The following is a 114,315-nucleotide window of genomic DNA, read 5'->3' as shown; positions in this document are numbered from 1 at the left end:
CAAAATTCTTCTCTTTATAAACATTTATGAACAAAACAATATCTATGTACTCTAAAAGTTCGTCAAAACACATATTTATTCTCAATTCTGAAAGTCACAATGTGTTAATTATTTTTTCATGGAGTTATGGATAATTAGAATGTACCAGAAAAATTAACTTTTCAGACAGATCTACAGTCAGTTATATACCAGACTGTATCTTAATAAACAAATAAAAATATGTTGACTTTATTATGGAAAAAGTATCACAGGTCACCAGCACAGAATGAAATTGTCCACAAAGAATATAAGAAGGAAAAGAAAAATGTGTTGACTAACAGCACTGATACCAGATGTTGTCATTACGTTTGGGAGTTATTTTTTCCTATAGCAGTGCTTAATTTAAATTGTACGTAATATGGAATATCAAAACATTGTGTTTAAAACTAAATTGCTTAATTGTAACATGTCTTACCATTCATTGTTTATTTCACAGTGTCTCCTATTGATATACAAGAGTAGTGTAAACTAAGACATTATTCTTTTCTTTTGAAATTTTGTTTCTTTTGATTACTGATTTAATTTATATAGTGAAACGAACATAGTTTTCTGTTAATTATAATGTGGGTTATTCCTCTTTCCCATTTTTTAACTGTCTTTTCATTAATAATGATGTTGAGTTAATCATGGATGGCATCCCCAATATTACTCTGATCAGCTAGAAATTGATTGCATGACCACACCAATTATAAAACTTCTGTCATTAATTTATTCCATCTAGGATTCTTTTGGAGTTCTGTTTATAATACTTCCAATTTTAATTTTAGCAGTTTCATGTAGTCATACCATTCTTAACCAATCTTCTTGGAGGATAAATTTCAGAATCATTTATGTTTAGAAGATACAAGTTTCATTCTCTGAATTAGCATAAAAAGCTTTACTAGTATTTGATCCAGCAACATTACATCACAGTTAAACTACAAAATGTATGCTAGGTTTTTCTAGGTTAAATATAGATTATTTACATATGTACATAGTTTCAGGAAAGCTTGATTGCAGGAAAAATACATCTGAATAGCGGTGTGCACAGGTCGTGGGACACCACCATCTCAAGTGCTGGCTCTGATGAATGCTGCTTCATTTTGGACTTAGAGTTCCAATAGTATCTAAATGATTAGCAAATGAAGATAGCAATTACGTAGGAAAGTTCTGATTGCTATTCAGGATAAAAGCAGGAAACGTACGGAGATGTCTGTCTTCGTCTAAGCTTTCATAATGAAATAGATTAGATAAATTCAGATGTTCACAGTATTTAGCTTTCCTGAAGAACTTGTCATTTGTTTTGCGTAAGAAAGTATCTAGTGGCTCGATTTTTAAGTTCCTGTGGAGTACTTCGTTTCACACAAAGTAATGAGCACTAATTATCAGTCTTAGAAAAAAAATTTGCACAACCTGAACTTTTTCAAGTCAGTTTTAGTCACAGTAGTCCAGTCTGGTGAGGCTTATGTCATAATAGGACGAATAGTTGAAAGATAGATTAATCTCTTTTTGGTGAGATTAAGTTTTGAAAAGCGGCCTAACATAGGATACAAGCACTTCATTATGTAGATGGCTTTATTTCTCACATTATTAATGTGGTTAGTCCATGTCATTTTACTATTCAGGGTAACTCCTAAATGCTTAGCATGTTTCATAACAGGTATGGGTTCATTAAACAATAGGAGTTGCATCTTGAGGTTCTTTTTATTTTTCTTTTTTCTGATGATGAGTAGTTGAGAATTGGATGCATTAATTTGTACTTTCCACTTTTTGCACCAGTCTTCTATGAAAGGGATGTGGTCTTGGAGTTTTTTAACTGCATGATTCACATTTGCAGATTTCACCGCCAAAGCAGTGTCATCTGCATAACAAGCTAAAATTGAGTTATTGTTGTAGAGTACAGAAGGGAAGTCTGCAGCATAGAAGAGATAGAAAATTGGACCTAAAACACTTCCTTGACGAATTCCACTGTGAATTGGATGTTCTGAAGAGAAGGCACCATGAACAGAAACTAAAAATTTTTTGCTGGTGATAAAAGAGAAAATAATTAGCAGGAGCTCACGTTCAAAGTTCAAATTAATAAGTTTCGCTATGAGACCCTCATGCCAGACACGGTCGAAAGCTTTCGCCACATCCAGCATGAGAATAGCAACATTTTGGTTACAGTGACGAGCTGAGCCTATAAATTCAGTCAATCTTACTAGTTGTTTGGAAGTTGAAAGGTAAGCTCTGAATCCAAATTGTTCAGGGTGCAGTAAAGTGAGATAAGACTTCATTTTTTCCAGTAGAATTCTTTCAAAGTCTTTGCTTAGGCTCGGGAGAAGACTTATTGGACGAAATCTGTCTGGTTGAAGTAGACTTTTCCCTGGTTTGGGTATCATGATGATCTTTGCAACTTTCCAGGGGTTGGGGTAGTAAGAGTTTGAAATGCAAGGATTGAAAATACTAGTAACTTTTGTGATGATGTTACTCGGGTGATGTTTTAAGGTAATGCTAGTGATACAGTCGATTCCCGGTGCTTTCTTTGGGTGTAATTTTCTTATAATATTAGAAACTTCAGCAGGAGTAGTTAATTTACAAATATTTTTGGCTGTTGGTGACGGAAAAATACATCATATACTCCCCGTTTTAAAGGGCGGGAGAAATACGGTATATTTCAACATCTAAAAATGTGTTCTTAAAAACAAAGTTTTGAAACTTTATTTTCCTCTCTTAAACAAGAATAATGTAGAAATATTAATTTAAAAAAAATTGAACTCAATAGCTTATCTAGAAGCAAGTTAAAAATCGATAGAAATTTTTTTTTTTTTTTTTGTTAAAAAAGTGTGTTGCAGTCTGAAGTAGACGGAAGGAGAAAAAAAAAGTTTCTCACTGAAAAAATTGCTTTTGAGTTTGCTATCATGATGCACTTGATGACGAACTGACAATATCATTTTCACTTCCTTGTACGAAATAAGGGATCTATTGTAACTATGCGCACAGTACAACACACAGTTATATTTATAAATACATAATTCTCAGTCATTCATCCAGTTTGATGTACATACAAAAAAGTAACAATTTATTGATTGGAAAAATATTTTATTGAATTGAACACATATATTCATCATCACCTTCATCCGTCCTTAGCGAAAATTCAAAATCTTCGCGTGCTTCCGATGCATCTCTTCCTTTTCCAGTCTTGTACCATGTAAGTCTGCCTTCGAGTTTATCGTCCTTTGAATAATATTTGCCTGAAGATCGAGTGACTATGGTAGCAGGCAAAGCTCCGTGCCTTCCTTTCATGATTAATGATAAATGAGGACAGTTGGGTACTACGAATTTCTTCTCATCCCCGAATAGTGCAGTGTTTGAATCTGTTTTCTGAAGAAGGAGAAAATATTTCTTTTAAAATATATATAGAAATATATAGAAAATGATATGTTAAGACTCAGATGAGTTCTCCAAGGTAAATGGACTTATTTCCCTAGTTATGTCAAAACGTGCCAGTAAGGATTATTACCAAATAATTATTTTGTTTTAATATAATGTATAAATTTCTTCATTAGACAGAAAATAAACTAAAGAGTATTTTGTTAAACCCAAGCTGTTCTATTTAATTTTGAATTCTTAATGATTAAACAGTAAGTTGGGGTTTATGTGAAATAAGGTTCGTTAGTGATCAATGAAAGAAATTTTTAGTGGTACCATTTTCAATAGGTTTCATTGCGTCAATGGTGACAGAAATTTGTACAATTGACCTTCAATCACTGACATCTCGTTTTTCAACAAAAAGTTACTCGGATGACGAAAGTGTCTCGAGTTACAAATACTGAAGTTGGAAACATAAGAGGTGTTTTGAGACAATCTATGCCATAGTTGATACTCAGGTCGTTCTGGAAACATAATTTAATTGTTCTCATTAACAGAATTTGGCAGCAAGTGATTTACAGCACTAGGAATTTGGACTGGAGGTAATTATGCCAGATTTGGTTGCAGACAGAAACTTGGAGCGCTTACAACGAACCTTTATTTGTTATCCTGTAGGCAAGCCCTCACATTTTTCTCTCCGAGATCCAGTTCGACCGTTGGCAACTGAAACCGGCTAAGGCTATAAGTGATCCGGTTTGGGGGTTGTACTCTCTTCCTCCACGAGTGCATTCTCCAATCGCATGTTAAGACTTTACAATTAATGAAAACTGCAAATTTTACTCAAATTTATAATTATTTTCTGGACTTTGTGTTTTTGACTAAAGCTAATATGAAAGAACTGTGAATGTTTTGTATAATGTCGGGGAAAATACTGTTTCGAACTTTAAAGATAGAAAACTTAAGTTGTTTTACTTAAAATCACGTGACCAAAGTGCTCTCAACCACGAACGTTATAAATACACAAACTCCTATTTAGAACTTCTCAGAGATTGAATACGACCATTTGAACTTTTTGATTGGATGAACTTTAATGAATTCACTAATTATGCCACCCCACGACCATGTTTTGCCAGACTTAGGTCTTGAATTCATTCGCGACTCCGGACGATAGATGTACCCAAAGTACATCTTTCAAGTCAATTACCAACACGAACTGCCTGTCGCTACTATGATTTATTGGCAAAAACTCACAGAAGTTGTGGCTAAATTGCGAGTGAAGGCACTGAGCAATGTACTGTCTTTTATTCTTGCGCTTTGTTACCTTTCTTATCTCTCGATATAGATAAATAATCATTAATATTTTGATAATTCCAGGTAGCCTTTTTCTTACAGTTATATATAATACTGCAGTTCTAGGCAAACCATGGACTAAGAATTTAACAATAACGACGTGGAAAAGTTACTAGAGGACCAATAAAAAGTAGCTGCAAGAAAGGAATGCAACTTCAGAAGTGGCAATATAAGAAAGGTGACATAACGGCTGTGAAAGAAAGGCTTTTTAAAAGAGGAAGAAAGGACCAAGTTTTTTTATCTGTGAAATTCATGAAAAATGAGATGATAAAGTTTCCACGTAATGATATCACTCTAATAAAGCAGTAGCAAGCTGCAGCATAAGTATTTTCAATGACAATGCTATGTCTCGTTTAGAAACATTTTAAAACGTAGGCAATTGCAAATCACATTGGACAAATTTTAAGTGAAAGAGACGCCTAATAAGTCTTGAGCAGAGTGACACTGAAACAAAGAAAGCACGAAAATGCCTTCTAAAGGTAATTACCCAATATCTTTGCGGAAAGTAAATCCAAAAGAAGCATCTTCCTCATCATTTTGCACTCAAAGCCATCCACTTTCCTTTGCATGGGTACAGTAAAATTAACTTGTTGGTAATTTTGCCTGCTTAATATTGTACTTACTCTCTTTGTTTTATTTTTAGTGATTTTCATTGGTTTTGGGTTATGAACTTGTGCAGTTTTAAATTTTAAATAAACAACTATCGAGACAATGAATTTTAAATAAAAACTTGATCGAAGAACGAATAAATCCATTTTACATTAATTCTTACAGAGAAAATTATTTTGTTTGCGAATATTTCGGTTGGCGAATGGCATTCAAGAAAGAATCGAGGTTCCACTGTAATGTGGTTTTCAGGGAATGCTTATTTTTTCTTGTGGTAAAGTTCCCTTCACATTTGCTTTAAATATAAATCAGACGCAGACACTTTTATGGAAAATTTTTTGGAAGACAGAAAAGCAAAACTATAGTTACATTGCAGTTAGGCATAGGAGAATGTCATAATTCCTTATATCCTCTACATAAAGGGCCCACCAGCGGCCGAGCGGTAAAGTCGCTGAACACTGGTAGTTCGGTCTGAGGTTCGAATCTCGCGAACGGGCTGGCTGCATTGGTATTTTCGTGGTTTTCCCCATGTGTAGCGTGTATACAGGCCAGTTTTCCTTAGAAAGTCCTCCCCTTAGGCAGATAGCCCTAGTGTGCTTTGCCATAATTAAATACACCACCTCTACGTAAAGGGTAACTGGAGAGAGGCATGAGACCTGGTATACAGTTGTAGTAATATTCAGGTGGTGACGAGTTATCGTTCACCAGATTTTTAGTTCAGAAGCCACCTTAAAAACAATTAGATCTTTTGGACCAGGAGTAATCATAATAATATTTACATAGTTTGAGTTCCTGAGAACATAACATCGTTTGCAGAACTACTGCATACTAAAAGGTTGAGCTGTGAAGAGCACACCCCGCCAGATTTTGTTGTTAAAGCACTAAAATAGTCATATTTCGTAGTCAGACAACAAATCAGAATATTTTGAATACGAGCTATCCGAAATAGACTGAAATTATTTATCAGATAGCAATATATTGGTCATACGGCGTAAGAACTTATGGGTTCAAATTTTGAATACAAGCTATCCGAAATAGACTGAAATTATTTATCAGATAGCAATATATTGGTCATACGGCGTAAGAACTTATGGGTTCGGATCCAAGTCTTTGCACTAAGCTGTTGCTGTTGTTGTCGTTGCAATAAGATTCCAGATTCTCATCAGTACCTCGAATTTTTACTTTTCCCACAACTATGACAAATACAAACGTCCATACATTATCCCAATTTCCAGCCCAAGTCCAGAGGCATGGGAACTGTCCTCACTGATCATTACCAATGCGTATTTTTCATCATCCAGAGACCTTCGGTATTAAGCAGTGACAATCAAGTGGCATTCACAAGTTATGTATAGCACAATTATCACAAATGATATACGGAGAACTTATTTTGGTAGGCAACAAAACCTCGTTGTATCAAATACTTTGTAAGGGATTTTGTTTGAAATTTTAAGTTTTCAACTTACTGCCAAAACTAGTATGAGGAAGAGAAAAATCGATCAACTGCAGCGAAATGCATGATGTGATTTTTTGAGTTTTACGAAGCTTTATAATTTGACATTCGTACTGAGTTTAGAGGACGGTTGAGAGGGACACTTGAAAACTTTTGATATTTTATTTCCATTGTATTAAGAATTAAGAACAGACCAGGATTTTGCTGTGCTAACATAGCACTTTTTATGACACAAAATGAAGACTAAAAATCCTTAAAACGTTTGCAATATGATGCTTAAAACTTACGATAATGACAACAGTGATACTATTTAATGTATAACGCGAAAGTACCCTTGAAGTTATACCAGGCACCATCTCAATTTGATTGAAAAATCGCAGGAAATATTATTTATGAGTCTTATATTTCTCTTATCCTATCAACAAACTTTCGTATATGGCTTTACTGAGCCTAAATGCAAGATGTGGAGACGTACCTCGTATTCTAATCTGAATCCATTCACAAGGGAGGTTGCCTCTTTTAACTACTATGCCGACTGGGAGACCAGTAAACCTTGCTTAAAAACTATTAAAAGTAGAGTATTCATTACTCAGTTCTAGCAGAAGTCATACTTCTAATAAAAATAATAAATCTTTTATAGGATAGTAAATTTCCAAATTACCTTTACTCTATTGAATCCAGTCTGAGATCTAGTGACTATACGGCTTGGACTCGTACCAGGTTCGTATGAATCGTGTTTCTTCCATATAGTAAAGGGAACAGGGCCCTTCTTTCCAGCAAAATTTCCAGGATTAAGTAGATGGGCACCTTTTGGAGACTTGCTTCGGCTCTTCGCACTTCGAGGCCGCGTTTTCCTTGCACTTCTTGGATTTGAAGACCGTGATCGTCTGTTATTTTTTGGACTTACGGTTTGCATTCGGCTGCTGCTTTTTGGATTTTGAATTCGACTACTGCTTTTAAGACTTTTTATTCGACTACTGCTTTTTGGACTTTGTAATCGACTACTGCTTTTTGGACTTAAAGTTTGCATTCGGCTACTGCTTTTTGGAGTTCGGGTCCGCGTTCGGCTGCGCGGTAATTGACTATAATGACTACTGGATTTTGAAGACATGCTCTAAAACGGGGAAAACAAAATCGCATAAAAAAAAAAAAAGAGTCTTTATACAAGGAAACATAATGATCTGAATTCTTGCTTTCATAACGGGGAAAGTGCAGCATCGCCCATTGCTTGGCACGTTTTTAAGAATTGCACATACTCACTATCCATGTACACGTCGACCTATTTTCACTTAAAAAAAAATCCCAGAATTGCACAAAAATGACATTGCGCACATTCTTGACTTTATCCATGTACACATCGACCTATTGTCACTTAAAAAGTCAAAGGAAATTGACAAAAATCCAGTTCTTACTATTGTAAAAAGCGCCAAACAAATAAGTGGGCGATTCTGCACTTTAGCCTCATTAACAATAATTTATTTTTATTAGAGGTTTTAAGAAAACCAAAGTTAAACAACAAATAATGAATATTAATGAAAAAGCATTCAAAATAATCCACTTTTCACAATAAATAGAATATGTTTCTATTGGTTACAACGGCTATGGAATAGCGTAGAATTAAGTTAATGGAACCTCTTGTTGTTACTTCAAAAAGACGTTTTACGTCAGTGTTCTTTTGCCATCTGATCATTTTTTACATAGCAGAAATTAAATAACAACTAAATATTTGAAATTAAATAACAACCTAAGTTTAGAGTCATACAAATTTGCTTAAAAAATGAATTTGAGATAGATTAATTCAATATTTTCCTGAAAATGCTTGTCTGAATAAGAACATCAAAATGGCCTCTTAATAATGGTAATAAATGTTCAACTAAAATTTTATATACAAATGTAAAGTTTTCAAATCCTTTTTAAATAAATTTTGAAATTCATCATTATTTTTAATATTTTTTCTCCTTGCATTTCTTTATAAATGCAAATATATATATGTGCGGGGGTGTGTGAGTGTGTATTCGTAAAATCTCAGTATAATTTCCACATTTTTATATTGAAATATTAAATAAGGTTTTATCCATAAAGAAATAACTGAAAAGATGTGTAATTTTGTTTACTAATCTACATTTTATGTGGGATGGAATTTGCTGACAGTAAAATTTAATTTTTAATGAGTATTTTACCATATAGCTTTATCAAAATAACTTCCTATTAAAAAGCATGAAAGAATTGCATATCCTTTTATTAAATATTGAGTAATTTTCTTAAAATGTCACTTTAAAATAGTCTTAACACAGAATAAATTTGCATACTGTTGAAATAATTTTTTAATGTTTGTATTTCTTAACGTAGTTATTATATAATTTTTTATAACGCTGAATATGGTCAAAAGCTTTTTCCTTCCCGTTTCACAAGCAAAAAAGTTTTTTTTTTTTTTTAAAGAAATTTAATGAAAAAAGTTGTAGAAATATGCGCTCAAAATGCAGTTATAATTGTACCTGCAAGTTGAAAAATATCTTTAAATATTTCAAACCAAAGTAAAGAGAAATTATGAAAGCACAGCGAGATAAAATCCACAGAAATTCGGACTTAAATAAAGCAAAAGTTTAACCGTCAATAAAAAATCACAAAGAACGGAAAAGGGACAAGGAATACTTACCTTGGTCACGACAATCCAGGAAGAAAATTTGCAGTAATTCTTTTGAGATAAATTTTGTGTATAAGCAAACAGGAAAACAACAGCATGTGCATTTCTTAAACTTCGTGCTTTAGAGACCGTGAGTAAATTTTATAAGAAAATAAATGGCAGCACCTAAATCACCTAATTAGAAAATATCTAGGATCTCATTTCTTTATTATTAGCCCAAAAGGGACATTAGTCCCGGATGAGACTTTAGTCTCGAAACGGCATTTTTCGTTGAATCACTTATAGATGGCGTATCCCTTTTCAAATTGTTGCCACCAAAGATTATCGCCTTGTATTACATTTAAAGAAATTAAATAATGAAGAATCTGCATGATTGTGTGTATGTTTCTCGCAGTGGCCTTAATTTTGAAATTGTTTTGTTAGGCTATTTCATAATGATTAAAGATATGCTGTTTTTAAATATTTTCTGATTTTGCTGTTGAATCGAATTTTATGTCGAAATATAAAAAAGTAGATATCCATGAAATTCGCATTAACCGATTTCGTATATTTGGGAGTTCGCTATAGTCGAATGGAATAGATTAAAGGAAAATGAGCGGGATCGAAAGGTCATTCGTTTTATCCGTGTTCGTTATAAACCGGGTTCGCCATAGTGGGCGTGAGTGCATAACAAGAATCTCAAGTTTCCCTGTCTGCAGGCTTTTTTTAACCGATAAATCTAGCTCAGTGTCTGCTTTTATCCAAACTCCTTATTTTCTTTTTTACTTGGTAATTCATTCAAGTTCCAAAGGACACAAATCTAACTCTTTTTGCACTTACGAATTTCACTACGAGTGGCACTGCTAATAATGATAATAATAAATCTGAAAGGTTTCAGATTTTAACGGTCATCCAAAAAGATTTGTTGAGGTTTTTTATGCTCTCGCTGAGTTTGCAGTTTACCAGTCTGCTGTTACAGTCACTCCTATTAAGCACTTTTTTTTTTTTTTTTTGACTTTTTAGCTTTATTATTAAGCATAATTTTTTTCGCACTTTACACCGTATATAGTTCAACGGCAAAATTACAAAGATTTCAAAAGCGGCATAGCAGTATACACTTAGAATTCCCAATGCAGCTTTAAAGTGTTGGCATACATTTTTCTAATTCAGAAGTCAAACAACAAAAATCGGCGTTATATTTTCAAATTTTCACAGGACTAGTTTTGATGCTTTTACCGAACCACCATCGTCAGCTGCAAAAGCGCAAATGAACGAGATAGGGTATAATGATCAGATAAGATAAGAAAGCCTGGACAGAAAATAAGCTAGTGGCGCCATGTGTTGATGAAACCAGAACTAAAATATAATTTCTTTAAAAGGCCAAAGGCAAAGATGGATTGGAATTAGGATCGTTAATTAGAACAGAAAGATTTTTTTTGAATGTGAAATGCCTCTAGAAAATCCAGTTCTCCAATGGAAGATGTTTCTTGAATAATTTTGGCAGCAGAAAAATTGAAAGTGTGATTATCGGACCAACAATGTTGGGCGACAGAAGACTTCTGTGTTTCCTTTTTTCTAACATATGCCTCATGTTCCTTGACGCGAAATTTTAAGGCTCTCTTAGTTTGGCCAATGTAAATTAAACCACACTGGCAAGGAATCCTATAAATACCCCAGAAATTCATATCCGGAATGGGGTCCTTGAGTATGGAACTCGGAGTTTTGTTGATGGGAGAATAAACGACTCGGAAGTTAAATTTCTGTAAAATATGTGCAACGTTATAGCTTATTGATGGAAAGAAGGGAATGACAACAGAATTTTTATAATCTCCTAAAACAAGAGTGTGCCTTTTAGTGCCAAGAGTATGCCTTTACTTAAGTGGTCAACAAGCTGCTGCAAAGTGTGCAGTCAGCCATTCCACGGCAAGCGCGTGCATGCCTCGATGCTCGTTGGACATTCTGAACGGCTTACGATGTAAACATATACAAAGAGGGATGATTATGTTTCCAATAAATCCCCCCTTTTGCACTGGATCTGAAGTCATACTTTTCTGCTGCATTTATTTCGAAAACTATGGGTCGTACAGTTCTGAGCGAATTTTTTATGTATTCCAAGTGAAGAATCTGTCTGTGCAGAATTTGGGCGGCCTTGATAGGACACCCTGTATATCAGTAATGTAAATCTCTACTTTTGTGTGCGATTTCCTTTGTAATTAAGAAATATTCAGGTTTCAAAAAGAAATTCATTTATTTACCAAGATAAATCAAATATAAGATCAAATGCCCTAAGAATTTATAATTTTTCTGCTGCTACGCAAAACAAAGTCTCGTAATCATAAGAATATTCAGACTTTACTTTAGGAAGCGTTCTGAGGTCACATTTTCCGAAGCCAGCTGTTTCAAGAGCTTCTAACACTTGCTTGGTCGTCAATTTAATATGGTGGAATGTCTTGTCTCCTACCTGCCACATTGAACCATTTTCATAGCCGCAAATGATGAGCCCTCCACCTACTTTTAACAGACCATTTATTCTTTTCAAGATATCAATGTAACCCTCATAATCTGGAGCCGCAGTTTCGATGCACAGGACGGATATTACCAAATCAAAAGGAGGCTCTGTTTCTGTGGCAATCAGCAGTTCTACAGGCAGAACAGTGTCAGAGAGAAGATCACTCCGTACAACACATTTCACACTTTTCCGAATACGGGATTCCAACTCCTTTCTGGCAATCCTTAAATCACTGTAAAGAAAGAAATAGGAAAAATAATCCCTGTCACTTTTATAATTATCTTTTGCAATAATTTCTTAATTTATCTCTCCTCGATATTAATTCCCTTTCTGCAACAGCCGACGTACTATCCGAGTACTATACTCTTGATAAGAAAGTTCAGAAGAACAAATCAAAGCATAAGGTCTTGATATTTTTCAAATGTTACCTTTTATGTTAGGTTAACTTTCAGATACCTCCAACGTAGTCACTTTGATTTCTAATTCGAATGATTCTATTTTTAACTGAAGGCAAGAGAAATGAGATACTTTTAGATTCGTTGGTTTAAATAATCTTTATATCAGAATTAAGCACTAAGTGGAAAGAAAGCATTATAAATAAAAATAAGTAAAAAAAAATGAGGGCAAAGAGAGAGAAACTTATAATTTGTTTATTCACATTAGGGTTGAAACCTGAAAATTAATTAAAAAAAAAAAAAAAAAAAACAGTATGTTTGCAATATGGAACGTGTCAAAAAAAATTGACTGTTTTTAATAACGAAAGGCATTTACACATAGTTCCTATAGATACTACATTCCTGTGCTGAAAACGTTCGCAGGAAATGCTTATAATGCAATTCCATTTTAAATGTAAAAGATTGTTACATAACGACCTTTGAATAACGTCCATCAGAATATACATTTGTACCATGCTCCAGTGTTCTTGACTTCCTAGAAGTAGAAGTACTTGATAAATATCTCTTTTGAAACTGGCATTTGCATCGTTTAGGATAAATGTGAATTATTCGAAAACACTGACTCCAAAAAGCGTTCTAACGGAGAATAGCGGAGCCACAGGGTATTAAGGGAACACATACACCTTAAAACCCATAAGATATTCGAATAGGTGACTCTTACAAGAATTGGGATAACGTATTTATTTTAAAAGCAATTACTTCCAACTTTTTACAGCTGATTACATAATATAGCTGCTTTCTGAAGTAGTTATCAGAAAGTTTGTGTTGCCACAAATATTTTTATAATTTAATCCGCTTTGTGACAATATTTTTCGTCATGTTCCCAACTTGCGCGCGCAGTTTAAAAGATTCTGTTTCATAATTTAATTCCATATTTAATATATAGCTTTTATAACATTTGGAAGCTACTGTAAACCTAAAATTCTAAAAATGTCGTGTTAAATTTTTATTTTATTTTGAGTTGAGTTTATAAAATGTATTTTATTAACAAAATTTGTAATGTTTTCGTTCATAAAATTTTTCAATATTAAAATATTCATCATATTGTTGGTTCGGTTAGAAAATAGTGCCCATATAAAGAATTCCATCCAATTTCAAGTATGTACTATGTAGGGTTTATATTTATTTTAACTAACATTTATTTTAAGTTTAAACTATCTTTCCTGTCAAGCCTTACTTTCCCCTGGAACTGCCAATGCCAGAGTATGTAAATTTTAGTAGAACGCGCAAGGATTCAAATTATCAGCGGAAGTATTCTGAGTTAAATAGAAAGGAAACGAGTTCGAGGTGTGCTGTTCTTACTTCACGAGCGCGGAGGTAGTTAGCCAGAAATTGAAGAACCCCGCGTTTCGGCCTGTGTGCTTGCCTCGGAGAATTGTTAATCGTTCAACGTGATATTCAAAGTTTGCTGAATTAGCAGCGGTATTGTAAAACGCGGTGAGGTTAGTTAATTTTAGAGAGCCTCGTAGTTAGAGTCTTGTTATTATTTCTTTTCAGGTTCTTATTTTTATTTTACCGCCGGGTCGGCGTAGTTTGTGAGCGTCAAGAGCACGCAATTGTAATTTCTTAAGTTGAATAAAAAGGGACTTAAACCCTTAGCAAGACTCTTGTCTATTTTCCAGTTTCAACAGTCACCTCTTGGTTGCGTGCAAGTTGGAGACGCGCAACTCTACAACCATTAGCCATTTTTAAAATATCATGCGCGCAAGGTGGAAACATGGCGAAATATTTTGTCACAAGGAGGATTATATTACAAAAATATTTGTGGCAACACAAACTTTCTGGTTACTAGTTTCTAAAGCGGCTATATTATGTAGTCAGCTGTAAAAAGTTGGAAGTAATTGTTTTTAAAATAAATAAAATATCCCAATTCTTGCAACAGTCACATATTCGAAGATCATGAGGGGTTTAATGTGTATGAGTCCCCTTAAATAAGGTAAATTAAGTAGTTTTGGCACGGCAGGAAGCTCCTTCAAAGAATCTGCAGGAAGAAGGATCAAAGAATCGGCAGGAAGCTCCTTCAAGGTCAAAGAATCTCAGGCTTCATTACTCAAAATGCAACATCAAAAAAGCGAAAGATGCTTCAACTGCTTTGAACATGAACTACATGTCCCAGACGATGAGAATTTTTACATTTTATGTATAGGGAATATGCTAACTCTATTTAACAGAAAAATTCAAGTATTTTTATGCATATGACATGATTTTCCGGGAACCTTTTGCACAAAGGGTATGTGCCCTATTTACCATGCCCTAATTACCATCCTTAGATCCCAAGAATCAAACTGAATATTGCCTCTTCTCATTTTTTACCTATTAATGATTCTGAATAATACAATTTATGTTCGCAAGTACTTACTTTTCATTATGTTCTAGATGGACAATTATGTCAAGGAACTCAGACCAATCCAAAGAGGACGTTCCTTCATGCCACCGCTTTAATTCTTCGCAGTTGTCCACCACATAGTCACTCTGAACGATATGGTCATAGCAAGCACTAGCAGAGGCAATATTATGTACAGTGGCACCACTGCCCACTTCCAAGACCTTAGAACCTTGAAAGCGTCCTGAAATAGATAAATAAATAACTTGATAAAATGTCTGAAGGCTTTTTGATTTTACACAGTGCCCAAAGGAGTGTTTTCTTAACGTTTTGTGTATTACCTTTATTTTATTAAATATCACGTTCTTCGCACTTAAACCATAAAATTCATTTCAACAGCAATATAGCAAAATAATTTTAAAATGAGCATATCTTTAGAAGTCTCGCGCGCTGGAATTAGAAGAATGTTTTTTTTTTTTTTCGTACAGTTCGTTGAGTTTATTAATCAAAAATTCGCTAAAGTGTTACAAAATATGAAATGATAATAAAAAAATTCCAAATTAGGGCTTCCAGATGCTCATATTTGGTGGAGGATTACGTTATTCATAATTGGATGGCTCTAGGTACCGTTGTTTTATCACAATGCGAGAAGCACATACATTTATACATATTCTTCATTATTTAATTTATTTTAAATACAGCACAGGGCGATAATATTTGGTAACAAAAGTCTGGAAAGTAAAACGGACATTTAAAATTTTCGACGCAAAATGCCAAAACGAAATTAATAGCCCTTCTATCTAACACCTTGTGGGCTAACAATCAAATAATTTAATCAAAATTAACGGCAGAGTTAAAGGAATAGGAAAGGCGCTGTATTCTTTCTGAGCATTTACTCACTCTCGGGTTTTTTCTTAATTATTTAATAAATCTAAATCAGAATTTTAATTAACAGTTAACAATTGAATACTTAAACGTGAGACAAAGTTGCTGTGTATTTTATATAATTTGAGCTTGATAATATTAATTTATGTTTATTAAAAGTTTCAATTCATATAAGGCACCAAATGTTAAGTCATTTGATGAAACAAATAACTTCTTTAAGCTCACCAGTTAAAAATCTTACATATGACGTCTTGGAATTTTATACTGTAAGGAAAAATAAATAACGATTTGTAATAAAAAAGTTAAAAGGTATAAAATTTACACGCTTAACAGAGGAATTAACCTAATATCGAATTCTGAAAAATGAGTTGGCCACATGGGTATTTCCGTGGCTTTTCTCCAAGTATGACGTAAATACGAAAAAGAGCCAGTTTTCCGTAGATAGTCATCCACGAAAGTAATCCTTCACTTAGACGTACAACCCTCGTATGTTTTGCATATTGAAATTAAAAGGTATTTCTTTATCATAGGGGCCCCCAACTGTGAATCGGAAATTCTAAAGATGTTCTGTTTTGCTCTTTTTAAATTATTTTGTGATATTCCTATTGAATTGCATTTTATGATTTAAGTGCGAAGAACACGATTTTTAATAAATAAAGGTAACACACAAAATCTTTAAAAAAACGCCCTTTTTGGCATAATGTAAAATCTGAAAGTTTTCAGATTTTTAGTTTCAGATTTCAGATTTTAGTCCAAAGGGGCAATTTGCCCAGAAAGATTATTAATTTCCTTTTGGCATTTTTCGTTGGTTCACTATAAATGTCGGATCACTTTTTCAGCTGTTGCCACCAAATATCTGTCTCGCATTGTGATAAAACTACGGTACCTAGAGCCATTAAATTTTGAATAACGTACGTTTCCATCCGAATACGAGTATTTGGAAGCGAAATTTGGAATTTGTTATATTATCTATTTCATATTTTGTAAAACTTTAACGAATTTTTGATTAACAAACTCAAAGATTTCAAAGCGAGTAATGGCAACACTTGTACGGAGAAAAAAACGTTTATTATCTCCATCGCGTGAGACTGTGTAGCAGAACTCTAAAGAAATCATTTTAAAATGACTTTGCGATATTGCTGTTCAATTGAATTTTATGGTTTAAGGGCGAAGAACATGGTATTTAATAAATAAAGGTATTACACAAAGCGTAAAAAAAAAAAAAAAAAAAAAAAAAAAAAAAAAAAAAAAAAAAATCTGAAATGTTTCAGATTTTAAATTACGTCCAAAGGGGCGTTTTTTAACATTTTGTGTGTTACCTTTCTTTATTAAATATCATGTTCCTCGCACTTAAACCATAAGATCCAGTGCAACAGCAATATCGCAAAATAGTTTTAAAACGAGCATATCTTTAGAATTTCCGATACAGAGACTCACGCGCTGGAGATAAAAATGTTTTTTCTGCACAACGTTGCCATTGCTCGCTTTGAAATCCTTGAGTTTGTTAATCAAAAATTCGTCAAAGTTTTAAAAAATAGGAAATCGATCATAAAACAAATTTCAAATTTCAAATTTGGTCTTCCACATGCTCATATTCGTTGGAGGATTACGTTATTCAAAATTCGATGACTCTATGTACCGTTGTTTTATCACAATACGAGAAATATACATACATTTATGCAGATTTTTCATTATTTAATTTCTTCAAATATAATGCAGGACTCTAACATTTTGTGGCAACAGTTTGAAAAGTGAACCGACATTTATGAGTCCGACGCAAAATGCCAAAACGAAACTAATAGTCCTTCGGGATTCAAATCCCTTTGGACTAAAAAGAAAAGAAAAAGAAAAAAGAAAAAAAAAAAAAAAAGAAAAAAGAAAAAACAGCGTAAAAAGCGTTAAAAAAAAAAACCCGCCCCTCTGGCCGTAATATAAAAAGTCTGAAAGCTTTCAGACTTTTTTTTTTTGTCTAAATTTATATTTTGTATTAGTTTATTCGTCTTCCTAATTAGATGGCCAGTCGGCCGTTTGTTAACACAAAGCATACAAAGACTGCATTCGTATGCGAAAACTTTATACGGAAATTGGCTTGCCAAAGAACCTATGAAATCACATGCGAAAGAACACCAAAATACCCATGAAGTTAGCCTATTATCGGGATTTGACCCGAGCCGAACCACCACTGTGGTGCCAATTAGATATATCAGGAGTTGTTTTGAATACGTCTCAGTTCCCTATTCGTAATTCTCACTTTGTTGGCAGAGAAACGGATCGTTTAGCTTCAGTTTATTGCTGTTGTTTTGTGACTTATCTCAATTGTCTGACGGTAACATCAGAACAAGCCCACGAACTTCATCATGGCAAGGAGTGCAAGATTGCGCCTATCGTTGGCAAGAGCATTGGACCAAGAACCAACGAAGGGTTCATTTACGAGGCACTTAGGCTGGTAGTTCGGTTCGAGGTTCGAATCCCGCGAACGGACTGGCTGCATGGGTGTTTTCGTGGTTTTCCCCATGTGTAACGTGTATACGAGCCAGTTTCCCTTAGAAAGTCCTCCATGAAGGCATCCCTCCCCTTAGGCAGATAGCCCTAGTGTGCTTTGCCATAATTAAATACACCACACCACGAGACACTTAGGCTAGATTAGTATTATCATCAAAAACAGGGTTCCGCAAAGAGGTAGAGATGGAATACTAGACAAGTGATAGAATGACTTTGCTCAGTTCCGCCCCCAACTTCGATGGAGTGCACCCCAAAGAGACGGGTCTGAGAGTCTCCCACACGTCTTCCTCTGCAGCCAACCTTTTAAAAGGACTTTCTTCTCGCCGCATATTTAGAGTGCCCGCATGTCGCACAGACGCTATACATTTACAAACATATATGCCTTCTCCGGGATTCGAACTCTGGCCCTTCGGTACGGCAGTAAGCATAGCTAACCACTATCTCAGCTGGGCGGCATTAGCTTCGGTTTTAATTTAGTTATTTCTTGATCACATGTATTCTTCTCCGCTATGGTCAACAGATGAAACATGCATATTACCGTTGCATGGGAAAACTCTGAAACATTTCTTTTATTATGTTTAAATAAGACGCGTATATTATAAATATTTTCTCAGAATTTATTTTGATTATTTTGGATGCTTTTTCTCCGAACCTCATTTCATGTCTCACATTAAAAGATAACGGTGCGTGAAATTGAGCTAATTCTGTAAACATGAAAAAGAGACAACATAGATCTAAAATTCAACGTTAAAATTCCCGATATTATCGTCTGCAAATAATCAGAAGTTTCGCTTCACTTGTACAAAGCAAAGTTTGAAAATTCAAGGGAAAATAGAGTAGTTTTGCAGTAATTGATACCTTATCACTAAGCTATGTAATGTTTTCACTTTTGAATGGAGAATAATCAGCAGTATTCTTTTCTATCACGCAAAAGATTCATAGGAAATTAAAGATATTTTATAAAATCTACCCAATGCAACATTTAATATTTCATTAATTCACTCGCACTTTACCATACCTTCAAATATCTTATAAGCTCAAAGAGGCGTTAGCTCAGAAGGATTATTGGTCTCGAAACGGCATTTTGCGTCGCATCATTATAAACGACTGTACCACATTTTAAATTGTTCCCACCAAATATTATCGCCCTGTATTATATTTATAGAAATTAAATAATGTAGAATCTGCATGAATATATTTATGTTTCTCGCACTGACGATACCCACAGTCATCAAATTTTAAATAATATAGTCCTCCCCCTCCCCGCATTTAGGCACTTGGAACCCCGAATCTTGAACTTCGAATTTGTTTTATTATTTATTTCATATTTTTTAAACTTTAAAGAATTTATGATTAAGAAACTCAAGCGAGCAGTGACAACACACTGTATGGAATAAAATATTTTTATCTCTAATATGCAAGACTCTCTATCGGAATTTCTAAACATGTGCTGTTTTTAAATATTTTTGGCCCAGAAGGGTGTTAGCCCAAATGCTATCGAAACGTGTATGTATGTGTAAATGAAGAAATCTGATGTAGACACCACATGACTTTCTTGTACAACCTGCCAAATTATATACATTCTTTCAGCATTTCTTTAAATGTATTTCCCCGAATTTCATTAGAGATATATTTCTCATTCAATTAATTCAGTTCTCACTTCGCGGCAAGGCAAAAATACATAAAAACTCAAAATATATTCATTAAAATTTGTGAAATACAGAAAAATTTTAAACAGCAAATACAGCTAAAATACAATTTAAATTAGATTTTCTACGCGAAAACATGGAATTCGGCCAGCGGGCACGAAGGCAGATTTTCGGTGCACAAAACTGAAAGTTAACTTTTGGTCCCAATTGCCTCCCCCCCCTCCGAAAAAAAAAACTGAAAGTGCTGAAACTGAGTTAATTCACTGTTCTACTAAGAGCTTAATGTAAATAAATGGCAGCTTTGTTAGGCCTAGTAGCACTTGAACAACTTTTAAATTGCTGATAATTCTACAACTATTGCATGCAGATTAATTAAATTCATATAACCGTACCCGAACATAACACCAGCATAATTTTGTCAGTATGTAAAGCAAAAAATGCACAATTTACCAATATATAAGAAAAAAAAAACTGAGCTCACCGAGCCGGGCAACGGAGAGGTTATATATATATATGTGTGTTTATGTGTAACCAAAAAAGAGAGATACACAATGTTATAGCAATTCCATATACAGAATTTCAACGTGATGAGACTACTCGTTTTTGAGTTATGCGAGATACATACGCATTTACGTAAGTATAGACGTCACACAAAAATCTCTACTGAATCCATTTTTTCAAACCGTTTTGGAAAAAAAAAAAAAGTCCTTTATTCTGTCCGTACGTATAGATGTCACGCAAAAACATCGTTAGATGGATTCGAGAGCAGTCAAAATGGATATTTTTGTTAAGATATGATACCCAAAATGTTTCGCGATTACAACACTTCCTTTACTTCGTACAAGAAAGTAACAAATACCACTTTGAGCGTAATATAAAATCTGAAAAATTTCAGATTTTTTTTTTACTTGCTACGGTACTAATTACTAAATTAATTAAGATAAAGATACTAAATTCGGAGCCAAAATTTATTTAATTTATACAGGGTGATTTGCTACCAGACCAACAACCTTTCAGGGTGTGTAGGGGGTACAGAGATGATTCGGAATCACACAGGAATGCAAGGTCGCAAATGACGTAGTTGCGAGCTATAGTGCAAAGAAGCAGAGAAAAAGAACAGAAAAAGCAACACAATGGGATAGAAAACATTTTATTTTAAGGTTGTACTACAGCAGGTGTTCGAAATTACGACTAGAAGTCGTCTGGCAGGCCTGAAAGCGGCGCTGCATGGAATTCCTTACGTTCTGGAAGATTCCTAGCATATCATGTATCCTCCCGGTAGCTACAGATATTGCAACGACAAGGTCTTCAACTGAAGGAAAGCGCGTCTCGTACACGAAACTCTTTTCGTGACCCCATAATAAGAAGTCTATCCATGACAGGGCGGGTGTCGGCCCATGTGGTACCAGTGTTATGTAGAGAAATTATCTGATAGCGTTATAAAAATTAGGTGAATGATTTTATGATTTATGGAAATCTTAATTTTTATTTGATTATGAATTATTTATTTTAAGGCTTTAATTTTGGGGAAAGACAGATGCTTCTGGGAATATTATTTAGTTTAAAAGAGTATTATTTATTTTCCTCTATTTGTAAATCTTGTACAAACTTTTATTCATTGTGAAAGAAGCAGGGAAAGGGAGGCAATTTTCGCCAAGTCATGATTTCGCGCGCTTTAGAATGTTCGAGAAAGAATTTTCATTGTTAGTTGACCTTAAGAGAGGAAAGTACGTGACGGAAAGGTCAAAGGTTGCTACTTGTCTTTCAATGTAAGTCATTCAGGTTTTGGCGATTGAGGGTCCGGTTGTTGGCTAAGTGAAGAAGGGCGCGCATGCGCGATCACCCTTATTTCCGCATTCTGGAGTTGAAAACGAAGATTTTGCCATAATTAAGGGGGCGATAAGTGAAGCCATAGTTGGAGCCCGTTTGGTGAAGGACAAGAAGGAAATTTGAGTTGGACACACTTACTTTTGGCTGACTCTCGGACTGACTCGCTGATTTTTGGGCTTGCTGGACAAAATGTAAGTGACTCCGAGAGGTGTTTTCCGGCGGGGAGCGGCAAATATGCTCCCCGGCCGCGTTTTGGTTAAGAGGCGAGACTCTCTTACACACTTACTCTTGGACTCGCTTAGGCACTCACGCTTGGATTCGCTGACTTTCGGGTTGCTGGTCTTGTGGACGTTGCTCTTGAAAACTGGCTTGAAGAAAATTGGAGTTGGACTCTCTCCCTTACTGACTGGTGGGTGGAATTTACTTGGGTCGTTACTCGTGAAGCTTGCTCTTGGGATGAGTAAGAACAGGCGAGCTGAAATGGCCTAGAAAAAAAACGTTTCTGACCTGAGCCTGAAAACCCTCTTCCTTGCGGCGTGCTGGTAAAGAGGCGAAATTTGAACGAGTTACCTGCGTGTGGACATAGGACTTTCAGGACCAAGCGGATAGCCGCTCTGGGCAGCAGTGCTCCTGTTTCTGTTCTACAGTAGTGAAGTGGAGTCTACATTTTTAGAACCTGTGTCAAGATGAGCCCGGCCGACATCAACTCTTGATAAGATAAGAGTCCTCCGCTTCAAGATGTCCCCTCAAGCTAAGTTGTATTTTTTTTTTTTTTGGTGTGTTTGAACCCTAGGCAAGTTTTTTCAAAAACGTCCTTAGCAGTAAAAAAAAAACAACGTCGAATCTAAAATTTAACTCTCAGGCCTTAAATTGTTTCCCTTTCCGTTCTTTTAAATCACCAGACAAACCTTAAGTTTTTTTTATGAATTTAAATGAACAGACTCTCAGATGAGGTTAAGATTTTTCTTATTGTGTTGTAATTGAATAAACTGATATTTAATCTGGAACCTCTTACAGTATGTTTTTTTTATATATTTAATATGAACTTTTCCTTTATATCTTGTATATGTTTTATGTTTTCGATCCTCTCACGGCGCGGTCCCGGAATGCATTTTTTTCACAACGCAAAAATGCTGTACACGTTTCACTATACGATCACTCCCTTTAACGGCAAGTAGTTTCATATTTAACATTTAACAATATAGGAATTTAAGATATAACATTGGTGCCGTGAAGTAAGATTCATAACATTATTTCCCGGCGTGAACTTAAGCTATTTAACACCAGCATGATGGGGTACCTCCACATTATACGACACCTCGACGTAACCTTTGGACTGGGGTGGATAGTTCATGGTGACTCAGTTCAATGGCTTGCTAGATCACCGGAAATATCATGCATGGACTTCTTCTTCTGGGATCACATGAAGAGTTTGGTGTACGAAATGCCTGTTCCTTCAATTGAAGACCTCGTCGCTCGAATATCTGTAGATGTCAGGAATCTTCCAGAACGTAAGGAATTCCATGCAGAGCCGCTTTCAGGTTTGCACGATGACTTCTGGTTGTAATTTCGAACACCTCTTGTAGTACAACCTTAAATGTTTTCTATCCCATTGTGTTGCTTTTTCTGTTCTTTTTCTCTGCTTTTTTGCACTATAGCTCGCAACTACGGCATTTGCTACTGTGCTATGTGATTCCGAGTCGTATCTGTACCCCCCTACACACCTTGCAAGTTTGTCGGTCTGGTAGTGAATCACCTTGCATATATCAAGGCTTTAACAAACTTAAGTACTTAACTAATGTTTCAGTTCCGTTGCTATCTTAAGCAAAAAATTCCATAAAAAAATACAGTGAAGGTACAAGAAAAGAGTTAAAATTTATTATTAAGGGCAAATTTAAAAGCTACGATTTCATTTCCCCCTGCTTTTAAACACATGACGTATCCGAAAAAACGGTTTTGCATCACCAAATCCAAATATTTGATTTCTAAGCAATGACGTTTAGCATGCATGAAATGACATTTAACCAATCATCGTCATCAATGATAGGATTAAGCACTTTATCTTTTATTTACTTGAAATACAGCATTCAGCAAATAAAAACGCATTGTTAAGCGGCCGGTAAATGATCATAGTGTATTCTCAATTATCCGATCAATGCCGGGATGGAGGTCACGGATAACTGAAAAGAACGGATAATCAAAGTTTCCAATTTTCACGCATACTATATGCATTTACTTCTTAAAAATGATCAGTAATTACTTTGTTTTTGAAACGTTTAAATATTTGTCAGATTTCATTACGTATTTTTTGAAATACTATTATTTTATTTACATCTCCTTTCGTCGACGAAGTCCGATAGTGTTTCGACAGAAGTCATTGCTGTCTCGGAAGGAATTGATATGATGAATTTTCAGGATCTTTATCGCCTGTATTTTCAGTATCGCTCTCTGTCTCTTCTGTTCTCCTGACACTTGAAACGATATCTACGTCACTCAAGCACTGAAAGTCTGGCTCAGTTCAGCAATTATCGAACCATTCCTCGATATTTCACGATCAGCTTTTTCGAAGAATTTCACAATAAAAATTTTTTGGCATACAAATTCAACTCTGTGGCAAAATCTTTCTCCCTCTCTTTTTTTTTTTTTTTTTTTTTTTTTAATGTTATAATAATTTCAGTTATTACATCAATTTCTTCACAATTAGATAAATCTCCGATTTTTACATCAAGAAAAACCTTTCTTCTGCTTTGAAATTTGATCGTATGTGATTTTTACACACTCTCGCGCATAGCGTTAAGCGTAATACATTTAATAAACGCCATGGGTAAGGTTCAATTAATAAAAGCAGGGTTCTGAAGAGTGACTTGTAACCTGAGGACTTACGTGAAGTTCCAAAGTGCTCATTTTCATTCCCATTTCCATTTACGAGCACATCCCTCAGTAAACTGCACACACGTATATATAGTCGTGATTACTGTGGAAATATCATGTTTGTTTTGTTTCCGTGGCTGAGTTTCACATTTGGCCATAAGTTGTTTATTACTCGGCACGCATTTTGAAACTTCAGAGGAAATTTTCCCTTGGTTGTGAACCATGGATACTAAATACGTGGTTTCGGGGGTCAGTATTCATGGCAATCGCGATACGAGGATCCACCAACGGCCGAGTGGTAAAAATTGAACCCTGGTAGTTCGAACATTGGTAAAAATCGAATACTGAGTTCGAATCCCGGCGTATGGGCTAGCTACATGATTGATTTTCGTGGTATCCCCCATATACAATGTAGATTAAACGCAGCGAATTTCCCTTAAAAATTCCTACAGGAAGGCATCTCACCTCATAAGCAGGTAGTCCTCGAATTTCTTTGTCTTAATCAATTAACTAACCTCGCGATACGATGAAACGCTCTATCAGCCATGTTTCTTTAGATATCCCACAATAAGAGCGTCCTTTTCCTTAGGTATATACACCTTAGGCCCATATCACACACGCATTTGTTTCACACGAACAACTGTTTCGGACAATTTTTCTGCCTGGTTTACTATTTACTGGTAAGACGCGCGATTGTTTTCCTTTCGAAAAAAATTGCAAGTTGTTCGTTTTCAACCAATCAGCTATCAGCTTGTTTGTAATGGAGAACCAGTTTCCCCTGTGTTAACCCCAAAGCGATCTGTGGTGATTGGCTGTTGTGACAAAGCAGAAAAATTGTTCCAAACAGTTGGTCTTCCGAAACAAATGGATGTGTGATAGCAGCCTTACACGCTTTCTTTCTTCTGATTCCTATTTAATTATTTCAGAATCAGAAATGTTTATGCCAAGCGGATGATAAATGAAATATCTTGTACCTCATGAAATGGCAACAGACAGAATGGCTTACCCTAAAGGTTAGCCCTTAATAACATAGAAGCTAATATTAGTTAACCTTTATAATACTGTGAAGAACTTGTATCTAAAAAATGTACTCGGTTGGACTATATGGATCCACAAGTGCTATCTTTTGTTAGCAATTCTTAAATATGTAATCAATTACTGATAGAAATGAGCATCATTTTATTGTAAGATAAAATATGCTCAGTATTTTCGGTGAAAATGAGAAAAGTACCTCTATACACATAATATTCCCCCATCGCCTCTAATCAATGAAAAAGTTATTAGGTGAAAAATATGCTTTAGTACATGGGACATATAACATACCAATTAAATGTTTATTTTTTATTAAATGTTTTATTTGGACATATAACATGCTAATTAAACCCACCTTTGAATCTTCTCCATCACCGAATATTCCTTAACGGAAAAGGAATTCAACAAAGCGCTTATTAGTGAATAAATAGATTGTTACGTACCTGAATGCACAACTTCGTGCAAAAACTGCAAAATGAATTCGAAATTTCCTCTTATGAGATGTAGGATACGGTTAAATTTCTCGTTGTAATCCTTTGCTTTCAAGTTGGCGTTGTAGTTTTCTTTAATAGCTTCAATACTTACAGCCATTTTGCTAAGCAAAACTGTGTGCAGCGTTGTAGTGTAACGAAATCATTGTACACAGTCAAGTCTGAGATACGAAATAAATTATCTAAGATAAGATTTAGATTGCGTTTCGTTTACGACGTAGTAATATTCTAGAGTGAAAGTTAACAAGATATGTTTTTGCTAAATCTTTATTTATTAATGCTATAAATAAAGTAATAAATTGAAACGTGGGAAAATTCAAAAAGGAATGTTTGAATTAAGTGAATAGTTCACTTTTCATAGTATAAATGTTCAACATAATTTTAAATTTGTCAGCTTTAAAAACAAAATTTTAGAGCCCCGCTTTTTTAAAATTCCTATTTAATTATCCACTGAATAGCACCTATACAAAGAGTTCTGATTTTAAAAGTGTACAATAGTTTAAGTACTTCATTATGTACACAAGCGGAAAAAAATAAAGTAATGAAATAGGAAAAACTCGTAACTTGATGATTTTACAGCTGAGTATATGGGACATACACAGGATTTTTATTTTATCATACCTGATATATCTTCAAAATATAGAATTACCTGTCTTAAAACATATTATTAAAACATAAATTTAATTATGAATATAGGAAATAGTATAAAGCAGGGTAGGGAAAAAATGGTACTTCAACTTTTTAGAGGTACATAGGAAAAAAATGGGGGAAAAATAATAAAAATAAATTAAATATGTATAAAAAAAGAAAATCTGAAAGGTTCCAGATTTTAAATTACGTTCAAAGGGGCGGTTTTTTTAACATTTTGTGTGTTACCTTTGTTACCTTTATTTATTAAATATCATGTTCTTCGCACTTAAACCATAAAATTCAGTTCAACAGCAAATCAAATTTTTGTTAATCGAAATTTTGTTAAAGTTTTACAAAATATGAGAGCGATCATATTTGGTGGCAACAGTTTGAAAAGTGAAACGGACAGAGTGATTCCAAGCAAAATCGCAAAACGAAAACAATAGTCCCTTAAGGACAAAGCCCTTTTGAGCTTTAAAAAAAAAAAAAAAAAAAAAAAAATCAGAAAGCTTTCAAATTTTATGGCGTTAACGGGCGTTTTGTTAACGCCATAAAATGCCATAAAATAAAAAAAAAGTAATGCACATAACGTTAACAAAACGCCCAAATGGGCGTTTTGTTAACGTTATGTGCATTACTTTTTTTTATTTATTAAATATCATGTTCTTCGCACTTAAACCACATAAAATTCACTCCACCAGCAATATTACAAAATATTTAAATAACAGCATATCTTTAGAATTTCCGATATACAGTCTCGTGCGGTGGAGATGAAAATGTTTTTTTCAGTACACTGTTGCCACTGCTCACCTTGAAATCGTTGAGTTTGTTAATCAAAAATTCGTTAAAGCTTCATAAAAGTTAAAATAGATAATAAAAGAAATTCGACATTCAAAATTCGGGCTTCGAAGTGCCCATTTTCGGTTGGAGGACTACGTTATTCAGAATTTGATGAGTCTAGGAACCGTTGTTTTTTCACAGTGCAAGAAACATTCGTACATTCATGCAGATTCTTCATTATTTAGTTTCTTTAAACATAATACATGGCTGTAATAGTTGGTGGCAACAGTTTGAAAAGTGAACCAACGCAGAAAGTGAAACGTTTTGAGACCAACAGCCTTTTAGGTCTAACGCCCCTTTGGGCTAATAATGTCTGTGATGATTACTCCTGATTGAATATATAACATACTAATACATAATAATTAATAATTACTTCTGATCGAAATGCAAGCTTATAAGGAGTTTTCTTCTTCCTCAGTGAGATTGGTATTTCGGTCCGGGGTTCGAAACCGGGCGAACGAACTGGCTGCATGAGCGGTTTCGTGTTTTCCGTATGTGTAACCGAGACAGGTTTCATTAGAAAGCTCTCGACGAAGGTATCCCACTCTTTAGGCAAATAGCCCTCGAGTGTTTTGCCATAATCAAATAAATAAATAAATAAATAAATAAACATAACAAAAACAAAATCTGAAATGTTTCAGATTTTAAATTACGTCCAAAGGGGCGTTTTTTAACATTTTGTGTGTTACCTTTCTTTATTAAATATCATGTTCCTCGCACTTAAACCATAAGATCCAGTGCAACAGCAATATCGCAAAATAGTTTTAAAACGAGCATATCTTTAGAACTTCCGATACAGAGACTCACGCGCTGGAGATAAAAATGTTTTTTCTGCACAACGTTGCCATTGCTCGCTTTGAAATCCTTGAGTTTGTTAATCAAAAATTCGTCAAAGTTTTAAAAAATAGGAAATCGATCATAAAACAAATTTCAAATTTCAAATTTGGTCTTCCACATGCTCATATTCGTTGGAGGATTACGTTATTCAAAATTCGATGACTCTATGTACCGTTGTTTTATCACAATACGAGAAATATACATACATTTATGCAGATTTTTCATTATTTAATTTCTTCAAATATAATGCAGGACTCTAACATTTTGTGGCGACAGTTTGAAAAGTGAACCGACATTTATGAGTTCGATGCAAAATGCCAAAACGAAACTAATAGTCCTTTGGGATTCAAATCCCTTTGGACTAATAAATAAAAATAAAATCTTTCTCATTGAGTGCCTTCGTGGCGCCATTGGTAACACGTCTGACTAGAATTCAGAAGATCAGGAGTTCCAGCTCGGACAACGGCATCGCTGATTTTTCGTTTTCAAACTTGAAAAGCCCATTAGAGTCTAAAATCTTTATAGGGATTTCCATGCTCTATATTGTATTGTTCAGAACTTTTCACAGTAACAAAACAAGGCAGTGGCAAGGGATAGGCAAGATCAGGCAATGACTAGGAGTCCCCGTGTTTTCAGAGCTCATTAAATTTTGGTTTTTTAAATATTCTAAAACTAAAAATGAATTAAAATTTGCTGCCGAGTCCATCTTTGATATTTCATGCGTACAAATTTAATTAAAAATTTTATGAATACGCTATGTAATTAATTGTAAAAGAGTACTATATCTTCTTTTCCAATAATATAAAAATTCAAAATAAAATTGAATGCCAAAGCATAATGTCTGTTATTAATTCTAGTGCCTACCTAATGAATTCTTTTGTTTACACATATCGGCCCGTTTTGGTTTATGTCATTACTGTAAAGTCTCGAGAGTTATCTGCCTAAGGGGAAAAAATGTCTTCGTGGAGAACTTTCGAAGGGAAACTGGCTTGTATACACGTTACACATGGGAAAAACCACGAAAACGCCCATGCAGCCAGCCCGTTCGCGGGATTTTGAACATTGAACTGAATTACCATTTTACTACTTACATATCGACCTATCTACACTATAGTAGTATTGTCATCAAATGCGCATGCGTAATCTAACCAAGACTAGACGGGTTTGCTGGTGATAATGATTTTGTATCTGTGTTCACTGTGCTTTTTAACATTTGAGCCTAAGAAATGTATTATTAGTATGTCAAAAATTGCGATCACAAACAAACAGGCTAATTTTGACAAACCAGAATAGCTAAGTATTAGTGTCTTATAGTAGTTTGTGTGGTATATTTAATTTCTGCAAACGCCTAAAAATGCTTCATTAGTTGTTGGTTGGAAAGTAAGAAATATTAAAGTAATTATACGATTCATAATGATAGATAATGAAAGATAAGAAAAAGAGTTAGTAATTATAACGATTGATAAAATACTGCGTACATTATTAGTTAAAATGGATAAGAAAAATCGAATGGCCACGAATGGAAAGAAAAGAAAGAACAGACATTAGGAAAAAGTTCCCGGAGTTAGATAACCTTGTTATTAAAATATCATATGGTTACAAAGATTTTTTAGTAAGTATCGTTTCCGCCAGTACATTGAACTGTCCAAATAAAAAATTATTTTATCGGCTGAAGTCACCCTTGCTAGTGAGGCTGACAATAAAACAAGCAGAAGAAACAGATACGTACACATCAGAAGATATATAGGTAACTACGAGTATGTAGGTAAAATTATTACTGATATGAAAATATATATTTCTAATTAATTGTGATGAAAATGAAGAAAAACCTATTGGCCCATTCCAAAAGATACTACTACGAAAAGCCCAGCTGCGGCAAGATAGCTTCCCCGCAAAGCGGCTTTAGGGTTGCCAAAATGTGGCAAGGAAAGGCAGGGTTGGCAGATCTGGCGCGATATCGTCCACTTGGTTTAGTGATATGACGGAGCAAGACGGAGTGAGAGAGCATTCTAGAACGAATTCTTACCGAATTTCGCGGGAATGTTTTCGAAGGTGAGCTCAGTAGCAGTGTCTTGAGTCCAGAGATTAGCTCAAGAGCGATCGATTGAGTCGTGAGCTGTACTTTAGTGCTCTGCCGTGAAGCTATCTTCATTGTTATAGCCTGAAGGCTGTGTTGCTTTAGAACTGTGTTGCTGTGTAATACTAACAAATTAACTGTGTTTTGATTCTTTATAAAGTGTTGTCATCAATCACTCCAAATCTACGAACCCGTAGAACGCAACCATATTAAACAAGGAATAGTTTAGCATATTATACATCCAAAACGGAGCAAGTGCCACGACATTTGTTACTATAAATTATTGGATGCTGCATACTGGAAAACTTTGGATTCCCCTGACCTATCTAAAAAGTTGATTTTCAAATTTAACAAAGTTATTAAAAGTAGTGCAGTTAAGGCAGGTTTTCCATTTATTTAATTCAATTATTGTGAGCATAGCAGGAAAATCGGTTGGGAAACCAGGCTTGGTGAGCTCAGTTTTTTTATTCGTATATGTTGGGAAATTGTGCATTTTTTGCTTAAGCGATTGAATCATATTGTTCGTATGTTTTTGTTAAGGTTTTTATGTCTTTAGTTAATCCGTGTGCAGTAGTTGTAGAATTATCCACAATTTAAAAGTTGTTTAAGTGATGCTAAGCCTAACGAGGCCGTCATTTGAAACTCTTATTGGAATAGTGAATTAAGTCAGTTTGTGCACCAAGTTCAGCGTCTTTTTGCCGAGTGCCAAAAGTAAACTTTCAATTTTGTGCGCCGAAAAATCTGTCATCCTGCCAAATTGCTTGTTTTGGGGTAGAAACTCTAATTTTAATTGTAAAAAGAATTTTTTTTTTTAATTTGGTGTTTTATATTTTTCTGTATTTTACAGTATAATGAAGATGTTTTGACTTTTTATGTACTTTTGAATTGCCTTGAAGTGAGAACTAAATTACTTGAAATGAGAGATATATCTCTAATGAAATTCGCAGAAATAAGTTTAAATGAAAGGCAGAAAAAAATGTGTATAATTTAATAGGCTGTGCAAGGAAGTTAGTTACGTGGTGCCGCCATCAGATTTTTTAAAATTAATCACATGTTTCATACTGAAAAGATAATTACAAAAACATAAAAAGATAACGAAATCAAAAACCTCTTGAATAAAATTTGAAACTTTATTTGTATAAATGCGCAAATCATTAACAGACTAACATATATTATGAAGCACGGTTTCCTAAAAAGGCCAAGATATATCTTATGTTCTAAACAACAGTTCATTCCTTCTGAGCATTTAGTTTTTCTCACTTCATTTTCAGGCCACTAGGACTTTTTTTCTTGTCCTGCAGTTCCTGCGGCTCATGAGGATCCGGGAGCTTCGCCCTCGTCGGCTTGATTCCCCAGATATCCTTCGCATATTCGGTTATTGTTCGATCACTTGAAAAGTAACCTGCGCTTGCAATGTTTTTGATCGCCATTGCTGTCCACTTGTTGCCATCCTAATGAATAAATGTCAGAAAATTTTAATTCAAGTACTAAAAAATGTATTTATATACATATAAATGTTTTAAAATGATTTAAAGGGTATGTTTTAAAGGATATTTTATGGATCTAAACATGAATACCCGCTTGAATGCTAATTAATTGACAATATTTAAAGTTTATCTAGCGTTGATTCTATTAAAAGAATTCAGTAAGCTTCGAAAGACAAAACGACCAGTTCTTCTCATTATGAGCAAATCATTTTGCATATGAACACTTGTCCTTTTTCCATTTTAGCAAAAGCGCCCTATGAAACATTGTTTTAACTATCTCGAGATGGATGAATGTTTTTTAAATCTGATAGCTGATTTCATTGGAAATTTTGATGAAGAGTCATACATGATCCCCACAATTGTTGAGTTAAATGATCTGTTTAGTACAGCAAACTTTTATACAGGAAAATTCTCGGTTAAGAAAATTAATTCATTCATCAAATGCGAAATTGTAAGTTATATTATGAGAAAAATAATCAAAAGTTAATAATCAACTGTTTAAATTTTTATTTAGCAAATGACAATTTAAAAGAATTTCTTTTTTATTATTAAAAAAATTACGGTATCTTTTATCAAATATTTCAGCTAAGTTCGTACATTCGTTAATGTCAGAATTAGCGCTTCTGTAAAGTGACTTGTGCAAATGAAAACTAATTCAAATTCAGTTAATGGGCAGGAAGACAAAATTTCCAGTGTACAAAATTAAAATGATTCCCTTTAGGTTTATCCCTTTAGGGGATTTTAGTTGGAAAGGGGAAAAGAAAAGAAGGATAGTAACAAAAAAATAAACGCAACATTAAAATGTAATGGGCCGAATTTTTTAAATATTTTTCAAATCGAAGTAATAAACTATTTAACAGTGTCTTAAAAGGAATGAATAAGTTTTTTTGTAATATTTCGATATTTCCAAATGGCAAGAATATTGCCAAAAGTCTTTGCTAACCGAATAGCGATTTCCAGACAGTAATTGTAAAAATCATTGTATTTATTTGCATTACTCACATGCCTTTGCATAAAGGTAAACATAAAAAAGTTATAAAAAATAAAAATAAAAAATACAAAACGAAATCATAGTTCGGATCATGAAAAACAATACATATAAATTTTAGGTACTTTTCCGTTTCGCCGGCGCAAATCTCGCCAAGCAGACTTTATTGGCGACAACATACAGTATACACATAAAAAATATTAAAAAAATTTTAGTTCTAAGAATTCTTTTAATTTCTTCATAAACATTTTAATATCGCTTAAATCTTTATAAAAAGCCAATAAATAAAGACAATAAATTTATAAAAGACATTAATTTAAGAATTTACTATGCTTTCATGGTTCAACATCCTAATTCGCCGTTTTATATCACGTGACCCCAAGCGATCTCATCTCACGTAAACTACTCTACAAAAATCTAATGCTCTCAGTAATTATCTACATTAATTTCAAGTTAAATCTTAATTTGGAACACAAGTTTAAATGCAAGAAATATTTCAATGCGTACGAATAGCTTACTCAGAAATTATGTAAAACTGCAGTGCTTTACTTCGCTAATGTATCCTTATTAGAATTGATGAATTTAACCCTTGACTTTACCTTTTCTATATTTTCGGCTTCGGGTAAGAGCTGTGATTGCATCCTAATTGACTTAATTACCGAAAATGGCCTTAGACATAAAACTGAACTATATGATAAAAATTCTATGTAATTATACTATGCCAGTATTGAAAGAAACAATCAATCTGATAAGAAAAAGCTACGACTTGTTTTGAAAATGAGGCGTAAAAGGTTACCAGCGAGAATATTCCGTTTGGCATCGGTTGTACCATTATTGGCGACTTTATCGCTTGTGCTGGCAAAACGGAAAAGTACCAAATTTTATTTTATGTATCAAACAATGAAATATTTTTTTTTTTTCCTTTTTAAAGGAATTTTGAAAATGTGAGCTGAAGCAAAATTTTACTTACCATATATGTTCTACTAACTTTTTCTTGGCATTTTACATACGCTTCATAATCAGCAAGGACATAAAATCTGCAAAAGATTGTACACATAATTTTGAATTTGTATCATTGGTGATTAAATGCAAATATATATATATGTTGTTTTATTCAGTAATTCAGTAATAAGTAGGTTATCTTATGTTAATTGACCAATTATAACTTCTCCTTTCCGTTTCCTCACCAGAATGCAAATTAGTCGTGAGCATTTAAACTAAGGTTTGCGGTTTTGAGACAGTGAGTGTTCCTGCCAGCTTTAACAGTTGTAACGACGAAATTAATAGCCCTTCTGCGTAAATTAAGTATTCTATCCATACAATAAGATATGTTAGAAAAGACAGATCTTATATAATACGTGTAAATTTTTCAATGAGTAACTGATACAAAATTAGAATTTTGTAATCTTTTTTCGGTTGTGACTACATTTCTTAATTGTAAATAAGTTGTAGAGTTGCGCGCCTCCAACCTGCACGAAACCAAGAGGTGACTGTTGAAACTGGAAAATAGACAGAGTCTTGCTAAGGGTTTAAGTCCCTTTTTATTCAACTTAAGAAATTACAATTGCGTGCTCTTGACGCTCACAAACTACGCCGACCCGGCGGTAAAATAAAAATAAGAACCTGAAAAGAAATAATAACAAGACTCTAACTACGAGGCTCTCTAAAATTAACTAACCTCACCGCGTTTTACAATACCGCTGCTAATTCAGCAAACTTTGAATATCACGTTGAACGATTAACAATTCTCCGAGGCAAGCACACAGGCCGAAACGCGGGGTTCTTCAATTTCTGGCTAACTACCTCCGCGCTCGTGAAGTACGAACAGCACACCTCGAACTCGTTTCCATTCTATTTAACTCAGAATACTTCCGCTGATAATTTGAATCCTTGCGCGTTCTACTAAAATTTACATACTCTGGCATTGGCAGTTCCAGGGGAAAGTAAGGCTTGACAGGAAAGATAGTTTAAACTTAAAATAAATGTTAGTTAAAATAAATATAAACCCTACAAAGTTTTAGGATTAAATTATAAATAGTGTTGAATTAAACAAACATAAGCAATGTCGATATATTTTAAGAAAAAAATCTTAATTAATTATATGTACCAATTTAATAATGCTTGAAATTAATTAATTAACTTCTACATTGCTAAATTCTTTATTATTAAAGGGGTTATTTCTTTAATTCATGGCTTTCAAATTTGGTAAGAGGGCTCTTGCTATGCTTATGTAACACTAAACTCTTTGATGTATCCATGCTTTGTATATCACAAGAAAATACATTTTGATAATTTTTTGTATTTCATATAGAGCATATATAAACATAAAAGTGAGTGCAGTGTATGTACAGAAATTTATATCCACAAATAATATAAATTTTAGATGGAATTTTTAAATCTTTTTTTATACCTTTTTAATTACAAGCTAGTCATTTATTTATGTTCTAAAATTCTGTTATAATACCTTTTCGTTTGATTAAAGTTTTACGAAATTTTAGCCATATGTTTCAGACGCCCAGTAAACTTGCACAAATCGTTATCTAATAGGTAGTCATCAACCAAGAAATCATGTGCGTAATTCCATTGTAGAAATTTATTGAAAAGTGTATTGAAACCAACCCAATTATAAACTTCTTTCGTTTAAAAGGGGCAAGATTAGAAACATTAATTTTTTCTGCTGTTACGGAGAGTTCATACGAGGGCTTTATGGTCACAACTAGCATAAGTCGAACCTTCGCTGCAAGGCAATCAGCAACTGCTAACCACAGAAACTACTATAAGGATTGTGTTTAAATGTTCTAACTCTTCAACTTCACTGCAATATAGTATAAGAACCGAAAAATTACAGCGAACCAATCACGAACTGACATTAGATCGACCATTTCTCTGAATCAGTTTCAAACTCACGCATGCGCAGCTTTAACTTCCCTAATTGGCAACGGTTTAAACTTAGTTTCACAGGTGTGAACGAAGCTAATGACGGTGCTACTTTGGTAGACGGTTGCACGGATTTTTGGCGATTTTTTTTGGCCAGCGATACGTCTTATGGTAAACCCATTGCTCGATAAGTTATTTATGGTAACCGATACTTTGTTGTAATTTTATTTAAAAAATAATGCGTTTTATTATGCATAAATTCCATATTTTAAATATTATTTATGCCTCCTAAATATTAAAAATCAATTTAATTTTGCATTTTTATTTGAAATAAAAATTTTATTATTTATGATAATTTATGGAATTTTATGTTGTGGATGATGTAATGAATGACGTCACATTACTTTAAAAGTAATTGGTTTTAATATCTATAAATTTAATCTAATGTTTTAAACATTATTTATGGCTGTTAAATATTAAAATACAATTTAATTTTGCATTTTTTAAAATATTTTATTATGCATGATTATTTAAATAATTTTAATTCTATTCGTGATGTAATCAGCTCCCTGATTGGTTACAGAATATTTGTAATATTTGTGCATTAACGAGCTGTAATCAGCTCCCTGATTGGTTACTGAATATTTCTGCATTAGCCCGCCATTTTAAAATTTTATTATTCATCTCTTCGAATTCCTTAGATTACATTTTTCAAATTTTTTCCTTAGATTACATTTTTAAAATTTTTTCATTGATATCTAAATTATGATTCTGATTCTTTTGTGATACTTATCAATATACGACAGGTTAAATACTAAAAAAAATGTAAGTACATATTTTTCTTTTACTTTATAATTGTATACTTTAATTTTTATTAAAAAAATTAATACACTGTTTTCAAAAATTGCCAAGATATTTACTGCCACATATGTTTTAATGTTAATAATTATATCCTATAAAACTTATTTTAAAGGATTTGAATTTAAGTAATATTTTAATTCTTTTAAACGTTAGTATGGTTTCGTTAGTAATTCGATAGGTAGTTTAGTTAGTAATTCGATATTCAATTTAAGTAATATTTTAATTCTTTTAAAAGTTGGTATGATGTTTTTAATTCGATATTCAATTTAAATAAAATTTTAATCCAATTAAACGTTGGCGCAATGTTTTTATAGCGGTGTTTTTATTCTATTTCTTAGCTATGAAAGTAATAATTTAACCTTACTTTAGTATTTTATACTCATAGTAAATGTATTTATTTACATTTGCCTGCCATCTTAAAAAACGACATTTTCAACAAAATATTAATCCATTATTTTTAACGATATTTATTTTTTAAGTTTCGAATACTTTACTATGCGTAAAACACGTAAAAACAGCGTTTTTCAAGATGGCTGACGATTGTAAAAACCGTGCCAACAACTGCGCCAACGTAAATCGCCAAAAATCCGTGCAACCGTCTACCAAAGTAGCACCCTAATGACTTTTATGCCTTTTTGATTAAGACAGCTATTATCGTTATACTACATTTGAACGTTTCCTTAAGCTAAAGTCAAGATATACTATATGTAATATGCAAATAAAGAGAACACTTTCAATAATTTCTTATGTACGCCAACAAAAGTCTAGATAGTACATTCCAGAACATTTGAAAGACAAATTAAGATGTTTTACGACATGTTAGATAATGTATCGTCTTTCGAACCACTGATCAGATGTGATGAAAGAAATGATTACAGAAATGACTATTTTTAATAAAATGAACTCGTAGAACGTCAGGTGTTCTAGCAAAGCTGTGGTTCCTTTTAAAAGTTGTATCGAAAATCGTATTTATGTTTTAATGTTGCCTGAACAGCTATGAAGTTCAGCGATAAAAAGGAAGTCACAGGATGCGAAAATAAGCGTTTTCAGAGTTTTTAATTAATATCTCACCTGATATATAAAGTCGTACAAAGATGCGAATGGGCTTTACATGAATTTTTGGAATCCGAAGATACTTTTCTCAAAACTCAAATCCCTGCCGTTCCGTAGGAGATGATATTACAAACAAACAAACAGACGCGCAGATTTTAATAGTGTTGCGTGCGTACAGTTTCGTATTACTCGTAGATTGAATGCACAAGTCTGATAATAGGTTAAATTGATTCTTATCAAAAGAAATATATCAGAACGCTTGAATTTTCCTCAGAGATATTCGTATATCACGCAGTATAATCAGTCGTTGTACTTCAAACAACTAAAAAAGTTAAAATGCAACGCAATGCAAAGAGTATCTAAAGACAAAGCTAACTCTGATCTCTCAGTTCACGCATAACTAAACAACTCACAACAGTAACTAAGAAACTTGAGTTGTGATGCTCTCGCTCTGACTTTTTATAGTTTTCAACCGGTCGCGAAAAATTTCTAGTATCTTCTACTTCTTGAGATTTCTGGAAAGCAATAAGAGGATGGAATTACGGTTACAACCATCATAGTGGTCGATTAGATTTATTCAATTCCAATACAAATTACTGAGATATCCATTTACTCAAAGTTAACTACACGCGCCCCTGTGTTCTTACTTTTCCCTCAAAATTTATCTCGTGCTGCATTACACGGGGAAACAAAACAATTTTAATTATAATTCTACTAAAATTAGCTACTTAATTACAAAATTGGCAACAATAGTATTAATATATCACACCGACAGACACGAAACGCGGCTAAAATTCCATAAGCGGGGTAAGTTGGCGCCAAACTATTTTGGCCTTCAAAATCTGGCGAATCTTTTAGGCGCACTAAATGAAAGCACTAAAATGTGATTTTTAAACGTCAACATAATAGTAGCTTTTAAGTTTTGCAGTAGTGAAACGCCGTTATTTTATGTAAACAGAATAGTAAAATGAGACGAGTAAAACAAAATCCAACAGCTTTGCAAGTAAAAGCATAGTCCTATATATATGTAATTCATCATAAAATAGTAGAATAAACAATTCTTGTAAATAATTATTGAGTAAATAAACGTATACACTTATCAGATCAGAGCACTGCGAAGTCAGTTTTAAACATAAACAGAATAGCAAATTATGCATATTCAGCATCACAAACTAACAAAAATATTCAAGTTACTATCGTCTTTAAATTCAACACACTAAACAACTTCCGTTCAAAGCTTTAAATATTCCACATCTTTCGATTGCCACATGCAAGAAACAAAACTAAAAAAAAATTAACTAAATGCTAAATAAAAGTAAATGAAAACATTCATAAATTATAAACTTCATGTCATATGAAAACCAACATTCTCCCACCAACAACCTTCTGCAAATATTTATATAAATATAATATTAAACATATTATATAACAATAATATTAAAGAGTAAAACTTTTAAAAACAAACACAGTATTTCAAAATTAAATTTAAAAAAAAATCTGGCTGCACTATATTCGCGCTCTTAACCGAAATAAAGCTCTAGTTTTGCCACAAGAAAACATACAACCGGAAACCTCAACCAAATTAAAATCGCGCCAAATAAAAAACTCTCGCCAAGCTTGGCGCTCACCCTGATTATGGAATTTCAACACGAAACGCAATAGGAAATTTTTCCTAGAAACCTTTTCCCCCAGAATAAATTTGAAAAGCAGCCGTAGTTTTCGAAAATGGCGAAAAATTTATCTTTGACACTATATTCCGAGTAGGTCAACCTATCAGATAGAAAAGATTGAGAGATCTAATTACTTAAAATTTCTGGAGCATAGATCTTTCCAAAAGTTTTGTTAGACGAGAGAAACTGTTGTACTGTTTGATAGCAGCTTTAGAAGGTAATAAATTTTGTTTTTCTGTATACTATTATTTAAAAACCACTAAGTAACCGTTCTTACCTATCATACTTAAGTAGAACATCGACAAGGTCTTTAAATTGGTCCACATTATTAGGGCTGTAATAACCGCACTTTATTTGGTCTATACAACGTTTCAGTTCTGGGTTCTTTTCGTAATAGTCCATTGCATTGTACCTAAAAGGAAAAAGTAATTAAATACTTATTTATTATGCAAAATAATTAAACAGAAATGTGAAATATATTTAAAGTAATTCAATTTCGTTTTAACTCTGCGCAATGAAGAATATCACATGAGCAAGGGAAAAAATCGATACGGTTCATTTTTATCTGCAGTTATTTATTTTCAATAAGACTCGTATTTTACAATGAACAAACATTTAGTGTTCAAGTGACAAACACTAAATGATTCATTTCAATAGACGTTTCTTCTTACGTTCAATAGACGTGCAATTGTTCAAATTAAAAGGCGTCTTTCGTAAACTCAGTTTCGGTAAATATTAACGTTATTTATTTTAAGCACTTATTCTTACAGACACTTATAGGAAATCAAAAATATTTAAAAAAAAGCTGTATATTTTGAATAGATACTTATGCTACTTCTACTGTTTTTTCAGATAATCAAATAAATATCTAATATGACTACTCTACAAGGAATAATGACATGTCCCCCCCCATTTGTGTTCGTGCAGTGCAACTGGTAACACATCCCGCTAGCAGTTGGAAGATTATAATTTGAATCACGGTAAGAGCATAATTAATTTTTACCTTTTTTCCTAATTTCTCTATAGCTTGTTTAAAATCGATATTCATTTCTAACAGATCTTTTAATTTGTAGCATTTTAATCAAATTTCCAAATAAGCTTAAGTTTACCAAAATAAGCAAGTTTGTAAGTATAAATTATTTTTAAGTTAAGGACAATATGTTTTTTTATTTCAAAAAAGAAAAATATCTCAAGTAACTAATTTTTTATAGAAAAAAATCAGAATTAAAATGTCCAAGCAAATAAAAGTTTCACAAACTTAAATAAATTTTAGTTCTGTTATAACACAGATAAATGAAACAAACAAACAAAAAAGGTACTCTTCTGTTATCAGGACCGAGTTCAGAAATGTATGTAATGCATGTGTATATGTACGTAGGTATGTATGTATACATACACACATATATACACATAGAACACATATACACGTGCATACACACATACATACATTCCTGAATCCAGTCCCGATAGCAGAAGAGGTACCAAAAAAAGTCTGGAAGTTTTCTACGGTTAAGATAATTTAAATAAGACATGTAAATCATCTGTGCTAATTTGCCAAGGAAACTGATGTTTCAACTCAAATTTTAATATTTTCAAGATATTTGGTTTGTATCAGATAGCTCAACATTTGTAATAGATCAACACATCTTGATAATTTAAGTGAAACATAAATCATCCGTGCTAATTTGAGAAGGAAACTGATGTTTCAACTCGATTTTAATATCATTTTCAAGATATTTGGTCTGTACCAGATAGCTCAACATTTGTAATGAATCATCAAAAAAGTGTTTACTTCAGCAAGTATTTATTTGGGTAAAACGTGGCATATTTGGTAGAAAACGAAAATGTGCCGAAGGGAAAGGTAATTTAAATTTCTTAGAGACACTTATAGGAAATCAAAAATTATTTAAACTGGCCAATGAGACTTTCATTTGAATGCGTGCAAGGGATTGAAGTATGCACATTTTTTAGGACGTGTCTTAGACGTGGTTAGGATGTTAGTGTAAGTAAGGTCTCACGACGAATGAAGTAAAATGGGAAAAACGACAGATCTTTCACAATTTGAAAAAGGGCTTATTATTGGTGCTCGTTTAGCAGGGGCCTCTATTTCAAATCTCACTGGGTTCTCAAAAGCAGCCATATCAAAGGTTTTCAAAAATTTCCACAGTCCTGTACAAGACGTAACTGTGGTTCGAGCATAGTTTTCCAACAGAGTAATCGACGTCGTCTCCGACGAATTGCCACGGAAGAATAGGGACTCTATTGTGCTTCAGCTGACACAGATCGTCAACCAAGGCTCTTCCCAACAAATTTCAGCTCGAAACTATGTTCAAAGAATTGCAGGGAATAGGAATGCATTATCGGGTGCCTGTGAGAAAACCACTCATTTCTGCAGGACATGCAAGAATTCGTTTGCAGTGGTGTCGGGAAAGAAGACGCTGGACATCTGAGGATTGGAAACGGGTAATGTGGTCGGATAAATCACGCTGCACCTTATTTTGCACTGATGGAAGACGTCGAATTTGTTGAGAACTCCATGAAGTCATGAATCCATCTTGCCTTACTCGCCACTGTACAACAGTCTAGTGAGAGTATCATGGTAGGAGGCATGTTCTGCTGGCATGGAAGTGATGCCCTAGTGTTCCTCGGTTGTAAACAAGCAGCCATGACATACTGAGATATACTGGCAGATCAAGTACACCCTGCAATGTTGCATCTATGTTCTGATGGCGACGGATACTTCATGGACGATAATGCAACAATCCATCGTGGAAAAAGTGTTCAAAATTAGTTCGCTGAACATCAGTCTGACTTCCAACACCTTCCTACGCATCCGACAGCACTCTTCTCTTCCATCTAATTTACAAGATCTAAAAAGCTGCATAGCCAATGCATGGTATTCTCCGGACGTAAATGCACTCCAGGAAGCATGTAGACTCGATCCTCAAACGAATCAGTACAGTTATCCGTGCAAAATGTGGCCCAATAAAATATTGATCTAGATTTTCTAATTCATTGGCCAGTGTGTGTATTCATATGATAGCGAATTAAATGACTGGATTGACTTCGTGAATTATGAAATTTCCAATTCCTTAGCAACTAAAAAAATGAATGATAATCCGAGACCGCGTAGCAGAGGTATAAAAATTGAAGAATAGTCCAGAAAATGTTAACTCATTTGTCGTCTAAACCTAACGAAAAAAAGAAAAACGACTGAAAGTGGAAGGTATTAGAAAGCAGAAGAGAATAAGGAGTTAAACTTAAAATCATTGATGATGTTCCAAACACTCTCTTTCTGTTCAAAGAAAATTTCAAAAAAAATCCAACATTCCAATTGAAAAAAAAATTAAAAATAATTTTAGCATACATAAATTTAAAATCATGCTTTGGATTCCAATAATTCTGAGCAAAGGATGATTTATCATTCACTGTTGAGGTTTGTTGAAATCCTAATGCTAGAATTAAGTAAGAGAAGAAACTACAATTTTTTCTATAAAATAAGAATTGTTAAGCAATTTCAAACTTTATCAAATATACATACGATACAAACACAACTATATAATTTCTCTATATCAAAATTAGGGTTTCTATGTAAAACCAAGCAATTCGGCCCGTTGGGTAAGAAAGATTTTTCGGTACACAAAACTGAAATTTAACTTTTGGTAACACTCGGCAAAAAATGCTGAAAGTGCAGAAACTGATTTAAATTACTATTCTATTGAAAGTTTCAAATGTAAACAAATGTCTTCAAACTACCTTTAAATTGTTGATCACTCTACAACAGTTGCTTGAAGATTGACTAAAGGCATAAAAACCTTAACCGGAAGATAAGAGCAACATATATATAATTTCTATACTTTTGATGCAGCCCATAGCAACTAAAAAGGAAGGTGCACAACTGCATGTTCTAACAATCCTAAATACAAAATTTCAACGTTCTGAGGCTAATCGTTTTTGAGTTATGCGAGATACATACATACATAGGTACATACGTACGGTACAGACAACACGAAAAAAATCTCTTCTGAATCAATTTTAAATCCGTTTTATAATCCGTTTGGAGACAAACAGTCCTTTGTTCTGTCCGTACGTACAGATGTCCCGCAGAAACATCGTTAAATTGCATTCGATAGCGGTAAAAATGGATATTTTCGTTGAAATTTGATACCCCAAAATTTCCGCGATTACAATACTTCGTAAAGGAAGTAAGAATAAAAATAAAATACTAAATTTCAATCAAATTTTAAATAAACACATGAGATATTTACCCTTTTCGTTCTAGCGCTTTCACCTCATCAACTGTCATTCCAAATATAAATATATTCTCAGCTCCCATTTCGTCTCGCATTTCAATGTTAGCACCGTCCAATGTGCCAATAGTTAAGGCGCCATTCAACTTTTAGTAAATAAAAATAAAAAGTCTTTAATATTACTTATAAAAACATTTTAAAAGCTTTATTGCATTTTTAGGAAATGCAAGTGAAAACACGAAAATATTTTAATAAAAATTGTAGGTACAAATTTCAATGCATAGTTTTTATTTTTCTAAATAAATATTCCTGAAGTACACTCAGCTTTAATTTAAGAATTGATTTATAAATTAATAAAACGATTTTTTTATTCGAATACGTTTTTTCACAAGATTATACTTACTGTCTCTTACAGAATATTAAGAAATATTATCCTTAAGCGCAATAAAGATTGCATGGCTCAACTTTATTTGTTTTCATATAATAAAAATCTTAAAATAAAACACTTCAAAATGCTATAGAGTAGTTAATGCAAAAATATTGAATGTTAAGAAATTTTTAAGTAGTAGATTTATTTAATTGAAAATATTTGGTTAATTACATTTCGTATTTAATTTACTAGAATAAAAATAATAAAATAAATAAAAAATCTGAAAACTTTCAGATTTTATATTATGCCCAAAGGGGCGTTTTGTTAAAGTTTCGTGTATTACCGTTATTTATTAAATATAAAGTTCTTCACATTTAAACCACATAAAATTGAATTCAACAACAATATCACAAAATATTTAGAAACAGCACAAAATCTTTAGAATTTCTGTCAGACATTCTCGCGCGCTGGAGATAAAAAAGTTTTTTTTTTTTTTTTTTTTTTTTTTTCGTACAGTGTTGCCATTGCTCGCTTTGAAATCGTTGAGATTGTTAATCAAAAATTCCTTAAAATTTCACAAAATATGAAACAGATAATAAAACAAATTTGAAATTCAAAATTCGACGTCCAGGTGCTCATGTTCTCGTGGAGGATTACATTATTCAAAATTGGATGGCTCTAGGTACCGTCGTTTTTTCACAGTGCGAGAAACATACCTACATTCATGCAGATTCTTCCTTATTTAATTTCGTTAAATGTAAAACAGAGCGATAATATTTGGTGGCAACACTTTAAAAACTGATTCGCTGTTGAAACGCCACAAAATGCCGTTTTGAGACTTCTGGGCTACCGCCACTTTGGGCTAATAAGAATTATCAGCTATTCTACCGTATACACCATTTTCTCGTCTCTTTAGTTAATGTTACATTCCTTTCGACACTGACAAATTTCATATATTATAATTACACATATCATTCACCTCGCGGCAAAACCACGGATATGCAGAATCGTTATTTGGAAACAAATCTAATAGTTGGAAAGTTATTAAAGATAGGGGGGAAACGTGAGTTATGTCTTTGTACGTAATGGTTCTCTTACTCATCTCAGGAGATTTGTATGTTGCTCTTTAGAACGTGGTATTAAACCGGCTGCCTGATATCAAACTGCCGCACAGTGGTATCAAACACGTTAAACTGTTATTAAACCACGAATCTATAGCATCGTTAGTTCGACGAAGCCAAATTTAGATGTTGGAAAGTTGGCAAAAAAATAGGGATTAAACTTGAGTTATGTCTTTTTATGTAATGATTCTGTTATATACATCTCAGGAAATTTGCACGTCTCTCGTTAGCTCAGTGGCATCAAACTGGTTGTACAGTGGTATCCCTGTGCATAGGGGATTCAAACATGAATCACAGTGATATCAAACATGAACAATTGTATCAAACCACGAATCTGCAGAATTGTTATTTTGAACAAAGCAAATGTAAAAGTTGGAAAGTCATTCAATCGGAGGATATCACCCGTATGGACTGGCCAGTATTCTCACCGGACTTGAATCCAGTAGAGCACATATTGGACATGCTTGGCCGACGAGTTGCAGCCCGTCAACCTCCTCCTACATGTCTACCGGAACTTCGGAGAGCATTGCTTTTTGAGTGGTGTAATATCCCCCAAGATCAGATCGATAATTTGATACTCAGCATGCCGAGGCGTTGTACGGACTGTATTGCATCGTCTGGGAGACATACAATGTATTAACAATCATACCAACCATGTAATATTGGTTTTTTGTAAATAGGTTTTTGTTTGTAATTTGCTCCAGAGAGAAAAAATCGCTAATTCTTTTAATAATATCAAACATATAGCATCTTTTTTTGCTCTTTACCTTTTGTTTAATAAATAAGCTTTACAAATAAGTCAAATTTGGTTTGCTTCTAACCTTTCCTTTGCCTGATTTTGCATTATCCTTAATTTATAGACATGAACCTCTACACTACACCACGAAGGCACACGAGGAAGGCTGGAGGAATACCTTATAAAGTAACCTTTAGGTTTCAGAGATAAAATAAATATAAATTGGAATTTTTTTCCTTTGAGTCATAATAATTACTATTTATGCATATTTTGATAAATATTTACTAAAAAAAATTCTAATTTAAAATTTAGTAGAAAGACTTTATTTTGTTCAAAAAAACTTTTTATATTTTGGAAAACAAAATTTTGCCCGTCAGCTACTTTTAGATCGTGCATTTGGCCCGCATGCAATCTGAATTTGAGACCACGGCTATAGGAATAAAAAACAACTTAGAGTTTGCATATAACAGAAAACAGCAGAAACGGAGATTCGTGTTTTTGGCGCGGTAATGATAATACTCTCTCTACTGTAATTTACTCTGTTTTTGCTATTCTTATAACAGTTTAAAGCCTTTTAGTTGATTCCTTTTCTGTTGAGATTTTATTTCCAAGATATGCACTCAAAAAGTAGGAAAAGTTGAATAAAAGGGGCTACAAAATACATATTTGTTATTTGAAATGTTGTGTTTTTGAAGCGGTTCTTGTTTCAACGATATAGCTTTAACATTTCTGATATCATCCACGCCATAAATTCGAATAATTACTGTGACTGCTAGTATTGCTCGTAGTTGTAAAAGAAGTTTAAACTTAGTTAAATTGAATTAAAAGAAAACTGTTTGGGGCAAAGCTTTTCGAGTGTGTGCATATTTATTCTACCTTTTGAATATTTACTTCTTAGTTAAGATTTATTTATTTTTCTCAATGCTTCATAAGGTTGTTTTTAAAATGCTGTTTTATTTTAAGTGGGATTAAGCACAACTCCGCATTTTGAACTTAAATACCTTTGTATTTCATTCAGATCTATATAGGCTCTCAGTTATGCTTTTGTACCTTCCAAAGACTAACACTGGCCAAGTGATTAATTGCAATTAAAAGAATTTTTAAGTTCAAATCTCTAGAGTTAATGTATAGTTACTTCCTAAAAATTATAAATAGTTATTCATGGGTAGTTTCGAGGGATCAATACACTGCATGTGAATGGATTCATTCTAAAAAATACTTGTAAATTTTTATAAATGTGTAAAAATTCAGATGTCTAGGTTGGTGTTTCTCAACGAGGTTTCTCAAAAACGCATTGTTCTGTTAACAAACAGTAAAGCTTAAGCTAATCACATGTACATTATTTTAATAAAATAACCAATCACTTAGTTCGTCATTTAGTTAGTGTTATGTTACTATTTTAGCAAAACAGTCACTTAGTCATTTAGTTAGTCACATATTGCTATTTTAGTAAAATATTTAGTCACTTAGTCATTTAGTCAGTCACATGTTACAATTTTAGTAAAATATTTAGTCAGTCATTTAATTAGTCACATGTTACTATTTTAGCAAAATTTTTGTTTCTAATTTCTCTCTGGCAAACTTACTGCACGCGTACGATATGTTTTTTAAGCAATTCTAAGTTCTAAGCATAACAAAGTTTTTCTGTATCATTCAGAAAAATAACAATAATAACGAATATAGACATCAGTGTTCCGTAAAATGATAGTAGAAAATTTCTTTCCTTCTAGATGTGATTCATTTTCCATAAATTTGGTTTTAATTTCAATATTTTGGGAATGATCAACTGGCAAACATTGTAATTTATTTTATCTAATGCTTTTGTACAAATTTTTATTGATAATTTTTCATTAAGTATCAGTTACGTTTTATTTCTGTCATTATCCTTTAATTTTGATCACCAGTGTATGAAAACCAATGTATTTAATTTTGATGAGCAGTGCATTAAGCTGCCAGCAGTACTCTGCATAGAGGAGCTGTACTTGTGGAGTTACACTGCCCTCAGGTGACTCACTGTAGCCTTCTGATCAGCAAGGCTGTTTATATACGGCCTAGAATATATTTTGTAATGTCTGTAAGAAAGTATATATATACGTTCAAGAAATTAAAGCAATATATTAAAAGTACATAAATCCAGGTACAAAGTACCAAGGTCATTTTAACATTAAAATCCAGAAAATAATTCTTTCTCATCGCGGCTTTTAGATGAACAAGTACACGCATGAAGTATCTGTAGCAGGCAGGCAGTTGATGTTTTATACCTGTTTTGTTTTGTCTATAAGGTATTTCTCCCACCTTCGGGGTGTAATGATCAGCACACACGGCGCGTATTCAAGAGGTCCGAGGTTCGAGTCCCGGCGAGAGCATTGCTCAGTTTCATGTGTCCAGCATCAAAATAACCTAATGTATCTACAGTGGCACCCGAACTAAAAAGGTGGTGGATGATGATTCTTCAGCACCAGGATTTCGCGACTGGGTCTCCTAATCCCCAGTTTGCCCTTTAAGAGGGGGAATATATAAAGTATTTCTCCCGCCTTCTTGGCATGCCTTCGTGGTGTGGTGGTCTGCACGCTGGACGCGTACTCCAGAGGCCCGCGGTTCGATTCCCTGCAAAAGCATTGCATATTTTTCATCTCTCCTGCTTCCAAAATACCTAATGTCTCTACAATATTATTGCTTCGATCTGTATTTTAATTATTCTTTAGTTTACTTCTAAAATATCTCTTAAGCCTTTTTTCTATTACATTCTTATTTCCGTTTTACTCAAGCACGCAATCCAGTTTCGACTAAAAATTCTTCCAAAAAGGCATCCCTCCTCATAGACAGATATCTCTTAATAGTCTAATTTGTAGTAGTAAAGTATTCCAGTGTTATTACATTTTGCAGCTAGTTTTTCTGCTTCTAACTTTTGCGATTATTATTCATTTTGGAAAACTTTATATGTATTTTTTATATAAAGAGAGAAAATGTCGTGATCAAATATTGACATTTATAAAAATTAGTTAAAGTATCAGATTTTTGTAGATGAAAAATGAAACATTTAAGCTGTCGAAAGTTGAGGTTCTCTTACCATGAATTTCATATTTCCAGTGCCTGATGCTTCCGTTCCAGCCAAGGATATCTGCTCACTCAGATCGGCAGCAGGAATGACCTTTTCGGCTAAGGTAACTCTGTAATTCTCCAGATAGATTACTTTTAATTTGTTTCCGATTATTGGATCATTGTTGACGACTCTTGCAACTTCGCAAATCAGTCCTATGATTTGTTTTGCCATGTGGTAGCCAGGCGCAGCCTAAAATAAATTAATAATTAATCAATTAAAAAGAGGAATTTTTGATAACTTACCGACAGTCCGAGATTACAATTAAAATACCTAATGTACAATATTTCCTACACAGTATACGAAGATTACAATTAAAATACCTAATGTACAATATTTCCTACACAGATACTAAGTATCTCCTGAAAGGTGAACGTAAATCTATGATTCCATTTAGAGAAATAGCCCACCAGCGGCAGAGCGGTAAAGTCGATGAACACTGGTAGTTAGATCCGAGGTTCGAATCCCACGAAAGGGCTGGCTGCATGGGCGTTTTCATGGTTTTTCCCATGTTTAACGTGTATACGAGCCAGCTTCTCTTAGAAAGTCCTCCACGAAGGCATCCCTCCCCTTAGGCAGATAGCCCTAGTGTGTTTTGCCATAATTAAATACACCAACACTAACCATTTAGAGATTCAGATAAGGTAGATTTTGCAAGGTTTGTATTTAAGGCTTTGACTATACAATTGTTTCGTAACACTATAAGTCCATATAATTCTGCTTTGAGAAATAAATCAGATAACTTAGGCTTTTCCAATTTTACATTTAAAAGGTATTTTTTCCCTCCTTTTTCGCATGCCTTCATGCTGTAACTATAAGCATACTCGACGCGTATTTGAGAGGTCCAGGGTTCGAGTTCCGGCAAAGGCATTACACATTTTTCACGTCTTCAGAATCAAAATAACCGAATGACCCTACAAGTACGCCCGAACCAAAAGGTGGTGGATGATAATTCGTCACCACCAAGATTTGGCAATTGGTTCTCCTAATACTAAGTCGCCCTTTGAAAGGGGAGTATGTAAGGTATTTTTTCCCTCCTTTCCGCATGCCTTCGTGGTGTAATTGGAAGCATAATCGACGCGTATTCAAAAGGTCCAGGGTTCTAGTCTTTTTCAAGTCTCCTGCTTCAAAATAGCCTAATGACTCTACACGTTTAAGGTAACAATTGTAAAATTATTTTATAACATTATAAGCCCAGAGCTTTACTTTGAAAAAATAGCATAATGCAAACTTTTCCAGGATTGTGTTTAACGTACTGACGATACGAAAAAATAAACAAATAAATTGTTTTCAAATCATAAGCATGTTGGTTTTAATTGTTCAATTGTTAGAAGATCCAATAAACAGGATCTGATATGTTTGCTTCTGTAGCCAACCATCACAATATTGCCTAAGGATGCTTCGGATAACTTCTAAGCATATGAAAAAAATTCGGTAATTAAGCTTAAAATTTTTAACTCAGCCTTAACCAACGGCTGAAATGTAGATTTATAGTTTTTTGAGGGAAACATACAATGTCTATATTCTTCAGTCGGAAACACGAGATTACCTCTAATACTCGGGTTCTCATCCGGGACCCTTCCCCTGGAGGCAGCAGATTATAGGCAATCATGGAGGTAGAATGAAATTTAATAAAAATGTAAACCTTAAGTGTAACAGAATTTTTTCCTTGAAAATGTAAGGACGCCTTCAGACATCCAATAAATTCAATACATTGCACAAACAGTTTGAAGCATTTCTACATTAAGGCGTTTTATTTTGTAAGGCAAAAAATAAAATATAAAATTTTTGCAGACTTTGCTTACTTCTCAAGTTTCAGTGATGTAAAAGATACATACTGCAAATTTCATGAAGATTGGATAATATTCAAGGGTGTTTGATCAGTTTTCTAAAAGTTGGGAAAAATACGCTTTTTTCAGTGTTAATTACTTTTATTGGGAAAACTAGAAATCACAAACTTAACTATATTAAACTAACTGCATTAACTAAACTATATTAAACTAAATTATATTAAAACTAGACACTAAGATTAATAGTTAGTATGATATGCAAAACATGTGTTATATCAATCAACTTTGAACGATGCCATCCCTTCTTTTATTCGCTCGGCAAAAACTTGTCTGTGATGCTTGATTATCCTCAACAAGAATTGTTTTGCTTTTCATTCCTTACCGATTCGTTTATCAGAACAATTCCTCTTTCTGCGGTGTCATTGAACACCTTAAGAGAGTTAGCATGGCTTCTTACAGAATCGCTGCAGTATTCTGTCACGTCGTGGATACTAACAATTCAAAAAACGTCTTTGTTTTATTGGTAAAGAAAAAGTTCAGGTCTTTTCCTTCAAAAACTAGGTTTATATCCTCTAATCGTTTCAGTTTCTTTTGCAGTTGCCTAGTGTCAAAAGCAAACATATATAAGGCTGACAAAATATGAAAACTCTTTCATTCCCTTCAATTCTCATTGAGGAATATTTAACTGTTTACTGAAGAGGACAATTTTAAGTACGTATATTGCCTTTGCCATCCACCTTGCTTGTTGCAGAGTCTCTGGGATTCTGAAACTGAAGTCGTTTTGAGACCAACATCCTTTTTGAGATTTGTAATAACTCTTTGTAGTCTTCACATGGATATCTTCCTTCTGTTAGGACATTTTGGATGTAGTTAACCATTTTCACTCGTTGTTCTTCTAGAAAGTGCTGAACGGGACTTTCATCCATTGTCGTATTTGACTTCTTATCAAGTGAAGCCCACACACTTTGGAACTTCCTAAACAATCTGGATGTCAGGACCATTGATCGTGGTATGCCACAATATTCCTTTCAATATCCATCATGGGTCTAATACCAGCAAACCAAATACATGATGTTCGTCCGAATTCCCTTTCAGTTCTGTTATACGCCCCTTGGATCAGTCCTGTATTATATGCTGTAGTATAAAAAGACATACCGACGATATTGTAACGTAGCCCAAATCGCTCCACTTCCCGAAGAACTACTTCAGCCATCTGGCACTGCCTTTCAGGGCAACAGGTACGCCAAGCAAATGCTTAAATTTTTTACCAGTCACTAGAACTGCAACTCTATCTTCCAAAGTTTTGACACTTCCTTCTGAAGTGAGAGCAACAGGTTACTATCCCAATGGAAGACCAAATAAGAAGGATTTTCAAAAAGTGACTTTTCGATTTCCTTTGCCATTTTACTTCCAATGATCGCTGAAGCTCAGTAAAGGTAGCTGGAGAAATGGACATTTTTGAAATATCGTGGCCAAGGAAAGAAATACATGAGAAGCCCATTCGTACAAATTACAACATTGCCCATTCGTACAATATTACAACTTTCACTAGCTTGAGATGATTAAAAGTGATTAATGTGTGCAAACTTTTAATTATTATCGAATATTTTTGAAATTTTGCATATATATCTTTTACATCATTAAGGTTCGAGGCGTAAGCTAAGTCATATGAAAATCACACTTTTGGAGAAAATGAAACACACTAATTTATATATCCTTCAATTAACAAATATTCCAAAATGAAACCTTTTCCCTCTAAGGCGAATAAAATCATACTTTACATGTAAAAATCACCAAAGTTAAGTCTCCTCTTTACATAAAGCTTTCAAAATTTTTTTTAGCTCTGAAAAAAGCATTGTCCCTACCTTTCCCCCGATCATGATAGTCCGTGGTTGGAATGGTCCGTTGGGGTTATCTTTAATGCGGTTGTACAGAGTAACAATATGTAGTAAATTGAGCAACTGTCGCTTGTATTCATGGATTCTTTTGACTTGTACATCAAATATAGATGCAGTATTCACTGTGATCCCGTAATCTTTTAGCATCAATGCAGCCAATTTCATTTTATTTTCCTGAAAAGGATGACAGAACGTGCTTTTATGTACAGAAGTTTTGAAAATCACTTGCATATTTGAGAAAATTTTAATTAAAATTTCTTGCCTTAACGAATACGAAGAGAAGTAATAAAATTATCAAAATGTGAATTACATTTTTTACTTTCTGTACTTTTTGAACGAAACTGGTTATTTTCGCTAAAGGTAAAATCCTTTTCAACTGGTCGAGTTGCGTGATCCACTCATCGCCAATTTTCTGAAAAATAAACAATAAATAAATTACAGACTATTTATTACCTGTATCGACAACTATTTATATTTGCACTGGTAATACTCTACAACTGGGGTTTTTAAAAACTTATAGTGTAACAGATCTATTTGGATGTAACCGAACTATTTTGTCGAACGCCATGTAGTGGCGACGAAATCAACTTTCAGCAGTCGACCTCCAGCTGCGATAAAGATATGTTTTTCAATATTATGTCTTTGTGACTCCAACATTAATTCTAAACGTTAGATGTTCCGTTTTGGTGTATGTTCTGATTTGGTGTATATTTTCTTTGTTTTTGCGCTGTATTAATAAATACTTTTAGAACTAGCGCGGTGTTTGTGCTCATAGATGAGGGTCATATTAATAGCTATTATAAGTTTAAAATGCTGGTATTTATAATAAATACCTTTAAATTTCATGAAATGTGAAGATCCAGACACCCGTTTAATGTCACAAATGTTAATTATATTCCTTTCAAAAGTTTTGTTAGCAATTTTCAGTGCCATCCCCCCCAATCTCCATTGTATTCTGTCAGAAAATAGATTCATTATTCGTTATAGTACTTAGGAAAAATCTTTTTTATGTATATTCTCGAATTGCCTTAAAGAGATTATTTCTGTGGTCGCAGCATTTTTGCACCTCATCAGGATTTATTTTCTTTTTTCCTTTTCTCACACAACATGCTTGAATTTGAAGAATAGCTAGAAATCAAACAGGGCACATCAACACATTATGTTGGAACCGAGTTCTTAAGTTTCTATGAACTGAATTATTTTGCTTATTCATATTATGAACAATGAATCTCTTTTTTTTCAGTTGATTAATAGTAAGTATCATAGAATGAAAAATATCACCTCTGCTATCGTATCCGCCAGCTCAGGGTTGCATAGAACCAACCAACGTCTTGGTGTGATGCCATTTGTTTTATTCTGAAATTTTTCCGGATTCATTTCATAAAAATCCTTGAACCTGGAAGATAACAGAAGAAGCATTTCAGTATAAATGTTAACCAAGTACTTTACGCTTACACACACACACACACACACAACACACAAACACCAAAAAAAAAAAAAAAAAAAAAAAAAAAAAAAAAAAAAAAAAAAGTGGATGATATATTATTTGCTGATCCTTTTGAAAAACTTTTATAACTATGTAGGGTTTATATTTATTTTGACTAACATTTATTTTAAGTTTAAACTATCTTTCCTGTCAAGCCTTACTTTTCCCTGGAATTACCAATGCCAGAGTATGTAAATTTTAGTAGAACGCGCAAAGTATTCAAATCTTTAGCAGAAGTAATTTTGAGTTAAATAGAAGGGAAACGAGTTCGAAGCTGTGCTTTCTTGCTTCACGAGCGTGAAGGTGGCTAGGTAGAAATTGACGAACCGCGCGTTTCGGCCTGTGTGCTTGCCTCGGCAGATAGTTGAATCTTTCAACTTAATATTCAGAAAGTTTGCTGAAATATCAGCTGTATCTTAGAACGCGGTTAGGTTAGTTACGTTTAGAGAGCCTCGTAGGTAGTAACTTGCTATTATTCATTTTTAGTTTCTTATTTTTATTTTACCGCCGGGTCGGCGTAGTTTGTGAGCGTCAAGTGCACGCAGCTGTAACTTCTAAAGTAGAATAAAAAGGGAGTTAAACCCTTCTTAAGAGTTTTGTGTACTTTCCAGTTCATAGCAGTCACTATTATTGTTGCGTGTAGGTTGGGACCGCGCAACACCACAACTACATTTGTAACGTGATACAAAATTCTGTGTCGAATAAAAAACTAATTTTAGAATTATAAGTTATAGAAAAATGTTTTTATTACAATATATATTGACTAATTTTGACATCATATCGTAATGAAATTCATTATTTTGCCGTTATATTAGAGAATGCCTGGATGAAATATATTCGAAATAATGGAATTACATCAGAAAATGTAGTTCGCTCCGTCACAGAGAGGGGCTTTAGAAATTCTTTGCATTTGCAGTTTATGTGCATGCGTCAGTTAACAGCAGTAAAGTAATTCAGTAGCAAGGCTGGGAGCGCAGGACTTTTTTGACACCACAAGCATACAATTAATATTTAATTGCAATCTGGGAAATAACTTTCGCTGAGGAAAAGTGCCCGTTATTGAAACTAAAATCTGAAGACTTAAGGAAATTTGTAACTGAGAAATCTCTTGGAGAGATAAAGACATCTTTGAGCAGTGGCCATAGATAGGCAAGATTTGGTAATACCTGAGGGCTCACACGTTTTAGGGATCTATTATTTTTTCTAAATTCGAAAAGTAATAATAAACTAATAAATTTGCTGCCGAAGCCATCTTTGATATTTTTATGCACAAATTTAATTAAAACTTTTGTGAGTAACTTAAGTTATTAATTATTAAAAAAATATAAGGTATTTCTCCCACCTTCTTGGCGTGCCTTCCTGGTGTAGTGGTTTTGCACGCTGGGCCGGTATTCTAGAGGTCCGTGGTTCGATTCCCGGCGAAGTCGTTGGCTCATTTTTCATCTCTCCGGCTTTTCAAATTAACCTAATGACTCTACAACCTCTTTAATAATGCCTCGTTTTCCCTTGCAGAGGCCGTCCATTTCTAATCTTATTTTCCTTCTATACTATTACGTTGAACATTTTTTAAAACACTTCTAATAGTACATAAACTTACGTTCAGTTGTATTCCTATAGCAAGATAAGTTAAACCCTCATTTCTGAGCTGCAGAATCATGTTTTTAACATTAACATCCAACTCCTTCGACATTCCGGGAGAATTTCGATAGAATTTGAAATTGAAATTCATTTCAAATCAAGAGCAAAAATTTCAAAGTACTCAGAAAGAATAGGAAACATTAAATCAGAAAAAGAAATTATATTTTAAAATTGAATTTGCATCATCTTAAAAACAATCTAACAAGACAGAACATGTTTTTGCTATTGCATATAGTAACCAGTTTCATAATTTTTAAAAATTCAGTGTATTGTAAAAGCATCAGAACAAAATAAGCTTTGGAAATTTTTTATTGTCACGTAGGTTAGCAAGTTGTTTTCCTATCAATATTAGTATGTTTATACTTTATTCAGTACTTTTTGATTATCCACACTTCAACCAAAACTGTCTCAAACTCATTGCTGACTTTGGACAGCATTCGCAAAATCATTCGCAATTTTGCAGAGAAATGTTATAAGGTATTTCTCCCACCTTCTTGGCGAGCCTTCGGTGCGTTGTGGTCAGCACACTGAGCCGGTACTTCAGAGGTCTGTGGTTCGATTCCCGGCGAAGGCGATTGCTAATTTTTCATCTCTCCGGCTTTTCCAATTAACCTAATGTTTCTACAGTAGCGACCGAACTAAAAGGGTGTTGGATGAGGATTCTCCATACCCAGGATTTGGCGATTGGGTCCTCTAAAAACCCCAGTCGCTCTTTTAAAAGCGGAGTATATAAGGTATTTCTCCCGCTTTCCTAGCGTGCCTTCGTGGTGTAGTGGTTAGCACACTGAGCAGATATTTCAGAGGTCCGTGGTTCGATTCCCGGCAAAGGCGATTGCTAATTTTTCATCTTGCCTGCTTCCAAATTAACATAATGTTTCTACAGAGTTTATAACTTCTTTTCGAAGCCGCCTCACTGATATAGTGGCAAAAGATAAAATCATTCAGTAAAATGCAGAATATGTACACTGCTCACCGCATACCTTAAACCTCGTCATTATTAATGAAGCTGTAAATTGTTTTTATGGTTTATTTTGATTATTACAAAGCCCTCGAGGACTACCTGACTAAGGTAAGGGATACCTTGATAGAGGACTTTCTAAGGGAAATTAGTTCGTATGTACCTTACACATGGGAAAACCACGAAAGCGGCAAACAGCCCATTTGCCAGGATTCAAACCTCAGACTGAATTACTAGTCGTTCATGTGGCGCAGTATGTAAAATAACGTATGTGCTTCTTTATTAGCACAAAAATTTACTCTTAAATGGCATAGCTTATATAAATATGGAACGGCAATTTAATAACCTGAATTTAATAAACCATATGTTCCTACGTAAGATGTATTTAGGCATCTGAATATATACGCATCTTCTGCGCAGTCTATCTGTAGCCACCGTATCTAGGCATGTATCTAGGCAATAGATAAAGGTGGACGTGGCGCTTTATCGATTAACCGTATTGGTAGAGGGGTGGTGCCCACATCCCCCATCGCATATCGCATGTATTGCTGCTAAGAAGCACTTTGCATTGATTTTGCTACATAAACACATTCCTCTCGTGTCTTTTTTTTTTTTTTTTTTTCGTTCCTGCCTTAATCCGTCACTTTAGACCCTACATTCCTATACAAAAAATGCATGTTTTAGTACGCTCCACCACCCCTCCAAGTTTGTCTCCTGATCTATGAAACACCCTGTAGTTAGTTAGTTAGTTATGCTATTCACGGAAAAATTCAGCACTCACACAGTAGTTTTTAGAATATCGGAATGTAGCCTTGCCACTCCATTCACTGCATGGGAGCCGACGATGGCTAAGTGGGCCATGTTGATGCATTTCTCGGGTTCCTCTTCTACTATAGACATGTGCCGGAGTTTGTCGATATCGCCCGGATATTTCTCTGACACTTTCTGAAATGCAGAAATGAATTAAAAACACTCGAATTTTTTAATTTAGCAAGGTCACATGGAAGTTATTAAAATTATTAATTAATTATAATTCAGCATAGGTTCAAGAGGGATGTCCCTCATTCAAACAGTGTATTTCCTATCGCACCTTTAAATGTTGCGCATTGATTTCGTATATTATTTCTAGATGTCTTGGCAGAATGTTCTCGAGCATGGTTGTGGGCCACCTCTCTAATGCTTCTGGTAAAATGGTGTGATTAGTGTAAGCACAAGTCTTCGTAGTTATACTCCAAGCCTGGAAATGGGAAAACATCTCATTAATTGTAAATTTATGATTCCTGTTTCAATTATAAAGCAACCAAAAAATTATCGGAACACAATTACTAATAAAAATGTCACTGAATCAAATTTTTCATTTTATTGAAAATAGAATCCATCTCAAATAGAAATGGAGAATAAATCCTCAAGCAATCCGTTTTACACAATATAGCATTGTAATTCATACTGACCTTATCCCATGATAGACCTTCGATATCGATTAATATTCGCATCAGTTCTGGAATTGCGATGGCTGGATGGGTGTCATTCATTTGTATTGCAACCTAAAAATTCCAAAATGTTTCTAGTTTTATTTTAAGGAGATGTTTTCATAGAATTAAATAATTAAAAAATTATACATCTCAGAAATTTCCTTTTTTAATTCTAAATGATATTGATATCATCAAGCTCAGATAAATAAATATTATACAAAAGTTAGCTACTGTAATTTCCGAAAGAAAGGCCGCATCAGCGTAAACGCCGCACTCGAGAAAAATGGCGGGAAAAAATTATAATCACACAGAAACGCCGCATCAGCGTAAACGCCGCAATAGATTAAATTGCGCGTGACATCGTCGTGGGCCGTATAGATGCAAAAACTCAATCTAAGTCCTGATATATGACATACCAGTTAAGAAAAATGCATGAAATGAAACCATAACTCAAAAATAAATTAAAGGTAAGAAATGTATAGCTTCTGTGCCGTTTAGAGACATTTTCAAAAATTTTCCGCTCCCTAATTAAAAACTATCCAACAAGTACTTGTACCCTAACTGACGGGATCTGTATTTGGCAGAATGCCAAGAAAAATACATTCATGCTGAAGGGGAAATACGTCAGAGTTCGTTATTGCGAGGCAGGTGGAGTCGTGTCCGCCTTTGAAAAAAATTGCAGAAAAGGCAGGGGTGGAAAGAGGATGGGTCCTGGAAGATTCATCGAATGGCAGAGGAGAGAGACTATTCAAACTGATGAGAATGTTGATTTGAAAGGGGGAAGAATGTTATTGTTCTGAGATCTCGTTTAGGGTGAATAAGGCATGTAGGTCCGTTCAAGGGAAAGAACGTAAACAAAATAACGTTCGCAAAAAGCAACTGAGTGGTCTTTTGTGTGGGAACAGCACCAATCTATGCACAATGACAAGGCCATCCAAACTATGTACAATGACCATCATAGGAAATATTTTATTTTTAGTGCACCTAAACGCCGCATGGGTAGAAACGCCACACCCGCTGAAAATTTAAGTTTTAAACACGTAAACGCCGCGGCGTTTCTTCCGGAAATTACGGTAAATAAATAAATATTTCATTTATCACATAATTTTATTTTAAGAACACTTTTGCACATTCCATTTATTTATTTCCGGACACAATTTTACAGACACTATACCTCAGCTACAAATCTGTTTTTGTTGTTGTTACTGTTTTTACTAGTATGCATTTTCTAAATTATTTTTATATGCTTTATGCTATGCTAAAAGAGAAAGAAGTATAATCTTTGATACTTGTAAAATAAATATTATGTTAATGCCATAACTCAGTTTCCCTCAAAGCCTAAAGTTCGCTTCGCGAATCAACAACGTGCTAAGAACTTTCAGAATTTTTTATGTCAGGGAACGTGATAAATATGCAATGCCTTCGGCAGGACTCGAATTCCGGAACTTTCGAGCTAGCCGGGTTTGCTTTTCAATTAGAACACGAAGGCACGCACTGAAGAGGGAGAAAATACCTTACGAATTCTCCCTCTTAAAGGGCGACTGGGGAGGAGGGAATCCAATCGAAAAATGCAAGCGGTGATGAATTAGCATAAATCACATATTTAGTTGGCGCATCACTTGAACAGTCTACTAGAATTTTTCAAAGTTTAGAAACCAAAGAAATCCACCATGTCCTCGCTGGGACTTGAACATCGTACCTTTCGATTGCTAGCTGGACGTGCTTTTCATTTGCACATGAAGGCGTCCGGTAAGGAAAGAGGAAACGCCCTAAAAACGTTGAGATCTGTGGTGTCATACTAAAGGAAAGGGAGAATCGAACTGCCCCGCGGGTGGTTCTCCCTCAAACTTTGGGCAGGGCTATACCTATATGACCAATGGTGAAATTTTGCATCCCACCCACTGATACCTGTAGCTGTTATACCAAAGGTTTGACAGTTTATGGAGAAGGAGTAGTAGATACGACAAGAACTAGCAAAACTTTAACTTCTAATTGAGATGTAGAAAATAATTCAGACATTTTTTATTTCAAACATAGAATTTGAAGCAGAATAAGAGGAAATCTTAAAGAGAAATCTATAGGGTGAATCTGAAAAAGTGGGCAAAACTTTACGCGGTGATCGCTATACAAGCAATATTAAAGGGCTATACAAGCCCAAGGACAATACCTTGCTTAAATGCTAATTGCTTATGCTTATATTAGCCCAGTTGGGCTTTAATAAGCTATATTGATCTAATCCCTTAAGGACAATCAGAATGTCAACTATCAGCTAGTTCCCAGCCGGGAAATCGGAGCGGGTAAGGAAAAGAGGGCCCATCGGCCATAGTGACAAAGTCCAATCATCAAAGTAACTTAACTCTTACCCCTGAGACAAGAGTAATAATCACGTGTATGGAGCTATGAAGATGCAAAAGAAATGAAAATACATGAAATGTGCATAGGATACAGTGTTGAACATGTAATAAACAAATGAAAGTGAAGTAATGTACGCATAAAAATGTGTTATTTACATATTTGAAAACGAGTGGGCTAAGTGACAAAATTGTGATCCCTCATTCTGTGAGACGTGAAAGGCCTGATATTGTAGTCCTCAGGAATGCAGACATAGTTCAGTACAGCATTAAAGTTTCCTTTACTGCAATTCAAGCCTTTGTCAAAGAACTTGTTGTTAAGTTTTTGCAGATATTTGTCAATATATTCAACTTGTAAATCATCGTGCAGGAGTTTGTTACGGATGTAAAAATGCGCTCCTGTCATGGTGCGTAAGATTGTGTTTTGAGTCACCTGCAATTTGTTGATATCTGAGCTAAGGACAATACCATTCACCTCGCATTGTAAATAGTATAAAAGGTCAGTTCTCGCACCCAACGGCATTTTCTACCGTGGACTGCCGAGAGGATGGCTGGTAATACGAACCACAAAATTTCCAGGGAGATGAATTGGTAGAGGTGGTCCCATAGCTTGGCCACCAATATCACCGGATCTTTTGTGTTTGGACTTCTTCCTGTGAGGCCATATGAAAAGCCTAATCTACGACTGCCCCGTTGAAACGTATTTATGGATCTAGTCACCAAGATCGCCTTTGTTGCAAGCGATACTCAGAAAATGTCTGGTGTCTTCGCAAACATGCGTCAGTCTTTATGCTGCAGGTGCGAATCCTGCATTACAGCTGGCGAAAGGTCTTTTGAGCAATTTCTTTGAGCATGTAAGTACATCAATTACATTCCTGTTAATAAAATGTTTTCTGAAGTAGCAACTCTCATTCTTCTGTTACTTCTTTAAATGTTACAGTGAAAAACTAAACTGCCCTTTAACTTCTCGCTGCTTGCGTTCCAGCCACACATTCTATGACGAATTTCGCTCGTATAGCTGCATTCTATCACCCAGTTAAGTTTTGCCCACCTTTTTTTAGATTCATCCTGTATGGGGCCTCTTCTCGGTACACATTGCTTTCATAACCATAATAAAGTTAGCTTTGGTATAGGAGCTGGTATGGCCCGGAAATGCTTGAACGCCTATGCCATATTCCAGGACGCTTATTCTATGATCACTGGATCTGTCTACAACTTGAGCGAACAATATTGACTCAAAAGAACCGGTATGGACAGCCATCCCAACTTATCGGAGAAAGCCATTCTGTGGTCCTCAGTTGGTGGGCGGGTGGGTCCATTTAACTTTACTGGAAGGGGACAAGGCTTCAAGGAGCTTTAGACCAATCGCAGTACAGGCCGAGTGACGAAATTTATAACGCGCGCTGGCTGAAGTTCTAGGAATATTCTCCTATTATTTCACTAACTCACACGCTGCATTTGTAGTTCGAAAAAATTGCACAAAACAGTATTATGACCAATACATGCTGAATATGCTGCTGTGTTATGTGAAAGAAAATCTCGTTTTTTAATGGGAAAGTTAACGCAGGAATTTAGAGCTAAAAAATAAAGAGTGATATGGGATACCACGAAAGCAATGGTAATAGATAAGAGTAAATGAATTAAGCTTACTTCAAATCCTTTTAGAAATAAACCATTCTAATTATTTAAATTTATAATATGATTAATTTGCATTACAATCTAATAGCAAACTAAGTTTTTTTTTTTTTTTTTTTTCCATGTTTACATTAAAACTGTTTTCCCGCAATTTATTTTACAGTTACTATTTGAAAAATATTTCTTTAAATAAGAAATTAGAAAGAAAATATTTCTTTCTTAATATTTCTTCCCTTTTTTTATTTTCTTTTTCTATGAAAATTATTTCTTTCAGGAAAAGAAATAAAATTCATTCGCTATTACAGTATGGCCGATTGCTGCTGCATTCAGTTATCAGACACGCATCAAAATGCTTTATTTTAAATAATTTATTCTATAATTAACATGAAAGAAAATATTTTTTCAATATAAAATATATAACCAAAATAAAATTATTCTATCCTGTATGTGTGATTAATTCGTTTTGCAATTTTTGTCACACAATTACTAATATCTTTTTTTCAATATTACATTGCTGTTATTTTAATTTTGTATATATATAAGAACTGCTCAGTTTAATTATTCTTCCTTCTCAAAAGATTTTGTTCTGTGAAAATAATTAAAAGATAGTAATATTTTCACAATGGAAGTACTAAAGTAAAAATAATCAGTGTAGGTCTCCTGCAGTTCAAGTTCCTTTTCAAACCAGCGTTTCGACACATTTTAAATAGAAAACTAATAATAATCAATATCTCTTTTAATATAAAAATAAGAATGCTATGAACAGTATTTTTATTATTTATTTATTTATTTATTTATTTAAGTTTGCAAAGAAACAATGATTTTTTAATACTATAATAGGTTACAAAAGTACTATTCCATGAACAAACCCTCAGTCTTATAGCATTGTTACTTTATAGCATAATACAATAATAATACAGTATAATTCTGCTAACAAGCCCACCAGCCGCCGAGCGGTAGAGTCGCTGAACGCAGGTAATTTGGTCCGAGGTTCGAATTCCACGAACGAGCTGGCCGGCGTTTTCGTGGCTTTCTCCATGTGTAACGTGTATACGAGCCAGTTTCCCTTAGAAAGTCCTCACTTAAAAACCAGTTTTAAAACGTATTAAAATTACACACACACACACACACACACACACACACACAAAAAAAAAAAAAAAAAAAAAAAAAAATATGAAAGCCTTCAGATTTTATATTACTCCCAAAGGGCCATTTTTTTAACGTTTTGCGTGTTACCTTTATTTATTAAATATCATGTTTTTCGCACTTAAACCATAAAATTCAATTCAACAGCAATATCATATAATTAAAAAAAAAGCATATCTTTAGAATTTCCGATACATAGTCTCGCGCGCTAGAGATGAAAATGTTTTTTGCCATTGCTCGCTTTGAAATCGTTGGGTTTCTTAATCAAAACCTCATAAATGCTTTACAAAATATGATATATGAAATGGATAGTAATACAAATTCCCAGTTAAAATTTGGCCCTCCAGATGCCTCTATTAGGATGGAGGATTACGTTATTCAGAATTTCATGGCTCTAGGTACCGTTGTTTTATCACAGTGCGAGAAACATTCATGCATTCTGCAGATTCCTCATTATTTAATTTCTTTAAATATAATAGAGTGCGATAATACTTGGTGGCAACGATTTGAAAAGTGAAACGCCATTTATCGTGAAACGCCACAAAATGGCAAAACGAAATTAATAGCCCCTCTGGGCTAAAACTTATTTTTAAAAGTATCACACTAATAGTAGTACAATTACTGAAAAAAATATTATAAATCTATTTTATAGTTTTATAATTATAATTATTATTTTTTTTTTTTTAATTTTATTTTACAGTAGTGTGAATTTCGCGTAATAATGAACGACATTTTTGTGTTCACAGTATTATTCGTAAGGTATTCAACTGTTAGATTTTAAAGTAAACGTAATTCTTGCTGTACATAAATCGAGTAGAAGCTTATCGGATGTCTATATTTGTATTAAATGAAGAAGGTTTATGTGCTTGATAAACTTATTATCTTCTACATTTTTAAAGCGTACAATTACAATTTATATCTATAATTTCAGGAATAGTATAACCTTTCTTTTAGTAGAAATTGCGTTCTTGTTTTCTGAATGTGGCTCCAAATACTCTCTCAGTTCACCCCAAATTAAAATAACTATAAATTTTGGGAATCTGAAATACGCAATGAAAACATCTTTTGGCAGAGCAAAAGCATCAACATATTTTCTATAAATTCGCCACCGATTCAGAGATCTACGACCGTATTCTTCGTTTAAATATGAAAAAATCAGCGGCGAAAACGCATACAAAGTCATTGTCTACTTAGTACGTCAACTGGACAACCCTGATTGACGACGCGGCAACATTTTTTCACGCGCTTTCGACAACTTCCGTACTCAGAGAATATAGGATGTCGGGCAGACCTGTTTTTTACTAGCAGCGACATCTGGCTGCCCACAACTTGCTGTCGACTCTCGTAGCGTAGAATAACCGTCCTGGGGTGGCCAAAGTGCGGCTCGCGAGCCTGTTACGGCTCTCGCAGGCAATTTGTGCGGCTCATGCATGAAATATAGTAAACTAAAACTATTCAGTGTCCTAAAGGAAGTAATTAATTAGTTTATACTCATTTTACAAAGCTATCAGGGATTTCTTTCTATTTAAAATCTCCTCCACTACTTCTATAATGATGTAAATATGAACTTGTGGCTTTTAGAAAATCTAGATGCGGCTCTCGAACATTCCTGAATTCAAAAGTGCGGCTCTTACTGACATGAAGTTTGGCCAACGCTGCCATATTCGTTGCATTATTGCACTTAAATTTTGTTCTGCTGTTTCTAAGAAAGTTGTGGCTTTGGGAAAGCAATTGATTTAAGATCACCTAAGAAATTCCTGCTTAAACTCTTAGGCTTTCTATCTCTAAAGCGACAGTATGAAAATTCAAACCGACAGATTACTGCTACGAAAAATGTATTAAACATTAAAGTAATATATTTTAGCGAAAAAATATTACGAAAATTTAAATGAGAACTGCAGCAAAATGTTCATGCATTACGTTACTCCTTCTTTGCTGCCAAAATTAAGTTTACTTTTACCGAACAAAAATTCAAATATTTACATAGACCTCAGAAATTATCAACTTAATTCATTAACATATTCAACAGTGTCCGTATTCAAGAGTAAATAATATAAATTATGCTAAAATGGATAAAAATGATAACCTTCATAAAGTTTCTTTACTAGTATATGGCTGTTTCATAATACTGGGCAACTGTGTACAAAATTTTATTAAAATAAATCAATTATTCTTCAAGGTATCACATATTTTATGTTTGAAATCTTAATTTTAGACACCAATGTAATTTATAGTTTCTAATGTGTGCTGGTGTGAAACAACAATATTTTACCTACGTCATAACGTTCTTTTGTCTTCTTTAAACTGTAATCTGTTCTAAGTAGACTTATTTCTGTTATACAAGTTATTCTGACATTGTCTCATTATTTGCGTACAGTTTTCAGTAATATTTCATAGTATCTGAAACAGTCGAAGATTATTCTCCATACTTTTTATAGAATGATTTGGAAGAAAACTAGTGCATTTCAGTTACATTTTTGCTTTTATATAATATGGAATCTATTTATCAGGACTTGACGAATCGAAGTTCTGCTCTCTACCATCAATTAGGATGAACATTGCTCAGATAATTTCAATAAAATTCTAAACGTGCCTTAGTCTTACTTTCTGAGGGAAATTATCCAGTGACGTTCGGATTGGATCCTTCGACCCGAACTTCGAAACTTTGAATCTACGAATAATATCTTGTAGGGTAGCAGCCACCATGAAATATTCCTGTTTCAGCCTTAGTTCCTTGCCTTCGAATAACTAAAAAAGGAAAACGGTTGATTATATCATAAGAATCATTCTAATTTTTAAAATAAACATCCTAACATTTATATATCTTTATATAATTATAATTTCATAAAGATGTATATTTAGGCTTACTGATCAATTATTTTACGTTAATTATCTTTTACTGTCTTTCTCGCTTTCCGTTTTCCTGCCAGAATGCTAATTTCTAGGTGGCGCGTATTCACGCCAGGTAGAAAAGAAATAGGAACGTTAGAATCAGAGCGTGTTTCGCTTTCTGAAGGCCACGTTTGCTAACTGATTCTCTTGAGAACAGTATATATGTGGCATTGCGTTATTCTCGCCACTAGACTTGTCGATATTAGCTTTGAGCCAACAACATTTTCACTGTGTAGCCTTTGGTCTAAATTACAATTTTCTTAATGTAATTTAAATTCAACATTTTTTGAGTTGCGCTATAAATACTAGCTATTTTGAAAGCACAAGCTGTGCCTTTAAGCTGCGTTCAGAAGACGGTATAAAGAGCATAAGTGGTTGAAGCCGAGCTGCGTTGCCAGGCAACGTCACAAAATCTGGTTTAGGGCTCTTGGCGTAAAGTTCGAAGTTTTCAACTTTATGCCGACTTGGGATAAGCATCGACCAGTCAGAGCGAGCGCGCGAAACCTGAATGGGAAACAGAGTGGGAAAGCTGTAGACACATCCACGCATGCGCAAATTTAGCTTCGCTGAGTGGGTGTGGCTTAGCCCCTGTTTTGCAGGTGTGAACGGAGTTCCAGCATTTTATTCCTTGTGACTATGCCTTTGTGACATTTACGTCGCCATTTCAGGTTAAGCAAAAGTGTCTTTTACACCGTTTATACGTCTCTGTTATAATTTCCAGGATATAGCAATAATTCGCTTACGTCTTCCTGAGTCTCCAGACCAAAGAGTGTGATATAAATTTTAATCTAGTATTTACAAACCTACCTACTATAAATTTCGTATTTTTTTTCAATAAAATCAATTTTAATGTACTTTTTTTAAAAAAAAAATATTTCAATTTCTAATTTTGTTTCTGAATTCCAAAAGAAGAGGGTAGCACAGAATTGCATAAAATAAACAATATTTTGAAAATTTCAAATAATTTCATATTTAAAGCGTGATTATCTTGCGTTTTTAACTTACATTGTCGTTGGGATACAAGACTCTTGTTATGTTCTCGGCTAAATTTCGATCCAACACAGCTTGTATATAATCACCATTATTAACTGAAAGGAATTTAGATAATTATAATATATACCTACATATAATTAGGCAATTATAGGCGATAGATTATATTTATACACTCACGCATATATAATGATATACTGAATTGCTGAAGACACCCTAGCTCCTAAGAAACCTATCAAAAATGTTATTTTAAACAGAACCGAAAATCAGTGAAAGAAAGTTAAGCATCATGCTCATTGATGATTTATGTGATGAAACAATTTAGATTCGGAAGGATTTCTGATATATTCTTCGCAGATTTCTAATCCGTTTTTTTTGGGGGCCTCCCTGTTTTTTTTTTTTTTTTTTTTTTTTTTTTTTTGTTTTGTTTTGTTTTTGAAGCGGAAACTTTGTAATTTTTTAGAGTAATTCAGCATCGAAACAGAAATTAGCAGCTTTCAGAGTTTTTTAAACATTGAAATTCCACAATATCCTATTCGATGATCTCGACAACAGCATTTACTCTGTTTTTTATTATACCTAGTACTTAGTTTTATTTCTGTTTATCTACGTATATTCCTAACTGAAATCATTTAAAAAACAATTATTTAAATTATTTTGTAAGGAATTATCACATGCTCCCAAACATGTTATTGTAGTATAAATGGTAGTAGTTTATCTTGAAATTGTAAAATCTATGCTTCTATTTCCGGAATGAACGTAATTGGTTTTTCAGATTTCTTGTTTGACGAAAAAATTCTTATGTCTCTGCAGTAAAACCTGAACTAAATATGAAAGAAGACAGTTCCTCCCAGTCGCCCTTTGGAAGAGAATATAAGGTATTATTTTCCATAATACCTTATATTCCTCGTGTGTTTTCTTCAAATAATCAGCATCACAAGTGCTACCTACTCGTAACAACGCGTCAAAAGGAACATTTCCCGGAATTTTAGCTTTCGGGATATCATTTGAACATTTGCCATCGAAGTCTGAGCTCGAATTAGCACTCGAACTCGAATGAAGTTTTCGGTTTTATCCGTTTTAAGCAATCTCTGTGAGTTTTTCACTAAATTGATTGCGCAACTTTTGATCTCGTTCATTCGCTCTCCCAACACTGTTGTAAGTTCAGGTCGGGATTCTAATATTTCTCTTTTCTGTCTCTCAGAGTGGAATGCGACCCTATGTTCTATGGTAATTATCGCTCATCTGAATGAGTTCTATCACCCCTCATAATTTCTAAAAACAATTTAGAATCACCTTGTATATTCGCTATAGCACATTTAAAAAAATAATACATTATTATTATTTTTTTTAACGGAGGACGTGGGCACCATACCATACCCTTACCATTATGGAAAAAAAAAAAAAAAAAACATTGCGATAACATTTGGCCGCAACATCCTTTCATCTGTGTTACACTGTCCATATACTGTTTTATATTCATTACATCATTTCTTTATTGGCGCAGCATTTGAAAAGTGATGCGGATAAAAGAGGTAGTTTCTTCATACTAATACTATCCTGAGTGTTAATAAGTAATAAATAAAGTAAAATAAAAATAATAGGAGAAACTGAATTTAGGCGTTAAACGTCACTCACAGAGAAAGATTTATAGAGATTTTTAAAACAGTCATTTAACTATTTCTTTATAAGACAATTTCGCAAAATTAACTTAATGACCAACTAATCTTACTCACAAAACTTTAAATTGAAACTGTGAGGAGATTTTGCTGACCATAATCGCAAGGTGTTCACCACATTATTCCGGAATCCTGGCACTGGGCTGTCGTAAGGCATTGCAAAAACTATCTGAAATATATAAATTTATTGATCATTATCTGAAGAATATAATCAGTAAGCTGCATTTCAATACAATAAACACTTACGAAAGCTTTTTTCATTCATTTTTCGTAAGCAATTTTTAACATTATTTTCGTTATTTAAATACTTGAATTCCTCTTTATATATTGAATTATAATATTTTGGATTATTGTTATTATTTATATGTAACATTTTGGATTATTGATAAAAATGGTTGTACTTGGAATGTTATGGCATTAACTTCAGGGAAAAAATAGTTTTCAGTTTGTAGAGACATTAGGTATTTTTTGGAGGCAGGCGAGATGAAAAATTAACAATGCCTTCGCCGGGAATCGAACCGCGGATCTCTGTAATACCGACCCAGTGTGCAGAACCAGTGCACCACGATGGCGGAAGAAATACCTGATAAGTTGACTAAAAATGCTTTTGTAAATTTCTATAAATATTTGATTTATTTGATTTGATTGTTTTTTATGTAATATTATGTATTGTTTATTTATTTATTATTTAATTGTTTCATTCTATGCAATAATTTTAGAATGCATTTTTTTGTACATGAATTAACGGCAATCGATTTTGTATATAAGTGCTTGTTCCTTCTATAGAATTGTACATCTTACTGTGGAGACTATTAAATAGCAGCCAGATATAAAAGATGGCACTACCAGATCTCTTTCTCTCGTCCAGTAAGGAAGATAATTTCTGAATGGCCCTCGACAGAAGGCCCAATAGCGGCCGAGCGGCAAAAGCTACTAAACACTTATAGTACAGCCCGGGGTTCGAGTCCTGGTGAACGAGCTGGCTGCATGGGCGTTCTTGTGATTTTTCCCATGTGGATATGAGCCAGTTTCCCTTAATAAGTTCTCCACAAGGCATCCTTCCCTTTTCACGTGGTGCCAAAAGGCGAAGTACATAATAAATAAATAATAAATGAAGACAGTCGACAGATCATCTCTGGAAGCCATCGAATTAACCTCGCTCATATCGTCCAAGGGAAGCATCGTCATCAGACGTGAGGGAATTAACCTCGCGTAGTACCGGCTGATTTTCCTGTTATCTAACATGCTTGTTATTAATGTGGATTGCCGCCTGCGATTATTCTTTGGTAGTGTAGAGGGACTTATATCTGATGTTTGCTTTTGTTATCTGTGTATATATGTGATAAAATTGTATATTTTCTAATCTCATTTAAAATAATAGTTGTAAAATGCAGGCAGATCATCTTTATCTCTGCACGAACACATGCCTCTGCAGAATGATGACTCTACCAAAATAAAACGCAGTACTGTCATTCAAAATCCAACAACACGGAAATTCTGAAAATAGCTCAAGTAAAACTTGAGATAGAAATAGAAACACTGGTGACATTTGGCGATTTCTCGCCTACTTGATGAGTTTCAAGAAATTTCAGGAAAAACGCATTTTCGAGCTCCAGGAGCTATTTTCCCCGAAGCTTTTTGCACAATAGCAGGCCTGTTGTCGGTGAGTATTCTAGACAGTGAGTATTCTAGACTGTCAGCCGCTCACACACAAATTAAAATTGGTAGCCCTTTTTTACAGAAACATAATATATTTTATAATCATTTCGCTGCCCTTAAATTTGGCCGCCTCACGTGCTGTGCACCATCTTGCCCCACTCTAGGATCGGTCCTGGTGCAGAGAGCAGATAGCACCGTATGAAAACGGCTCCGATAACCAGTAGTCAAACAGTTATTCATTAGGTCCGTGTGATTTCAGAGAAATTGAGGTTCAAATAGAGTTAGATGAACTGTTTTGATAATTCTACTGTGTTTTCTTCTAAAAGTGCCTATAGCTTATTCTTTACGCCTTTCAATTTTTGAACTATACTCTTAATTTTTACCTGCTTTCTTTTAGATTTATTAACACTTTATTTTTCGAAGTTAAGCTAGGCTTAACGGGCGATGTTTGTTTACAACTGAACTTTTGAGTGTAAACGTATTGTGTGCGCCATTTTGATGTCTTTCTATTCGTTGATGAACTCTAGAGTTTTGTTTGCTCTGTGAGTGATTTTGTTAATCTATGACATTTCTTGTATATTAAGTAGAATTTGCTTATTTTCTGCCTTCTCCTAGAGTTATTTACAACTGTTACTTTTGTTGTGTACTGTGGTTAATAATAATAAATGTTCACGTTTTCTTCTCTCCATCAGAGAAGTTCACCATGAACACATATTTCACAAAAATATCCTAAAGTTTGAACTGATTCAATTCAGTTATAGATTTACAATTATTTACAATAATTTTTAAATACCGTAAGTATAGCTGATGCTCGTTATAACGATCTCTTTCATCGTATAGTCAAATGACTAACAAGTGGCCAGTATCGCGAACGTCGATTGCATTTCTTCTCCACCTACACATGATATGAGAAACAGGACATGAAACTGTCAGAATATTATGCAGTTTGTAAGATTCTGTACAGTGTACTTTTAAGTTACAGCTGAATGTGAAGAATCTTAAAAAAAGGTAAGCGAATGATCGCTTGAGTTCTTGAGACAGGAGACCACTGGGTGAGCAGCTGTGCCACCATGAAGACTTTCAACTTTATTGCTCACTCAGTGGGACCACGTTTATTTAAAATTTTATATTACAATAATATTACAATAATATATTTTATATTACAATAATTCATAAACAGTTCACTGTTCAGTTCTTGAGACAGTGAATAAGACTTGAAAAGGGCTAAAGACCCTTTATTATTCAAAATCAAAGTTTAACAGAACTCCGTCTTGGAGTATTACAATAAGCCGACACTCGGGCTTGAACTTAAGATACTAAGAACTAAACTTAAGTAATCTTAACTAAAAAGATATAGCCGAAACTATCAAACTTCTAACTGAGTTGGCCTCTTAACGCTAATAAACTGCGATGCTATCAAGGGCCTAAAGTACGGCCGAGCGTTATAATAGCTTAAGAGAGAGTAGCTTAAAAACGCAGACGCGTGCTAGTCAGAATCTCTGGTTCTCTCTAACTAAGACAGTAGAACTTAACGGTTAAATACCGCCAAGTTCTACTCTCTTCCTCAATTTGCATTCACACGTGCTTCTAAAAATACGTTTTGGCCGGAAGTTGTAAACTGAAGTTCAGAAGGGACAGGAAAGGAGGTTTAACTCAAAATTTAACTGTTAGATAAATAAACATAATCCTTACAAGCTAATTCCAGTTATAAATTTAATCGAAATTATTAATAACTAAAGGGAATATAATAAATTCAGGGAATGAAGGATTAGTTACTTCTAGAATCACATTTTGTTTTCCTTAGCAAGATGTATTCTAAGAGTCAAACCTGTCGGTGCTTCAATCGAGCGCAAATAATATCGAATGAGTTATAACAATCAAATTATGTCGAGATGATATGACTAAAAAAGGAGGTGAAGAAAAATTATCGAGATAAGCCCCATACACAAAGAAACGCTTAAGAAACTGTATCACTAAATTCCGTTCGATACATCGAACAATATGCTTATCAAAGGTTCGGAACAGGCAGCTCGCTTCTTTAACCTCAATCCACAGTTCTCCCATTAAATCTATTTTATGGATAAAGTTTACATCTATCGCATTTAATAAACCTGCATTCTGAAACAAACACTAACAAATTCAACAGGATTCTTGTTTCAATATGCATTCGTGTATGCTTTATTTATCAACATTAGATATCACTTATTACTTCCGATTACGAGTCAATGTTGTCAGCTAGAGAGATTCATTATTATGCTGAAAACATGCTAAACAGTTTTTTAAAGTATTTTTGAAATATATAATTTCCACTTATTATGAATTATGTTCTTTATCACTGTTTTTAAAAACCAAAGAGTGATTATACATTATAATCTTTATCAAAGAATTATTTCCCAGCATGCTCATAAAGCTTGTTTTGAAGAAGAAGAACAATACATTTTTCTTTGTTTCATATATATATATATATATTTCTTCTTCATATTTGGATTTGCATTTCTTCATTCAAGTAACTAAATAAAAAAAAATCTGATGTGTACACCACATGACTTCCTCGTACGGAACATTAAATTAAACGCATTTTTTCTTGCATTTCATTTAAACTTATTGGATTGAATTAAATCTATTTCGCCGACAGCGCATAAACCAAAATAGAATAAATGCATTCTTTAAAATTCACTTTAGTATATGTTTACCATAGCGACACTGTGGCGCTAGATTCACTTAACACTTAAATATTTCGTTCATATTATAACTAATAATGCACAAAATTTATATCATTTAAAGAATAGAATTATCTAATCGTTGCCACATGTTCTATTCAAATACTATAATAAAGCTAGAATGATGTATAAAAGAAATTAAGCAAACAAAACAAAAAAGAAACAGTGTTTCACAGACGATTGAGTATTTCTCATTCAATTAATTCAGTTCTCCCTTCACGAGAAGGCAAAAATACATAAAACCTCAAAATATCTATATTGAAAATTACGAAGTAAATCTTAAAACACTTATTTCCTCGAAAAAATTCCAGAAAGGATTAAGCATGATTTAATTGGCAATAATAAATGACGGCGTTATCTTTGTTGTTGCGAAGCTAAGTTTCTCTAGATTGGCAATAAATCCACTAGTCTGCTATTTCAAATGTAAACAATCAATGGCCGCCATAAACAAAAAGGCTTAGCGGCACTTAAACAACTTTAAAATTGTTTATAATTCTAAAAATATTCCATACAGGTTTACTAAAGGCATAAAAACCTTAACCGTAAGATAAAAACAACACAATTCAATCATTTTTAAAGCAAAAAATGTAGAATTTACAAACATATAAGAGTAAAGAAACTGAGATCACTGAGCCGGGTAATAGAGTGGATATATATATAAATATATTTATATACGTTTGGTGCGGCCGATTGCAACCAAAATATGAGGTGCACATCTACATGTTATATCAGTCCTATATACAAAATTTCAACGTTCTGAGGCTACTCGTTTTTGAGTTATGCGAGATACGTACGTACGCACGTACATACGTTCGTACAGACGCAACGAAAAGTTCTCTTCAGAATTAATTTTAAAGCAGTTTTATAATTTTTTTGGAGGAAACGAGTCTTTTATTCTGTCCTTAAGTACAGATATCACGCAAAATCATCGTTAAATTGCATTCGATAGCGGTCAAAATGGATATTTTCGTTGAAATATGCTGCCTGAAACTTTTCGCGATTACAATACTTCTTTTTTACTTCGTACAAGGAAGTAAAAAGCATATAAAATGTGTTACCTGAGTGTCTACCCATTTAGAGCCTTTGTTCGTTTTTTCAACTCTACCATAGAAATTCACCGGCAGCATATACTCTGGTCTGGCCTTCTCCCAAGGGTTACCAAATCTGAGCCAGTCATCAGGTTCTTCAATCTGTTGGAAGAGACAAAGCAAAATGAATATTTAAATAATAAAAAAATTCATAATCATTTTAATATATTTTATAATGAAATAAATTTTAAAAAATGAGCAAGCATATAACGAACATTCATATTTTGTAAACGAAATTTGACTGATAGTTGCAGAAGTATCAGAATAGAGGATTACTCATTAAATTCCAAAAGACTGGATTTTCAACATTTTACTGTAAGAGTTAATGCATGGAAAGAACCGTGAACTCACCAAGGTTTTCTCGCATATATGCTCTATGCTTGCTTCTTTGGTCAGATCGCACATAGCCAAGCGATAGTGGAGTTCGGTCTGTACCATTTGCAACATTCATTTGTTCATTGGTAATCACAGTAACACTGGTATATTCCCTGAGCTCTGCATGTGGTGTTCACAGTGAACGCTTATACGAAAACTTAGTCTTTAACATATTTTCATAGGAAGAAATCACATGGTATTTAGGTGGGAGATCTGGGGTGCCATGCTAAACCAAGATGTAGAGTTCTCACTTTGTAATTTCTAAGTTACTGTTGGAAGTAAAGAATCTCAAGAGCTGATAAGCGAATAATCGTTTGAGTTCGTGTAACAGGAAACAACAAGATGAAGGGTAAACTAGCCCTTTATTATTCCAACTAAAGTTTAATAAACTCCGTCTTGGAGTGTACAGTAAAGCCGACACTTGGGCTTGGCAAAAAATGAGCAAGCATATAACGAACATTCATATTTTGTAAACGAAATTTGACTGATAGTTGCAGAAGTATCAAAATAGAGGATTACTCATTAAATTCACTTAAGAGACTAAGAAGACTAAGAATAATACTAAACTTAAGAGACTAAGAATAATACTAAACTAATCTAAACTAAAGAGGTATAGCCGAAGCTATCAAGATTCTAACCGAGTTGGCCCCTTGACGCTAATTGACTGCGAAGCTATCAAGGGCCTAAAATACGGCCGAGCGTGGTTATAGCTTACGAGAGAGTAGCCTAAAAAAAGGCGGACGCGTGCAGACAGAATACCTGGTATCTCTCTCACTAAGACTGAAGAACTTCGCGGTTAAATACCGCTCTTCTTCATTATGTATTCAGACGTGATTCTAAAACTAAATTCTGGCCAGAAGTAGTAAGTTGAAGTTAAGAATCGATAGGAAAGGAAATTTAATTCAAAATTTAACTGTTAATAAAATTAACATAATCCTTACAAAGATATTAACCGAGTATGTTTAGCACTTAAATTTATATCGCGTGACTAGCAAGGCAAGCATTAAACATTCGTGTGTGTGTAAGGAAAACTTTATACTTTTTTAATGCCCAATATAATGGCTTGGCTTGAAAGGAATACACCAAAACTCTTTGCGGCTAACAAGCACAGTTACAAAAGTGAATTAATTATATTTAAGAATAATGCTTTTTAGATTATAATAATTATTATTTTAGATTATATTAATAATTATTATAATCTAAAAGGTATTTATATTAACTAAAAAGTAATTATTATAATCTAAAATATATTTCTTATGTTGTTCCTTTTTACAAATGCATAGAAAAAAGTAGAAAAAGCATTGCATTCACGAACCTGTTCACAATTTTTTATTCTCTGAGAGAATATTCCATATTCATATCGGATTCCATAACCATAGGCAGCCAGTCCCAAGGTAGCCATACTATCCAGGAAACAAGCAGCCAATCGCCCCAGACCACCATTGCCCAATCCGGCATCTTCTTCTATGTCTTCTAATTCCTCCGTATCCAGACCGAGCTAGGAATTATTCAATTATTAATTAGAGAATTGTAAGAAATGCTAACACTCATTTCTTTCGATACTAAATACATGTTGATTTACTCTTAATAATGTCTAAGTGTAGGAAGATAGCTTTGTGCTATTTTTTTAACAACTTGCTTTCAGAGGGATATCTTTTTTTTATATCTCGTATGTTAGATTTTAGAATAACGGATCTGAATGTTTTTTAGTTAGATATTGCTCATTGAGAGAAGTAACAAAGTGTCACAATTTAATTCCTTTTATTTGATAATTGGAAATTTTGTTTGAGAGGAACTAGGGACAAATTCTGCATTTATTTTACAAGCAATTCCCATAAACACCGATTTATCGAAATTTAATTATGTAGGCCATTTGTAATGCTTCCGAAGCTGAGAGTATAGAAAATATCACAGTACAAAAAAGGAGGTCGTGGTTTGTTTTTAGTCCAAATGGACAATTTGTTTTGAAGGACTATTAATTTTGTTTTGGAATTTTACGTTGAAAACTAAAAACGGCGAATCGCTTTTCAAATGTTGCCACCATATATTAGGGCCCTGTATTATATTTAAAGAAATTAAATAATGAATAATTTGCATGAATGTATGTATATGTATGTATATTTCTCACATTGTGATAAAACAACGGTACCTAGAGCCATCAAAATTATATTAATGTAATCTTGCATAGAATATAAGCATGTGGAAGCCCTAATTTGAATTTGAAATTTGTTTTATTATCGATTTCATATTTTGTAGCAATTCAACAAATTTTTGATTAACAAACTCGACGATTTCAAAACGAGCAATGGCAACACTGTACAGGAAAAACCATTTTTATCTCCAGCGTAGGAGACTCAGTATCAGAAATTCTAAAGGTATCTTCATTTTAAATTTATTTTGCGATATTGATGTTGAACTGAATTTTATTGTTTGGATACTTAGAACATAATATTAAATAAATAAATTTAACACACAAAACGTTAAAAAAAACCCCTTTGGACGTAATTTAAAACATAAATACACAACTGAAAATCGTCGAATCAAATTATCTTGAAACCCAGAATAGTGCAACGTCTGTTAACCTTTTCGGCCTAGACAATTTTAAGACGTTCGAAAAAAATTCTACAAAACATTGTTTATAGGTACTGATTGAGAACTAACCTCCCCTTGAAACATTAATAACTTCCTACTAGGGTACTACTACTTCCAGATAGTTCCACAAACAATATTATCCGCAGGATTGGTGGGAAAACCTACGCGGACAAGCTGTCAGATGAGATTTCTGGCGGTGAATAGTAAAACAGTTTCTCTACGTATAAAACAGACCCCCCACATATGAAGATGCGAAACGCCACAAGCATGGCCGAAAGGGTTAAGTCGATATATTTTTAATGAATAAATTAACGGAACTTGGCATAGAAGTCTCTAATACATTCAGTTTGAAAATTTTTATATTAAATCTCAACATGATACTGCTGTCTTTCTATACTGTGCCTTAGTTTATTAAATAAAAAAAGTATTAATAATGTTTATGTTTGAGCTGTTGTAAACCTGGAACTAAATTTTCTTAATTTTTTCTTATTCACTGAAGGTAATGTTTTAATTTAAGTCGGTCTCTAGAAATGTTCCCTTATTTAAGCAAAGTTAAAGTTGTGAATGTCTATACAATTTTAATCCAAAGTCTAACTCAGTATTTAATACAACAAATTCTTGAAAGCTCAATATAAGAGTTTTACTTATTTCAGATCATTTACGCAGTTTGTTGTACAAATATATATTGCTTTTTCCTAATACACCAAAGCAACAGGTCTTGTGTTGTGTACACGACTAGTGATAGTAATTTACATAGTATCAAAAATATCGAACAATGAATACCTGATAGAGAGCTTCGTCGCAGGTGCTTTGTATTCCCAAGTTTATCATCGTATTCGTCAACGACCTTCCAACCAAATATTCCAGTGAAAGGTAGTACACCCTCTGAAAGAGACAAAATCCTTTTGATATCCATTTTAGCACATATTATGAGACAGAAAGAATTATTTTATTAAAAATAAAATAGTTTTACTATTTTACCACTGTGCTTTTGTGGGAAAAAAAAAATTTTTTTTTTTAAAGGCAGGATACGTGAAGAACAAGTATGCTTTCTCCGAAATTTGATCTATAATGTATTTCTCCCGCTTTCCTAAAGTGCCTTCGTGGTGTAGCGGTTCTGCATGCTGGGCCGGTATTCTAGAGGTCCGCGGTTCGATTCCCGGCGAAGGCGATTGCTCATTTTTCATCTTGCCTGCTTCCAAAAAATACCTAATGTCTCTACAGTGGCGCCCGAACTAAAAGGGTGTTGGATGAGGATTCTCCACACCCAGGATTTGGCAATTGGGTTCCCTAAAAACCCCAGTCGCTCTTTAAAAAGGGAAATATAAGGTATTTCTCCCTCTTTCCTAGCGTGCCTTCGTGGTGTAGTGGTTCTGCACGCTGGGCCGGTATTCCAGAGGCCTGTGGTTCGATTCGAAGGCGTTGCTAATTTTTCATCTCTCCGGCTTTTCCAATTAACCTAATGTCTCTACAGAACCATGTATTTTCTAATTAGCTGGATATGCTAACCACTTACACAATAAGAGAAAGCATGGGGAAATCAACATTCCTTGCATTTTCCCTCATTTATAAGGCGACTGGTGGTGAAAAATATTGAAAAAATCTGTGACGGATAATAATTCCCATTATTTTTAGTTTGGGAGCTACTACAGTTTATTAGGTCTTGTTATTTTATTATTATTAGATTTTTAGAAACAGGAAGTGTGAAAAATTAACTGTACTCTTGCGGATAATCGAACCATAAATCTTCCAATTACTTTAATCAGTAAGTTTAACATAGGCACTTCAAAACATTTCTTTCCCTGAAACCATTCTTCTAAATTATGGTAATGATCGATTAGAAAAAAGAACGAACCCTATAATTTGCTAAAAATCCCTAATTCTTCTGTGCGATGATGATGGCATACGTCACGATCGTAAATGACGAGCGTCGCTACCACCTTGACGTGTTTATTTTAAAGTAGCAGATTATGGTTGGTTGTGCTAACCACTTACTCAAAAGCACAGAGCTGAGAATCCAAAAAAAAATTATTGTTTAATTTTAAATTTAAATTAATAATTTAGTTTTTATTTTACTTTTTCCTTTCATTCACCTTTACTTTGTCTTTTCAATTCATTCTTCTGGCATTTACTTTTCCAAAAGTATGCAGACTGGATTAAATTAGGAGAAAAGGCACAAGGTCGTTGAAATAAAACAATTAAAGTACCCATTGGTTACGACCTGTGTTTACATTTATTGCTTAATACTGGGATCGCACAAATACAGGCTCAATTAGTTAAATTACTTAGAAGTTAACAGATTTGTAAGGATTATGTTCATTTTTCTAACATTTACCTTTCCTATCGTTTCTTAATTTCAACTTACAACTTCTGGCCAGAACGTATTTTTAGAATCACGTTTGGCTGCAAATTTGAGGAGTAGTATTTAACCACGAAGTTCTACTGTCTTAGAGAGAACCAGGGATTCTAACTAGCACGCGTCTGCCTTTTTAGGCTACTCTTAAGCTGTTACTACGCTCGGAAATTTTTATCTTGTTCGTTTAGTTTCCTGATTTAAGTACTCGAATTCCTGAAACTTTGTAAGCAGCAATGACAATTTTTAGCGCGCAAATGTTATTTTTTAGTTGTGCTATAAGATGGCTTTTTAAGCCTGTGAAGATTTACTTAAGTTATTTAACAGTTAATTTTATTTTGAAGCAATTTTTCTATTACACTCGCTTTCAACCCGCGCTTTCTTGTCAGAATGTAAATGAAGTAGCGCGCGTGTATTCAAATGAGGTTAAAGGAAGGTTTTGGAAGGTGAATTTAGAGAGAGAGAGAGCGTGTTCTGTTTGCCTGAAGGCTACGTTGATAGCTTTGATTTACTAGTAATTAGATTTCTGTGGCGTTGAGCGCTTCTAGCCATTGGACTTGTTTACGCCGACATTTACGAGCCAGAGCCTACCTGCTCGTTAAGTAACCCGTGAAAATTAATTCTATTCTATTTTAAGTTACTTGTTACATTTTGAGTTAAGACAAAAGTGTTAGACTTTGCAAGCACGAGTTTTGGTTTGGTTTATATGATTACGGCAAAGCATGGAGGGCAATCTGTCTAAGGGGAGAGATGCCTTCGTGGAGGACTTCCTAAGGGAAACTGACTCGAATATATGTTACACGTAGGGAAAACCAAGAAAAGGCCAATACAGCCAGCCGGTTCGCGGGATTCGAACCTCGGACCGAACTACCAGTGTTCAGCGAAATTATATCTTGGCTGCTGGTGGGCCCCAACTAATAGGAAATAAATAGTTATAATATTATTTCCCTATATATTAATGCCCATTGAAACTTGTGCTATATTTAACAAAAACAACGGTTATTTACAGACTTTCTCGGGAATTTATCGTCCTTCACGATAATCCCTCACACAATTTATTGACGTCTAGTTAATTTATACTCGTTGAGGATACTAGATGTCGCTAGCCATTTTTACATTTTAAGTCTAAAATTTTCACTTACGCCTTTTAATTAAACTTTACCTCTTGTTTCTGCGATTGCAGTTTATCTAGACGTCTATTTAGTTTATAAACACGATAATTCTTCAAAATAAGAGGGGTTAAACAAATGGATACAAGATAGCAGAGCAAAAATTTTTTGTTTTTTTGCTATAGAAGTAAGATATCAGAGCAAATTTTTGCTATCTATTTGCATATTTGACTTTATATACATTTTCGGCAGTAAGAAATATCAGAAATCAGTTTGCTTCGCCGGAATAAATCAGTTTGCTTCGAGGGAATCCAAACTTTGATTCGACCAGTTTGTTCATTGGATGCCTTAACCACTTACATCACGATTGCACGCACGGGGAAATGCGATAAATCCTTACATTTTCCCACGCGTGTAGGGATAGGCAGGAGATCCAATCAGCCAAATCCAATTGCTGACAATTTATCGTCCATGATATCTGAGTTCGAGGCCAGGAAACATGAGAAATCGATTGTGTTCTTGTCGGGATTTAAAGCAAAGATCTTCTATTTTGTTATCTCGATGTGCTATCCATTAACAACACGTGAGCACGCAAGGGGGCATGCGATAATATTCGAACCCGAGCTTTTTGGTATCGCAATAAGGCATCCCTAACCACTATACCGTCTGGGCGGCACGCTAAAAGAATGAGTAAGATCTAAACACAGATATATTATAGGCACCATTAATTCTAGTCAACATTATAATCAAAGATTTGCTGCGTATCTGCATTAAGTGGTAGACAAGCACATAGTAAAAAGCTTGCTCTCATAAACCTACATGTTAAATTTGATGAAATACAGAGCGATTATTATTATTATTTACAAGCAAAAAGAGTACAACAAATATATTTTAATATTACTGGCTAAATATATAAAAACAAAACTAATTGAGAAAATAAGTTGTCTGAAACATGAAATTAAGACCTAAGTATTATATTTCTGTTTTTCACTGAAACTTTCTGATGCCCCATATTAGCAGGTATCCTTTTTAATGGTTTGATTTATTTAGCTACGGCAAAGCCCACTAAGGCTATCTGCCTAAGGGAAGGGATGTCTTCGTGGAGTACTTTCGAAGGAAAACTAGCTCGTATAGGCGTTACACATTGGGAAAACCACGGAAATGTCCATGCAGCCAGCTCGTTTGCGCGGTTCGAACTTCGGACCGAATTATCAGTGTTCAGCGACTTTTTACTGTTCGGCCGTTAATGGGCAGTTTTTTTAATGAGATAGAATGAAAGTAAATTTAGAGAAGGATATTTCCTAGTAAATTTAGAGAAGGATATTTCCATTTGTTAGACTTTCAATTTCGATTCTTAAAATGTTTTTCCCATTTGTGTGACTATTTTTATCATTTCCTTGAGAATCAGTTCGTTTATTTTCTTCAAGGAAAAGTAATTTTTACTAGAACTGTGTTTGTTGGTATGAATTCAAACATATATAATTATTCGAGTGTTATTCTGCATTTTATTCAAAGCCTTTTTCCTTAACAGAATTATAAGTGACTCACCTGTTGGCCATAGAAGAAAAACTTGAGATTAAATTTTGCTGTCGAGTTCAATAACAGGGAAACACTTGAAATTTTGCTTGATAACTGATAACTGATATTGCTAAGTAAACAATAATTATCTCAACTATTATCTATTATATTTAATATCAATTATTATCTATTATATTTGCCAGTGGAAACGGTTAATATTTACATTACACATTAGGAAAACTCAAAAACCCTTTCGTAAACCATAAGGCACGGCAATCAAAATCTGGACGCAGTAATGTTATCTTAATTGCTATTACAATAACTACCTATTTTGATTACTGTTTTATAGTAGTGTTACAGCACTAGCATAATAACAATTATTATTACGTATAATAACTTACTAATACGTATATTAACTAACTGGTAATGCTATCCGTATGTCCGTATTTAGTCACGATTTAGTACGCCCAGTTTGTATATTAAATATCTAATCTGTGTCCCTGCCATGTTTATATAAAATTAAAGTCTGCATTTTTATATTTAATATAGTTATGTAATTCTGTAATTAATAAAGCACAAAAATAATTAAATATTGCCAAATGTGTCTTACAGTTGTGCATGTTTACAAGAGACTGATTATAAAATTTGCACGTGTTCTTACAAGAACACCTGTTCTTAATTTTACGACTAAAATTTACGAGTATAAGAATTATTGACGGAAATCAGCAGATATTTCAATCCATCATGTTACTAAAATCATTAAAACGTTAAAATAAAATTGTATAGTTTGTTCAAATAACATAAATACACATTTTGAAGAATTTGAAAAAAGATGGACCAACATTCATGTAAAATTTCAACAAGAATTGAGGTAACAACATTTACGATGAATAGAAGCACAGTTTTGGATGCTATGCTCATACTTTTCACAGCTTAGTTGGTCTTGCCTTTCTTTTTGTTATTTATACTGATTTCATTGTTTATATAAACTAGGGGTTCTCAACCAGGGGGGAAATTTCACAGTTTCAACGACGAATGCGGTTCAGCATTTTTATTTACCTGTTAAGTATTCATTTTATAACTTTGTCAACGTTTTCTAAATTTTTTCTTAGTTAATTTATAAAACTCATTAAAAATAATCTAAACTTAAATTGATGTATATGTATGTTTAGAATTTTAAAAAGAAGGGGGAATGATCGTCTAGCAGTGGTGTATGGGAGAAAAAGTTGAGAGTCACTGATATAGATATTTTTACATCTTTTTACAATAAAGGTCTCACCAATGGGCGAGCTATTAAGACCGCTAAATAGTGGTAGTTCGACCTGGCTCGGATTCAATCCCAGGAGAATGCGTTGGCTGCATGTTTGGTTTTCGTGTTTTCCGATGTTAACATTAAAACGTTCCCTTCTTTCCCTTAAAAAGTTCTCCACGAAGGCATACCTCGTCTTAGGGACAAATTCAAATAACCTAAAGTAATCTTTACAGTAAAGTCAGAAACGCTAAAAAAAGTTTACCCGTTTGGGGTTGTTGAGTACGTATATAAAAAAATATATTGTCACTTCGCGCATTTTTAAGTCTGCTACTTATTCTGCAAAAATTTTGTTCGCTTTGCTATGTACTGAAACCTAAGTTTCTTTCATAATTTTCTCTCAAACCAATCGGAAACTTTTTGAAACACCAATTTATTGTATTCTTTGAAATACAACGAACTGTTTAAATTTATCGAATGAAGTAATTGTATGTTTTGATAAAAAAAAAAAAAAAAACAATTATTTTTCGTACTCCTGATGCAGCTTTCTCTTTTATCCTTCGTAGCCGAGCGGTAAAATTGCTGAACACTGGTATTGCGACTCGAAATCCCGGCAATTGGGTGCACAGAAGTTTCCGTGGTTTTTCCTGTGTATATCGTGAATAACAGCAAGTTTCTCTTGAAAAGTTATCCACGAAGGCATCCCTTCCATTTGACACCTATCCCTCGAATGCTTTATGGTATTATCTAACTAATCCGAAATTTTTTTTTTTTTTTTTTTTTTTTTTTTTTTGACATCGTGTCTACATTTTCCTTTGAAAAATATTCCTTATTTAACTATGGCAAAGCACTCGAGGGCTATCTGCTTAAGAGGAGGGATATCTTCACGGGGAATTTTCTAAGGGAAACTAGCTCGTATTCCTGTTACACATGGGAAAAACCACAAAAATGTAGCCAGTCCGGTAAAATATGGTAATTCTACATTTAACGCCCAGATACTCCAAAAAATTGGATTAGAATTTATATTGAAGGTAACAGGAAAAACCCCATCGAGATATGATCTGCTGAAATAACAGTATTTAAGTATCTTATCAGCTGTTGTATTTATGAAGTACAAATTAGATAACAAGAGTGGTAAGATATGCTGAACTAGGCCAACCTACCTTAGGGTCGGTCTCGTAATAATGCTGCTGAGTTCGAATCCATCGGCTGACAAGATTATCTTTGACCGTATGAGCGAGAGCACAGTAATAATCTCGGGGTGTAGCAACATTCCGATCCTTGACCAGAGTGTAGTGGAGGTGGCGATTGAAAGTTCTTTTAACGTTCAGGACGTTTTCGGCGAGGGCAATCTCTTTTACGGAGATCTGCCGGCGCTTCTCCTGGTCGGTGCGCGGAGGGGCAGACATATTCAGTAATAACTGGCAAAATATAAAAATGCCCACACCGCTAAGATATAACGAATTAGACAGTTGGAGCGATTATTTATAAGCTTCTCGATGTGGAGAAACGGTGTGGAGCAGATCACGATGCGGCGAGCATGCGCAGTATGATCCGCCGCTTCTATGAACCCTGCTACTGAAATTACTCCAGATTGGCGACGTTTTTCGCCAATTTGGCATTGTTCTGCTCAATTTTAGTTCCGACCAAAAGTGGAACTGTTAATTAGCATGTTTAATTTTTAATGGTTACGAATGACTCTTTGTCGTCCAAAAATCTGCCGATTCTAAACCAAATCATATTTCGAATATTGTTATTGAGAAAAGAAAAACATTCGAAAGACAAAATGCACCTTTGTATCTGGTACATTCATGCATCATAAGTAAAAGATATTGAATTAGTATAAATATTAATAAAAATGTAATAAGATATAATATTAATAACGTGATATATATACATAGAGAGAGAGAGGGAATAATGGCTAAAATCATAAATATAATCATAACATGGGATTGTAACTAGGGATTTTTATTTCGAATGAATGTATAAATTAGTTTTTCAAGGTCTTTGCCACAAAAAATTACGTCATGGTATCAAAATGCATAGCCTGTTTATTTCAGTTAACAATTTAATGTTAAAATTGAGCCCCCAAGATGCCGATTTAATTTCAAAATTGTAGTGCTACTCGTAGAACCTTTATGAATGATAACAGTAAAATATACTCAATGCAAAACATACTTAATGCAATTTCACTATGTAACATTATTAATTTCATGAATATCCGTAACAAAGAGAAAACGTAATAACTGATTATACAGTTAACGTAAAAATATAAATTGGGAAAAACCTCATATTAAACTTCAAAGTTTACATTTATCGATTTAGAAATTACGAAATACTCATGTCCAAAGCTGTAGTAAAGCTGTTTAATGTGTTGCCACGTAAAACAAAATTTATATGAAGTAACTGTTGTTATTGCTAATTACTAACGATGGAACTTTCAGCAACAGAAAAATGCAGTAAAATTGGGCTGAATTTCTTTATTTGTTTAAAATCATTCAGCAATAAATCTCACAATAATTTTATGTTCACATATAGTTTATTTAACTGTATTTTCTGAATAAGAACAAAAAATTATGTTTAAACTGGTGTTAGGATATGAACTGTAATTTACAGTTTGTCATCTTATGGGTGATCCAAGAAAGTCTCGTAATTTACTGGAGACTGCAGTATCATTTTTCACATATGGCATTCATTTGCATTAATAGAACTGTGCTGTCTATAGGAACACGTAACATTTAAAATTGGAGCCAACCAGAACTCTATACCTCTCAGTTTTCAGTGAAATCATAATTCCAGTTAGTGTTCATCTTTCTTTCTTTAGAGCTTGTAAGGATTATGTTAATTTTATTAAAAGTTAAATTTTGAGTTAAAGTTCCTTTCCTGTCGATTCTTAACTTCAACTTACTACTTCCGGCCAGAACGTAGTTTTAGAATCACGTCTAAATACATAATGAGGAAGAGCGGTATTTAACCGCGATGTTCTTCGGTCTTAGTTAGAGAGTTACCAGGTATTCTGTCTGCACGCGTCCGCCTTTCTAGGCTACTCTCTCGTAAGCTATTATTACGCTCGGCCGTACTTTAGGTCCTTGATAGTTTCGGCTATATCTCCTTTAGTTAAGATTAGTTTAGTATTATTCTTAGTCTCTTAAGTTCAAAGCCCAAGTGTCAGCTTTATTATACACTCCAAGACGGAGGTTGTTAAACTTTAGTTGGAATGATAAAGGGCTAGTTTACCCTTCTATCATATTGTTTCCTGTCACACGGGTGTCCGCCGATGACATCGCGGCAAAAACGTCGCGGAGAAGACAACGCAAGGCGAAAACTTCGTGCTACAAAACATCGTGGGAGAAAACATCGCAAAGAGAAAACATCGCAGTTCTAAAACATCGTGGTACAAAACATCGTCGTCGAAAATAAAGCGGTCCAAAAACTTCGCAGTTTAAAAACATCGTCGTCGAAAATATCGTGGTAAAAAATAAAGTATCTACAAATCATCGCATGACGATAACATCGCAGACATGCTTTTTTCAGGCTTTAATAAGTATAAATGGATAGTCCCATAATGATTTGTGAGCGCAAGATGTATAGAAGGATAATTTTTACTTTCATATTTTTTATTAAATATTAAATTTTTGCTGAGAAAATAAGAAGAAAACTTAAGCATAGAAAATTAATGCAACTTATAGCACTTAATAGAATTTTAAATCGACATAGTTATCTAACAAAGACCATTAATAAATCATTTTTTATAAAGATTTTACAGGTAATTTTTCATAAAAAGTATAATCTATTAAGTTGCATTTAATTTTCTATGCTTAAGTTTCCTTCTTATTTTTTCAGCAAAAATTTATTAGTTAATAAAAATATGTGAAAGTAAAAATTATCCGTCCTTACATCACTTGCGCTCACAAATCATTATGGGAATATCCAATTACAGTTATTAAAGCCTGAAAAAAGCATGTCTGCGATGTTATCGTCATGCGATGATTTGTAGATACTTTATTTTTTACCACGATATTTTCGACGGCGATGTTTTTAAACTGCGAAGTTTTTGAACCGCTTTATTTTCGACGACGATGTTTTCTACCACGATGTTTTAGAACTGCGATGTTTTCTCCCAACAATGATGTTGGGACGACGTTTTCGTCCGCGATGTTTTTGCCGCGATGTTTTCGGCTGTTACCGTCACACGAACTCAAGCGATTATTCGCTTATCAGTTCTTAAGATTCTTCACGCTCAACAGTAACTCAGCATTACACTGTGAGGAATCCTACAAGCTTATAATATTTTGGTACTCTTCTGTTAATCGGGAATGGATTCAGAAAAATGTATGAATGTATGGATGGATATATGTGATCACGTATGCATGGTATATATGTACTGATGTATGTATATGTGTGTATTTGTATGTATGTATATGCATATATATGTGTGTACACACATATATATGCACACACATATATATGCATATAGATACACCAGGTCATACATGCATGCATTTTTTAATCTGGTTCCGATAGCAGAAGAATACCAATATTTTTTTTAAATCCATAAATGAGTCATGTTATTCGTAAAAATTTTGTTATGAATGCAACATGTTATAGTAAAATTTGCACTAATAGTAGCCTGTATGCATGCATTAGTTTCCTTTGAAAAACCAAAATATATGGCAAACATTTGAACAGCTGAAGATGTAAATCTCCATAACCAAATTGGATCCCGTCACAAAAAATAATTTTTGGTAGAAGTACCCATCTAGTTAAGAAAGTGCCCATAATGTCAAGATGGCCTTTAATATAGCAGAAACTAAAATTAAGATTCCGTTTTAGCTGAAAAAAATGTTGTTGAAAATAGTTACCTCTTTTTTTATGCTCAGTAATATATTTTGTTGCTACTACTTTCTTTCATTCATTTAAGTTTTATAATATTTATAATGTTTTATTAATTTATTCTTCATTCTTTTTATCATTTAAATTTTATATTACCTAAATCATGATTTCTTAGAGATTTAGTTTCAATTTTTTGTTGCTTTATTTAATTTTTATATTTTAATTTATTATTTACCTATTTAGTAACACTTATCTCTTTGCATTGCATTGTTTTTCTATCACTTGAGGATCTAGGTTCCGCTTGATTTAGGTGAACAGAATTTTTGTGCTTTGCATGACTCAAATAATCCAGTCCTACTTCTTAAGAAATATAACTTATAAGGTATTTCTCCCGCGCCTTCCTAGTGTGCCTTCGTGGTCTAGTGGTTCTGCACGCTGGGCCGGTATTCGAGGTTCGATTCCCAGCGAAGGCGATTGCTCATTTTTCATCTTGCCTGCATCCAAAATAATTCTAATGTCTCTACAATCTTTTAAAAATATCACATAACCTGCACACAATCGTGTAAAAAAAAGTTGTAATTAAAAAAAAAAAAAAAAAATAGGAAGGGAACAAATCAGCATTTTAGAGTTACACAAATCTTTTTAAATTAGAGTGAAGGAAGGAAACTTTAGCACTTTTCTTTTAAGAAAACCTTTCATTATATAAATGTCTATTACAATAATTAAGTTTTTTTTTTTAAAAAGCGAAAACTATGTGATCAACAAAATATAATTATTAATATTTTAAACATCATTGATGTGTAGATAATTAATAAGTGAGGAATATAATTAAAATGTATATAACATGTGGTACATCATGAGTTATTATATTCAACCCCTACCAATTTAGCTTAAGGAATTTTTTTTTCCCTCGTGTGATTTTACATTTTTATAAATGATGCACATACAATTACATATTCTATTTATAATTTTGATTTAAATGTTAAAAATGGGAAACAGTAAATAATTCAAAATGATTTTAAGAAATATGTAACTGCAATACAGATTATTTTTCACTCACATGTATGCAATTCATAACGATCAAATCTGATACAGCTTTCAGTGTATTATCACAAAGCTCTTGAGAAAACTTTTGTATCAGAAGATTTTATGTGCTCCAGTTTTACAAAAATACTAATGCAGTTACAATTATCCATGCTTTATCTAAAATACAAAACCATTCCCAATTGTCTACTTGTTAATAATATTTACTATTTTCAACAGGATTTGTTTCCTTTTAAATTCTTTTTATACACATCAGAAGAGAAAAACTTTCACAAATTTTCCCACCCTCTCCAAATCACATATGTAAAGAGGTTTATGATGCTTGCAGAATATAACTCATAAATCCGGATCTCCGAACCATCCATAAAGTTAACTCATTATATAAATATTAAGCAATGTAAAGAATGCTATTAATTAAAAGTAGGAAAATATGCAATAAAATGGATTAGGGAATAAATTATGCATGAAGCAGCAGCTGAAATTAAATCTTTTTAATGAACAAAGGAAAAAAGCAACAGTTGTGCTACTTTTCTTATGAAATAACACAATATTTTTATTTATTTATTTTTTCAAAAATAAAATCCAAAGAAATCAAATTACGAGAAAGAAAAATTTATATTAATATCAGAAAAAATTGACAGATGACAGATGACAAGAAAAACAATTGTCCTGATGAGTTCTGAATTTTAGTTTCAATAAAGGAAGATTAATTTTAATATTTTTATTATCTTGTATATATTTTCCCTTTTTGCATTTTTAGTTTTCGAGTTTGTACTTCTATGATAATTTTTATTTTGAATTGTTTAGATTTTATGTTTAACTCCTTCACAAAGATGCAATTATTAATATTGTTGAGGAATAGTCTTGCTCTGACTTTCTTTAACTTCAGATTAACTCTGATTTTCTTTTAACTTCAGATGCTTTAACTTCAGATGCTCATTCTTTTGCTATGATATACGCGAAATTCACCGCCAACACACCGTTTTGTGACTTCTGTGGAGATGAGGAAAATCATCGCCAAACTGGTACAACCCTCATATTGGTCGCAGATCATATTGCGCATGCGCGCCGCACTGTGACCTTGCTGTATCTAGACGCTTGTGATAAACGCTCTTTCCAGAGTTGTTTTTTCTTAGCTTCCGCTATGTCCGTTCCGACGCCAAATTTCATCGCCAATCATCACCCTCTGCACGTGTCTTGTTTAACTCGTTCTTTGGCCTTCACATAGCTTATGGCGGTTCTAAAATTGTTTTCTTTATTTTCAGAGTGCGTATCCGATGGACTGAGATGGTCTCGAGTAACTCGGGATCACGATTATTAGTTTCATACTTTCCGTTAGTCGGCATGGAATCGGACTTGGAATTTCCATCATTCGCAGATCCTCAGGAATTAAAAAAAATATTTTATATTAATGGAAATAAAATCTTATGATTAATATTTAAAAAATGATAAAATCTTCACAAATCAAATTTTTTTTTAAATTTCATATTAATGAAAATAAAATGGCATAAATTAATTAAAGAAAATGATGAAATTAATTAATTAAAATCGTGCAGTAATAAATAAAATTTTCATATCTTCATGAAATTTGTTTCTTGAGCTATTATTCGATATTACTACACGACAGAGTTCGAGATTCGAAATCGTTGGGACTTCGGTGATTCGAGATTTCGGAAATTTACGTTAGTTTCCGTCAGTCTCCATCATTTTAAATATTTTAAGTTAACATATGCTGCTCAACCGGTATAGTGGTTAGCGTAGCTGACTGCTGTACCGAAGGGCCCGGGCTTGAATCCCGGAGAAGGCATGGTTGTTTGTAAATGTATAGAGTCGGTGCGACATGGCGGGACTCTAAATATGCGGCGAGCCGAAAGTCCTTTCGTGTGGTTTGGTGGAAGAGAAGACGGGGAGGAGACCCTCGGAACCGACCACCCGGTGCACTGTTCATCAGAATTGGGGGCGGAACTGAGCTAAACCGCACTGTCACATGAATGGTGCTCAAGGCTGTTGCCAACAGCAGGCGTATTCTCGCGCTGCTTGCCACGAGGTATATCGTGGTCTTGGGCTGAGTTCGTCAGACAAGTGAGCAACGGGAACAACAAGATGACATATACACGTGAGAACACTGGGGTTGTATTGTTCAAGATAAGGAGAAGAAATTTAACCTCCTCGACAAGGCCAGCCAGCAGGGTGGTGGGAATTAGGGGTGGAAAAAACTTAAAAAATTTAGAGGAGTACCCAGCAACAAAAATTAGATACGGCACAATTTTTAGAATTTAGAATAGGCACTAGACAACAGAATTTAGGGCGGCAAAATTTTTAAAATCTGGGATGGTACTTTTGAGCAGTAGAATTTATTATTATTATTATTATTTTTAACCGCATATATATCCCCAAAATGCGTCGCGCCGGCCCTTTTCGCCCTACAACCACTTGGTCCAAAAGTGTGATACTAGCCAACAACAATACGTCAATCAATGTATTGTTACTTGCTACGATGCGACTTTCTAGCCAGCAGATGTTTGAAAGCTACATGCAGGAAATTAAGTTTGTCAAGAGAAAAATCACAGTTACAGCCCACGTGCTTTCTTTCGTTGAGTGTTATATCCTCCAATCCTTAATTTTATAAACGGGAGATTTTTTAAAAAAAAGTTATTTTATTTATTTATTTATTGGCTGGTGGTTCGGAGATCCGGATATTGGACTCTTAGATTTCGGACTTCATACATACTATATTATATCATTAAAAGAACAAAGGCCTAATCTAAAGTTAGTGAAAATTTTGCCAGTGCTCACTAGAGACCGATAGGTAAAATTCGACCCGTGTTCATACTCCGGCCAACGCGTTGGTCGTTTTCTGACCATGTAATAGCCAGTTTCTCGTAAAACTTCTTGCAGGAAAACATCCCTCTCCGTAGCCAGATTACTGTCGTCTGTTTCCCTTTATCCCAGATTCAAAAATGCCAGACAGGGAACGTCATTCGAAACTCTTTCCAGGTCGCGAACTTGGGATATTTGGAAATAATACTGTGTGTTTCTGCGCACTTTTTTCCTTACAAGGTTAAAAGAATAAATTGCTTAATGGTATAGAATTCCGTCTTCACTAGTATTATAAATTAGATCGAGAACTCTAAAGACTAAAGAGACTTATCGCTAGGTCATGTAAATTACAACAGAGACTGAGAAAGGGTGTAAAAGACGTTTTTATTAAAATCAAATAGAAGTTAACAGAGGCACTACTCGTGCTTACAGAACAGCCTGCAAATATGCTTTAAATGAAAAAATAACGAATTTGATTTAACTAAGTAGCCACCAGCTATACAGACACAGAAACGCGTTGTTGGCTGAGACCTAACATCGATGTGGCAAGCCAAATGGAGAGAATAGCGCAACGCCGCAGATATATTGTTCTGCGGCAAAGAATCAGTTAGCAAAATGTGGCCTTCAACAGGCGGAACACGCTTTGATTCCACACTCTAGCGAGAAAAACAGCAAAATTATTTAATAAAAGATAAAAATCTGAAAGGTTTCAGATTTTAGATTACGTCCAAAGGGGCGTTTTTTTTTTTTTGTTTTTTTTTTTTTTAACATTTTGTCTGTTACCTTTATTTATTAAATATCACGTTCTTCGCACTTAAACCATAAAATTCAGTTCAAGAGCAATATCGCAAAACAATTCCAAAATGAGCATATCTTTAGGATTTAGGATACACAATTCCGCGCACTGGAGATAAAAAGGTTTTTTTCCTCGTTGCCATTGCTGGTTTGTTTTGAAATCGCTGTTACTCAAAAATTCGTTAAAGTTTTACAAAATAGGAAATCGACAATAAAACAAATTCCAAATTTCAAATTGGGTCTTCCACATGACCACATTCGTAGGAGGATTACGTCATTCAAAATTCGATGGCTCTATGTACCATTATTTTATCACAATGCGAGAAATAGACGTACATTTATGCAGATTTTTCATTATTTAATTTCTTCAAATATAATGCAGGACTCTAACATTGGATGGCGACAGTTTAAAAAGTGAAATGGACATTTATAGTGATTCAACGCAAAATCGCAAAACGAAAACAATGGTCCTTCAGGGACAAAGCCCCTTTGGACTAATAAAGTAACTGGTTAGTGAAACTATATTAATCTTTGTAAGGGTTTATGTTATTCGTGGCCCACCAGCCTCGTATTCGAGCGGATAAGACCGTTGAAAATCGGTAGTTCCATCTAGGTCCCCAAGGATTTCGGAAGCTTAATTTTCAGAACATACACACATAGCTTAAATTAAAAAAGGTATAATGAGGGAAATGTAAGTTTTATTTTGATTAATTTTGATTTGACTACAGAAGCAGAGTGCTATTTAAATAAATTTTAAACATTTGATTTTTTTAAATAAATATGATAATATAATTTTTGATTTATAGCGAGTAAACAGAAAGTTAAGAAATAGGCCTTTTTGTATTTTTATTGGAATTTAGTAAATTCAACAAAAATTATCAAAAGATTAATAAGCTTGTAGAGTCATTGGGATTTTTGATTCTGGAAACAGGAAGAATGCGCAATGCTCTCGCCAGGACCGGAACCCCGGACCTCTGGAACACGCGTCGAGTATGCTTTCAATTACGCCACGAAGGCATGCAGAAAGGACGGAGAAAATACCTTATAAGCTCCCTTTATTAAGCAATTCTTGAGAAATAATAAATTTTCAAATAAGGCAAAAAAATTCTCCCATGTTATAATCTTCAATACACATCGCGTCTACCGTTCAGTATACACCATATCTACTGTGTCCATCCTTACCCGGTCTTTACAATCGAAACCGCTGGGGCTAGAATAAGATCTCCTTTTTTAAACAAATTATATTGATTAGTGCTTTACAAGACATTCTTCATAGAAATATTCGTCACGTAATCAACTCATTCAAGAAATCTTTTTCTAAAGTGATATTTTATTTTTAATCAAGTACAAATACAAAATTTATGCTCTTCAATTTTTGTATGACCACTGAATGTGATCTCCAACATTAAAAAGAAGTAGCTTGGTCAATTTTTGCCGTTCAGTGGGATAAACATTTTGTTTTTGTTCATTAGAACGAACATAAAACTTTCTTCGGTATAAGTTTAGTGACAGGGTAAAAAGTATAAAAATTCGTAATTTTTATAAAAACAGATTTTTTTAAATTTAAAAATGCCAAACATGAATATTTATATCATCTAAAATATTTTTTTAATTGAGAATATATATCCACGACAAACTGCTGCGAAAATAAAGGATGCTTGTGGATATAGTGTCTATCAGTTTCGAATATTACATAGGTATTGTCTAAAACTACATACGCATAATGCAGTTTCTAAGTAACTGCCTTAGCAGCAAAATATTGATTCTTCATGTATCAAAATCTTTCCTCAAGCGTCAAGAAATAAAGCGTTTAGCTATTTATATTAGTAAACATTACTGCATTCCACATGTGTATTATTATGGCGTAAGTGGTTGTACACCCAGCTAAAAACTGCAATATCCTTTGTCACATCTCGGTGAGTGCACAGATATAGCTTTTCTGCAGTGGCACCCGTACTAATATATACTGAAAGATTATCCATTCGTAGTCATCTAAATTTGTTCGATTGGATTTCGTGCATCTCCTCGGTCGTCGTTAAGTGGGAAAGAATGTAAGAAAATGCGGCATTCCCAGTGTGTGTTTTTTGGGTATAAGGGGTTGCGGTAAGTTCAGCGGCCAGCTGGAAAAATTATAGTTCGGATCTCAGCGAGGACAGAGAGGAGTTTTCAAATTTTCTTCGACAGACAGCCCTAATAATCTCTTTGCAGTGGTCTAACAACTTACGTAATCTTTCGGGTTTTTTTTTTTTTTTTTTTTTTTTTTTACATTTACAAGTTGCATTTTATATAACTGACATTAGAAACAAAGAAAGATAAGGAACTTTATAAGGATAGGATAGGTTAGATTATTAATGGATTAAGGCAAAGCGACTCGAGAACTACATACCTATGGGAAGGGATGCTTTCGTGGAGAACGTTTTGAGAAAATAATTCGTATCTCCGTTACATATGAGGAAAACCACGAAAACTTCCATGTAAGCAGCCTTTTGTGCTTACTGGAACCCGTGTCGAACTACCAATGTTCTGCTACTTCACCGCTCGACAACTGGTGGGCTGTTTTAATAAAAACTGAGAAGATGAGAAGAAATGTCTAGATTTCAACATGAATGTTAGTGAAGCTATAGTTTTATTTTATTTCTATTTGTTAATAAAGTTTGGTATGTTTTGTAATCATCACACATTAACCAAACTCATGGTAGACATTAGCAAATTATCGCTAAGTCAAAAATAAAGACTGAAGTTTGAGAAGGGCGTAAAATACCCTTTTATTTAAAAACTAAGAGGAGCAGAAGACAAACCTGGTGCTTACAACTCAGCCAACATTTAGGTGTGAGCTAACTAAAAGTAACAGCCAAATGTTAAATTTAAATGCCAGCTAGTAGCCGAAGTCTACACTAATGAGTTTAACGTGAAACTGGTTCACGTATCTAACCGGAGTGGTGATACACTATCGGCAATTCTAATGCAAGTATGAAGACTACAAATCCTATTTAAACTAGCAACCTAGAAACGAGGCGTCGAGAGGCAAAACGCTCTCTGTCTTCTAATATAAAATCCTTTCTTTAAATACACGCGAGCTAATTTGCATTCTGGCGTGAAAACGGAAAGAAGTAACAGTAAAAGTCTAAATAATAAAATAATTAGTTAAATAATCTAAAGTAACTCTACATATTAACTGCGATCTGGCTTGAAAAATTAGGCATTGTTATTGAGTAAGAGGCGTTTGGCGTTATGTAAGCATATGCGTCAGGAACATTATATAATAATCATATGACAAGCATTAATTTTGAAACAACACAGATCGGAAATTTTTTAATGGACATTGCTACTATTTCTTAACGATAGAAAGAGAAAGTTATCGAGTTCAGGGAGCTATTATAAATCAAAGTTAGAATTATACACAAAGAATGCCAAATATTTTAAAATTATACTAAGAGAATATCTCAAAATAAAAGAGCAAATTTATCTTTTGGAAAAGATATTTAATTCTTGAAACATACAATTTGCAAAATATCTCTTAGAAAGGGAAAAAAATAAAGGAAAATGTCTGTCTTCATGTTGGCTCACATTCAGTATGTTGCCCGAATATATCCCTGGATGGCTCAAATAATGAAAAATAATCACGTGTTGTGCTGTTGGACATGTAGATCCAAAGCCTACATCCCTTAATATATCGGGAATTCTTTGTAGCCAAATACACTGCTGCCCTTATTAGAATTTCTGTAGAGAATCTCAGCAGCGCATTTTTTTTTTTTTTTTTTTTTTTTGGCTGAACGACTAGAGCATGTGTTCTTTCTATTTTGTATGCCATTTTTTTCATCTTGTTTGCATTTAAAATTTTCTATTGTGCATGCCACTTTTTTTATATTTGTTCATTTTTATATTTTCTCTTGCATATGCTCACTTTAATTTTCCTTTTATCCTTTCATTTTATATATATATATATATTTCATTTTGCACCTCTTTACACTGTATCCTTTCTATTCTTATAATCAATACCAACGATAGGAACTGAAACCTAGCTAGGAACGTTTCAAGTTTCCTAGCTAATATATATGTAAATAATTATTTTTTCATTAAATAAATATTCATTTTTTCACTTTCATCTATGTACAAATCAGAATACCTTTTGACTCGACATTGGCCCCAAAATTTAAAACATGGCAACAAAGCTTTTTCTTAAGTCATTATTCTATTTGTAATCTAATTTCACCCTTACGAATAATAAGAAAGAATAAGGAGAAGGAAATAAAAAAAAAATCTCTGCAACTTTATCAGCATTACTTCCTTCTCAAAAGCTTCTGGAGTTATTCAAAAGCTAAAGTTGGTGACATACATCATCAGTCTAATGACTCCCGATAGAAAATAAACTCACAGCCGCTTATAAAAGTAAACCACATCAACTTGAAATAAAATTAAGTAAAACTTAGTCTTAGATTGACACTTATGTCAGAGAATATTTCTTAATATTTCAAAGAAGTATTTTTCTCTGAAGACGAAATGATTGCCACATTTTCTCAAAAAAATAAATAAATAAAGCTTTTTCAAATACAAATATTAATTTCAAGTTGAATTATTTTTGGACTAGCCGCGCAAGCATCTGGGTCTTATCTATAAATTGATCAAATTAAATTTTACAGACAGTCTAATTCGAATTATCGCTTCTTTTATCCTTAGGGAATTATTCAGCGCCCTCATTTGAAGCGCGTGCTCGTCTCAGGAGACTATTAAAAAGGTATACCCCAAGGTTCAGTTCTGAGCCCTTTATTATATTGTTGTGTAGCGGAACTCTGTTAAGTAATTAATTTATGACTTAATAAATTAATTTATATTCTAAATTATGCTACACAAGGTGTATGTTATTTAATCTCTGTGCTAATTTTTTTTGGTGGGGTGAGTATAGGTTTGCCAGTTCGGCCTTTGCAGATAATTTTGATTTTGGCTCTTGTTTGGCGATGCTTGAATTTGGGGTTAGTTTAACGCCTTGGTAAATAAGAAATTTTACAGTGCGTAAGGCGATGGTTGAAAAAACTGAAAAACTGTTTTTTTTTTTTTTTTTTTTTTTTTTTTTTTTTTTTCACAATTTCTAGCGCTTGTTGGCCAGTGTGGCAGTCTCTTCATACCTAAAAGGAGTTGCAGGAGGGAATTTCGGTCTCTTGTTCTCTTACACTCTTGCTCTCCTGATCGAGCGGGGTTCCGGCTGTGCTGTCTTCGTCGTGACAATGAGGGGCAGTTCACTTCCTCAGGTGTCGGCATGAAAATGCTTGATTCTCTGTTCCTCTTCGGCGAAGAATATCTTACGATGTAATATCCTGTCTCTTCCTAAAACTACGGCTCCTCATATCCGAGAGTAGCGATTTCGCTTTCAAGGATGAATTTAATACACCTTCCCATTTGGATCTCAGTTTCACTTTAATTTGCCATCGAAATAGAAGATTTCAGCAAGGTTCTCAACCCCTTTGTCTCAGAGGAGATGTCCGTCGTCGTCTTCGGTTTGCTGTCTCAGCCAAGGTTTCCTGGTTGGCCCTGTTCTTACTTTCAGCTAATGAAGCAGACTACGGGATTGACTCTTCATCATTTTCAACAATTCCAGCGATGGAGGACTTCCTGAAAAATCAACACCATCTGGTTAATCACCATCGTTTAATCAACACCAAACTGATTGTTGTTTCTCCTTGTTTCATACTTGGATCTCGGAGGAGGCGGCCTTGTTTCTCACCTTCAGTCTCAGTCACTCCGATGACATGGTCAGGATTTTTTTCATCCAAAGGATGCAGATAAGTTAAAAATTTTATATTTTCTGTTTTGTTTCGTAATCACTCAGTAATCGAAGTAAAGCTTTTCCAGTCATATTAAGATGAATAAATTTATTCTTTACTAAATTCTGATCTGTTTAAGAAAATTTATATTTATATTCTGTTACTTGCAGAGTTCATAAAAAATACTAATTGGTAAATTAGTATTTTTTAAATTAATGTATACGAAAGAAAACTTAGTGGTAGTTCTTCTCTAATGTAAAGCTTATTATTTACTGTGTCTTCGATCCATTTAGAGCTGTGTGGTAGATCAATGTAATTTCTCTGATGAAAATGCTAAATATCATCTAAATTGTTTTCATACATTAAGAGTAGTTTTGATATGAAATGTGCAAATCTATAAAATCAACTAGTGCAATATTTAGGTTAAACTAATCTGTGGTTATAAATTGGCAATTTTTAACCAAATCTAGTATGAAACTGTTATAGGAATCAATATGTATGTAGAAGGGAATTGTTATTAATAATTGATCTCCCCGGAGACATTTTTTTAACTAATCTTGGTATCCATTGTTTGATAATTGTTTACCTTTAAGAAATTTTAATAAAATTTAAGTTTTATATATTGGATAAAAGTTTATTACCATATATTATTTATTACACATGACTTTCACGAGACTAAATTAGAAATAAGGGTTATTCCATTTTTTCACACAACACAAATGTTATTTTAGGATAGATCGAGGAAAATTTAATTTGTGTGTGGTGACTCATAAAGGCACCACACAACAATATAATATCTATAACTTACGACATTTCACAACATCATAAATTTCGCTTAGCAAATTTCAGTTGGCTGACGATACAGCTATTCTGACACAGGTCAAAACGCTTTAAAATATTTATTGCCAACTGCAGCATCTTGATTTGCTAGAGGAGGCTTACAGCTTAGAGAATTTCAATTAATATTAGCAAATCAAATACGATTCTATTTCCCAAAAGCCATTCACTCAATTTACCATCTACTTTCTCATTCTTTAAAAAAGACATGAATATACTTTAAAGAAGAAATCGCATACCTAGGCAATCATAACTGAAAACAAACTCACTTTTAGGCCTATTTTTTCCAAACTCAAAAACAAATTTAATATTTTCACAGCTAACTTAAGACTCCTTCTCCAAAAACTTAGCAATCTTTCTCTTCAAGATAAAATGATATTATATAAAGCAATAATCCTTCTGGCCTTACTTTACGCCTCCCCATATGGGAATATGTTGCAAAACAAATCTCTAAAAAATTCAAATTCTGAAAAATAAAGTCCTTAGAGAAGTAGCCAGTGCTACTGGTTTTTAAGGACTAGCACATTACATACCGATTCAAAAATCGAAACCATCAAAAAATATATTTCGGAAACTACAATTTTTAACACAACGTATAAACATCATAAGTACTACAATATCAATTCAAAATCACTAGACACGACCCCAGTAAAAGGATGCTTGCACATATAATACTCTTTGTAACTAGTAACATTATTTTAAAACAGCATTTATTATATATTAGCTTACTTTTTACCATTCTTATGGCTTATGCACCAGACATTTTTTGAAATATGCACTTAATTGGGCACTTTTTGGAATATGCACATTAATATGGGGAATGGGAATATTCTCCGTTGCCGTTTCACCGTCGAGACGTTTCTCTGACAATACACATTTTTCTTTACATGACTGTATTAAATCTTGCCGTAACATAATATAACGTAATGTTCATAGAAAAAGGAAATTATTCAGAGATTTCAAAATGAATCGACCATTTTTAAGATAATATTTAAGTTGAATTTGATTTTTATATTAAAACTCGATTTCTTGGAAGTACTTTAAAATCAATCGCATAAAACAACTTCATAAATTTTTGTCATTTGAAGAACTAGATAGTTTGTTAACATTTACAAATTCCTCGTCTTACAAGGTTTTTAATAACATATAAAATGTTTTTGTATACAATTTTATACAAATACATCGCTAAGCAAGACAAATTAATTTTAAGAGAGTAATATGCTGACAAAATTCCAAAGTTATTCCGTTTTCAAAACAGATTGCATAGAAAGGGGAATTTCCTACAGAAAAAACATAAATATGTGAAGTAAAAAAAAAGCAAAGAAACAGTATCAACTTAGCGTCAAAGTTAGCTAATCCTTCTACGTTAACACATAAGTACTGAATAAACTATTTTAGTGAACTATTACTATATACTCGTATATATATATCACCATATCACATCATTTTTTAATTTAAAAGATAATTATTCCAAGTATTTCTGAAGGAATTTAAGACCAAACAACACAAAGACCCAAAAGAAATGAAATTCAATACCAATAAATTTCAAAATACTCTATAGATATGCAATGTAGGAATTAAAGAAATATGAATTAAAAACCTAAAAATTACAAAAAAAAAAAAAAAAAAAAAAAAAAAAAAAAACGTTCAAATGAACTGTTATAATTAATAACTTTAGAATAGTTCATCAGCTAATTTTGGATACAGAAACGCAGTGTTTTTTCCGGTGAATGGGGCTTATAATTGAGTCTGATGTATATTCCTCTTGATAACGTTATATCAGATTTGATCGAATTCTTTTTCTTTTATACTTTTTCCGGGGTTTTCTATATGTAATTTTTAGGTTTTAATTTTACATTTCTTTAATGCTTATTTTGCATATTTATAGAGTATTTTGAAATTTATTGGCATTGAATTTCACTGCTTTTGGGTTTTTGTGCATAAATTGATTCTGAATTTCGTATTTTGTATATATCACTATATATATATATGTGTGTGTGTGTGTAAAATATACAGTCTGAAACAAAACTAAAATTATGAAACTTAATTGGAACCAATTGGCATTAGACATTTAAATTCATAAACTTTAAACACATCCTAGCTTCAAAAATTCTCTTTGCACCGTTTTACATCAATTTGGCGCCTGTTACCTCATTCCTTCCCGGCATTTTCTTAGCACTGAGACATCCTTAGCCCAATGGCTTCTCATGATTAACACAGACTTTCCAGCTATAAATATGCGACCAAAGTTAATACGGATTATTTTTTCTCTCGCGTTTCTGCTTGAATAAACTACGTTTCTCGCTTCGCCTTTCTTCTCTATTGTTTAGTATGTAAACTTCATATATAGAAATTGTGAGGCGCGTTTAGTACCCGTAGTATTGTATCAGTTTTAAACAAAAATGTGTTTCTGAAAATAAAAATGATGTTTTAATCATCAAGCTAGTTGGGATTTTCGCACCCGTCGTCATCTAAAAAACAGTCTTCTCGGCTACGACCTGAATTGGTTTTAACCTTCCACAAAAACTACAACATCACACATACATATATAATTTATTATTAGAAATTTTTTTATATATCATCTCCAAGGAACCCAAATTTAATTAATATGATGAATTATTGGAATAAATTTGAGTCAATATTTTAAGTATAAGTTATTTAGAATTCTATTGTAGTAAAATATTTTAAGATTCTTAAAATATTAATTACATTTATGTTCCTTGGAGATGATGTATAGAAAAACGTTTCTAATAATAAATTATTGATATAGTACCTGGCAGCTTTACAGCAAGTATTCTGTTTTTTTTAAATTACCCATAATTACTTGTTTACTTATAATTTTCATTATATATATATGAGTGTGTTGTATGTGTATGTATACCCTTATACATACGTAAGATTATCGAATTCATTTAAATTGAATCCTTACAATTTAACTGTTACATTAGTGATCAATGTTGTTAACTAACTGTTACATTAATTAATTACATTAGGGATTTTTAATTTATTTTTTCCACCGAAACCTGAGTCCGAATAAACATCTAGGGGTCTGTCTATATTGACACACTATAGAGTTATGATTTCAGTACTCCAAATACATAGGTCATTGCCCATTTTATTTTTTTCAATAATTCATTTAACCTCATATATATATATATACCCTTGGCATTTACAATCGACAAATAAACTTCAAAGTCAGCAGTAGCAATTACGACAATGACCACAAGTGAGGATGTAGCGAATAATGTTACTCGGAACATCACGAAACGTGTTAAATTTTATTGATTTATGTATTTAAAAGAACGAGATTTGGGTTCCAGATCTTTCCCAGTACTAAAGCAATCTTTTCCCAGATAACTTGTATACATTTAGTCACGTCCTATTTAAACTATTATTCTTATTGTATAGTTTTAGTTTTCTTCTACAGTAATGAAATCGCCTTCATTTGAGCTTTATTCTTCATTCTTTAAAATAAATTGTTGGTAAAAGCTACTGAAGGTGTAAATGCTCATGTTATGGAATTCTCTTTCTTCTAGAAGATAAATTCTCCTTTGAATCTACAAATATCAAAAACCTTACTAGGAAGTTAAACTAATAATAATAAAAAAGAAAAAAACTGAAAGGCTTCAGATTACATCCAAAGAGGCGTTTTTTTAACGTTTCGTGTGTTACCTTTATTTATTAAATAGCATGTTGTATGTACTCAAACCATAAAATTCAGTTCAACAGCTATATCGCAAATTAATTTTAAAATGAGCATATCTTTAGAATTTCCGATACACAGTCTCACGCGCTGGAGATAAATTTTGTTTTTTTTTCCCGTACAGTGTTGCCATGGCTCGCTTTGAAATCGTTGAGTTTTTCAATCAAAAATTCGTTGAAGTGTTACAGAATCTGAAATCGATAATAAAACAAATTTCAAATTCAAATTAGGGCTTCCACATGCCCATATTCTATGGAAGATTACGTTATTAAAATTTTAATGGCTGTAGGTACCGTTGTTTTATCATAATGCGAGAAACATACATACATTTATGCAGATTCTACATAATTTAATTTCTTGAAATATAAGACAGGGCGAAAATATATGGTGGCAGCGATTTGAAAAGTGATACAACTCTTTAAATTTTTCGACGCAAAATGCCAAAACGAAATTAATAGTCCTTCAGGGCAAATTGCCCCTTTGGACTAATAACTACTTATTTGCTTGAAAGCTAATTTTAAAAATTAAAAATTAAATATTAAATTGTTAAAATTTGGCGTATTTATTATAAGCAATAATAACGAAAATGTGGTTTACGCGCTTTGTAAAATTATTTGAAAGTATGAACGATGGGATTTTTTCCCCTCGTGCACAATGTGAAAAGTGAAAGAAAAATAGGTTGCTATAAATTAAGAAGTTCGTCTAGTGAATTATACTTGGCGCAAATTGACAAAAAATGCGCCAATATAAAGTTTTGAATCTCTCCGTAAAATTCGCACCAAATTTTATAAAATCTAATACTTTGGTATAATTTAAGTCGTAGAGTCGAAATATGGAAAAACATTGGATTTTTGAAACAGAAAAAGTCCGATTTTGTGTCAAAATACCTATGTTATAACAAAGCTATATATAAATCTAATATATATCCTAAGTTGTGCTTTCGAGACATGGAAAACGCAATATGAAACTTGCCAATAGGCTCAGTAGAATGGCATGTAGAGAACTGTGCCATTTCTTTTGGCGCAGTGTACGTGTGTACGTACATATGTACGTATGTATGTATCTCGCATGACTCAAAAAGAAATAGCCTCAGAACGTTGAAATTTTGTATATGGGACTGCTAGAACATGTAGATGTTCACCTCCCTTTTTGGTTGCAATCGGGCTCTCCAAGTATACGTAAATATATACCACTCTGTTACCCGGCTCGGTGAGGTAATTTTTTTTTTATTTTTATATGTTGGTAAATTGTGCGTTTTTTGCTTTAAAAGTGATTGAATTATATTTCTGTTATGTTCCGGTTAAGGTTTTTATGCCTTCAGTTAATCTGCATGCATTAGCTCTAGAATTGTCAACAGTTTAAAAGTTGTTTAAGTTCCACTAAGCCTAACTAGACCGCCATTTTTTCCATTTGAAACTTATTAGCATAGTGAATTAAGTCATTTTCAACGCCAACTTCAGTGCTGAGGGAGGTTGAAAGTTTTAGCACCGAAATGCCTCAATTTAAATAATTTAAACTTTAATTGTGAAATTTAAGTTTTAATTTAAATTAATATACTAAATTTAACTTTAATCGTGAAAACTGATTTTTTTAACGGTTTTTAACTCTTTAGGCGATTTAGGTTTTTTTCTGCATATTACAAATTTTAAAGAAGATGTTTTGAGTTTCTATATATTTTTTCCTTGCCGCGCAGCCGAATCAACTGAATTGATTGAATGAGAAAGACATCTCTAATGAAGTTTCAGGAAATACGTTTAAATTAAATATAGAAAAATTTGGGCATAATTGTGTATAATTTAATAAGGCCGTACAGTACAACAAGTCATGTAGTGTCCACATAAGAGTTTCTTCAATAAGCTAGACAGCGGACTACAGGCCAAGCTCTCACACTCTTATTCGTAAATCTCTCACCTTTATGGTGCAACTGCTTGTGACTCAAATCTTCGTAAGTTATCCGAAAGGAAATTAAAGAAAATATCTTTAAACTTAAACATAAATGTCAACAGAAACTGGAGACGAATTGAAAATTTTTAAAACGTTTGCAGAGGCTCTGATATCAGATCAATGTTTATATTGGGCTTAGAATTTTTTCCGAAATTCCTTTCACTTAGAAATTTATTTAGAGCTTTATTAAAAGGTTACAGATTTGAAAAGTTACATTTTTTTGAAATTATGTATTCAACGAATGCTTCTGTCAAGTCCTAATTCTTAAAAAAAAAAAAAAAAAAAAAAAAAAAAAAAAAATTCTGAAAATTTCTAGCTTTTCAAGTTTCAGAATACTGAAAGGGGCATTTTTAAAAATTTACACACACATAGGCGTTTGGAGAGCATTTGTTCTGACGTCCTTTTAGGCTAAAGATATTTAAAAGAAGCATATCTTTAGAATTTCCGATAGACAGTCTCTCGCCCTGGAGATAAAAATATTTTTTCCGTACACTGTTGCCAGTGCTCGCTTTGAAATCGTTGAGTTTGTTAATCAAAAATTCATAAAAGTTTTACAAAATATGAAATACACAATAAAATATTTAAAAACAGTATATCTTTAGAATTTCCCATAGACACTCGCGTGCTCGAGATAAAAATGTTTTTTCTCGTGCAGTGTTGTCATTGCTCGCTTTGAAATCTTGAGTTTATTAATTAAAAATTCGTTAAAGTTTTAAAAAATATGAAGTAGACGCTAAAACAAATTCCAGATTCCAAATTAGGGTATCCATGTGCATGTGTCCATATTCGGGCAGAGGATTACGCTATTGAAAATTTGATGGCTCTAGTTGCCGTTGTTTTTTCACAATGCAAAAAACATGCATACGTTCATGTAGGTTTTTTATTATTTCATTTCTTTAAATATAATGCAGAACGATAATATTTGGTGGCAACAATTTAAAAAGTGATACGTCGTTTATAGTGAACCTACGCAAAATGCTGTTTTCAGACTAATAGTCCATCTGGGCTAATGCTCCTTTGGGATAAAAAAAAAATCGAAAAGTAGTAATAGTATTTTTTTCATTAGTATGGCACTGGAAGTATGAAGGAAATAATCTTAAAGGTTTGTTCTGGATTCTTTGATTACGGCGAAGCATGCGAGGGTACCTGCCTAAAGAGAGGGATGTGTTTTCGGTTTGGTTTAGTTTATCAAGCAAAGGGTTATCTACCTAAGAGGAAGGATGCTTTCGTGGAGGATTTTCTAAAGGAAATTGGCTCAAGTGAATTGATGCTTTCAGAAAGGACTTCCTAAGATAAAGGATTCGTATCCATGTTAGAAAGAGTGAAAACCACGAGAACGCCAATGTGCCCTTCCTTTTCCCAGAGATTTAAGAATAGTACTGCACTGATTTGAAGCACGTTGTACTTTAAGAATTAATATCGCAAAAGCGCATTAATATCGGTACCTTTCTGTTCATATTTTAGTCAAATAATAAGCTGAGAAAATATAATTCAAGTTGTAGAGTCATTAGGATTTTTTTACGGGCAGAAAAGATGAAAAATAGCAAACGCCTTCGCCGGGAATCTAACCACGGACCTCTGGATACCGGCCCAGTGTGCAGAACCACTACACCACGAAGACACGCTAGGAAAGCGGGAGAAAAACCTTATATACTCCCCTTTTTAAAGGGCGACTAGGGTTTTAGGGGACCTAGTCGCCAAATCCTGGGTGCGGAGAATCATCATCCACAACCCTTTTAGTTCGGGCGCTACTTGTAGAGTCATTAGGATTTTTTTAGGGGCAGAAAAGATGAAAAATAGCAAACGCCTTCGCCGGGAATCAAACCACGGACCTCTGGATACCGGCCCAGTGTGCAGAACCACTACACCACGAAGACACGCTAGGAAAGCGGGAGAAACACCTTATAAAGTATGATTAGAGTCTTTATAAAGTACTGAAAATTTGGTTACTTTAACTCTGTCAGTCTAAGGAAATAATGATAACAGACACAATAAGGGAAATAACGAAATGAGGTGTTAATCCAAGCATGTAAATTTCGTTGTTTTCTTGTATTCTGTTTTGTTTGCTTGGTATATCATTCTTCAGCACTATTAAAATTATATAATAGAAAAAATATCATTATTAAAATTAATCCCTTGATAGTTCTACGAATTCTTTCATTATCGTACCAAAATGTTTTGAATGAATATGTATTAACTTCTGCTATTAGTAACTACATTTTGCATCAGATTTAACATAAAAACATTTACTGGAATTTCAAGGGCCTGTTTGATGACCTTTGACTTTTATAAAAGATTTATTAGTGGTTTTCTTTTCATAAAAATGCTTATATCCTTGACGGGAACCAAATCTTTCGCATGGCTTCGAATGCTAAAACCAAACGAAACACACGTTGATTTTTCTAATGTTGGTAACTAGTAATTTAAATTGGATGACCTTTAATTATTTGCACCGTTTCACGAACGATCGCTGCCATCACGAAATGACCCGAGACAGCTGCAGGAAAATTTTCACTGTGGTAGGTCAAAATATCAAATTTATTTAATTTTTTAAACACTTTTCAGCATACTATTGACGAGTGCTTGTTTAGACTGAAAGTGATTGAAAATGTGTAATCATGAGTTGACGGCTGTGTTACACCTGCGCTTTAACAATGCATTTGAACAGCTGCAATGCATTCTTGCGAACATTTCACCTACAGAAATAAATTTATCATTTGCAATGCTTTTCTTTTACTGGGAAGATTCATTCGCATTCTGAGGATGAATTATGTTGGAGATTGTTCTGAAGTGGGGGCGTTTCCTCTTCACCCACAACACTGACACCGACATAAATTAAGATATCTATGTAATAGAAATCGTGCTTTCAAGATGTCCTTTTTTGAATGTGATGAGAAAAGTTTTCTAATGTATTTGTCTTAGAAATGTTTCGAAATTTGAAAGGCGTTATATGGAATGATTATTCAAAACGGAATATACTCTGCGCATGTCTCGTTATAAATAAATGAATAGAGAAACTAATCTTTCTATAAAGCGTTCTAAAGCTGCTAAATTTATTATAAGGAATAAAATAACAAGAAAATTAATTAAAATTATTTATGATAATTCCATAAATTAACATTTCAAAAACATTTTAAGACTACGATTTATAATTTAAAACCGTGACCCACGTGCAAAAAAAAAAAGTATACATATACATATACTTAAATAATAAAGAACAAATGAAGTTCATAAAGCACAAATAACAAATAATGAAAAAAATTAAATTCATAACCAAAACTTAAATTATGCACTATTAGCTGCACTAATTCAGTGGAAATATTTATTAAATTCAAAATTTAATCTAAATAAAATCAAATATAATAATTCAATTTTGAAGTAAGGAATAGGTGCAAATTTCAGAATAGTTAATACAAAACAATATTGTAAAAAACTAAAAAGAATATGAGAACTGTCAAAAAGCTCTCAGATTAGGTCAGGCTGAAATACAGATGAACTGTTTGAACACAAAGTATTTAAGCATTCGTAATCTGGATATACTGTAACTGCACTAATTATCTGCCGCCCAACCGGTATAGCGATTAGCATCGCTGACTACCGTGCAGAAGGGCCCGGGTTCGAATCCCTGAGAAGGCATGCATGTTTGTAAATGCAGTGTCCGGCACGGGAGCACTTTAAAGGTCGTAGGGAAAAAGAATGGTAGACTCTCGGGCACGTACCCGCGAGGTGCTCTACTTCAAAATTGGGGGCAGCTAAATCGTACTGTCACCTGTAAGGTGCTCAAGGCTGTTGCCAACGACAGGCTTAAACTTGCGCTTCTTGCCAAGGAGAATATTGTGGGCTTGGACTGACTATAGGTCAGACAAATGAGCATTAGCAACAAAAACACCAACAACTAATTACCTAGATTTCAACGCATACACCGCAAGTTCCCACAAGAGCACCTTGAAACACTGAGTACTTTGAAAATCTCTCTACTACTGGTGCTTTTCGAACTTCAAAAAAATTCAAAATAGTTGGTGTTTTTGTCTCAAAATAACTATGTTAGAACAATGAATGTTAGGTGCATATATAAATTTAATATGCATCCTAAGTCTCGCTTTCGAGACATGAAAAATCCAAGTTAAATTTTGTCAATCGGCCCAGTTGAACGGGAGTTATAGGACTGTTCCATTTTTTAGTCCAAAGGGACAATTTACACAGAAGGGCTATTTTTTTAGTTTTGGCATTTTGCGCTGAGTCTCTATAACCATTATTTCACGTTTCAAATTGTTGCCACCAAATATTATCACCCTGTATTATATTTAAAAAAATTAGATAATGAAGAATCTGCATAAATGTACGTATGTTTCTCGCATTGTGATAAAACAACGGTACCTAGAGCCATCGAATTTTGAATAACGTAATCCTCCACAGAATATGAGCATCTGGAAGCCAAATTCAAAATTTGGAATTTGTTTTATTATCGATTTCCTATTTTGTAAAACTTAATCGAATTTTTGATTAACAAACTCAACGATTTCAAAGCGAGTTATGGCAACGTTGTGCAGAAAAAAACATTTTTTATCTACAGCGCTCGAGACTGTGCATCGGAAATTTTAAAGATATGCTCATTTTGAAATTATTTTGCGATATTGCTCTTCAACTGAATTTTATGGTTTAAATGCGAAGAACATGATATTTAATAATTAAAGGTAAAACACAAAATGTTAAATGTTAATAAACACCCCTTTGGACGTAATTTAAAATCTAATATCTTTTGAATATTTTTATTTTTTTACTCACTATTTTATTTATTTATTTTGTGTATAAGACATACCTTTATACAAAGTGTTTTGCGTAAAAATTCTGTTAAATTTTAGAATATTTGTTTTAAATACTATTGCGTAGAAGGAGTGATCGTATTAAATAAAATGAAGAAAAAGGTACTCAAGTCTAATCTCAAGACTTCATTATTCGAACTGAATAAGTAATCACTTACATACACTTGATGAACGAGCTAGAAGATTCTAGACTTGGAAAGTTCTAGAAAATGGAAAACATTCTTCAGTAAATGGAACAAAAATTAATTTTTAAGTGACTTGTGTTTAATTGGTTCCGAATGCGAGGCCTATTGTATCGGAATCTGACGTCTTAACCACTGAGCCGTAATATGCCGGGTCGCAAAGAGCAATTCTTGCTCTAACATAAATCAACAGAAATTTTGCATAAAATTAGAAAACTTTTGTTATATTGTTTAGTTAGCCGGCCACGTATTATAGTGGTTAGGGGAGCCGACCACGGTGCTGAAGACCTCGGGTTCAAATCCCGGAGAAGGCATGTTTGTAACAGTCCGTCTCCTGATAGGAGACAACGATGTCCGCCTATTATGTATCTCCGAAATAAAATGGCCTCCACTTCCGGCCATAGAAGTGGCCAGGGTCAAAAAAAAAAAAAAAAAAAAAAAAAAAAAAAAAATCTGAAATGTTTCAGATTTTAAATTACGTCCAAAGGGGCGTTTTTTAACATTTTGTGTGTTACCTTTCTTTATTAAATATGTTCCTCGCACTTAAACCATAAGATCCAGTGCAACAGCAATATCGCAAAATAGTTTTAAACGAGCATATCTTTAGAATTTCCGATACAGAGACTCACGCGCTGGAGATAAAAATGTTTTTTCTGCACAACGTTGCCATTGCTCGCTTTGAAATCCTTGAGTTTGTTAATCAAAAATTCGTCAAAATTTTAAAAAATAGGAAATCGATCATAAAACAAATTTCAAATTTCAAATTTGGTCTTCCACATGCTCATATTCGTTGGAGGATTACGTTATTCAAAATTCGATGACTCTATGTACCGTTGTTTTATCACAATACGAGAAATATACATACATTTATGCAGATTTTTCATTATTTAATTTCTTCAAATATAATGCAGGACTCTAACATTTTGTGGCAACAGTTTGAAAAGTGAACCGACATTTATGAGTCCGACGCAAAATGCCAAAACGAAACTAATAGTCCTTCGGGATTCAAATCCCTTTGGACTAAAAAAAAAAAAAAAAAAAAAAAAAAAGTGCCTGTCGTTCGAAAAAAGTTATGTTTAATTATTTTATTAATTATTTATATTTATTTAAATTTAGGCAAGATGTCTTTTCGATTTCAGCCAACAGAGATTAGACTAATGAATGCATAAACTGATTTAATTTATTTTGATTTAATGTATATTTTTGTTATTTAAGATTAATTTTATACATTCAGATTAATTTCATATCATAAATGAAAAATTATTATTACGGTTTACTTACAGCTAACTAATATTATTACAGTACTAGAATTTAAATAGAAATTTAAGTTGCACCTAATAACATATTAAAAACATTTTAACAAGGGCACCACAAGTTTTCACTCGTATTACTAAAGGTGGGAAACTTCAATACATTAGAAAACCTTGGGTTAGAATTTTCTTTGCTGTATTTAGTTGCATCATAGAACAGAATTCACGAAATGATCCTTATTCGTGCTCGCATCGTGTGCGGATAAAGTAGATTACTCAGCTTCTGTTGTTAATCGAATAATTATTACCCATCTGTAACCTGATCACGACCGAATTTGGATTGCAGCACGACTAGGCAGAGAACTGATTTGCTATCTTCCGTAACTGTTTTATTTATAGATAATCAGTGGCATCACTATACATCGGGAAGCGATAGGAAGTATATGACGTAGAATAAAAATGCTGACGGAGGTTTCATTCTTCCTATTTAAATTTCAAACTGCTGTATTCTATTTTTGAGAATGCAAGCAAATTTTACAAGTTTGAATAGAATAATCGCGAGTTTAGCAGTTTTATTGTTTAAAATCATTTTTCTTCACTCTTGTGAAATCTACAACTGGTAAATACTAAATCCATAGATTTTACTATGTATTTTAACTGATATATCACAGAATTTAAAGCAATAATATTCTCAAATTAATAGGTAAATGCATCTCCTAAAAACTTCTAAAATGATTGTCAATCTCGTTAAAATCCAATATATTTTATCTTCGATTCTCTTGAGGTATTTGTTCTAACATGTACTTGCTTGAAATTAAAATTACTTCAATATATATCATATACTCAAGATAATAAAATTATTTCTTACAGATAAGCAGTACACCGAAAATATAGTGGTCGAAAACACCGCGAAGAAAGCAGCGCAATGAAAAAATATCGCCACACATAGTGCTAGGGAAAAAAGGCAAGAAGAAACAAATTCTGAAAGTTTTCAGATTTTACATTACGCCCAAAGGGGCTTTTTTTTTAATTTTGCGTGTTACCTTTATTTATTAAATATCATGTTCTTCGCACTTAAGCCATAGAATTCAATTCAACAGCAATATAAGAAAATAATTTCAAAAGAGCATATCTTTAGAATTTCCGATACACAGTTTCGCGTGCTGGAGATAATCATGTTTTTTTTTTTTCCCGTACAGTGTTGCCATTGCTCGCTTTGAAATCGTTGAGTTTCTTAATTAAAAATTCGTTAAAGTTTTACAAAATATGAAACAGATAATAAAATATATTCCAGATTCCAAATTTGGGCTTCCAGATGCCCATATTCCGGTAGAGGATTACGTTATTCAAAATTGGATGGCTCTACGTACCGTCGTTATATCACAATGCGAGAAACATACATACATTTATGCAGATTCTTCATTATTTAATTTCTTTAAATATAATACAGGGCGATCATATTGGGTGGCAACAATTTAAAATGTGATTCAGACTTTTAAAATTTTCGACGCAAAATGCCAAAACTACATCAATAGCCCTTCTGGGCTAACGCCCTTTGGGTTGAAAAACTTTGCAGTTCTAAGAGATCGCGGGACAAAGCATCGTTGAAGAAGACAAAATGGCAATAGAATTTCGCAATTTGAAAACATTATCTTAATAAAAATCACTGTGTTAAAATATAAAACATCGAATGAAAAAAAAACCATCCTCGAAATATAAATTTTATGCGTCTAATTCTATGCACCATTTCATTTGTGCGTCTAAAATGTTCACATTTCTGTTTAATTCTAGCTTTGCGACTGCTATTATTATTATTATTATTATTATTATTATTATTATTATTATTATAATTTTGAGAACAACGAACTCTTTTTAAGAGTATCATTCACGGTTTTAAATGATTTTGATAGTCAGTGGAAATGATTGTGGTAGACAGTTGATGTTTAATAAAGATGTCAATTCATTTTTCAGAAATGCTTGTTAATTTCAGAAAAAGAAAAAGAAAAGAAAAGAAAAGTGGTCGCTGCGACAGGGTTCACTGCATTTTATTTGGAAAGAAATTATGAAATGCAATTTTTTTCACTATGACCTTGATATGTTTATGTAACGGACATTTTAAATTACTCATCGTTATCTTTTAAATCTCTTGTTTTTGTTAATTTGCTTCAGTAGTTTTAAATCACAGTTTTCATATTGTGAAAATAATTCTGAGATAAATCACAGACGTTATAGTCTGATAATTATCCGAAAATTACTGCTGATTTTCTATGAAAATATTTTGGCACTTAAATTAAAAATTTTAAAAAATGATAAATTGAAAATTTTAAACTTTTTAAATTTTTTGAAACTTTTAAAAGAATCTTTAGAAAGTTATAAATTTTTGAAAGGATTTGTAAATAGAGCTTCAGAGCTATCAATTTGTTTGAATTTTTTGCATAGCTTAAATAAGTATGTCTCGTCGAGTTCTGTGTATCTCAGACGGAAATATGTGCATAGTCTGTGATACTTTTGTTACGTAATTCTATGTTTTGTAACTTCTGTATTTTTTGTCACAGTATTTTGCACAACAATATTTAAAAAAAAAAAACTGTGGAAATGTTTTGCCACTTAGATTTCTACGACGAGGGTTTATACCGCGATATTTTAGAGCTGCAAAATTTTCTTTTTATTTTATTCAGGTACGATGTTTTTCCCATGATGTTTTCTCTCCTATGTGTTCCTTTGCGATGTTTTTCACTTGTAATCTAAGAAATACCCACAAAATAGCAATAAAATAAGACAAAACAAATAATAAACAAATAAAAATAAAATATGTTAACGCCAAACAAACAAAAATCATTTTATATGAAAAAAAAAAAAAAAAATCTGAAATGTTTCAGATT

General features: G+C 33.5%; 3 protein-coding genes and 1 long non-coding RNA gene across 5 annotated transcripts; 1 reads left to right on the top strand and 3 right to left on the bottom strand.

Moving 5' to 3' along the window:
* Positions 1 to 2,975: 2,975 nt before the first annotated feature.
* On the bottom strand, positions 2,976 to 9,555 carry LOC118182272 (uncharacterized). Its single transcript, XM_035351595.2, has 3 exons — positions 9,435 to 9,555; positions 7,440 to 7,892; positions 2,976 to 3,381 (listed from the first exon to the last, which is right to left on the bottom strand). The coding sequence occupies exons 2-3, from the start codon at positions 7,887 to 7,889 to the stop codon at positions 3,100 to 3,102; spliced, it is 732 nt and encodes a 243-aa protein (XP_035207486.1). The 5' UTR covers positions 7,890 to 7,892; positions 9,435 to 9,555; the 3' UTR covers positions 2,976 to 3,099.
* A 2,075-nt stretch (positions 9,556 to 11,630) lies between these two features.
* LOC118182271 (nicotinamide N-methyltransferase-like) lies at positions 11,631 to 26,101 on the bottom strand. Its single transcript, XM_035351594.2, has 3 exons — positions 25,901 to 26,101; positions 14,725 to 14,932; positions 11,631 to 12,142 (listed from the first exon to the last, which is right to left on the bottom strand). Exons 1-3 carry the CDS (start codon positions 26,046 to 26,048, stop codon positions 11,695 to 11,697), a joined length of 804 nt encoding a protein of 267 aa, XP_035207485.1. The 5' UTR covers positions 26,049 to 26,101; the 3' UTR covers positions 11,631 to 11,694.
* A 5,340-nt stretch (positions 26,102 to 31,441) lies between these two features.
* LOC118182269 (glycogen phosphorylase-like) lies at positions 31,442 to 84,977 on the bottom strand. Of its 2 annotated transcripts, none has more exons than XM_035351589.2 (18): positions 84,607 to 84,977; positions 77,998 to 78,099; positions 75,938 to 76,120; positions 74,218 to 74,349; positions 68,838 to 68,949; positions 67,117 to 67,199; positions 65,824 to 65,967; positions 58,067 to 58,159; positions 57,706 to 57,852; positions 57,397 to 57,560; positions 53,815 to 53,929; positions 52,796 to 52,945; positions 52,501 to 52,707; positions 48,816 to 49,037; positions 43,537 to 43,664; positions 39,546 to 39,680; positions 33,778 to 33,844; positions 31,442 to 31,783 (listed from the first exon to the last, which is right to left on the bottom strand). In XM_035351589.2, exons 1-18 carry the CDS (start codon positions 84,850 to 84,852, stop codon positions 31,589 to 31,591), a joined length of 2,625 nt encoding a protein of 874 aa, XP_035207480.1. In that variant the 5' UTR covers positions 84,853 to 84,977; the 3' UTR covers positions 31,442 to 31,588. The 2 variants fall into 2 exon arrangements, with proteins under 2 accessions (XP_035207480.1, XP_035207483.1); XM_035351592.2 differs by having other exon boundaries at positions 52,844 to 52,945; positions 84,607 to 84,976.
* On the top strand, positions 38,875 to 71,302 carry LOC118182273 (uncharacterized). Its single transcript, XR_004757042.2, has 3 exons — positions 38,875 to 39,485; positions 40,121 to 40,248; positions 69,567 to 71,302. It is a non-coding gene; the product is annotated as an uncharacterized LOC118182273 (long non-coding RNA).
* Positions 84,978 to 114,315: the final 29,338 nt, after the last annotated feature.

This window comes from Stegodyphus dumicola, chromosome 8, assembly GCF_044657685.1.
Source record: "Stegodyphus dumicola isolate Sdum_Otavi_A_Nest chromosome 8, ASM4465768v1".
In the NCBI taxonomy this organism is placed as follows: Eukaryota; Metazoa; Arthropoda; class Arachnida; order Araneae; family Eresidae; genus Stegodyphus; species Stegodyphus dumicola.
This window is presented reverse-complemented; position numbering and strand designations above follow the sequence as displayed.

Coding starts and splice junctions, on each gene's coding strand:
- LOC118182272 (XM_035351595.2), bottom strand. CDS start 7,889: ATGTCTTCAAAATCCAGTAGTCATTATAGTCAATTACCGCGCAGCCGA. Junction 3,382..7,439: donor CTGGATTCAATAGAGTAAAG/GTAATTTGGAAA, acceptor CTCCTTCTTCAG/AAAACAGATTCAAACACTGC.
- LOC118182271 (XM_035351594.2), bottom strand. CDS start 26,048: ATGGCTGTAAGTATTGAAGCTATTAAAGAAAACTACAACGCCAACTTG. Junction 14,933..25,900: donor GCACGAAGTTGTGCATTCAG/GTACGTAACAAT, acceptor TATCTATTTCAG/GACGCTTTCAAGGTTCTAAG. Junction 12,143..14,724: donor CATCTAGAACATAATGAAAA/GTAAGTACTTGC, acceptor CTTTCTTTACAG/TGATTTAAGGATTGCCAGAA.
- LOC118182269 (XM_035351589.2), bottom strand. CDS start 84,852: ATGTCTGCCCCTCCGCGCACCGACCAGGAGAAGCGCCGGCAGATCTCC. Junction 68,950..74,217: donor CTAAATGGGTAGACACTCAG/GTAACACATTTT, acceptor TATATATTTCAG/ATAGTTTTTGCAATGCCTTA. Junction 57,561..57,705: donor TCAATGCGCAACATTTAAAG/GTGCGATAGGAA, acceptor TCTGCATTTCAG/AAAGTGTCAGAGAAATATCC.